At 42.7% G+C, this 114,298-nt stretch overlaps 1 protein-coding gene and 1 long non-coding RNA gene across 9 annotated transcripts; both read right to left on the bottom strand.

Moving 5' to 3' along the window:
- Positions 1 to 24,568: 24,568 nt before the first annotated feature.
- On the bottom strand, positions 24,569 to 28,469 carry LOC118938950. 8 transcript variants are annotated; one of them, XR_005036330.1, is made up of 3 exons: positions 26,427 to 28,469; positions 25,472 to 25,710; positions 24,569 to 25,409 (listed from the first exon to the last, which is right to left on the bottom strand). It is a non-coding gene; the product is annotated as an uncharacterized LOC118938950 (long non-coding RNA). The 8 variants fall into 8 exon arrangements; XR_005036332.1 differs by having other exon boundaries at positions 24,569 to 25,533; positions 25,600 to 25,710; XR_005036334.1 differs by having other exon boundaries at positions 24,569 to 25,533; positions 25,637 to 25,710.
- A 29-nt stretch (positions 28,470 to 28,498) lies between these two features.
- Positions 28,499 to 109,885, bottom strand: ptchd1 (patched domain containing 1). The gene is made up of 12 exons (XM_036945618.1): positions 108,466 to 109,885; positions 108,245 to 108,363; positions 106,794 to 106,895; positions 86,463 to 86,577; positions 70,437 to 70,667; positions 68,953 to 69,185; positions 68,632 to 68,870; positions 56,218 to 56,354; positions 49,454 to 50,095; positions 42,899 to 43,076; positions 32,296 to 32,632; positions 28,499 to 31,711 (listed from the first exon to the last, which is right to left on the bottom strand). Exons 1-12 carry the CDS (start codon positions 108,550 to 108,552, stop codon positions 31,111 to 31,113), a joined length of 3,021 nt encoding a protein of 1,006 aa, XP_036801513.1. The 5' UTR covers positions 108,553 to 109,885; the 3' UTR covers positions 28,499 to 31,110.
- Between the last annotated feature and the right edge of the window lie 4,413 nt (positions 109,886 to 114,298).

Below are 114,298 nucleotides of genomic sequence, written 5' to 3'. Positions count from 1 at the left end.
GAGCAAAATAAATAAATACAGTATAGGGATGAGGTAGTTGGATGGGCTATGTACAGGTGCAGTGATCTGTGAGCTGCTCTGACAGCTGGTGCTTAAAGCTAGTGAGGGAGATATGAGTCTCCAGCTTCAGTGATTTTTGCAGTTCGTTCCATTCATTGGCAGCAGAGAACTGGAAGGAAAGGAGGCCAAAGTAAGAATTGGCTTTGGGGATGACCATTGAGATATACCTGCTGGAGCGCGTGCTACGGGTGGGTGCTGCTATGGTGACCATTGAGCTGAGATAAGGCGGGGCTTTACCTAGCAGAGACTTGTAGATGACCGGGAGCCAGTGGGTTTGTCAACGAGTGTGAAGCGAGGGCGTACAGATCGCAGTGGTGGGCAGTATATGGGGCTTTTGTGACAAAACGGATGGCACTGTGATAGACTGCATCCAATTTGTTGAGTAGAGTGTTGGGGTCTATTTTGTAAATTACATTGCCAAAGTGGAATGTCGGTTGGATGGTCAGTTTTACCAGGGTATGTTTGGCAGCATGAGTGAAGGATGCTTTGTTGCGAAATAGGAAGCCGATTCCAGATTTCATTTTGGATTCGAAATGCTTGACGTGAGTCTGGAAGGAGATTTTACAGTCAAACCAGACACCTAGGTATTTGTAGTTGTCCACATATTCTAAGTCAGAACTGTCCAGAGTAGTGATGCTGGACGGGCGGGCAGGTGCAGGCAGCAATCTGTTGAAGAGCATGCATTTAGTTTTACTTGGATTTAAGAGCAGTTGGAGGCCACGGAAGGAGAGTTGTATGGCATTGAAGCTCGTCTGGAGGTTTGTTAACAGTTCAAAACAGTCAGTACACATTAATTCACATACATAGCTATGAGCGAGCATGTTGTAAAGTGTAAAGCAGTGCTTAAATTGTAAATCAGGAGGTGCCAGAACAAAAAGGGAGTGACCTGGAGGGCTTTGAGGTGCCAAAACAAATAAAGAAATTGAATCACCTTCAGAATAAAGCAGTGCATGCATATCATCGCATTTGCATTGTGGCATAGAGCAATAGATTAGAGGTGCTTACAGAAGTTGCACACATGGGGATTTTTTTTTGTTCTTTGGTCTGGGAAGAATTTGGCCTTTTATAAACACATTTCATGTGTGGAATCTGCCACACAAATGCTCGAAATGACAGGCTACTTTGACACTTTGACACTGACAGACTGTGAATCTGAGATCTGTAAAAACGACCTTGTCTTCAATCCAGCAGCCTCGGCCTAGGTGTGTAGAGACACATACTGTACTATAAAAGAAGGAAATTGTAGTCCTAGAAAAGCTTTCCACTTTCACTGACTCACACAATGACGCTCACCTCATTGCCGGCGATAGCCGATACTCTCATGCTTTGTAAAACAATGTTAGCTCAAAAGGTCTATTTGGAAGTTGATAAAAAATGTTGGTAGCCTACAGACAGATTAGAGTCTTGTGATTAACCTCTTAAATGTAGGGTCACCTAAATAGGGGACCTTCAATCAATGTTTTATTCAATGTCATCTAAAATGAGAACGGTAGCCCCTCTCCGTAAATACAGGGTGTCTCCCGAAAGCTGGGGATCTTGGCTTTCCAGCCATATCATACAATTGTTGGTGCGACTTAGTACCATATATGGGCATACAGTCGTAAAAGGACACCCACGAGAAGCTAAAACTTTATCAATCTTGAACAACGTTGATATGTGGTGGAAGCGAAGACTCCACAGATGATAAGGATATGTTATTTTGTCGGCCTGTGACCTACCATTATCGATTCACAGCCCAGAGAGACAATGAGTTAATTTTATACTAAACAAAAAACATCTGACAAGGTTTGATTTGGTCTGCAATGAGCTATAGCTACGGGGGGGGGGGGGGGGGGGGGGGTATTGTGAAAGAACTGGTATTGTGAAATAAGAGACTCAGGACGCACAGATCGCATCATAGTGTTTTGAACGGATTCTTTCATCACTTGACGAGACAGCCTATAAGGAGGATTTCAGAGACTTGGCCGAGACTTGGTGCCAGAACAACAACCTCTCCTTCAATGTGATCAAGACAAAAGAGATGATTGTGGACGATAGGAAAAGGAGGACCGAGCACGCCCCCATTCTCATCGATGGGGCTGTAGTGAAGCAGGTTGAGAGCTTCAAGTTCCTTGGTGTCCACATCACCAACAAACTACTATGATCCAAACACACCAAGACAGTCGTGAAGAGGGCACGGAAAACTGATTCCCCCTCAGAAGACGTGGCATGATCTGGCATGGGTCCTCAGATCCTCAAAAGGTTCTACAGCTGCACCATCGAGAGCATCCTGACTAGTTGCATCACTGCCTGGCATGGCAACTGCTCGGCCTCTGACCGCAAGGCACTACAGAGGGTAATGCGTACGGCCCAACACGTCACTGGGGCCAAGCTTCCTGCCATTCAGGACCTCTATAATAGGCATTGTCAGAAGACCGCCCATAAAATTGCCCAGTCATCTTTCTAAAATTATCTGCCACAATATTTGCAACCCCTATTACTAGCCTGTTCAACCTCTCTTTCATATCGTCTGAGATCCCTAAAGATTGGAAATCTGCTCCGGTCATCCCCCTCTTCAAAGGGGGAGACATTCTAGACCCAAACTGTTACAGACCTATATCCATCCTGCCCTGCATTTCCAAAGTCTTCAAAAGCCAAGTTAACAAACAGATCACCGACCATTTCGAATCTCACCGTACCTTTCTCCGCGATGCAATCTGGATTCAGAGCTGGTCATGGGTGCACCTCACCCACGCTCAAGGTCCTAAACGATATCATGACCACCATCGATAAAAGACAGTACTGTGCAGCCTTCTTAATCGACCTGGCCAAGGCCTCAGACTCTGTTAATCCCACATTCTTATCGGCCGACTCAAAACAAAAACCTTGGTTTCTCAAATGACTGCCTCGCCTGGTTCACCAACTACTTCAACTTCTGTTCAATTCTTGGGCCGACTCTTTTCTCTGAAAATATCAATGATGTCACTCTTGCTGCTGGTGATTCTCTGATCCACCTCTACTCAGACGACACCATTCTGTATACATCTGGCCCTTCTTTGGACACTGTGTTAACAAACCTCCAAACAAGCTTCAATGCCATACAACACTCCTTCCGTGGCCTCCAACTGCTCTTAAATGCAAGTAAAACGAAATGCATGCTCTTCAACCGATCGCTGCCCACACCCACCTGCCCGACCAGCATCACTACGGTTCTGACATATGTGGACATGTACAAATCCCTAGGAGTCTGGTTAGACTGTAAACTCTCCTTCCAGGCTCACGTTAAGCATCTCCAATCCAAGGTCAAATCTAGAACCTTCTTCCTCTTTCGCAACAAAGCCTCCTTCACTCACGCTGCCAAACATACCCTCATATAACTAAATAGCCTCCAACACTCTACTCAGCAAATTGGATGTAGTCTATCACAGTGCCATCCGTTTTGTCACTAAAGCCCCATATACTACCCACCACTGCGACATGTATGCTCTTGTTGGCTGGCCCTCGCTACATATCCGTCGCCAAACCCACTGACTTCAGGTCATCTATAAGTCTTTGCTAGGTAAAGCCCAGCCTTATCTCAGCTCACTGGTCACCATAGCAACACCCACCCATAGCAAGCACTCCAGCAGGTGTATTTCACTGGTCACCCCCAAAGCCAACACCTCCTTTGGTCGCCTTTCCTTCCAGTTCTCTGCTGCCAATGACTGGAACGTATTGCAAAAATCACTGAAGCTGGAGACTAATATCTCCCTCACTAACTTTAAACATCAGTTGTCATAGCAGCTTACCGATCATTGCACCTGTACACAGCCCATCTGTAAATAGCCCACACAACTACATCATCCCCATATTGTACCCCAGTATCTCTACTTGCACATCATCATCTGCACATCTATCACTCCAGTGTTAATGATAAATTGTAATTATTTTGCCACTCTGGCCTGGTTATTGCCTTTCTACATTTGAACACACTGTACTGTATATAGATTTTTCTATTGTGTTATTGACTGTACGTTTGTTTGTGTAATTCTGTTGTTTTTTGTCACACTGCTTTGCTTTATCTTGGCCAGGTCACAGTGGTAAATGAGAACTTGTTCTCAACTGGCCTACCTGGTTAAGTAAAGGTGAAATAAATACATAATATAATCAGTAAGGAACTAAAGATGTTTAAAGGGAGAAGATGAACAGAAGAGCTGAATTAATAAATTGAATGTTCTTTTAGAAAAGCCTTTCAGCTGAGGAGGAAAGATATTTCAATACATCTGGAATAGAACTAGATCAAATTAGTTGAGATACATCTGGAATAGAACTAGATCAGATTAGTTGAGATACATCTGGAATAGAACTAGATCAGATTAGTTGAGATACATCTGGAATAGAACTAGATCAGATTAGTTGAGATACATCTGGAATAGAACTAGATCAGATTAGTTGAGATACATCTGGAATAGAACTAGATCAGATTAGTTGAGCTACATCTGGAATAGAACTAGATCAGATTAGTTGAGATACATCTGGAATAGAACTAGATCAAATTAGTTGAGATACATCTGGAATAGAACTAGATCAGATTAGTTGAGCTTTATGTACATTGATTTGGCTAAATGAGCCTTTATTAGATGTAGAGCAAACTGGGTGGAGGAGGGAGTGAAAACACAAGCTTTAAGATAATCTATATAATCTTAAATACTGACAAGACCCTGTGTGTTCTTTCTATGAACATCTGTATATATCTGGTTTCATGGGATTGAATGTGAACATTTGATAAAACATCAGGTCATTTTCCAAGTCCATGTGTGAAGAGGAGTTTTCAATAGTAGAGATGAGAGATGTTCTTTCATCTTGCCACTGTGCTTCTACACCTGCATTGCTTGCTGTTTGGGGTTTTAGGCTGGGTTTCTGTACAGCACTTTGTGACATCTGCTGATGTAAGAAGGGCTTTTTTATTTGATTTGAATGGCAAAGCACCTGGAACAGATAGTATTTCTATTCTATAGTATAGATTAGAGATGCTCTTAAATCTATGAAGGACCTGGAACAGATGGTATTTCCATTCTATAGTATAGATTAGAGATGCTCTTAAATCTATGAAGGACCTGGAACAGATGGTATTTCTATTCTATGGTAGAGATTAGAGATGCTCTTAAATCTATGAAGAACCTGGAACAGATGGTCTTTCTGTGGTATTTTATATAGACTTTTGGGAATATTTAGAGGAACCAGTATTCAACATGTTCCAAGAATGCCTAGCTAATGTTGAGATGATTACTACCATAGAGCCAGGGGTAAAGATCCAAAGTTCTGTATTTAATAATAATTATGATTATACATTTATCATTTTAGCACATGCTAACAGACTTAAAATGGGTCTAAACCACCTTATTAATGAAATCTAAACTGGTTTCATGAAAGGTTATCAAAACTTCTTAGGGACCAGGCCCCTTTTTCTCAATTTCTGCCTGACTGACGTGCCCAAAGCAAACTGCCTGTAGCTCAGGCCCTGAAGCCAGGATATGCATATAATTGGTACCATTGGAAAGAAAACACTTTGAAGTTTGTAGAAATGTTAAAATAATAAAATAAATAGCTCCCTGGATACTATGGCTTCCACAGGGTGTCAGTAGTCTATGTTCAAAGTTTGGCTTGTAACTTCAAACACGAATAATGTCACGTTCTGACCCTAGTTCCTTTGTTTTGTCTTTGTTTTAGTATGGTCAGGGCGTGAGTTGGGGTGGGCAGTCTGTTGGTTTTTGGTTTTTGAATTTGGCCTGGTATGGTTCTCAATCAGATGCAGGTGTTGTTAGTTGTCTCTGATTGAGAATCATACTTAGGTAGCCCTTTTCCACCTGTGTTTGTTGGGTGTTTATTTTCTGTTTTGTGTGTGGTTTCGTTTGTTCGTTCTTCCTAGTTGTTATTTTGTTTAGTGTTCAGTTTTGATTATATTAAAAATCATGAACACTTACCACGCTGCACCTTGGTCCTCACCTTCTTCCACCGACGACGGCCGTTACAAATAAGAAATAACAGTTTGTTTGAGGACACAGTCTTGGAAATCCATGTCATGGCGCGTCATGATGAAGTTGCGCATCTGCTAAAATTGGTTTCCTATTGAACTTACTTCTTTCCAAAATAAATAGTATAGTTTGATTACATTTTAGGGTGTATGAGGAGTAAATACAAATGTACTTAAAACATAGATTCGATTTTTGGATTCCTTTCTTGCAAGTTGAACGAGTGCATTACTCAAATCGATGGTGCCAACTATACAGACTTTTTTGGATATAAAAAATGATTTTATCTAACAAAACAACACTACATGTTATCTCTGGGACCATTTGGATGACAAATCAGAACATTTTCAAAAAGGAAGTGAATAATTCATCTTTATATGTGAATGTATGAAACCTGTTCCCGGTGGGAAAATAATTTGGTATGTGGCGCAGTTCTCAAACTATCACATGGCATATTTCCGCTGTAATAGCTACTGTAAATTGGACAGTGCAGTTAGATTAACAAGAATTTAAGCTTTCAGCCGATATAAGACACTTATATGTACCTAAATGTTTAACCGTTATAATAACTATTAGAATGTATTTGAATTACGTGCCCTCCAGTTTCACCGGATGTCGTCCCGCTAGCGGGACACCGATCCTCTTCAGCTTCTGGTCTGGAACTTAATAAATTCATGTAAAATATTCTCCCTGTGTCTCAAATGACCAATATATTGATTCCAGTGAAATATAATCTGAAATGTTTAGGGGTGCATATGGTGAAAACCCATATTGTCCGTCAACATCTCATTTCTCATTAATCTCTCAGAGATTATTAAAGAAGGGCCTCCCAAGTGTCACATGCGTGCTGACAGTCGCCAGGTGTACGGTGCTTCCGGGTTAAGCAATGTGTCAAGAAGCAGTGCGTCTTGGCTGGTTCGTGTTTCGGAGGACGCACGGCTCTCGACCTTTGCCTTTCCCAAGACCATACGAGAGTTTCAGTGATGGGACAATTGGATACCACAAAATTGGGGAGAAAAAGGGATTTTGATTATTTATTCTTTTAAGTTTTGAAGAAAACGAAATCCATCTTTAATTGGTCTCCAGCGTGACCTCTCTATTATTGGAAGGGTTTTATTGTCCAAAGCAGAGCGTCTGTCACATTTGTCTATCTTGCCCTATCCCTATGTGTAGCTGATCAAACCAGCAAGGAAATCAACAACACTTTCCTAGACTTTATATGGGAAAATAAACAACACAAACCTCTTAAAGATAGGGCTGACTACTGCCCCCTTTGGAGGAATTGCGTGCCCATAGTAAGCTGAAAAAAAATCTGTCAAAAATTGCTAATATATGCATATAATAATTATTATTGGATAGAAAACACTCTAAAGCTTCTAAAACCGTTGGAATTATGTCTGTAAGTATAGCAGAACTCACAGGGCAGGCATTCTTCCAAACTAGTTTTGTGGTCATGAAAGTTGGGGCAACTTTGATGTCATCACCCCCACCCTTCCCAACCAACCATGGATCTTCCACTAGATGTCCTCATTCAGTAGAGCGTTTAATCGTTCAAATCCCGCGAGAATTGGCCCTATGGGAGTGAATTGAGTGAGTGCCGCAAGAAAATACCTGTGCGTTAGGGCGCGAATTGGTCCCAGCCATTCCTTTGTTCCAGCACTCCGGAGAAGGACAAACAATGACCGGTTGAATAGAAATTTGTTTTGTATGTTTATAACATCCTAAAGCTTGGTTCTGCACTTAGTTTGACCTGTTTAGTCGACATATAATATGTAATTTTGAAGTTTTGATGCGCAACTTTTCCGGACCAGAGGACATTTTGGGTGCATTTCAGCTGATGTTATTAGCAGTAGCTAATACAAAGACGCAAGACTTGAAACCAAACAATGTTTTGGGTAAGTATGAACCCTTCCAGTACATTCTGAACGAAGACCATCAAAGGTAAGGGAATATTTATGCTGAAATCTGTGTTTCTGTTGACTCCAACACAGCGGAGAAATATAGCTTATATCTGAGCGCCGTCTCAGAATATTGAATAGTGAGCGATTTCTGTAACGTTAAAAATAAATGTAACAAATCGATTGCATTAAGAAGCAGTGTATCTTTCTAACTATATGTAGAACATGTATATTTAGTCAAAGTTTATGATGTCTATTTACGTTATCTTGCGGCGCTACCGATATTTTCTGCAGACATTTTTCAGTATTTTCTGAACATGAATTCAATGTAAATGGACATTTATGGATTTAAATGGCATATTATTGAGAAGAAAAAAAATGTACTGTGTAACATGTCCTATTACTGTCATCTGATGAAGATTTTCAAAAGGTTAGTGAATGATTTATTTTTTAATCCTGCTTTTATAATTTTATATTTTCTGGGACAAAATGGCTGCCTCTTGTCTTCGTTTCGGTGGTGGTCTAATATAAATATGTGGTGTGTTTTCGCCGTAAAACATTTAAAAAATGTGACATGCTGGGTAGATGAACAAGGTGTTTATCTTTCATTTGAGCTATTGGACTTGTTAATGTGTGGAGGTTAAATATTTCTAAGAATATTTTTGCGTTCCATGCGCCACCGTTCCAGCTGAACGTGGGAGGGGATGTTCCCAAAAGGGATCACTAACTCCTCATCAGGATGTATTAAGACGTCTGTAATATCAAACCAAAGAGCTGATGGTGGGTTTGAAGTACTAGATTTCATTGATATCAACAATACCTCTCTAGGCTAGGGGGCGGTATTTTCACGTCTGGATGAAAAGCGTGCCCAAGGTAAACTGCCTGCTACTCAGGCCCAGAAGCTAGCATATGCATGTTATTAGTAGATTTGGATAGAAAACACTCAAGTTTCTAAAACTGTTTGAATAATGTCTGTGAGTATAACAACTTATCTGGCAGGCGAAACCCAGAGGACAAACCATCCAGGATTCATTTTTGTTTTTGAGGTGACAGTGTTTTCAATGTGGATCTAGATTTAAGGACTTGGTTGCAGTTCCTATTGCTTCCACTAGATGTCAACAGTCTTTAGAAATTGGTTGATGTTTTTCCTTTGAGGTATGAAGAAGTAACCATTTCCTATCTGGGTGGAGTGTACTGTTGTGGCTGGGGCGTGCAACCTGAAAGCTCCACTTTCATTTTATCCGCTATTGAACGCAGTTTATTCCGTCTTACATTTTATAGATTATTTACGTTAAAAAATACCCAAAATTGGATTAGGAAAGTTGCTTGAAATGTTTGGTCAAAGTTTACAGGTAACTTATTAGATAATGTGTAGTCGTGTTCGGCGAGTTGGAACCGGTGTTTTTCCTGAATCAAATGCGCCAAATAAATTGACATTTTGTAGATAACGAAGGAATTTATCGAACAAAAGGACCATTTGTGATGTTACAACCCGCGCCTCACCGGATGTTGTCAAATCGATCCCGTTAACGGGATTTGATCCCTAAGGTGTTTTTAAAGTAAAGTGGATATAAAGATTGCATGCTTAGCTCTGAATCTATATGGTACTTATTCCTTGTCATATATTTTTTTTATTGGGTGGAAGTGCAACAATTTGTCAGCAAAATATTTCACGAAGAAGCCCTTTTAGCCTGGAAACGATGTTATGTCCACAGCTTCTCCCCACACAAAACACTTCAGTGGAACAACAAAAATAATGTTGTGAAAAACAAGTCTTTATGGTTTGAAAAAATTATTATAATTGTGCTTGATTTATTTGATAAAGGAAATATACTCTCTCTTATAGGAAGGCCTTAGAAACATATAACGTACCAATACATTATAAATAATTTAATTCTATATGCAAAGCATATCTATTACTCAATTAAATTTGATTTTCATTTGTGTTTTGGAGAACTTATGTTAGAAGGTTTCTCCCTGCTGGATCAGAAATGTAATAATACATTAATAAGGGAACTTGTTCCCTCAAAGAACAAGATCTCTTCAGAGGGAAATCCTTCTGTAACGCACATATTATTGAAATTGAATTGAAGAAAGCTTGGTCGCTCCCTCACAAATGTTGTATATCAAAATAAATTCACATTAAAATCTTACATAAAATATACCCTTGTAATGTATCAACATTCAGGGACTTGGAGGACATGCACCTTTTCTGTGATACAGAAAGGGAAACTATTATAATCAAGTTATTTTGGAGCAAACTAAGTAATTACATGTTTTATTTCATTAACAATACCCATATATTTACAATGAAAGATGTAATATGTTATTATTCAAATAAAAACAAAGCTACTGAATTAGTAGTTAATTTCTTCACTTTCCCTGGTAAATTGTTCATAGACACAAAACAAATATTTGAAATTGTCCCCAGGTGCAATATATTTTTTACTTGAAATCAAATATTTAATCAAATCTTTACAATTAGTGAATAACGTTCTTACAGCTCTATAATACCGTAACCCCTGACCTTATTCTATAGTAGGTTTATACAACCGTAACCCCTGACCTTATTCTATAATAGGTTTATACAACCGTAACCCCTGACCTTATTCTATAGTAGGTTTATACAACCGCAACCCCTGACCTTATTCTATAATAGGTTTATACAACCGTAACCCCTGACCTTATTCTATAATAGGTTTATACAACCGTAACCCCTGACCTTATTCTATAATAGGTTTATACAACCGTAACCCCTGACCTTATTCTATAATAGGTTTATACAACCGTAACCCCTGACCTTATTCTATAATAGGTTTATACAACCGTAACCCCTGACCTTATTCTATAATAGGTTTATACAACCGTAACCCCTGACCTTATTCTATAATAGGTTTATACAACCGTAACCCCTGACCTTATTCTATAGTAGGTTTATACAACCGTAACCCCTGACCTTATTCTATAGTAGGTTTATACAACCGTAACCCCTGACCTTATTCTATAATAGGTTTATACAACCGTAACCCCTGACCTTATTCTATAATAGGTTTATACAACCGTAACCCCTGACCTTATTCTATAATAGGTTTATACAACCGTAACCCCTGACCTTATTCTATAATAGGTTTATACAACCGTAACCCCTGACCTTATTCTACAATAGGTTTATACAACCGTAACCCCTGACCTTATTCTACAATAGGTTTATACAACCGTAACCCCTGACCTTATTCTATAATAGGTTTATACAACCGTAACCCCTGACCTTATTCTATAATAGGTTTATACAACCGTAACCCCTGACCTTATTCTATAATAGGTTTATACAACCGTAACCCCTGACCTTATTCTATAATAGGTTTATACAACCGTAACCCCTGACCTTATTCTATAATAGGTTTATACAACCGTAACCCCTGACCTTATTCTATAATAGGTTTATACAACCGTAACCCCTGACCTTATTCTATAATAGGTTTATACAACCGTAACCCCTGACCTTATTCTATAATAGGTTTATACAACCGTAACCCCTGACCTTATTCTACAATAGGTTTATACAACCGTAACCCCTGACCTTATTCTACAATAGGTTTATACAACCGTAACCCCTGACCTTATTCTATAATAGGTTTATACAACCATAACCCCTGACCTTATTCTATAATAGGTTTATACAACCGTAACCCCTGACCTTATTCTATAATAGGTTTATACAACCGTAACCCCTGACCTTATTCTATAATAGGTTTATACAACCGTAACCCCTGACCTTATTCTATAATAGGTTTATACAACCGTAACCCCTGACCTTATTCTATAATAGGTTTATACAACCGTAACCCCTGACCTTATTCTATAATAGGTTTATACAACCGTAACCCCTGACCTTATTCTACAATAGGTTTATACAACCGTAACCCCTGACCTTATTCTACAATAGGTTTATACAACCGTAACCCCTGACCTTATTCTATAATAGGTTTATACAACCGTAACCCCTGACCTTATTCTATAATAGGTTTATACAACCGTAACCCCTGACCTTATTCTACAATAGGTTTATACAACCGTAACCCCTGACCTTATTCTACAATAGGTTTATACAACCGTAACCCCTGACCTTATTCTATAATAGGTTTATACAACCGTAACCCCTGACCTTATTCTATAGTAGGTTTGTACAACCGTAACCCCTGACCTTATTCTATAATAGGTTTATACAACCGTAACCCCTGACCTTATTCTACAATAGGTTTATACAACCGTAACCCCTGACCTTATTCTACAATAGGTTTATACAACCGTAACCCCTGACCTTATTCTATAATAGGTTTATACAACCGTAACCCCTGACCTTATTCTATAGTAGGTTTATACAACCGTAACCCCTGACCTTATTCTACAATAGGTTTATACAACCGTAACCCCTGACCTTATTCTACAATAGGTTTATACAACCGTAACCCCTGACCTTATTCTATAATAGGTTTATACAACCGTAACCCCTGACCTTATTCTATAGTAGGTTTATACAACCGTAACCCCTGACCTTATTCTATAATAGGTTTATACAACCGTAACCCCTGACCTTATTCTATAGTAGGTTTATACAACCGTAACCCCTGACCTTATTCTATAATAGGTTTATACAACCGTAACCCCTGACCTTATTCTATAGTAGGTTTATACAACCGTAACCCCTGACCTTATTCTATAATAGGTTTATACAACCGTAACCCCTGACCTTATTCTATAGTAGGTTTATACAACCGTAACCCCTGACCTTATTCTATAATAGGTTTATACAACCGTAACCCCTGACCTTATTCTATAGTAGGTTTATACAACCGTAACCCCTGACCTTATTCTATAATAGGTTTATACAACCGTAACCCCTGACCTTATTCTACAATAGGTTTATACAACCGTAACCCCTGACCTTATTCTACAATAGGTTTATACAACCGTAACCCCTGACCTTATTCTATAATAGGTTTATACAACCGTAACCCCTGACCTTATTCTATAGTAGGTTTATACAACCGTAACCCCTGACCTTATTCTATAATAGGTTTATACAACCGTAACCCCTGACCTTATTCTACAATAGGTTTATACAACCGTAACCCCTGACCTTATTCTACAATAGGTTTATACAACCGTAACCCCTGACCTTATTCTACAATAGGTTTATACAACCGTAACCCCTGACCTTATTCTATAATAGGTTTATACAACCGTAACCCCTGACCTTATTCTATAGTAGGTTTATACAACCGTAACCCCTGACCTTATTCTATAATAGGTTTATACAACCGTAACCCCTGACCTTATTCTATAATAGGTTTATACAACCGTAACCCCTGACCTTATTCTACAATAGGTTTATACAACCGTAACCCCTGACCTTATTCTATTTTAGGTTCTTTATTAATACCTTTTGAAACTGGTGTCACTGGCAATTAATGTTCTGTGATTTTTAGTTCTTCTTTTCTTTATTTTAATGTTATTTTATGTTTCTTCAGATAAAAATGTATTCATAGTGATGTCCTCTGTTTATTTGTTTAGTAATAGCTAGCTAGTAAAGGGGTACAAATATGCCGGTACACAGATGCATAACTCATAGAATTATTTTGTTCTAATCAATGACAATACATGTTGCAAAGTAAATACCTGCGTCAAATATATCTCATTGCATTGCATGTTAGTGCATTAAATCTCTAGTTGTGTTTTTTTTGCATAGATAACGGGACTCACCCAACATCAAGAGAATATACATTTCTAATAGCTAGTGACTGCGGATGAAGGTGACCTCTCGATGTCCTATACTTGATGGGATTTTCATCAGTGTGAATGACAGGCCCATGTCATCTATTGTATTTTGTGGCATCTTTCTTTATACTCAGCATGTAGTGACCTACGTGCATCGTCTTCATGAATGGTTTCATGCATACTAATAATTAATAGAATTATCACAATGTGAAGATATTTGTAAATATGTATTTATTTATTTTACCAGGTAAGTTGACTGAAAACATTCTCATTTGCAGCAACAACCTGGGGAATAGTTACAGGGGAGAGGAGGGGGACGAATGAGCCAATTGTAAGATGGGGATGATTAGATGGGGATGGTATGAGGGCTAGATTGGGATTTAGCCAGGACACCAGGGTTAACACCCCTACTCGATAAGTTACGATAAGTGCCATGGGATCTTCAGTGACCACGGAGAGTCAGGACACCCGTTTAACATGCCATCCGAAAGACAGCACCCTACACAGGGCAATGTCTTCCCAATCCCTGCCCTTAGGGCATTGGGATATTTAGACCAGAGGAAAAGGTGCCTCCTACTGGATGCTAATCAGATGTCAAATCAGTTTACAGACAAAATCCATAGATCTACATGTCTAACAGATTTACATGTGTTCTCCAAAATGTCCCAGATATGTTATTATACTAATCACATGCAATAGGGACATTTTATACCAGTTCAGCAAGCTAGTGGATTCTATCAAGTACTGTTGAAATCAATGTGATCTGTGGGGTTATGATGACACCCTGTGGTTGATCTCTCCTTAACCATTGTGATGTGGCAGGTCTCTGAAAACTGTCTGCTGGAACAGGATTCGGCACCTCTCCGTTTTGGACTGTTTAGTTCCCGAACCGATCTGGTACCTCTACACTTTTTGCAATGTACAAATTCTAATAAAAACGATCACCAAGAAATTCAGTTTAGCTGCCTCATAATTCATTTTCCTGCCCGCCATAAAATGTCATGTGAAAACATAGATGTTCAGCCCGAGCTTGATATTCTAAAATATTCATTTGTGCCCAGGTTTATGGTTTGAGCAACATTATATTCTGTGATTTAGACCATCGTGTGGCCGTTGCTGTGGAGAGAGAAGTGCTCCCCTTCGCTGCTAGAAATGAGCCTTTAACTCTCATCTCTCCAGTGTTGCACTTAATCATTTATTTCCTTAAAGAATCAAAAGGAAGGGTGTTGGAGGTGCCAAAACACCCCTGATGAATTAAAATAAATTTGCCAAAGTTATAGAATTAGTGCTGTACAGAAAGAAATGAAATGTCTTAGAACAGTACAGCAGGATTAGGCTGTCACGCCCTGGTCTTAGTATTTTGTGTTTTCTTTATTATTTTGGTCAGGCCAGGGTGTGACATGGGTTATTTATGTGGTGTGTTTTGTCTAGGGGTTTTTTGTAGGTATTGGGATTGTGGTATGGTAGAGTTGTCTAGAAAAGTCTATGGTTGCCTGGAGTGGTTCTCAATCAGAGGCAGGTGTTTATCGTTGTCTCTGATTGGGAACCATATTTAGGCAGCCATATTCTGAAGTTTTGTGGGTGATTGTTCCTGTCTCTGTGTTTGTTTGCACCAGATAAGGCTGTTTAGGTTTCTCACGTTTATTGTTTTGTATTGTATCGTCTTTATTAAAGATGTATGAAGATAACCACGCTGCATTTTGGTCCTCCTCTCCTTCGACGGAAGAAAACCTTAACATAGGCCTATAATGTAGCCTAGTCACAAGGCATATAGCCTGGGAATCACGGCCAACCTGTCAGTGAACACAATGCTGCCAGAACAAGCCTTTCATAATATTTAAGAAACAATGAAAACACAAGCCTGTCTTTTGCTAACATTCCACGCCCATTTACAGCGCAGTTGCTGACTGGAAGTAAACAATCATATTTTCCATGACAACATTATGGAACATGGGGTGTGCACTAATCTGTCGCAATATTGAATTATAATATTAAGAACAAACAATACCATTACAACTACTGAGTCATTCTCTTATGAGAAGGCAGTGTCAATGCAAGCTAATGTTGTTCAAAGTGGCTAGAGAGGACTCCGTTATGAGAAAGAGAAACAATAATACGGAAAATATGAGCAAATTCTAGCAAACTACATTTGCTTCAGTTGCATCCCATTATTGACAGGAAGGAAACGCAGAACTGTCACGTGTCACAAATCCTCACAAAGATGTTGATCATTTGCATTCAAATATATGCTCATTTCAGTTCTCTTATTAAGAGTCCAGACTACTTTAGAAAAGTTTTTAAATGGACCTAGAGAATTAGAAAACTCACACGCATGCACGCACACACTAACACAGGGCTCTCCAACCCTGTTCCTGGAGAGCTACCGTCCTGTGGGTTTTCACTAAAACCTTAATCAAGCACACCTGACTTCAACATCTATACGATAAAAGGCTACAATGATCACGTGTGCTGGCTGCCAAATGTATAGGTGTCCCCGTAGGCCTAATATTTAAAAATGGTTCGTTGGACGTCCCTCCTAATGAAAAGGCCTCCATCCTGCTGTGTGAGCTGCTGGACAGCACACTGGCACTTGAGTTTATGAGTTTATGGATGAGAAAGTGAACTTGCCATTTCCAAAAATGAGCTCAATGGGGAATGGGGATTCCCTGAATTGTGATCTGTTACCTACGTCACAACCATGGTTTCATTATTCTGAGATATATATATATATATATTACACAGCGCATTCGGAAAGTATTCAGACCCTTTGACTTTTTCCACATTTTGTTACATTACAGCCTTATAGTTTTTTTTGTGGGGCCCCAGTGTTGAGGATCAGTGGGGTGGAGATGTGATTTCCTACCTTCACCACCTGGGGGCGGCCCGTCAGAAAGTCCAGGACCCAGTTGCACAGGGCGGGGTCTCGAGCTTAATAACGAGTTGTGGGCACTATGGTGTTAAATGCTGAGCTGTAGTCAATGAACAGCATTCTTCCAGAGGTATTCCTCTAGTCCAGATGGGAGAGAGCAGTGGCGTTTGCATCATCAGTGGACCTATTGGGGCACTATTCCACATCAGGTAACTGATGCAGCAGTCAAACCAGATTTAAAAAAAACAGATAAATATAGAACAGCAGGGACTGTGAAGAGACAGACACATGCATACACACACACATGATAACATACACACATGTACACATGGATTTTACATTGTAGATATGTGGTAGTGGGAGTAGGGGCCCGAGGGCACACACTTAGTGTGTTGTAGATATGTGGTAGTGGAGTAGGGGCCCGAGGCCACACACTTAGTGTGTTGTAGATATGTGGTAGTGGAGTAGGGGCCCGAGGGCACACACTTAGTGTGTTGTAGATATGTGGTAGTGGAGTAGGGGCCCGAGGGCACACACTTAGTGTGTTGTAGATATGTGGTAGTGGAGTAGGGGCCTGAGGGCACACACTTAGTGTGTTGTGAACTCCGTAATGAATGTATTGTAATGTTTAAAAAATTGTGTAACTGCCTTAATTTTGCTGGACCCCAGGAAGAGTAGCTGCTGCCTTGGCAGGAACTAATGGGGATCCATAATAAACTAAAGGAAGAGTAGCTGCTGCCTTGGCAGGAACTAATGGGGATCCATAATAAAACCCAGGAAGAGTAGCTGCTGCCTTGGCAGGAACTAATGGGGATCCATATTAAACCCCAGGAAGAGTAGCTGCTGCCTTGGCAGGAACTAATGGGGATCCATAATAAACTAAAGGAAGAGTAGCTGCTGCCTTGGCAGGAACTAATGGGGATCCATAATAAACCCCAGGAAGAGTAGCTGCTGCCTTGGCAGGAACTAATGGGGATCCATAATAAACCCCAGGAAGAGTAGCTGCTGCCTTGGCAGGAACTAATGGGGATCCATAATAAACCCCAGGAAGAGTAGCTGCTGCCTTGGCAGGAATTAATGAGGATTTCAAAACAGAGACCCTAATTTCAAAACAGAGACCCTAAGCAAATGAACAATAATGACAAATGGTTTGATGAAGAATGTGAAAACCTAACAAAGAAATTGAGAAACCTATCCAACCAAAAACATAGAGACCCAGAAAACCTGAGCCTTTGCCTTCACTATGGTGAATCACAAAGACAATTCAGAAATACACTACGGAAAAAGGAGGAACAGCACATCAGAAAATCAGCTCAATGTAATTGAAGAATCCACAGAATGTAACCACTTCTGGAAAAATTGGAACACATTACACAAACAACAACATACAGAGTTTTCTATCCAAAACAGAGATGTATGGATAAACCACTTCTACAATCTTGTTGGCTCTATAACAAAGAACGAACAGCAAAAACAAACACATGATCAAATACAAATCTTAGAGTCAATTATTAAAAGACTACCAGAACCCACTGGATTCTCCAAATACACTGAATGAACTACAGGACAAAATAAAAACCCTTCAACCCAAAAAGGCCTGTGGTGTTGATGGTATCCTACATGAAATGATAAAATATACAGACCATTCCAATTGGCTATACTAAAACTCTTTAACATGATCCTTAGCTCTGGCATCTTCCCCAATATTTGGAATCAAGTACTGATCACCCCAATCCACAAAAGTGGAGACAAATTTGACCCCAATAATTACTGTGGGATATGCTTCAACAGCAACCATGGGGAAATCCTCTGCATTATGATTAACAGCAAACTCTTACATTTTCTCAGTGAAAACAATGTACTGAGCAAATGTCAAATTGTCTTTTTACTAAATGACCGTATGACAGACCATGTATTCACCCTGCACACCCTAATTGACAAGCAAACAAACCAAAACAAATGCAAAGTCTTCTCATGCTTTGTTGATTTCAAAAAAGCTTTTGACTCAATTTGGCATGAGGGTCTGCTATATAAATTGATGGAAAGTTGTGTTCGTGGAAAAACATACAACATTATAAAATCCATGTACACAAATTGGCAAAAAAACACACATTTCTTTCCACAGGGCTGTGGGCTAAGACAGGGATGCATATTCTGTCAAACCTGGGACCAGACAGTATATCTCAGTAAGACAACAATAATATGCTCTAGTTTTGTAGCACCTGAACTACTGTTCAGTTGTGTGGTCAGGTGCCACATAGAGAGACTTAGAAAAATTGCAATTGGCTCAGAACAAGGCAGCACGGGTGGTCCTTGGATGTACACAGAGAGCAAACATGAATAATATGCATGTCAATCTCTCATGCCTCAAAGTGGAGGAGAGATTGACTTCATCACTACTTGTATTTATGAGAGGTATTAACATGTTGAATGCACCGAGCTGTCTGTTTAAACAACTAGCCCACAGCTCAGACACCCATGCATACCCCACAATACATGCCACAAAGGGTCTCTTCACAGTCCCCAAGTCCAGAACTGACTATGGGAGGCACACAGTACTACATAGAGCCATGACTACATGGAACTCTATTCCACAGTACTACATAGAGTCATGACTACATGGAACTCTATTCCACAGTACTGCATAGAGCCATGACTACATGGAACTCTATTCCACAGTACTACATAGAGCCATGACTACATGGAACTCTATTCCACAGTACTACATAGAGCCATGACTACATGGAACTCTATTCCACAGTACTACATAGAGACATGACTACATGGAACTCTATTCCACAGTACTACATAGAGCCATGACTACATGGAACTCTATTCCACAGTACTACATAGAGCCATGACTACATGGAACTCTATTCCACAGTACTGCATAGAGCCATGACTACATGGAACTCTATTCCACAGTACTACATAGAGCCATGACTACATGGAACTCTATTCCACAGTACTACATAGAGCCATGACTACATGGAATTCTATTCCACAGTACTACATAGAGCCATGACTACATGGAACTCTATTCCACATCAGGTAACTGATGCAGCAGTATAATCAGATTTTAAAAGGTAAAAATACACCTTATGGAACAGCGGGGACTGTGAAGAGACAAACACAGGCACAGACACATGCACAAACACATATGATAACATATGCACAATACACACACGTACACATGGATTTTGCATTGTAGATATGTGGTAGTGGAGTAGGGGCCCGAGGGCACACACTTAGTGTGTTGTAGATATGTGGTAGTGGAGTAGGGGCCCGAGGGCACACACTTAGTGTGTTGTAGATATGTGGTAGTGGAGTAGGGGCCCGAGGGCACACACTTAGTGTGTTGTAGATATGTGGTAGTGGAGTAGGGGCCCGAGGGCACACACTTAGTGTGTTGTAGATATGTGGTAGTGGAGTAGGGGTCCGAGGGCACACACTTAGTGTGTTGTAGATATGTGGTAGTGGAGTAGGGGCCTGAGGGCATACACTTAGTGTGTTGTAGATATGTGGTAGTGGAGTAGGGGCCCGAGGGCACACACTTAGTGTGTTGTAGATATGTGGTAGTGGAGTAGGGGCCCGAGGGCACACACTTAGTGTGTTGTAGATATGTGGTAGTGGAGTAGGGGCCTGAGGGCACACACTTAGTGTGTTGTAGATATGTGGTAGTGGAGTAGGGGTCCGAGGGCACACACTTAGTGTGTTGTAGATATGTGGTAGTGGAGTAGGGGCCTGAGGGCATACACTTAGTGTGTTGTAGATATGTGGTAGTGGAGTAGGGGCCTGAGGGCACACACTTAGTGTGTTGTAGATATGTGGTAGTGGAGTAGGGGCCTGAGGGCACACACTTAGTGTGTTGTAGATATGTGGTAGTGGAGTAGGGGCCCGAGGGCTCACACTTAGTGTGTTGTAGATATGTGGTAGTGGAGTAGGGGCCTGAGGGCACACACTTAGTGTGTTGTAGATATGTGGTAGTGGAGTAGGGGTCTGAGGGCACACACTTAGTGTGTTGTAGATATGTGGTAGTGGAGTAGGGGCCTGAGGGCACACACTTAGTGTGTTGTAGATATGTGGTAGTGGAGTAGGGGCCCGAGGGCACATACTTAGTGTGTTGTAGATATGTGGTAGTGGAGTAGGGGTCTGAGGGCACACACTTAGTGTGTTGTAGATATGTGGTAGTGGAGTAGGGGTCCGAGGGCACACACTTAGTGTGTTGTAGATATGTGGTAGTGGAGTAGGGGCCTGAGGGCATTCACTTAGTGTGTTGTAGATATGTGGTAGTGGAGTAGGGGCCTGAGGGCACACACTTAGTGTGTTGTAGATATGTGGTAGGGGAGTAGGGGCCCGAGGGCACACACTTAGTGTGTTGTGAACTCTGTAATGAATGTATTGTAATGTTTTAAAGTTGTGTAACTGCCTTAATTTCGCTGGACCCCAGGAAGAGTACCTGCTGCCTTGGCAGGAACTAATGGGGATCCATAATAAACTAAAGAAAGAGTAGCTGCTGCCTTGGCAGGAACTAATGGGGATCCATAATAAACCCCAGGAAGAGTAGCTGCTGCCTTGGCAGGAACTAATGGGGATCCATAATAAACCCCAGGAAGAGTAGCTGCTGCCTTGGCAGGAACTAATGGGGATCCATAATAAACCCCAGGAAGAGTAGCTGCTGCCTTGGCAGGAACTAATGGGGTTCCATAATAAACCCCAGGAAGAGTAGCTGCTGCCTTGGCAGGAACTAATGGGGATCCATAATAAACCCCAGGAAGAGTAGCTGCTGCCTTGGCAGGAACTAATGGGGATCCATAATAAACCCCAGGAAGAGTAGCTGCTGCCTTGGCAGGAACTAATGGGGATCCATAATAAACCCCAGGAAGAGTAGCTGCTGCCTTGGCAGGAACTAATGGGGATCCATAATAAACCCCAGGAAGAGTAGCTGCTGCCTTGGCAGGAACTAATGGGGATCCATAATAAACTAAAGGAAGAGTAGCCGCTGCCTTGGCAGGAATTAATGGGGATCCATAATAAACCCCAGGAGGAGTAGCTGCTGCCTTGGCAGGAACTAATGGGGATCCATAATAAACCCCAGGAGGAGTAGCTGCTGCCTTGGCAGGAACTAATGGGGATCCATAATAAACTAAAGGAAGAGTAGCTGCTTCCTTGACAGGAACTAATGGGGATCCATAATAAACCCAAGGAAGAGTAGCTGCTTCCTTGGCAGGAACTAATGGGGATCCATAATAAACCCCAGGAAGAGTAGCTGCTGCCTTGGCAGGAACTAATGGGGATCCATAATAAACCCCAAGAAGAGTAGCCGCTGCCTTGGCAGGAACTAATGGGGATCCATAATAAACCCAAGGAAGAGTAGCTGCTTCCTTGGCAGGAACTAATGGGGATCCATAATAAACCCCAGGAAGAGTAGCTGCTGCCTTGGCAGGAACTAATGGGGATCCATAATAAATACAGATAGAAACAAACACCATTGTAAATACAACCCATATTTATGTTTATTTATTTTTCCTTTTGTACTTTAACTATTTGCACATAATGACATTTGAATTGTCTTTATTATTTTGGAACTTTTGTGAGTGTAATGTTTACTGTAAAAATGTGTATTGTTTATGATCTATTTCACTTACTTTGGAAACGTAAACATGTTTCCCATGCCAAAACGTTTTACTTGAGAGTCAGATGATAATGTTTGTATATTTTGCATTATTCATCTCATAAGTACAGTTGAAGTCGGAAGTTTACATACACCTTAGCCAAATATATTTCAACTCAGTTTTCACGATTCCTGACATTTGTCACCCCCCCGGCGGCGCTTGAGGGCGCCAGGCTGCCCTGCATCACGCTGACACTGTTCCTGTCTCGTTCCATGTCCGTTCCTTATTAAATGTATGACTCCGCTTACCTGCTTCGTCTCTCCAGCGTCATCCAATGTGACACCCATGATGCTTATACTTGCTTACTATTTTTGTACAGATGAACATGGTACCTTCAGGCGTTTGGAAATTGCTTCTAAGGATGAACCAGACCTGTGGAGGTCTACAATTTTCTTTTGATTTTCCCATGATGTCAAGACAAGAGGCACTGAGTTTGAAGGTTGGCTTTAAAATACATCTACAGGTACAATTGACTCAAATGATGTCAATTAGCCTATCAGAAGCTTCTAAAGCCATGACATCATTTTCTGGAATTTTCCAAGCTGTTTAAAGGCACAGTCAACTTAGTGTATGTAAACTTCTTACCCACTGGAATTGTGATACAGTGAATTATAAGTCAAATAATCTGTCTGTAAACAATTGTTGGAAAAATGACTTGTGTCATGCACAAAGTAGATGTCCCAACTGACTTGCCAAACGATAGTTTGTTAACAAGAAATTTGTGGAGTGGTTAAAAAACAAGTTTTAATGACTCCAACTTAAGTGTATGTAAACTTCCGACTTCAACTGATTTCTATCCTATTCTACTGTATCTTAGTCTATACCGCTCTGACATTGCTTGTCCAAATATATATATATTCTTAATTCCATTCTTTTACTTTATATTTTGTGTATTGTTGTGAATTGTTCGATATTACTGCACTGTTGGAGCTAGAAACACAAACATTTCGCTACACCCGTGTGTGACAAACACAATTTGATTTGAGATAGAGAGACAGCTAGAGAATGAGAGAAAGGTAGATAAAGAGAGAGAGAGACAGCTAGAGAACGAGAGAAGTAGACAGAGATAGACAGCTAGAGATTGAGGTAGACGAGAGAGAGACAGCTAGAGAACGAGAGAGAGGTAGACAGAGAGAGAGAGAGAGAGAGACAGCTAGGGAACGAGAGAAAGGTAGACAAAGAGAGAGACAGCTAGAGAACAAGAGAGGTAGACAGAGAGAGACAGCTAGAGAACGAGAGAAAGGTAGACAAAGAGAGAGACAGCTAGAGAACAAGAGAGAGGTAGACAGAGAGACAGCTAGAGAACGAGAGAAGTAGACAGAGAGAGAGACAGCTAGAGAACGAGAGAAGTAGACAGAGAGAGAGACAGCTAGAGAACGAGAGAGGTAGACAGAGAGAGACAACTAGAGAACGAGAGAGGTAGACAGAGAGAGAGAGAGACAGCTAGAGAACGAGAGAAGTAGACAGAGAGAGAGACAGCTAGAGAACGAGAGAGGTAGACAAAGAGAGAGAGAGAGACAGCTAGAGAACGAGCAAGAGGTAGACAGAGAGAGAGACAGCTAGAGAACGAGAGAGGTAAGACAGACAGAGAGAGACAGCTAGAGAACGAGAGAGAGGTAGACAAAGAGAGAGAGAGAGACAGCTAGAGAATGAGAGAGAGAGAGACAGCTAGAGAACGAGAGAGAGAGGTAGACAAAGAGAGAGAGACAGCTAGAGAAAGGAGAGAGAGCGGTAGACAAAGAGAGAGAGAGAGACAGCTAGAGAACGAGAGAGAGGTAGACAAAGAGAGAGACAGCTAGAGAACGAGAGAGGTAGACAAAGAGAGAGAGACAGCTAGAGAACAAGAGAGAGAGGTAGACAAAGAGAGAGAGACAGCTATAGAATGAGAGAGAGGTAGACAAAGAGAGAGAGACAGCTAGAGAAAGGAGAGAGAGCGGTAGACAAAGAGAGAGAGACAGCTAGAGAACGAGAGAGGTAGACAAAGAGAGAGAGACAGCTAGAGAACGAGAGAGAGAGGTAGACAAAGAGAGAGAGAGAGACAGCTAGAGAACGAGAGATGTAGACAAAGAGAGAGAGAGAGAGATTTAATGTACAGACAAAGTGAGGTGCATTAATATGTTAGATTGATAGAAGTGATCCAACCGGTAGATGCTCATTTCTCTTTTCCCAGCAGGCTGCAGTATGAATGAGACATCACAACTGAATACAAACAACACAAGGTACCGGAGGCCATCACATCTTCTAGTCTACACTAGGGTGTGAGTGTGAGTGTCCGTCACACACTAAAAGACACCGAGACCCAGAAATATGTGTGTCTTTATTCTTTAAGCCAACAGAAACATCAACAGAACACAAGACGGATCCCTGTAGAAGTCCCTAATCCAGAGTTCAGGCCAAAAGTAGAGCACTATGTAAAGAATAGAGTGATATACAGTACTGCACTGGAATACTGGAGTGCATAGGCCTATGAAACAGGGGCTAAGGGTCGATTTAGGATTCAAAAACATTTCATTTTATTCATTAATCTGATTTCTGACTGCAGATGTTCCTGTTGTTGCTGTATTTCTAAAGTCTGTAAAGTATTTATAATATTTTTAACTCATAATCATAATTATTAACTCTGCAGCAGCAGCTCCTCTATTACCTGTAATATGGTATCACTGCTCCTCTATTACCTGTAATATGGTAGCACTGCTCCTCTATTACCTGTAATACGGTATCACTGCTCCTCTATTACCTGTAATATGGTAGCACTGCTCCTCTATTACCTGTAATACGGTATCACTGCTCCTCTATTACCTGTAACATGGTAGCACTGCTCCTATATTACCTGTAATACATGCCGTACATCACTGCTCCTCTATTACCTGTAATACATGCCGTATATCACTGCTCCTCTATTACCTGTAATACATGCCGTATATCACTGCTCCTCTATTACCTGTAATACTGTATCACTGCACTTCTATTACCTGTAATATGGTAGCACTGCTCCTCTATTACCTGTAATACTGTATCACTGCTCTTCTATTACCTGTAATATGGTATCACTGCTCCTCTATTACCTGTAATACATGCCGTACATCACTGCTCCTCTATTACCTGTAATACATGCCGTACATCACTGCTCCTCTATTACCTGTAATACTGTATCACTGCACTTCTATTACCTGTAATATGGTAGCACTGCTCCTCTATTACCTGTAATACTGTATCACTGCTCTTCTATTACCTGTAATATGGTATCACTGCTCCTCTATTACCTGTAATACATGCCGTACATCACTGCTCTTCTACTACCTGTAATATGGTATCACTGCTCCTATTACCTGTAATACATGCCGTACATCACTGCTCCTCTATTACCTGTAATACATGCCGTACATCACTGCTCCTCTATTACCTGTAATACATGCCGTATATCACTGCTCCTCTATTACCTGTAATACATTACGTACATCACTGCTCCTCTATTACCTGTAATACTGTATCACTGCTCTTCTATTACCTGTAATATAGTAGCACTGCTCCTCTATTACCTGTAATATGGTATCACTGCTCCTCTATTACCTGTAACACATGCCGTATATCACTGCTCCTCTATTACCTGTAATACTGTATCACTGCTCCTCTATTACCTGTAATATGGTAGCACTGCTCCTCTATTACCTGTAATACGGTAGCACTGCTCCTCTATTACCTGTAATATGGTAGCACTGCTCCTCTATTACCTGTAACACATGCCGTACATCACTGCTCTTCTATTACCTGTAATACTATCACTGCTCCTCTATTACCTGTAATATGGTAGCACTGCTCCTCTATTACCTGTAATATGGTAGCACTGCTCCTCTATTACCTGTAATACGGTATCACTGCTCCTCTATTACCTGTAATATGGTAGCACTGCTCCTCTATTACCTGTAATACGGTATCACTGCTCCTCTATTACCTGTAACATGGTAGCACTGCTCCTATATTACCTGTAATACATGCCGTACATCACTGCTCCTCTATTACCTGTAATACATGCCGTACATCACTGCTCCTCTATTACCTGTAATACATGCCGTACATCACTGCTCCTCTATTACCTGTAATACTGTATCACTGCACTTCTATTACCTGTAATATGGTAGCACTGCTCCTCTATTACCTGTAATACTGTATCACTGCTCTTCTATTACCTGTAATATGGTATCACTGCTCCTCTATTACCTGTAATACATGCCGTACATCACTGCTCTTCTACTACCTGTAATATGGTATCACTGCTCCTATTACCTGTAATACATGCCGTACATCACTGCTCCTCTATTACCTGTAATACATGCCGTACATCACTGCTCCTCTATTACCTGTAATACATGCCGTACATCACTGCTCCTCTATTACCTGTAATACATGCCGTACATCACTGCTCCTCTATTACCTGTAATACATTACGTACATCACTGCTCCTCTATTACCTGTAATACTGTATCACTGCTCTTCTATTACCTGTAATATAGTAGCACTGCTCCTCTATTACCTGTAATATGGTATCACTGCTCTTCTATTACCTGTAACACATGCCGTATATCACTGCTCCTCTATTACCTGTAACACATGCCGTATATCACTGCTCCTCTATTACCTGTAATACTGTAATACTGCTCCTCTATTACCTGTAATATGGTAGCACTGCTCCTCTATTACCTGTAATACGGTAGCACTGCTCCTCTATTACCTGTAATATGGTAGCACTGCTCCTCTATTACCTGTAACACATGCCGTACATCACTGCTCTTCTATTACCTGTAATACTATCACTGCTCCTCTATTACCTGTAATACTGTATCACTGCTCTTCTATTACCTGTAATAGGGTATCACTGCTCCTCTGTTTGCTGTAATACATACTGTACATCACTACTCTCCTATTACCTGTAATATGGTAGCACTGCTCCTCTGTTAGCTGAAATACATACCGTACAGCACTGCTCCTCTACTATCTCTAATACTATCACTGGTCCTCTATTACCTGTAATACGGTATCACTGCTCTTCTATTACCTGTAATACGGTATCACTGCTCCTCTATTACCTGTAATACGGTATCACTGCTCTTCTATTACCTGTAATACGGTATCACTGCTCCTCTATTACCTGTAGTACGGTATTACTGCTCTTCTATTACCTGTAATACTATCACTGGTCCTCTATTACCTGTAATACGCTATCACTGCTCTTCTATTACCTGTAATACTATCACTGGTCCTCTATTACCTGTAATACGCTATCACTGCTCTTCTATTACCTGTACTACGGTATCACTGCTCCTCTATTACCTGTAATACGGTATCACTGCTCTTCTATTACCTGTAATACTATCACTGGTCCTCTATTACCTGTAATACGCTATCACTGCTCTTCTATTACCTGTAATACGGTATCACTGGTCCTCTATTACCTGTAATATGGTATCACTGCTCCTGTATTACCTGTAATACGGTATCACTGGTCCTCTATTACCTGTAATACTATTACTGGTCCTCTATTACCTGTAATACGCTATCACTGCTCCTCTATTACCTGTAATACGGTATCACTGGTCCTCTATTACCTGTAATACGGTATCACTGGACCTCTATTACCTATAATACGGTATGACGGCTCCTCTATTACCTGTAATACGGTAGCACTGGTCCTCTATTACCTGTAATATGGTATCACTGGTTCTCCATTACCTGTTATAAACTGGATGGTTCTAGCCCTGAATGCTGATTGGCTGACAGCCGTGGTATATCAGACCGTATACCACAGGTATGACAAAACATTTATTTTTACTGCTCTAATTATGTTGGTAGCCAGTTTATAAAGGCAGCTCGGGGTTTATGGTATATGGAAAATATACCACGGCTAAGGGCTGTGTCTATGCCTCCGCAATGCGTCATGCATAAGTACAGCCCTTAGCCGTGGTATATTGGCCATATACCACATCCCCTCATGACTTACTGCTTAATTATAGAGTAGCACAGTATAAGTCATAACTCCAATAAAACCTAGAAGTCAAACAGAGAAATGGTTCTAATTGTTTTTCCACCATTCATATTTCCCATAGGGGATTTTAGAAACACCTAAAGTAAGGGCTGTGTTTCGTGTAGGCCTACCCTGGTGTAACCTTTTGATAACCGATCTCTCTAGGACAAGGTGACTTATCAATATATTTACCCCCCCCCCCCCCCCCCCAAAAAAAAAAATAATTAAATGCCGCTAATGTGGCTATCATAAAGAACTACAAATGCCATGATGATCTGGATGAGACTGCCGAATTGAGGCAAAGGTCAGAATCTCTGGATTATCTATCTAATGTTAGCTAAATTTAGTAATGAATACATAGGCAACATTTCTTTAAATTGACAATTCTGTTAACTGTCTTGTATAAGTTTTAAATTGACACAATACCCGTTAGCAAATGTGTCAGCGAGAGATGACATGCATCTTTGATGCTAATTGCATCTTTGATTGGTTATCAAAACGTCATGCCAGGGTAAGCCTACATGAAACATAGCCCTCATTATAAGTGTTTCTAAATCCCATATGAGAAAAATGAATAGTGGAAAAACTATTTGAACCATTTCCCTGTTGGACCACCAGGTTATATGGGTATTATGACACCTCCACTCTGGAGCTCTATACGGTATCACTGGTCCTCTATTACCTGTGATACGGTATTTTTTGGAATTTGGGATAAACAGATGATTCACAGGTGAATGTAACATACACAGTGTTCCACAGGTCATTAGTTACTATGACAACTGACTGACATCCCTCTCATACAGGGTTAGAAGTCTCTGATTGGACAATAGTTCATGAAGGGTTTCTGACATCACTAAAACCTTTCCTCCATTGATACAGGAAACTCTTACTGATGTCAAAGTCTCTGTGAGACCATAGTAGATCCAGTCTGCAGCAGATCCAGTCTGCAGTAGATCCAGTCTGCAGCAGATCCAGTCTGCAGCAGATCCAGTCTGCAGTAGATCCGGTCTGCAGTAGAACCGGTCTGCAGTAGATCCGATCTGCAGTAGATCCAGTCTGCAGTAGGTCCAGTCTGCAGTAGACCCAGTGTTCAGTAGATCCAGTCTGCAGTAGATCCAGTCTGCAGTAGACCCAGTGTTCAGTAGATCCAGTCTGCAGTAGATCCAGTCTGCAGTAGATCAAGTCTGCAGCAGATCCAGTGTTCAGGAGATCCAGTCTGCAGTAGATCCAGTCTGCAGTAGATCCAGTCTGCAGCAGATCCAGTGTTCAGTAGACCCAGTCTGTAGTAGATCCAGTCTGCAGCAGATCCAGTGTTCAGTAGACCCAGTCTGCAGTAGATCCAGTCTGCAGTAGATCCAGTGTTCAGTAGATCCAGTCTGAAGTAGATCCAGTCTGCAGCAGATCCAGTGTTCAGTAGACCCAGTCTGCAGTAGATCCAGTCTGCAGTAGACCCAGTGTTCAGTAGATCCAGTCTGCAGTAGATCCAGTCTGCAGTAGATCCAGTGTTCAGTAGATCCAGACTGCAGTAGACCCAGTCTGCAGTAGAGCCAGTCTGCAGTAGACCCAGACTGTAGTAGACAAGGTCTGCAGTATAGCCAGTCTGCTGTAGACCCAGACTGTAGTAGATCCAGTGTTCAGTAGATCCAGACTGTAGTAGATCCAGTGTGCAGTAGATCCAAACTGTAGTAGATCCAGTGTGCAGTAGATCCAGTGTGCAGTAGATCCAGATTGTGGTAGATCCAGTGTGCAGTAGATCCAGTCTGTAGTAGATCCAGTGTTCAGTAGATCCAGACTGTAGTAGATCCAGTGTGCAGTAGCTCCAGTGTGCAGTAGATCAAGTGTTCAGTAGATCCAGACTGTAGTAGATCCGGTGTGCAGTAGATCCAGTCTGCAGTAGATCCAGTGTGCAGTAGATCCAGTGTTCAGTAGATCCAGACTGTAGTAGATCCAGTGTGCAGTAGATCCAGACCATAGTAGATCCAGTCTGCAGTAGATCCAGTGTTCAGTAGATCCAGTGTGCAGTAGATCCAGTGTTCAGTAGATCCAGTCTGCAGTAGATCCAGTGTTCAGTAGATCCAGACTGCAGTAGATCCAGACTGCAGTAGATCCAGTCTGCAGTAGATCCAGTGTTCAGTAGATCCAGTCTGCAGTAAATCCAGTGTTCAGTAGATTCAGTCTGCAGTAGATCCAGTGTTCAGTAGATCCAGACTGCAGTAGATCCAGACAGCAGTAGTTCCAGGCTGCAGTAATCCTGTGTTCAGTAGATCCAGTCTGCAGTAGATCCAGACTGCAGTAGATCCAGACTGCAGTAGATCCAGACTGCAGTAGATCCAGTCTGCAGTAGATACAGACTGCAAAAAATGGGGGGGGCATGTCCTGATAACTGTATGACACTGCAACAAGAGGCAAGGAGAGAGTAACCATGGAAACAAAGCACCTCTCCATTTTTCTTCTATCTTACTCCACCCTCTCTGTTTCACTCTCTCTCACTCTCTTTCTCTCTACCTCTCCCTTTGACTTTTTCTCCCTCTCACTTTCTTTCTCTCTCCCTATCTATCTCTCATCTGACTTTCTCACCTTCTCTCGCTCTTCCTCTCTACCTCTCACTTTCTTTCTCTCTCCCCATCTCATCTGACTTTCTCACCCTCTCTTTCACTCTCTCCCTCCGTTTCTTCCTCTCTCTCTCTATGTGAAAACGCAACATGTTGATTCCTTGCTCTGATTGGCCACACTCTGTGAGGCGTCAGCCAACAGAGGCTAGTTGCCATGGTAACATATCCTCAGCGACACCATCAAAACCTGTGACATCACATCCTGTTGGTCAGACGGTGGTGATCTGGTCGACCACCCTGGTGCTGTCAACCATCTCCACACACTCCACTTCCTCTCTAAGCCCCTCCCCTTCCCCTCTGTCTCCCTGTCTACTTCCTGTCTTCTTGGCGGGTGGCAGGAAGGTGAGCAGCGTGGGCAGGAAGGCCAAGGCATGGAGCGCTGAACAGAATGCCGTCAGCACTAGGCAACGGAACAGCGAGCGTGTAAGGTTGGAGCGGACGGCGGCCAGAGGGAGCAGCGCTGCAGTGTAGCAGATCAACGTCTGTAGAGAGGGGACGCCATGTCTCTCCAACGCCAGTCTGACCCACACGGTCCGGCTGTCCCCCCGGCCAGAGGAGAAGGTGGCCAGTAGAGGACCACAGCAGTCTGCTGAGTGACCCAGTGCTGAAATCAGACATAACACAGACACGCAGTCGAGCTCCACGCCCCACAGAGTCATGAAGCCCAGAACACCAAACTGGACAGAGAGGAGGGTTAGACTGAGCCACACTGCCACTAGGGGCTCCACCACCGCTAGAGACGACAGACCCAGCAGGAACAACACCGCCATCAGGGAGTGGCGCAGAGGAGAGCTCACCGCTGTAGCATACCTAGAGAGAGGGGGAGAGAAAGAGAGAAACAGAGAAAGATGGAGAGAGGAAGATACAAAGGAGAGAGAGGGGGTGAGAGGGAAAGAGGTGGAGAGAGAGGCAGAGAGGGGGAGAGGGAAAGGAGAGGGGAGAAGTAGAGAGAGGGGTTAGGTGAAGAGGAGGAGAGAGAGGTAGAGGGGAGAGGGAAAGAAGAGAGAGAGGGAGAGGGAAAGAGGAGGAGAGACAGAAAGACAGGTAGAGAGGGGGAGAGGGAAAGAAGAGAGAGGTAGAGGGGGAGAGGGAAAGGAGAGGAGAGAGAGGAAGAGAGGGGCAGAAAGGAAAGAGAAGGAGAGACAAAAAGACAGGTAGAGGGGGGAGTGAAAGAGGAGGAGAGAGAGAGATAGAGAGAGGTAGGGGAGGGAGAGAGGAGGCGAGAGAGAAAGACAGGTACAGAGGGGGAGGGAAAGAGGAGACAGAAAGATCAGTTGAGACTCTCCTCTCTTCTCTCACACACACACACACACACACACACACACACACACACACACACACACACACACACACACACACACACACACACACACACACACACACTCCCGTCCCACCTGTCCAGGTAGACGAAGGAGGGGTTGAAGATGAGAAAGCGGACGCGTGATGTCAGAGACAGACGTCTCAGTGTGTCCAATAGGACGGACATCTCCTCCCTCTTGTTCTCTGTTGTCTTGGCAACCAGGAAGACACGTGACGCTGCCATCTCTGGCTCCTCCCCTTCATCGCGCTCAGCGAAGATGATGTCATCGGCAAAATGAGCGAATTGCGGCTGGCGAAGGAAGGAGAGGCGGAGCATCCGCGTAAAGCTTTCACGTGATTGGCTGGTAGTGGAGAGGTTCCGTTCTGTCAGGTAATCCAGGTAGCTTTCCAGCCAGCTGATTCGCTGGAACCCTTCAACAATAATAACAATTATATTCATGTACCAATAGTAATATTTATACAGCACTTTTCATACAATATAATACTAGTTCTACAGCTGCACCATCGAGAGCATCCTGACTGGTTGCATCACTGCTTGGTATGGCAACTGCTCGGCATCTAACCGCAAGGAGCTACAGACGATAGTGTGTACAGTCCAGTACATCACTGGGACCAAAACCAAAACAGGTCTACTGTTGCATTCGGCAAGTGACAAATAAAAAGGTATTTGATTACTTTAAATCACTTGACAATCAATCAAAACAATCAATCGAAAGCAAGTTCCTGAAAATGTGTTTAAAAGAGGGAATAGGGATTAAAAGAGATTTAAAGAAGACCATTAGCTTTGAGGGAATCGAGTTAATGCCATGGTGATACATTGGCAATTTTGGAAGACAAACATTTAAAATAATAATCTGGGAGTTTTGATTGGCAGCGCCACATAGTGGGTAATTTTTTATGTTCCTCCAATCAGAGCTTAGATCTCGGTCCTGGGATCAGTCTGCCGTTTTAAAATATTTAGGAAAACATGGTGGCCATTTTTTAGATGAAGCGAGAGAAAATACCTAAAACCTAAAATCATCTCTGGTTTTGGAGTGAAATGTTGGTCATTAATGTCTCATATGTTACCTCACTACCATATTTGCTCACAATATGTTAGTATATACATATTGTGTTCAGTTTGTCATATTTAACTGCCAGAAACATACACTGTAGTGCCCGTGCTAATCGATCAGCCTGCTAATTGAAGCCCATATTAAATGGATATTTCACCCAAATTACAAAATGAAAGGTATGGAAGGTATGACAGCAATCCATACTCAGCGCTGATACAGACATACCCAAGACGACTCAGAGCTGATACAGACATACCCAAGACGAGTCAGAGCTGATACAGACATACCCAAGACGACTCAGAGCTGATACAGACATACCCAAGATGACTCAGAGCTGATACAGACATACTCAAGACGACTCAGAGCTGATACAGACATACCCAAGACAACTCAGAGCTGAAACAGACATACCCAAGACGACTCAGCGCTGATACAGACATACCCAAGACGACTCAGAGCTGATACAGACTACCCAAGACGACTCAGAGCTGATACAGACATACCCAAGACGACTCACAGCTGATACAGACATAACCAAGACGACTCAAAGCTAATACAGACATACCCAAGACGACTCAGAGCTGATACAGACATACCCAAGACGACTCAGAGCTGATACAGGCATACCCAAGAAGACTCACAGCTGATACAGGCATACCCAAGACGACTCACAGCTGAAAAAAAGAATTTGTAGCGAGGGCCAGCCGACTAGAGCATACAGGTCGCAGTGGTGGGTGGTATAAGATGATTTGGTAACAAAACGGATGGCACTGCGATAGACTGACTCCAGTTTGCTGAGTAGAGTGTTGGAAGCTATTTTGTAGATGACATCGCTGAAGTCGAGGATCGGTAGGATAGTCAGTTTTACTAGGGTAAGTTTGGCGGCGTGAGTGAAGGAGGCTTTGTTGCGAAATAGAAAGCCGATTTTAGATTTAATTTTGGATTGGAGATGTATAATATGAGTCTGGAAGGAGAGTTTACAGTCTAGCCAGACACCTAGGTATTTATAGTTGTCCACATATTCTAGGTCGGAACCGTCCAGGGTGGTGATGCTAGTCGGGCGGGCGGGTGCTGGCAGCGAACGGTTGAAAAGCATGCATTTGGTTTTACTAGCGTTTAAGAGCAGTTAGAGGCCACGGAAGAACTATTGTATGGCATTGAAGCTTGTTTGGAGGTTAGTTAGCACAGTGTCCAAGGAAGGGCCAGAAGTACACAGAATGGTGTCGTCTGCGTAAAGGTGGATCAGGGAATCTCCCGCAGCAAGAGCAACATCATTGATATATACAGAGAAAAGAGTCGGCCCGAGAATTGAACCCTGTGGTAACCCCATAGAGACTGCTAGAGGTCCGGACAACATGCCCTCCAATTTGACACACTGAACTCTGTCTGCAAAGTAGTTGGTGAACCAGGTGAGGCAGTCATGAGAAAAACCAAGGCTATTGAGTCTGCTGCTAAGAATACGGTGATTGACAGAGTCGAAAGCCTTGGCCAGGTCAATGAAGACGGCTGTTGGCCGGGGTTGGAGTAGCCAGGAGGAAGGCATGGCCAGCCGTTGAGAAATGCTTATTGAAATTTTCGATTATCATGGATTTATCAGTGGTGACCGTGTTACCTAGCCTCAGGAGGTGCTCTTGTTCTCCATGGACTTTACAGTGTCCCAAAACGTTTTGGAGCTACAGGATGCGAATTTCTGCTTGAAAATGCTAGCCTTTGCTTTCCTGACTGACTGCGTGTATTGGTTCCTGACTTCCCTGAACAGTTGCATATTGTGGGGACTATTCAATGCTATTGCAGTCCGCCACAGGATGTTTTTGTGCTGGTCAAGGGCAGTCAGGTCTGGAGTGAACCAAGGGCTATATCTGTTCTTAGTTCTGCATTTTTTGAACGGGGCATGCTTATCTAAGATGGTGAGGAAATTACTTTTAAAGAATGACCAGGCATGTCAGGTGCGTGAATGAGGACCCAAAAGCGAATTAACAAACAGAGTTTCTTTAATGATGAACACACGTGGGCTCAGATGGACAGGTAGATTCCGACAGGACAGGACAAGGTTGCAGCAAACACGATGATAGTCTGGTTCAGGCATGAGACACACAAACAAGAATCCGACAAAGACAGGAGCAGAAACAGAGAGAGATATAGGGACCTAATCAGAGGGAAAAAGGGAACAGGTGGGAAAAGGGGTGAATGAGGTAGTCAGAGAAGACAAGGAACAGCTGGGGGAAAGAGGGACAGAAACGGTAACCTAGTACGACCAGCAGAGGGAGACAGGGTGAAAGGAAAGGACAGAAAGACACAACATGACAATACATGACAGTACCCCCCCACTCACCGAGCGCCTCCTGGCGCACTCGAGGAGGAAACCTGGCGGCAACGGAGGAAATCCTCGATCAGCGCACGGTCCAGCACGTCCCGAGAGGGAACCCAACTCCTCTCCTCAGGACCGTACCCCTCCCAATCTACGAGGTACTGGTGACCACGGCCCCGAGGACGCATGTCCAAAATCCTACGGACCCTGTAGATGGGTGCGCCCTCGACAAGGATGGGGGGGGGGGGGGGGAAGACGAGCGGGGGCGCGAAGAACGGGCTTGATACAGGAGACATGGAAGACCGGGTGGACGCGACGAAGGTATCGCGGAAGAAGAAGTCGAACTGCGACAGGATTAATGACCCGAGAAATACGGAACGGACCAATGAACCGCGGGGTCAACTTGCGAGAAGCCGTCTTAAGGGGAAGGTTCTGAGTGGAGAGCCAAACTCTCTGACCGCGACAATATCTAGGACTCTTAGTTCTACGCTTATTAGCAGCCCTCACAGTCTGCGTCCTATAACGGCAAAGTGCAGACCTGACCCTCTTCCAGGTGCGCTCGCAACGTTGGACAAAAGCCTGAGCGGAGGGGACGCTGGACTCGGCGAACTGAGATGAGAACAGCGGAGGCTGGTACCCGAGGCTACTCTGAAAAGGAGATAGCCCGGTCGCAGACGAAGGAAGCGAGTTGTGGGCGTATTCTGCCCAGGGGAGCTGTTCTGACCAAGACGCAGGGTTGCGAAAAGAAAGACTGCGTAAGATGCGACCAATAGTCTGATTGGCCCGTTCTGCTTGACCGTTAGACTGGGGGTGAAAGCCGGAAGAGAGACTGACGGAAGCCCCAATCAAACGGCAAAACTCCCTCCAAAATTGAGACGTGAATTGCGGACCTCTGTCCGAAACGACGTCTGACGGAAGGCCATGAATTCTGAAAACATTCTCGATGATGATTTGTGCCGTCTCTTTAGCAGAAGGAAGCTTAGCAAGGGGAATGAAATGAGCCGCCTTAGAGAACCTATCGACAACCGTAAGAATAACAGTCTTCCCCGCTGACGAAGGCAGTCCGGTGACAAAATCTAAGGCGATGTGAGACCACGGTCGAGAGGGAATGGGAAGCGGCTTGAGACGGCCGGCAGGAGGGGAGTTACCGGACTTAGTCTGCGCGCAGACCGAACAAGCAGCCACGAAACGACGCGTGTCATGCTCCCGGCTGGCGAATGGAAGCAAGCGTACCCCGAACGCCAGGGTGGCCGGCTAACTTGGCAGAGTGAGCCCACTGAAGAACGGCCAGACGAGTAGGAACGGGAACGAAAAGAAGGTTCCTAGGACAAGCGCGCGGCGACGGAGTGTGAGTGAGCGCTTGCTTTACCTGCCTCTCAATTCCCCAGACAGTCAACCCGACAACACGCCCCTCAGGGAGAATCCCCTCGGGGTCAGTGGAGGCTACTGAAGAACTGAAGAGACGAGATAAAGCATCAGGCTTGGTGTTCTTAGAGCCCGGACGATAAGAAATCACGAACTCGAAACGAGCGAAAAACAGCGCCCAACGCGCCTGACGCGCATTAAGTCGTTTGGCAGAACGGATGTACTCAAGGTTCCTATGGTCAGTCCAAACGACAAAAGGAACGGTCGCCCCCTCCAACCACTGTCGCCATTCGCCTAGGGCTAACCGGATGGCGAGCAGTTCGCGGTTTCCCACATCATAGTTACGTTCCGACGGCGACAGGCGATGAGAAAAATACGCGCATTGGTGGACCTTGTCGTCAGAGAGGGAGCGCTGAGAAAGAATGGCTCCCACGCCCACCTCTGACGCGTCAACCTCGACAACGAACTGTCTAGAGACGTCAGGTGTAACAAGGATAGGAGCGGATGTAAAACGATTCTTGAGGAGATCAAAAGCTCCCTGGGCGGAAACGGACCACTTAAAGCACGTCTTGACAGAAGTAAGGGCTGTGAGAGGAGCTGCCACCTGACCGAAATTACGGATGAAACGACGATAGAAGTTCGCGAAGCCGAGAAAGCGCTGCAGCTCGACGCGTGACTTAGGGGCGGGCCAATCAATGACAGCTTGGACCTTAGCGGGATCCATCTTAATGCCTTCAGCGGAAATAACAGAACCGAGAAATGTGACGGAGGAGGCATGAAAAGTGCACTTCTCAGCCTTCACAAAAAGACAATTCTCTAAAAGGCGCTGGAGGACACGTCGAACGTGCTGAACATGAATCTGGAGTGACGGTGAAAAAATCAGGATATCGTCAAGGTAAACGAAAACAAAGATGTTCAGCATGTCTCTCAGGACATCATTGACTAATGCCTGAAAGACAGCTGGAGCGTTAGCGAGGCCGAAAGGAAGAACCCGGTATTCAAAGTGCCCTAACGGAGTGTTAAACGCCGTCTTCCACTCGTCCCCCTCCCTGATGCGCACGAGATGGTAAGCGTTACGAAGGTCCAACTTAGTGAAAAACCTGGCTCCCTGCAGGATCTCGAAGGCTGAAGACATAAGAGGAAGCGGATAACGATTCTTCACTGTTATGTCATTCAGCCCTCGATAATCTATGCAGGGGCGCAGAGACCCGTCCTTCTTGACAAAAAAAACCCCCGCTCCGGCGGGAGAGGAGGAGGGGACTATGGTACCGGCGTCAAGAGCTACAGACAAATAATCCTCGAGAGCCTTACGTTCGGGAGCCGACAGAGAGTATAGTCTACCCCGGGGGGGAGTGGTTCCCGGAAGGAGATCAATACTACAATCATACGACCGGTGTGGAGGAAGAGAGGTGGCCCTGGACCGACTGAACACCGTGCGCAGATCGTGATATTCCTCCGGCACCCCTGTCAAATCACCAGGCTCCTCCTGTGAAGAAGAGACAGAGGAAACAGGAGGGATAGCAGACATTAAACATTTCACATGACAAGAGACGTTCCAGGAGAGGATAGAATTACTAGACCAATTAATGGAAGGATTATGACAAACTAGCCAGGGATGGCCCAAAACAACAGGTGTAAAAGGTGAACGAAAAATTAAAAAAGAAATGGTTTCGCTATGATTACCAGAAACAGTGAGGGTTAAAGGTAGCGTCTCACGCTGAATCCTGGGGAGAGGACTACCATCCAGGGCGAACAAGGCCGTGGACTCCCTTAACTGTTTGAGAGGAATGTCATGTTCCCGAGCCCAGGTCTCGTCCATAAAACAGCCCTCCGCCCCAGAGTCTATTAAGGCACTGCAGGAAGCTGACGAACCGGTCCAGCGTAGATGGACCGACAAGGTAGTGCAGGATCTTGAAGGAGAGACAGGAGTAGTAGCGCTCACCAGTAGCCCTCCGCTTACTGATGAGCTCTGGCTTTTACTGGACATGAAGTGACAAAATGACCAGCAGAACCGCAATAGAGACAGAGTCGGTATGTGATTCTCCGTTCCCTCTCCTTAGTCGAGATGCGGATACCTCCCAGCTGCATAGGCTCAGCTCCCGAGCCGGCAGAGGAAGATGGTAGTGATGCGGAGAGGGGGGCAACGGAGAACGCGAGCTCCTTTTCACGAGCTCGGTGACGAAGATCAACCCGTCGCTCAATGCGAATAGCGAGTTCAATCAAGGAATCCACGCTGGAAGGAACCTCCCGGGAGAGAATCTCATCCTTTACCTCTGCGCGGAGACCCTCCAGAAGACGAGCGAGCAAAGCCGGCTCGTTCCAGCCACTGGAGGCAGCAAGAGTGCGAAACTCAATAGAGTAGTCTGTTATGGATCGATTGCCTTGACATAGGGAAGACAGGGCCCTGGAAGCCTCCTCCCCAAAAACAGATCGATCAAAAACCCGTGTCATCTCCTCCTTAAAGTCCTGATACTGGTTAGTACACTCAGCCCTTGCCTCCCAGATTGCCGTGCCCCACTCACGAGCCCGTCCAGTAAGGAGAGATATGACGTAGGCGACACGAGCAGTGCTCCTGGCGTAAGTGTTGGGCTGGAGAGAAAACACAATATCACACTGGGTGAGGAACGAGCGGCATTCAGTGGGCTCCCCAGAGTAACACGGCGGGTTATTGATTCTGGGCTCCGGAGATTCGAAAGCCCTGGAAGTGGCCGGTGGATCGAGGCGGAGATGGTGAACCTGTTCTGTGAGGTTGGAGACTTGGGTGGCCAGGGTCTCAACGGCATGTCGAGCAGCAGACAATTCCTGCTCGTGTCTGCCTAGCATCGCTCCCTGGATCTCGACGGCTGAGTGGAGAGGATCCGAAGTCGCTGGGTCCATTCTTGGTCGGATTCTTCTGTCCGGTGCGTGAATGAGGACCCAAAAGCGAATTAACAAACAGAGTTTCTTTAATGATGAACACACGTGGGCTCAGATGGACAGGTAGATTCCGACAGGACAGGACAAGGTTGCAGCAAACACGATGATAGTCTGGTTCAGGCATGAGACACACAAACAAGAATCCGACAAAGACAGGAGCAGAAACAGAGAGAGATATAGGGACCTAATCAGAGGGAAAAAGGGAACAGGTGGGAAAAGGGGTGAATGAGGTAGTCAGAGAAGACAAGGAACAGCTGGGGGAAAGAGGGACAGAAACGGTAACCTAGTACGACCAGCAGAGGGAGACAGGGTGAAAGGAAAGGACAGAAAGACACAACATGACAATACATGACAAGGCATCCTCGACTGACGGGATGAGGTCAATATCCTTCCAGGGTACCCGGGCCAGGTTGATTAGAAAGGCCTGAGTGTTTTAGGGAGCCGTTTGACAGTGATGAAGGGTGGTCGTTTGACCGGAGACCCATAGCGGATACAGGCAATGAGGCAGTGATCGCTGAGATCCTGACTGAAAACAGCAGAGGTGTATTTGGAGGGCAAGTTGGTCAGGATAATGTCTATGAGGGTGCCCATGTTTACGGATTTAGAGTTGTACCTGGTGGGTTCCTTGATGATTTGTGTGAGATTGAGGGCATCTAGCTTAGATTGTAGGACTGCCGTGGTGTTAAGCATATCCCATATCCCTAACACAATGAACTCTGAAGCTAGATGGGGGCGATCAATTCACAAATGGTGTCCAAGGCACAGCTGGGAGCGGAGGGGGGTCGATAGCAGGCGGCAACAGTGAGAGACTTATTTCTGGAGAGGTACATTTTTAAAATTAGAAGTTCAAACTGTTTGGGTATAGACCTGCAAAGTATGACAGAGCTTTGCAGGCTATCTCGGCAGTAGATTGCAACTCCTCCGCCTTTGGCAGTTCTATCTTGACGGAAAATGTTGTAGGTGGGTATGGAAATCTCAGAATTGTTGGTGGCCTACCTAAGCTAGGATTCAGACACGGCAAGGATATCAGGGTTGGCGGAGTGTGCTAAAGCAGTGAGTAAAACAAACTTAGGGAGGAGGCTTCTGATGTTGACATGCATGAAACCAAGGCTTTTTCGATCACAGAAGTCAACAGGATAGGATAGGTCTGTATTTTGTTATTTGGTTTCTGTAAACTGTTTAACAAACTATAACAGACTAAGATTGGAATTGGAGGGCAATACCAAGGCAATACATACAATACTTTAAACATACAACTTGAAGCAATACAGCGCATTTGGAAAGTTTTCAGACCTTTTGACTTTTTACACATTTTGTTACATTACATAATTATTTAAAAATTGATCAAATCCAATAAATTCCTCTTCAATCTACACACAATAACCCATAATGACAAAGTGAAAAAAGGGTTTTAAAAATTCCAGCAAATGTATTAAAAATAAAAAACAGAAAAACCTTAGTCAGTAATACTGATTTTGCTACGAGACTGTAAATTGAGCTCAGATGCATCCTGTTTCCATTGATGATTCTTGAGATGTTTCTACAACTTGATTGAAGTTCACCTGTGGTAAATTCAAATGATTGGACATGATTTGGAAAGGCACACACCTGTCTATATAAGGTCCCATGACGTCGAAGGAATTGTCCGTAGAGCTCCGAGACAGGATTGTGTCAAGGCACAGATCTGGGGAAGGGTACCAAAAAAACGCCTGCAGCATTGACGGCCCCCAAAATCACAGTGGCGACCAAGAACCCGATGGTCACTCTGACAGAGCTCTAGAGTTCCTCTGTGGAGATGGAGCACTCCATCAATCAGTTGGAGCATTCCACCAATCAGGCCAAATAGTTCCGTCTGGCCACTCTACCATAAAGGCCTGATTGGTGAAGTGCTGTAGAGACTGTTGTCCTTCTGGCAGGTTCTTCCATCTCAGCCAATAAGCTCTGGTCTGTGTGGTCATTGGGTGCTTGGTAACCTCCCTTCTTGCCAAGTTTGGTCGAACGGCCAGCTCAAGGCAGAGTCTGGGTAGTTTCCCAATGATGAAGACCCCTGTGCTCTTGGAAACTTTCAACACTCTAGGAATAGTTTTATACCCTTCCCCAAATATACGCCGCATCACCATTCAATCTCAGAGATCTACGGACAGTTCCTTGGACTTCATGGTATAGTTACTGCACTGTCAACTGTGGGACCGTATACAGACAGATGTGTTTCTTTCTAAATCATGTCCAAATAGTTGAATTGGCCACAGATGGGCTCCAATCAAGTTGTAGTGACATCTCATGGATGGTCAAAGGAAATTGTATACCCCTGAGTTGCAGAGCAAATGGGTCTGAATACATATGTACATTTGATATTTCTGTATTTCATTTTCAATACATTTGCTAAATTGACTAAAAATATGTTTCACTTTTTTATTATGGGGTATTTTGTTTAGATGGGTGAGATTTAAAAACATGTTAAATTCACTTTGAATTGAGGCTGTAACACAATGTGTAATAAGTCCAGGGGTGTGAATACTTCCTGAAGGCGTACATTAATATATGCTATGCTTTATATGAAATCTATTCTTCATGTCCATGTTACTTGTTGCCCATCATTGCTCCCCTGTCTCATACCCCATCTCGTTGCCAGCAACATTGCCTCAACAAATTGCCAGTGGATCATGGCCTTTAGGGTTAGTACTTTTAAGGTTCTCCATCAGGGTTAGGGGTCAGAGGTCAGTACACCTTTAGCGTACTCAAGCAGGGTTAGGGTTAGAGGAGTGTTTTGCAAACTTGGTCCTGGGGCCCCCCTGGATACAGGTTTTGTTTTTTGCTCTAGCGCTACACAGCTGATTCAAATAATGAAAGCTAGATGATGAGTTGATCATTTGAATCAGATGTGTAGTGCTAGGGCAAAAAACAAAACATGCACCCCTTGGGGTCCCCAGTACCAAGTTTTGAAAACCCTGGGTTAGGGTTAAAGGTCAGAGGTCAGTGTCTTTAGCTACTCCGGCAGGGTTAGAGTTATGGTTGGAGGTCAGAGGTCAGTACCTTTAGCGTACTCCAGCAGGTCTCGCTGTACCGAGGTGTTCCAATAGGGGGCGCTCTCATAGACATAGAAGCCAATCACAGGAGAGTAGGAGGAGAAGTAGCGCTGCTGGGCGCGAGCATACAACAATGTCCCTGTATCCATAGCAACCAGAGAACTGGGCTCTGAGCCCTGGCTCACCTGCAACACACATGTTATTATATATTAGATATATTCTTAATAACGGTTAGGGCTTAGAGTTAGAAATATTAACGTTAGTAGTCAGTGGAATTAGTAGAATTAGTAGTCAGTGAGTTAGTAGAATTAGTAGTCAGTAGAGTTAGTAGAATTAGTAGTCAGTGCAGTTAGTATTCAGTAGAGTTAGTAGAGTTAGTAGAGTTAGTAGAATTAGTAGTCAGTGCAGTTAGTAGTCAGTAGAGTTAGTAGAGTTAGTAGAATTAGTAGAATTAGTAGTCAGTGGAGTTAGTAGAATTAGTAGTCAGTGCAGTTAGTATTCAGTAGAGTTAGTAGAGTTAGTAGAGTTAGTAGAATTAGTAGTCAGTGCAGTTAGTATTCAGTAGAGTTAGTAGAGTTAGTAGAGTTAGTAGAATTAGTAGTCAGTGCAGTTAGTAGTCAGTAGAGTTAGTAGAGTTAGTAGAGTTAGTAGAATTAGTAGTCAGTGCAGTTAGTAGTCAGTAGAGTTAGTATTCAGTAGAGTTAGTAGAGTTAGTAGAATTATTAACGTTAGTAGTACAATTAGTAATCAGTGAAGTTAGTAGAATTATTAACGTTAGTAGTCAGTAGAGTTAGTAGAATTATTAATGTTAGTAGTCAGTAGAGTTAGTAGAATTATTAATGTTAGTAGTCAGTAGAGTTAGTAGATTATTAACGTTAGTAGTCAGTAGAGTTAGTAGAGTTAGTAGAATTATTCATGTTAGTAGTTAGTAGAGTTAGTAGAATTATTCATGTTAGTAGTCAGTAGAGTTAGTAGATTATTAACGTTAGTAGTCAGTAGAGTTAGTAGAATTATTCATGTTAGTAGTCAGTAAAGTTAGTAGAGTTAGTAGTCCGTAGAGTTAGTAGAATTAGTAGTCAGTGGAGATAGTAGTCAGTAAAATTAGTAGATTTAGTAGAATTATTAACATTGGTAGTCAATAGAGTTAGTAGAGTTAGTAGTCAGTAGAGTTAGTAGATGTAATGACTGTCCTGGTCAGGTCAGGTTACAGGAGACCACAACCCTACAGATTATCTCTCAACCCCAACAGAGGAGGAGAGATCTAGGGGTCTGAAGATGTGGGGGGTTTTATGACCCCTCACGCCCATGGCAATCTCAGACCACAGACAAATTCCTTTGTCCTGCTACTATGGAGAACCAGCCTCAGAACATTAAACATTAAATAAAGGGACTTTGGAACAATGGTTTCCGTCAGCCACAATGGTGGTCATGACGATAGACGGAATATGAAAATGTAAAACCCATAGTACCCAAGGTTAATGAGTTAATAACTGCTTGATTCAGTAAATCACGCAATTAGAAACTTTAATCATTCGATGAACAACAGTCGTCACATTAACTAATACAACGTCACGACAGAGTTAGTAGCCAGTAGAGTTAGTAGAATTATTAACGTTAGAAGTCAGTAGAGTTAGTAGAATTATTAACGTTAGTAGAGTTAGTAGTCAGTAGAGTTAATAGAATTATTAACGTTTGTAGAGTTAGTAGTCAGTAGAGTAAGTAGTCAGTAGAGTTAGTAGAGTTAGTAGTTAGTAGAGTTAGTAGAATTATTAACGTTAGTAGTCAGTAGAGTTAGTAGAATTATTAACGTTAGTATTCAGTAGAGTTAGTAGAATTATTAATGTTAGTAGAGTTAGTAGAATTATTAAAGTTAGTAGAATTAGTAGAATTAATAACGTTAGTAGAGTTAGTAGAATTATTAACGTTAGTATTCAGTAGAGTTAGTAGAGTTAGTAGAATTATTAACGTTAGTAGTCAGTAGTTAGTAGAGTTAGTAGAATTATTAACGTTAGTAGAGTTAGTAGAATTATTAACATTAGTAGAGTTAGTAGAATTATTAACGTTAGTAGTCAGTAGAGTTAGTAGAATTATTAACATTAGTAGTCAGTAGAGTTAGTAGAATTATTAACGTTAGTAGAGTTAGTAGAATTATTAATGTTACTGGAGTTAGTAGAATTATTAACGTTAGTATAGTTAGTAGAATTATTAACGTTAGTAGAGTCAGTAGAGTTAGTAGAATTATTAATGTTAGTAGAGTTAGTAGAATTATTAACGTTAGTAGAGTTAGTTGAATTATTAACGTTAGTAGAGTTAGTAGAATTATTCATGTTAGTAGAGTTAGTAGAATTATTAACGTTAGTAGAGTTAGTAGAATTATTAACGTTAGTAGAGTTAGTAGAATTATTAACGTTAGTAGAGTTAGTAGAATCATTCATGTTAGTAGAGTTAGTAGAATTATTAACGTTAGTAGAGTTAGTAGAATTATTAACGTTAGAAGAGTCAGTAGAGTTAGTAGAATTATTAACGTTAGTAGAGTTAGTAGAATTATTAACGTTAGTATTCAGTAGAGTTAGTAGAGTTATTAATGTTAGTAGAGTTAGTAGAATTATTAACGTTAATATTCAGTAGAGTTAGTAGAATTATTAACGTTAGAAGTCAGTAGAGTTAATAGAATTATTAACGTTCGTATTCAGTATAGTTAGTAGAATTATTAACGTTAGTATTCAGTAGAGTTAGTAGAGTTAGTAGAATTATTAAAATTAGTAGAGTTAGTAGATTATTAACGTTAGTAGAGTTGGTAGAATTATTAAAGTTAGTAGTCAGTAGAGTTAGTAGAGTTATTAACGTTAGTAGAGTTATTCAAAATATTAACGTTAGTATTTAGTAGAGTTGGTAGAATTATTAACGTTAGTATTCAGTAGAGTTAGTAGATTATTAACGTTAGTAGAGTTATTCAAAATATTAACGTTAGTATTCAGTAAAGTTAGTAGAGTTATTAACATTAGTATTCAGTAGAGTAAGTAGATCATTAATGTTAGTATTCAGTAGAGTTAGTAGAATTATTAAAGTTAGTAGAGTTAGTAGAATTATTAACGATGGTAGTCAGTAGAGTTAGTAGAATTATTAACGTTAGTAGAGTTAGTAGAATTATTAACGTTAGTATTCAGTAGAGTTAGTAGAGTTAGTAGAATTATTAACGTTAGTAGTCAGTAGAGTTAGTAGAATTATTAACGTTAGTAGAGTTAGTAGAATTATTAACGTTAGTAGAGTTAGTAGAATTATTAACGTTAGTAGAGTTAGTAGAGTTATTAACGTCAGTATTTAGTAGAGTTAGTAGAATTATTAACGTTAGTAGAGTTAGTAGAATTATTAAGGTTAGTATTGAGTAGAGTTAATATAATTATTAACGTTAGTAGTCAGTAGAGTTAGTAGAGTTATTCATGTTAGTAGAGTTAGTAGAATTATTAACGTTAGTATTGAGTAGAGTAAGTATAATTATTAACGTTAGTAGTCAGTAGAGTTAGTAGAATTATTAACGTTAGTATTCAGGATATTTAGTAGAATTATTAACATTAGTATTCAGTAGAGTTATTAACGTTAGTAGAGTTGGTAGAATTATTAATGTTAGTATTTAGTAGAGTTAGTAGAGTTATTAACGTTAGTATTCAGTAGAGTTAGTAGATTATTAACATTAGTATTCAGTAGAGTTAGTAGATTATTAACGTTAGTAGAGTTAGTAGAATATTTAACGTTAGTAGAGTTAGTAGAATTATTAACGTTAGTATTCAGTAGAGTTAGTAGATTATTAACGTTAGTAGAGTTAGTAGATTATAAACGTTAGTAGAGTTGGTAGAATTATTAACATTAGTATTCAGTAGAGTTAGTAGAGTTATTAACATTAGTATTCAGTAGAGTTAGTACAGTTAGTAGATTATTAACGTTAGTAGAGTTGGTAGAATTATTAACGTTAGTATTCAGTAGAGTTAGTAGAGTTATTAACATTAGTATTCAGTAGAGTTAGTGGATCATTAACGTTAGTATTCAGTAGAGTTAGTACAGTTAGTAGAATTATTAACGTTAGTATTCAGTCGAGTTAGTAGAATTATTAACGTTAGTAGAGTTAGTAGAATTATTAACGTTAGTATTCAGTAGAATTAGTAGAATTATTAACATTAGTAGAGTTAGTAGAATTATTAACGTTAGTAGAGTTAGTAGAATTATTAACGTTAGTAGAGTTAGTAGAATTATTAACGTTAGTAGAGTCAGTAGAGTTAGTAGAATTATTAACGTTAGTAGAGTTAGTAGAATTATTAACGTTAGTAGAGTTAGTAGAATTATTAACGTTAGTATTCAGTAGTTAGTAGATTATTAACGTTAGTACAGTTAGTAGATTATTAACGTTAGTATTCAGTAGAGTTAGTCCAGTTAGTAGATTATTAATGTTAGTAGAGTTAGTAGAATTATTAATGTTAGTACAGTTAGTAGAATTATTAATGTTAGTAGTCAGTAGAGTTAGTAGATTATTAACGTTAGTATTCAGTAGAGTTAGTCCAGTTAGTAGATTATTAATGTTAGTAGAGTTAGTAGAATTATTAATGTTAGTAGTCAGTAGACTTAGTAGATTATTAATGTTAGTAGTCAGTAGAGTTAATAGAGTTAGTAGAATTATTAACGTTAGTAGAGTTAGTAGTCAGTAGAGTTAGTAGAATTATTAATGTTAGTAGTCAGTGGAGTTAGTAGAGTTAGTAGAATTATTAACGTTAGTAGAGTTAGTAGTCAGTAGAGTTAGTAGAATTATTAATGTTAGTAGTCAGTAAAGTTAGTAGAGTTGGTAGTCAGTAGAGTTAGTAGAATTAGTAGGCATTAGAGTTAGTAGAATTAGTAGTCAGCAGAGTTAGTAGTCAGTATAGTTAGTAGAGTTAGTAGTCAGCAGAGTTAGTAGTCAGTATAGTTAGTAGAGTTAGTAGTTAGTAGAGTTAGTAGTCAGTAGAGTTAGTAGAATTAGTAGTCAGTAGAGTTAGTAGAATTAGTAGACAGTAGAGTTAGTAGTCAGTATAGTTAGTAGAGTTAGTAGAGTTAGTAGTCAGCAGAGTTAGTAGAGTTAGTAGTCAATAGGGTTAGTAGTCAGTAGATTTAGTTGTCAGTGGAGTTAGTAGAGTTAGTAGTCAGAAGAGTTAGTAGAGTTAGGAGTCAGAAGAGTTAGTAGAGTTAGTAGTCAGTAAAGTTAGTAGGGTTAGTAGTCAGTAGAGTTAGTAGTCAGTAGAGTTAGTAGTCAGTTGAGTTAGTAGTCAGTTGAGTTAGTAGTCAGTTGAGTTAGTAGTCAGTAGAGGTAGTAGAGTTAGTAGTCAGTAGAGTTAGTAGTCAGTAGAGTTGTAGAGTTAGTAGTCAGTGGAGTTAGTAGAGTTAGTAGTTAGTAGAGTTAGTAGTCAGTAGAATTAGCAGTCAGTAGAGGTAGTAGAGTTAGTAGTCAGTGGAGTTATTAGTCAGTAGAATTAGCAGTCAGTAGAGGTAGTAGAATTAGCAGTCAGTAGAGGTAGTAGAGTTAGTAGTCAGTTGAGTTAGTAGTCAGTTGAGTTAGTAGTCAGTAGAGGTAGTAGAGTTAGTAGTCAGTAGAGTTAGTAGTCAGTAGAGTTGTAGAGTTAGTAGTCAGTGGAGTTAGTAGAGTTAGTAGTTAGTAGAGTTAGTAGTCAGTAGAATTAGCAGTCAGTAGAGGTAGTAGAGTTAGTAGTCAGTGGAGTTATTAGTCAGTAGAATTAGCATTCAGTAGAGGTAGTAGAGTTAGTAGTCAGTGGAGTTATTAGTCAGTAGAATTAGCAGTCAGTAGAGGTAGTAGAGTTAGTAGTTATTAGAGTTAGTAGTCAGTAGAATTAGCAGTCAGTAGAGGTAGTAGAGTTAGTAGTTATTAGAGTTAGTAGTCAGTAGAATTAGCATTCAGTAGAGGTAGTAGAGTTAGTAGTTATTAGAGTTAGTAGTCAGTAGAATTAGCAGTCAGTAGAGGTAGTAGAGTTAGTAGTTATTAGAGTTAGTAGTCAGTAGAATTAGCAGTCAGTAGAGGTAGTAGAGTTAGTAGTCAGTGGAGTTAGTAGTCAGTAGAATTAGCATTCAGTAGAGGTAGTAGAGTTAGTAGTTATTAGAGTTAGTAGTCAGTAGAATTAGCAGTCAGTAGAGGTAGTAGAGTTAGTAGTCAGTGGAGTTAGCAGTCACTCAGAGAGAGGAGAGAGAGGTGAACTCAGTGTCACGCCATTGCATTTTATGTCCAATGTATTAATAATTCTTAGTAATCAGTAGTTAGTAGAGTTAGTTGTCAGTAGATTTAGTAGCCAGTAGAGTTAACAGAGTTAGTAGAGTTAGTAGTCAGTAGAGTTAGTAGCCAGTAGAGTTAACAGAGTTAGTAGAGTTAGCAGTCAGTAGTGTTATTAGAGTTAGTAGTCAGTAGAGTTAGTAGAGTCAGTAGAGATAGTAGTCAGCATAGTTAGTAGAGTCAGTAGAGTCAGTAGAGATAGTAGTCAGCATAGTTAGTAGTTAGTAGAGTCAGTAGTATGTGTGTGTGTGTGTGTGTTACCTGTAGGAAGCCCATCAGGCCAAAGGAGATGTATACGAGGTAGAGCAGAACCATGAAGGGCTTCACATAGGTGTTGGTGATCCAGTCTCCATAGCAACGCTGCACGCAGCCTAGCAACAAGTGTGAGTCCTGGGGTCGCAGTTCAGAGATGGTGGTTGGGGTGTGTGTATTTGGAATGTGTGTGTGAGCATGTATGTGTGTAGTGTTGGGAGTGTGTGTGTGAGCATGTGTAGTGTTAGGTGTATGGTCATGTGTGTGTGTGGTGTTGGGAGTGTGTGTGTGAGTGTGTGAGTGTGCAGGATTCGCTGTATGTGTGTAGGTGTGCGCAGCATTAGGTGTGTGTGTGTGTGTAGAGTTGGGTGTGTGTGAGTGAGTTTGTGAGTGTGTCTCGTCCTGGTAGCGTGTGTACATGAGACAGCGGTACCAGCGTGGCTTGGTGTCCAGCGCTCCCTTCTTGGGGACGCGGCGACAGAAACACCCGTGTCTGTACCCTGTCTCCAGGTAACCTGTGGCAACCAGACAGGTGGCGTAGAAGGACAAGGTGTAAAGGTAACCAACGGTTACGCCCAATGCAGCGCAGCGACAGAACAGCCGGACAGCCTCCAGGTTGGTCAGAGGAGACGCAGCCAGACCCAGAGACACCTGGGAACACACACACACACCGTTTCCATTGGCACTTTAAGTCAGGGTCAAATTCCAGCTGGGTCGGAAACCCGGACCAGCGCAGACAAGTTTCACAACTGGGGCCTGATTAGATTTGGGCTGGTGACACTGTTAATACTGTATGCAACCACCAGCTGATCACTGCTGAATGCGAACACGTCTGGGTTTGTTCCTGTTAGCTTGCCTGAGTTTGTTGAGGTTAGCTAGCACATGGACAAGCAGCACTGCAGTAGCCAGGTATGACACCATAGCTGGATTCGTCATTTAGTTTTGCACTACACAAACTTTCATGAGAACAGAGTCAGTCATGTTGTTTGGTTATCAGCCCTCAAATGCTAGGGAGCTAACATTAGCTAACAGGTATTTTAGCTAGGCGGGTCATTTTCATACATTATTGAAAGCTAGCTACCTAAACTAAATGACCAAAAGTAGTTTCCCTTCTCCTGCGAAAGCCTCCCCTTTTCTGTCATTGCTGTTCACTTCCTGTTGAAAGTGTGTGAGGGAAAATGTCTGTGTGTATCAGATTGTACACAGATCATATGTTTAGCATAAATGCTGATTTTCTAACAACCAATTTGGCTGGGTTCATGCAAGTGACTGATCGATTGCTCATGGGAGGAATCCTCACAATCACTGTATAGGCAATTTGGCAGTACGCCAAGAACATTGGTCTGGGAACCAAAAGGGGTATCTCAGTTTCAAGGTCTCAGCTTGGAGAGAAGAAGCCTTGTGAGGTATTGGTCATGCCGGAACCAATGTTAATGATGTAGCTTGTCTGTGTAAACAGAATACAAGATAACTTAAGGGACCGCCCTGGAGGAACTTCTGACCTGTACTGAATGTGCAGAGTTTGTTCTAACCTCTCCAGTTAACTGATAATAGAGAGTGATTTGTTTAATATTGACTTCAGGTTTCCCTGGTGTTGAATTTCCTCCACACACCGAACAAGGGAGAGCTCGGTTTGTTGTTTTGGAAAGTTTTTAAAGTCTATTGAAAAAGATTGGTTACTAGCTAGCTACCTCTTGAGTTTGGATCCCGCGATGCGATTGGCATCAGTTGCTGGGACCTCTATCATCTATCCAGTGATCCCGCCTACCATGGCCGGGTCTGAGGAACCGTTTGGAGTAGCAGCTAGCCAAGCAGGGTTTTCTTGAGGGCTTGAACGCAGCCCGCGATACAGTTTGTCATTGTGGCTGGGACAGTGGATTGTCCCGGGCCTGTGGCTGTATAGATCCCTGCAGTTTTTTGTTGTTGTTTTCAATCTTCCCTGCGACCTGAACTGTCTGGAACTATGAGGAGTAACAGTGTAACCTACATTGCTACAATGACAAAGACCAAATCCGGCGGGAGTACCGTTAAGGACAGTGGTGTCTATCACAGGTGAGGGATCTTTTAAACAAACAAAAATAGTTCTACAAGCAATTGCTACAACAAGAAAATAGCTTAAAGTGTTTTATCAAAATACTGGTGGAGTCAACTAAAAAAAGAATGGACGACCTGACAAGGTAGCTGTTCTGGAAAAAGCCAAGAACTTGAGAGGAACGTATATCATCCTCAATGAGGACTACCCTGAAGCTGTGCACCAGAAGAGGAAAGAACTCATCCCAGCTATGAAAGCTGCCAGAGCGCGTGGGGACTTTGCTTACATCTGCTATGACAAGCTCATTGTCCCTGCTCCCTACCAAAAGCCTGGAAGAGATGAGAGAGCCAAGACTATGGGTTCGTAGCTTCAACACCGCAGCACACACACACACCAACGGATTACTAGATGTAAAAAGTATATTTTTCTCTCAGTTGAAGTCGGAAGTTTACAAATACATTTAAACTCAGTTTTTCACAATTCCTGACATTTAATCATAGTAAAGATTCCCTGTCTTAGGTCAGTTAGGATCACCACTTTATTTTAAGAAATGTGTAGTGTCAGAATAAAAGTAGAGAGAATGGTTAATTTCAGCTTTTATTTATTTCATCACATTCCCAGTGGGTCAGAAGTTTACATACACTCAATTAGTATTTGGTAGCATTGCCTTTAAATGATTTAACTTGGGTCAAAAAAAATTGGTAGCCTTCCACAAGCTTCCCACAATATGTTGGGTGAATTTTGTCCCATTCCACCTGACTGGTGTAACTGAGGTTTGAAGACCTCCTTGCTCACACACTTTTTCAGTTCTGCCCACAAATTTTCTATGGGATTGAGGTCAGGGCTTTGTGATGGCCACTCCAATACCTTGACTTTGTTGTCCTTAAGCCATTTTGACACCACTTTGGAAGTATGCTTGGGGTCATTGTCCATTTGGAAGACCCATTTGCGACCAAGCTTTAACTTCCTGACTGATGTCTTGAGATGTTGCCTCAATATATGCACATAATTTTCCAGCCTCATGATGCCATCTATTTTATGAAGTGCACCAGTCCCTCCTGCAGCAAATCACCTCCACAACATGATGCTGCCACCCCCGTGCTTCACGGTTGGGATGGTGTTCTTCGGCTTGCAAGCCTTCCCCTTTTTTGTTTCATCAGACCAGAGGACATTTCTCCAAAAAGTACGATCTTTGTCCCCATGTGCAGTTGCAAACAGCGGTTTGGAGCAGTGGCTTCTTCATTGCTGAGCGGCCTTTCAGGTTATGTCGATATAGGACTAGTTTTACTGTGGATATAGACACTTTTGTACCTGTTTCTTCCAGCATCACAAGGTCCTTTGCTGTTGTTCTGGGATTGATTTGCACTTTTCGCACCAAAGTACGTTCATCTGTAGGAGACAGAACGCGTCTCCTTCCTGAGCAGTATGACAGCTGCGTGGTCCCATGGTGTTTATATTTGCTTACTATTGTTTGTACATATGAATGTGGTACCAACAAGGCATTTAGAAATTGCTCCCAAGGATGAACCAGACATGTGGAGATCTAAAATGTTTCTTGGCTGATTTATTTTGATTTTCCTATGATGTCAAGACAAGAGGCACTGAGTTTAAAGTTAGGCCTTGAAATATATCCACAGGTACACCTCCAATTCTAAAACCATGATATCATTTTCTGGAATTTTCCAAGCTGTATAAAGGCACAGTAAACTTTGTGTATGTAAACTTCTGACCCACTGGAATATTGATACATTGAATTATAAGTGAAATAATCTGTCTGTAAACAATTGTTGGAAAAATGACTTGTGTCATGTAGATGTCGTTAACGAAGTAGATGTCGTTAACGACTTGTAGAAACTTGCTAAAACTATAGTTTGTTAACAAGAAATGTATGGAGTGGTTGAAAGACAAGTTTATTGACTCCAACCTAAGTGTATGTAAACTTCCGACTTCAACTGTATATCTCTGATAAGCTACCCAGGAAAGGGCTGAAAATGTCAAGTGTTATTGAAGTGTTCTGGTTGCAGGTTCACTTGGCACATTGTAAGCCTTTTCTTTAGGGGTGTTGCTATAGGCCATCAAGTGCTAACAGTCAGTATCGAAATAATGTATGTGAAATGCTTGATAGTGTATATGATGTAAACAGAGAGGTCTACTTTCTTGGAGACCTGAATATTGACTGGTTTTCATCAAGATGTCTGCTCACGAGGAAGCTTCTCACTGTAACTAGTGTCTGTAATCTGGTTCAGGTTATTAATCAACCTACCAGGGTGTTTTTCAAACACTACAGGAACAAGATCATCCACGTGTATGGATCACATGTTTACTAATACTGTAGAACTTTGTTCTAGGAAGGATACCACATGAGGGAGGAGGATGTCTTCCCTGTAGTCACAGCGTTGAGATTGCCTGCAATGACAACAAGCTCAGTCCGATGATGATGTGACACACCTCCCCAGACCACGACGGACCCAGCTCCAAATCGATCCCGCTCCAGAGTACAGGCCTCGGTGTAAAGCTAATTCCTTCAATGATAAAAGCACATCCGACCATCAACCCTGGTGAGAAAAAAACGTGACTCATCAGTGAAGAGCACTTTTTGCCAGTCCTGTCTGGTCCAGCGATGGTGGGTTTGTAGACGATGCTGTTGCCGGTGATGTCTGGTGAGGACCTGCCTTTACAACAGGCATACAAGCCCTCAGTCCAGCCTCTCTCAGCCAGTTGTTGTTTACATCTTGTACCTGTCCCGCAGGTGTGATGTTCGGATTCACCGATCCTGTGCAGGTTTTGTTACACGTGGTCTGGCATTGCGAGGACGATCAGCTGTCCATCCTGTCTCCCTGTAGCACTGTCTTAGGCGTCTCACAGTACGGACATTGCAATTTATTGCCCTGGTCACATCTGCAGTCCTCATGGCTCCTTGCAGCATGCCTAAGGCACATTCCCACAGATGAGCAGGGACCCTAGGCATCTTTCTTTTTGTGTTTTTCAGAGTCAGTAGAAAGGCCTCTTTAGTGTCCTAAGTTTTCATAACTGTGACCTTAATTGCCCACCATCTGTAAGCTGTTAATGTCTTAATAACCATTCCACAGGTGTATGTTCATTCATTCTTTATTTGCATTTCTTCATTGAACAAGCATGGGAAACAGTGTTTAAACCCTTTACAATGAAGATCTGTGAAGTTATTTGTATGTTTAGGAATTATCTTTGAAAGACAGGGTCCTGAAAAAGGGATGTTTATTTTTTTGCTGAGTTTATAACAGACTCCACTCTTCTGGGAAAGCGTTCCACTAGAAGTTGGAACACTGCCGCAGGGACTTGCTTCCATTCAGTCACAAGAGCATTAGTCAGGTCAGGGTACTGATGTTGGGCGATTAGGCCTGGCTCGCAGTTGGCGTTCCAATTCATACCAAAGGTATTAAATGGGATTGAGGTCAGGGCTCTGTCAGGGCTCTGTGCAGGCCAGTGAAGTTCTTCCACATCGATCTCGACAAACGTTTCTGTGTGGACCTTGCTTTGTGCATGGGGGCATTGTCATGAAACAGGAAAGGGCCTTCCCCAAACTATTGCCACCAAGTTGGAAGCACATAATCGTCTAGAATGCTGTAGCATTAAGATTTTCCTTCACTGGAACTAAGGGGCCTAGCCCAAACCATGAAAAACAGCCACAGACCAGCCACAGACCTCCTCCACAAAACTTTACAGTTGGCAATATGCATTGGGGCAGGTACAGTTCTCCTGGCATCAGGAGAAACAAACCAAGATTTGTCCATTGCACTGCCAGAGGGTGAAGCATAATTCATCACTCTAAAGAAGTGTTTCCACTCCTCAAGAGTTCAATGGCAGCAATCTTTACATCAGAGGCAGTTTGGAACTTAGTAGTGAGTGCTGCAACCGAGGACAGACGATTTCTATGAGCTACGCGCTTCAGCACTCGACGGTCCAGTTCTAGCTAGCCAGCAAGCTAAACATCTGGCTAGTTGGCAGTGGCAGGAGGATGGGGGTAACATTAGTTACAGCGAGCAACATTAGTGGAGCTAATTAGTTAGTTAAGCTGCACAGTAATGTCTACCTATTAACATGACATCATTTCTAAATGCAATTTGAGCCAGAACATCAAGGCTATCTAGACCATCAAGGCTATCTAGACCCACAAGGCCATCTAGACCCACAAGGCCATCTAGACCCACAAGGCCATCTAGACCGCCAAGGCCATCTAGACCCACAAGGCCATCTAGACCCACAAGGCCATCTAGATCATCAAGGCTATCTAGACCACCAAGGCCATCTAGACCCACAAGGACATCTAGACCCACAAGGACATCTGGACCCACAAGGACATCTAGACCCACAAGGCCAGCTAGACCACCAAGGCCATCTGAACCCCAAGGCCATCTAGAACCCCAAGGCCAGCCAGACCATCAAGGTCATCTAGACCCCAAGGCCATCTAGAACCACAAGGCCATCTAGAACCCCAAGGCCATCTAGAACCCCAAGGCCATCTAGACCCACAAGGCCATCTAGACCCACAACGCCATCTAGAACCCCAAGGCCAGCCAGACCATCAAGGCCATCTAGACCCCAAGGCCATTTAAAACCTAAAGGCCACCTAGAACCAGCTAGACCACCAAGGCCAGCCCACCAAGGCCAGCCCAACCCAGATTGAATTCAAGGCTTTAGCGTGTCACAGCATGGCTAGACAAACACAAAGACAAAAGACAAACATACACACACACAGACTGACCTGATGTAGCAGTGTAGCTCCTGAGTAACGCAGCATGACATCAGAGAATACGCTAGCTACACGCTCCTTAACATGTTGGTCCTCACGTGTCCTTCTCCATGACGATAGCATCTCAAATGTGCCAAACAGTCCGTGACCTGGAGATAGACACACACATAGAGATAAATGTGTTTTGTGTGTTTGCAGTGTTTGTGTATTCCTGGATGCCAAGGAAAGTCAGACTTCCCTAAAAATGTTAGCAAATAAAAAGGATTTTTAACATGTATCTTTCGTCTCTCTGCAATTCCAAATATTCCTTCAATTCGCAAGAGGCTGATTGTATGTCACTGTATAAAGCATCCGAGCGAGCAAAACAGAGCTCCTCTCTTTCAAAAAGTGCACCTTCTGTATCCTGTGAATGCAACAGGAACAGGAACACCTTCTGTATCCTGTGTATGCAACAGGAACAGGGTTGGAGATCCCATGGCATACAGAGTACTGGAACAGGAACACCTTTTGTATCCTGTGTATGCAACAGGAACACCTTCTCTATCCTGTGTATGCAACAGGAACAGGGTTGGAGATCCCATGGCATACAGAGTACTGGAACAGGAACACCTTCTGTATCCTGTGTATGCAACAGGAACACCTTCTGTATCCTGTGTATGCAACAGGAACACCTTCTGTATCCTGTGTATGAAACAGGAACACCTTCTGTATCCTGTGTATGCAACAGGAACACCTTCTGTATCCTGTGTATGCAACAGGAACAGGGTTGGAGAGCCCATGGCATACAGAGTACTGGAACAGGAACACCCTCTGTATCCTGTGTATGGAACAGGAACAGGGTTGGAGAGCCCATGGCATACAGAGTACTGGAACAGGAACACCTTCTGTAGCCTGTGTATGCAACAGGAACAGGAACACCTTCTGTATCCTGTGTATGCAACAGGAACAGGGTTGGAGAGCCCATGGCATACAGAGTACTGGAACAGGAACACCTTCTGTATCCTGTTTATGAAACAGGAACAGGGTTGGAGATCCCATGGCATACAGAGTACTGGAACAGGAACACCCTCTGTATCCTGTGTATGGAACAGGAACACCTTCTGTATCCTGTGTATGGAACAGGAACAGGGTTGGAGAGCCCATGGCATACAGAGTACTGGAACAGGAACACCTTCTGTATCCTGTGTATGCAACAGGAACAGGGTTGGAGAGCCCATGGCATACAGAGTACTGGAACAGGAACACCGTCTGTAGCCTGTGTATGCAACAGGAACACCTTCTGTATCCTGTGTATGCAACAGGAACAGGGTTGGAGAGCCCATGGCATACAGAGTACTGCAACAGGAACACCTTCTGTATCCTGTCCATGTGACAAATAAACAATGATTTCATTTGATATAGTGTGTGTTTACCAGAGACGGTATGTGAAGAAGAAAATGACCTGCACCAAAGACAGATTAGGATATAGGCCAAGGACTAGATAGAGTGTATTTTTTCTACTACTTTCCCCACTTTTAGTCTTGAAATCTTTGGTTGTTTAGGAAACTATGCAACAGGAACAGGAACACCTTCTGTATCCTGTGTATGCAACAGGAACAGGGTTCGAGATCCAATGGCATACAGAGTATGAGTATGCAGTTTTTTGTTTTTTTTACGTGTTATTTCTTACATTGGTACCCCAGGTCATCTTAGGTTTCATTACATACAGTCGAGAAGAACTACTGAATATAAGAGCAGCGTCAACTCACCATCAGTACGACCAAGAATATGACTTTCGCGAAGCGGATCCTGTGTTCTGCCTTTCACCCAGGACAACGGAATGGATCCCAGCCGGCGACCCAAAAAAACGACTTCGTAAAAGGGGGAAACGAAGCGGTCTTCTGGTCAGGCTCCGGAGACGGGCACATCACGCGCAACTCCCTAGCATTCTACTCGCCAATGTCCAGTCTCTTGACAACAAGGTTGATGAAATCCGAGCAAGGGTAGCATTCCAGAGGGACATCAGAGACTGTAACGTTCTTTGCTTCACGGAAACATGGTTCACTGGAGAGACGCTATCGGAGTCGGTGCAGCCAGCTGGTTTCTCCACGCATCGCGCCGACAGAAACAAACATCTTTCTGGTAAGAAGAGGGGCGGGGGCGTATGCTTCATGGTTAACGAGACGTGGTGTGGCCACAACAACATACAGGTACTCAAGTCCTTCTGTTCACCTGATTTAGAATTCCTCACAATCAAATGTCGACCGCATTATCTACCAAGGTAATTCTCTTCGATTATAATCATAGCCGTATATAATATATCCCCCCACAAGCAGACACATTGATGGCTCTGAACGAACTTTATTTGACTCTTTGCAAACTGGAATCCACACATCCTGAGGCTGCATTCATTGTAGCTGGGAATTTTAACAAGGCTAATCTGAAAACAAGACTCCCTAAATTGTATCAGCATATCGATTGCGCAACCAGGGCTGGCAAAACCTTGGATCATTGCTACTCTAACTTCCGCGACGCATATAAGGCCCTGCCCCGCCCTCCTTTCGGAAAAGCTGACCACGACTCCATTTTGTTGATCCCTGCCTACAGACAGAAACTAAAACAAGAAGCTCCCACGCTGAGGTCTGTCCAACGCTGGTCCGACCAATCTGATTCCACACTCCAAGACTGCTTCCATCACGTGGACTGGGATAAGTTTTGCATTGCGTCAGACAACAACATTGACGAATACGCTGATTAGGTGTGCGAGTTCATTAGAACGTGCGTTGAAGATGTCGTTCCCATAGCAACGATTAAAACATTCCCAAACCAGAAACCGTGGATTGATGGCAGCATTCGCGTGAAACTGAAAGCGCGAACCACTGCTTTTAATCAGGGCAAGGTGACCGGAAACATGACCAAATACAAACAGTGTAGCTATTCCCTCCGCAAGGCAATCAAACAAGCTAAGCGTCAGTATAGAGACAAAGTAGAATCTCAATTCAACGGCTCAGACACAAGAGGTATGTGGCAGGGTCTACAGTCAATCACGGATTACAAAAAGAAAACCAGCCCTGTCACGGACCAGGATGTCTTGCTCCCAGGCAGACTAAATAACTTTTTTGCCCGCTTTGAGGACAATACAGTGCCACTGACACGGCCTGCAACCAAAACATGCAGCCTCTCCTTCACTGCAGCCGAGGTGAGTAAAACGTTTAAACGTGTCAACCCTCGCAAGGCTGCAGGCCCAGACGGCATCCCCAGCCGCGCCCTCAGAGCATGCGCAGACCAGCTGGCTGGTGTGTTTACGGACATATTCAATCAATCCCTATCCCAGTCTGCTGTTCCCACATGCTTCAAGAGGGCCACCATTGTTCCTGTTCCCAAGAAAGCTAAGGTAACTGAGCTAAACGACTACTGCCCCGTAGCACTCACTTCCGTCATCATGAAGTGCTTTGAGAGACTAGTCAAGGACCATATCACCTCCACCCTACCTGACACCCTAGACCCACTCCAATTTGCTTACCGCCCAAATAGGTCCACAGACGATGCAATCTCAACCACACTGCACACTGCCCTAACCCATCTTGACAAGAGGAATACCTATGTGAGAATGCTGTTCATCGACTACAGCTCGGCATTTAACACCATAGTACCCTCCAAGCTCGTCATCAAGCTCGAGACCCTGGGTCTCGACCCCGCCCTGTGCAACTGGGTACTGGACTTCCTGACGGGCCGCCCCCAGGTGGTGAGGGTAGGCAACAACATCTCCACCCCGCTGATCCTCAACACTGGGGCCCCACAAGGGTGCGTTCTGAGCCCTCTCCTGTACTCCCTGTTCACCCACGACTGCGTGGCCACGCACGCCTCCAACTCAATCATCAAGTTTGCGGACGACACAACAGTGGTAGGCTTGATTACCAACAACGATGAGACGGCCTACAGGGAGGAGGTGAGGGCCCTTGGAGTGTGGTGTCAGGAAAATAACCTCACACTCAACGTCAACAAAACTAAGGAGATGATTGTGGACTTCAGGAAACAGCAGAGGGAACACCCCCCTATCCACATCGTTGGAACAGTAGTGGAGAGGGTAGCAAGGTTTAAGTTCCTCGGCATACACATCACAGACAAACTGAATTGGTCCACCTACACAGACAGCATCGTGAAGAAGGCGCAGCAGCGCCTCTTCAACCTCAGGAGGCTGAAGGAATTTGGCTTGTCACCAAAAGCACTCACAAACTTTTACAGATGCACAATCGAGAGCATCCTGGCGGGCTGTATCACCGCCTGGTACGGCAACTGCTCCGCCCACAACCGTAAGGCTCTCCAGAGGGTAGTGAGGTCTGCACAACGCATCACCGGGGGCAAACTACCTGCCCTCCAGGACACCTACACCACCCGATGTTACAGGAAGGCCATAAAGATCATCAAGGACAACAACCACCCGAGCCACTGCCTGTTCACCCCGCTATCATCCAGAAGGCGAGGTCAGTACAGGTGCATCAAAGCTGGGACCGAGAGACTGAAAAACAGCTTCTATCTCAAGGCCATCAGACTGTTAAACAGCCACCACTAACATTGAGTGGCTGCTGCCAACACACTGACTCAACTCCAGCCACTTTAATAATGGGAATTGATGGGAATTGATGTAAAATATATCACTAGCCACTTAAACAATGCTACCTAATATAATGTTTACATACCCTACATTATTCATCTCATATGTATACGTATATACTGTACTCTATATCATCTACTGCATCTTTATGTAATACATGTATCACTAGCCACTTTAACTATGCCACTTTGTTTACATACTCATCTCAAATGTATATACTGTACTCGATACCATCTACTGTATCCTGCCTATGCCGCTCTGTACCATCACTCATTCATATATCTTTATCTACATATTCTTTATCCCCCTACACTTGTGTGTATAAGACAGTAGTTTTGGAATTGTTAGTTAGATTACTTGTTGGTTATTACTGCATTGTCGGAACTAGAAGCACAAGCATTTCGCTACACTCGCATTAACATCTGCTAACCATGTGTATGTGACAAATAAAATTTTATTTGATTTGATTTGAAGCACAAGCATTTCGCTACACTCACATTAACATCTGCTAACCATGTGTATGTGACAAATAAAATTTGATTTGATTTGATTTGACACTCCCTTACTCTGTTTAATACATGGCCTCACATGTGAATTCTTAAAGAGATGATTGGCTCTTAACCTCGCTAGCGTCCCATCTGGCCAACATCCAGTGAGATTGCAGAGCGCTAAATTCAAATAGAGAAATGTTCATTATAAAAATTCAGAAAAGAAAACATATTTTACATAGGTTTAAAGATTAACTTCTTGTTAAACCAACCACAGTGTCATATTTATGAAATGCTTTTCCGCGAAAGCATACCTAGCCCAGAACATAGCCCAGTTGACAAATTATTACAAACAGTAACCAGCCAAGCAGAAGCGTCACAAAACTCAGAAATAGAGATGAAATGAATCCCTTATCTTTGATGATCTTCATATGGTGGCAATCAGAAGACATTAATTTACTCAATAAATGTTCCTTTTGTTCAATGAAGTCTCTTTATATCCAAAAACCTCCATTTTGTTAGCGTGTTTTCTTCAGTAATCCACAGGCTCAAACTCAGTCAAAACAACCAGACAAAAAAATCCAAATTGTATCTGTAAAGTTCATAGAAACATGTCAAACGATGTTTATATTCAATCCTCAGGTTGTTTTTTAGCTTAAATGATCTATAATATTTCAACCGTCAATATAAGAGGTAAACAAGAAATGCACTTACTGGTCTTACTCTCTCATTTATAATAATACAAGCCTGAAATGATTTCTAAAGACTGTTGACATCTAGTGGAAGTTATAAGAACTGCAAATGGAGTCCTAAGTCAATGGATACTGTAATGGCATTGAATAGAAAACTACAAAACCAAAAAAAAACTACTTCCTGAATGGATTTTTCTCAGGTTTTCGTCTGCTAAATCTGTTCTGTTATACTCACAGACACTATTTTAACAGTTTTGGAAACTTTAGAGTGTTTTCCATCCAAATATACCAGTTATATGCATAGCATATCTTCTGGGCCCGAGTAGCAGGTCGTTTAATTTGGGTATGCTTTTCATCCAACATTCCGAATGCTGCCCCCTACCCTAGAGAAGTTAAGAGGGTGTGAACAATGCTGAATGGGTGGGTGTAGGCAAAGAAGAGCTCTCCAGAAGGTGTCCCAAAATATTCAAGGGCCATTTTCTCAAAAGTGGGGTAAGAAGTTCATCAACTTTCAAAGCAGAATTACTTTCCCATTGTTCCTCAACTGTAGAGTACGGTATACCATTTTGTAGCTGAGTCTCTACTGTTATCCAATGTAAAAAAACACCATTTGAAATGTTCCTACATAAGACTGAATCGAGCCCGTCGGTCACATATGGCTTTTATCCTGGCTTGGCTTCCCCAGTGATTTTACCCACGCACTGCTACTGTGTGTGTGTGCTGGGGGAGGTGTGGTTGTGGGGGGGGGGGGGCAGATGGCTTTCACCTCTGTGGTTGCCATGGCACCTGTGACTCATCAGTGACACTGACCCCCTCCTCCTGTGAAGCTCTGAGATAATCTATTTTCTGTGTGTGTGTGTGTGTGTGTGTGTGTGTGTGTGTGTGTGTGTGTGTGTGTGTGTGTGTGTGTGTGTGTGTGTGCGTGCGTGTAGGATTATGATAATGCTTTTTACTACTACAAATCTAGGTGACCTATCAGACATTATTCTGTCTCTGACCATCCTATCAGACATTATTCTGTCTCTGACCATCTAATCAGACATTATCCTGTCTCTGACCATCCTAGCAGACATTATCCTGTCTCTGACCATCCTAGCAGACATTATCCTGTCTCTGACCATCCTATTAGACATTATCCTGTGTGGCTCAGTTGGTAGCCCATGCCGCTTGGAAAGACAATATTGTGGATTTGATACCTACTGGAGCCACCCATATGAAAATGTATGCACACACTACTGTCACTTTGGATAAAAATCAGAGAGAAACAGGGGAGCAAGGGAGAGGAGAGGTGGACGAAAGAGAGAGTAGTGGGGAAGTAGACTGCCTGGGGACTTAGATTCGCTGTAGTCTGAACCTCTCCCTCTCTCCAAGAGCTGTGTATTGTAAAGAAGTACAGTAAGTGTTTGTAGGGAGGTGCTCAGGGGTTGAAGAGACTGGAAGCTTCCATCGTCACAATGTATTCATAGGGTTAGACAAAAACTAAACATCCTCTGTATCTCTCTATATTTATCAGGAATACAGTCTATGTTTGAGACAGACAGACACACATATATGCACAAACACACATATACAAGCACATGCTCACTGTAATTAGTGTCATGTGTGGGAGGAGAGCTGCTGTTGGGACTGAAATAACAGAGGACATACGGAGAGCGAGAGAGAAAGAGAGAGAGAGAGAAAGAGAAAGAGAGTAATGACATACACCAACAGCCTAAGTGGGGTCTGGGAAAAGAATGTAAAAAAAAAATAGAGATGAGGAGAGAGAGAGAGGGCGTGATAGGAGAGAGAAAGATAAGGAGAGAGAGAGAGATGAGGAGAGAGAGAAAGAGAGATGAGGAGAGAGAGAGATGAGGAGAGAGAGAGATGATGATAGAGAAAGAGAGATGAGGAGAGACAGAGAGTGTCACACCCTGATCTGTTTCACCTGTTTTTGTGCTTGTCTCCACCCCCCTCCAGGTGTCGCCCATCTTCCTCATTATCCACTGTGTATTTATACCTGTGTTCTCTGATGCCAGTTCGTCTTGTCTTGTCAGATCTTACCAGCTTGTTTTTCCATCTCCCTGCTTTCTCAAGTTCTGTTACCTAGTTTCCTCGGTTCTGACCATTCTGCCTGCACTGACCCCCAGCCTGCCTGCCACTCTGTATCTCCCTGACTCTGACCAGTTTACGAACCTATGCCTATCCTGACCCCCAGCCTGCCTGCATCTCCCTGACTCTGACCAGTTTACAAACCTCTGCCTGTCCTGACCTCCAGCCTGCCTGCCACTCTGTATCTCCCTGACTCTGACCAGTTTACAAACCTCTGCCTGTCCTGACCCCCAGCCTGCCTGCCACTCTGTATCTCCCTGACTCTGACCAGTTTACAAACCTCTGCCTGTCCTGACCCCCAGCCTGCCTGCCACTCTGACCAGTTTACAAACCTCTACCTGTCCTGACCCCCAGCCTGCCTGCTGTTCTGTACCTTATTGACTCTGCCCTGGATTATAGACCTCTGCCTGCCATTGACATGTCTTTTGCCTGCCCCCTGTTTGGGTCAATATACATCTGTTACTCTAGCTGTCTGCATCTTGGTCTTATCCTGACTACTGATAGAGAGAGAGAGAGATGAGGAGAGAGAGAGAGAGAGAGAGAGAGAGAGAGAGAGAGAGAGACCCCCAGGTAGGTAGGTAGGTAGTTATAACTCAACCAGCACTAATATATATATATATATATACACACTGCTCAAAAAAATAAAGGGAACACTTAAACAACACAATGTAACTCCAAGTTAATCACACTTCTGTGAAATCAAACAGTCCACTTAGGAAGCAACACTGATTGACAATAAATTTCACATGCTGTTGTGCAAATGGAATAGACAACAGGTGGAAATTATAGGCAATTAGCAAGACACCCCCAATAAAGGAGTGGTTCTGCAGGTGGTAACCACAGACCACTTCTCAGTTCCTATGCTTCCTGGCTGATGTTTTGGTCACTATTGAATGCTTGCGGTGCTTTCACTCTAGTGGTAGCATGAGACGGAGTCTACAACCCACACAAGTGGCTCAGGTAGTGCAGCTCATCCAGGATGGCACATCAATGTGAGCTGTGGCAAGAAGGTTTACTGTGTCTGTCAGCGTAGTGTCCAGAGCATGGAGGCGCTACCAGGAGACAGGCCAGTACATCAGGAGACGTGGAGGAGGCCGTAGGAGGGCAACAACCCAGCAGCAGGACCGCTACCTCCGCCTTTGTGCAAGGAGGAGCAGGAGGAGCACTGCTAGAGCCCTGCAAAATGACCTCCAGCAGGCCACAAATGTGCATGTGTCTGCTCAAACGGTCAGAAACAGACTCCATGAGGGTGGTATGAGGGCCCGACGTCCACAGGTGGGGGATGTGCTTACAGCCCAACACCGTGCAGGACGTTTGGCATTTGCCAGAGAACACCAATATTGGCAAATTCGCCACTGGCGCCCTGTGCTCTTCACAGATGAAAGCAGGTTCACAATGAGCACATGTGACAGAGTCTGGAGACGCCGTGGAGAACGTTCTGCTGCCTGCAACATCCTCCAGCATGACCGGTTTGGCGGTGGGTCAGTCATGGTGTGGGGTGTCATTTCTTTGGGGGGCCTCCATGTGCTCGCCAGAGGTAGCCTGACTGCCATTAGGTACCGAGATGAGATCCTCAGACCCCTTGTGAGACCATATGCTGGTGTGGTTGGCCCTGGGTTCCTCCTAATGCAAGACAATGCTAGACCTCATGTGGCTGGAGTGTGCAGCAGTTCCTGCAAGAGGAAGGCATTGATGCTATGGACTGGCCCGCCCGTTCCCCAGACCTGAATCCAATTGAGCACATCTGGGGCATCATGTCTCGCTCCATCCACCAACGCCACATTGCAGCACAAACTGTCCAGGAGTTGGCGGATGCTTTAGTCCAGGTCTGGGAGGAGATCCCTCAGGAGACCATCCGCCACCTCATCAGGAGCATGCCCAGGCGTTGTAGGGAGGTCATACAGGCACATGGAGGCCACACACACTACTCATTTTGACTTGTTTTAAGGACATTACATCAAAGTTGGATCAGCCTGTAGTGTGGTTTTTCCACTTTAATTTTGAGTGTGACTCCAAATCCAGACCTCCACGGGTTGATACATTTGATTTCCATGGATCATTTTTGTGTGATTTTGTTGTCAGCACATTCAACTATGTAAAGAAAAAAAAGTATTTAATAAGAATATTTCATTCATTCAGATCTAGGATGTGTTATTTTAGTGTTCCCTTTATTTTTTTGAGCAGTGTATATATACAGAAACCCTTGGTTAACAGAGATTCTGGGAACATCAGAAGGTGGGGGGAAATGAACTATATTCTGGTAATCCGACCAATTGAACATATGCGGTGGTACTTAATGAAGATGATGTCAGTTCGGTTGTCATCTGAGACATTCTCATCAATGATAAGATGACATAAACTCTACAGTGGAAAGTCTACACATCAGAGTTATCGGATTCACATGGAATTGTTGTTCAATTTAAATGTTTGAATATGAAATTATTTGTGATGGGATGAAATGTGATTTTAGCTTCTAAAATGTGAGATTCGGGATTTCATAAATTAGGGCTATGCTCAATCAGTGGCCCGCCCCTGTGAAGGGACATGGGCTATAAAACCTTTCAAACACGCCCTCCTCTCCCTTCCTATTTAAAGCCTGGACAACAATATAACCTCCTGTTCCGAGGATGTGAGGACGACGGGTCTGATGTCAGAATGGTTCAGATAATAACTACAGAACGAAACCAACATCAGCGTGAGCTTTGGTTGCGAATGGTATGAACTTTGAACTCTTATTCACTACAGAAGTGATACCTCCTAGCAGATGCAAATGAGGGTTAGGAAGGAACAGACAGAGTATCCCGTCTATCACACAACGACGTTACTACACCGTATTCAATTGACCACCAGAGACATTCTTCAAAGGACAAAGGACTCCATCTACCACCAATCTACCGAAGCGCAGCTCAGAGTAAATATTTATTGCATTTTCCTTTTCCAAATGGGCGGTAATTTAGAATGCATAAGATACTGTATTTACGATAGCATAGCTTCGCCTTTGTTCCTCAGTTTTCCCACTCTTTCACTCAAACCTAGCCCTTTTCTTTTGTGTAACAAGCTGTCATGTCTATTCTCCCCTGCTAGGGACGTTTTCCTTTATGACGTAATTTGTAATCAAGTTATGATTTAATTATGTGTATGTGTCATTCTGTGTGATTAGTTAGGTATTTAGTAAATAAACAATGAAACCCAATTTTGTATTGCTGATTCAACTTGTTAGCCGGGGTTTGTGCAGATAACCAAGAATTTACAACTTTCAGATGAGACTGAATTAAGATGACGATTGATATTGACTGCTATTGATGTAAAATATTACCAGGTCTTTAAGAGTTTATTCGGAAGATAACAGCTCTATAAATATTATTTTGTGGTGCCCTGACTGTCTATTTAATTACATTTACATGATTAGCTCAATCAGGTGATATTAATTACGGAGAAATTATTTTATAGAATAGCATGTCATATCACTTAATCCGGCATAGCCAAAGACACGACAGTATATATATATATTTTTTTAATTTTTTTTTTTTTTTTCACCTTTACGTAACCAGGTAGGCTAGTTGAGAACAAGTTCTCATTTACAATTGCGACCTGGCCAAGATAATCAAATCAAAATCAAATCAAATCAAATCACTTGTGTTAATGCTAAATTGTAATTATTTCACCACTATGGCCTATTTGGCCTATTCATTACCTATTTATTACCTTACCTCCCTTACCTTACCTGATAGATGTGCAGATGATGATGTGCAAGTAGAGATACTGGGGTGCAAAAATAAATAACAATATGGGGATGAGGTAGTTGGGTGGACTATTTACAGATGGGCTATGTACAGGTGCAGTGATCGGTAAGAAGCTCTGACAGCTGGTGCTTAAAGTTAGTGAGGGTGAAATAAGTCTCCAGCTTCAGTGATTTTTGCAATTCATTCCAGTCATTGGCATCAGAGAACTGGAAGGAATTGGCTTTGGGGATGATCAGTGAGATATACCTGCTGGAGCACGTGCTACGGGTGGGTGCTGCTATGGTGACCAGTGAGCTGAGATAAGGCAGGACTTCATCTAGCAAAGACTTATAGATGACCTGGAGCCAGTGGGTTTGCATACAGGCTACAATGGTGCGTAGTATATGGGGCACTGGTGACAAAACGGATGGCACTGTGATAGACTACATCCAATTTGCTGAGTAGAGAGTTGGAGGCTATTTTGTAAATGACATCGCCGAAGTCATTCCAGCAGTATGAATGGTACCCCCAGGTAGATAGGTAGTTGTAACAAACCCAGTAGTATGAATGGTACCCCCAGGTAGATAGGTAGTTATAACAAACCCAGCAGTATGAATGGTACCCCCAGGTAGATAGGTAGTTATAACAAACCCAGCAGTATGAATGGTACCCCAGGTAGATAGGTAGTTATAACAAACCCAGCAGTATGAATGGTACCCCCAGGTAGGTAGGTAGTCATAACTCACCCAGCAGTATGAATGGTACCCCCAGGTAGATAGGTAGTTATAACTCACCCAGCAGTATGAATGGCACCCCCAGGTAGATAAATAGTCATAACTCACCCAGCAGTATGAATGGTACCCCCAAGTAGGTTGAGTTGTAAGTGGTTCCAGTCAGGTTAAGGATGCCAGCAGCAGTGAGACCAGAGAGGGCGATAGACAGCAGAGCCAAAAGCCCTAGCCAGGGTTTAGCTCTCACACAGTCCCTCATAGAACAACAGCCCACGGCTAACACCAAACACACACATACACTGGCCAGCAGGGGGCGCCGAGCCAGCACTGACGACGCCTGGAAGTCTGTCCTGGGGGGGGAGAGGGCTGAGTTAGAGGGGTAGAGTGAAGAGAGAGACACACACACACACACTCACAGATGCACACACACACCTTAGAGAGGATGAAGTGAAGGGGTATAAGCTCAGTTCAGGGTGTCCCGCCCCAAACCGGCCCAGCTCGCCACAGAACGCCTGCTCCCATTGGCTAGCCACCCTGTCTGTCAGGGCGCCGCGAGCCTGCAGGTAGTAGGTCAGCTGCAGAGCCCTAGCGCTGCGGACTCCCTGGCCTCGACCAGACACACCCCCAGGACCCTGTACTGCAGGCCCCGCCCCCCACGCCTGCACCTGGAAAAGAAGAAAGGCTACATCTAAAGAAGGGAAAGGTCACCTGAGGGCGGTTGTCAGGGCCAGTAAAGGGTTGTTAGCAGAAGAAAGGTTGCAAAATTCACAGAACTTTCCCAAAAAGGGATATCCTACGAAACAGGTTTGAGGAGTTAGCGAGGTCACTGAGGAGAGAGCCAGGTACATTTCTATAGCAACAAGTCCTTCAGAACTATCCTGCTCGGGTGCAGGCTAATTCAGAGCTAACTCCATTTATCCTGAATTAAGTGTCTGAGCCACGAGTTGAGGACCAATGAAATTAGATTCCCTTCCTCTCGCAAAGATGGTGTCATCGTCCCTTTCATTCGAGGTAGACTACTTATTTAATATTTTATTAATCAAATGTTTTTTGGGGATGTAAAAAAAAGTCATTAAAATATGTATCACATGACACATTTAGTAAGGAAAACATTTGCTTTCCAAACTGTATGTTTTTCTCGCAATTATATTTTCAAATTTGTTAAAGGCAAACTAACAGCCGTAACCAACCATAGACATTGATAGCAGTTCCCATTCAAGTCAGGACTGGCAGCTATTGCTAGTGTACCCATGAGTTTAACAGTTAAATTCTCAGGTTTAGAGGTTCCAAAACCCTTCTATGGATTATGTCTATGGCCTCAACGCAACAAGCTGTTCCACAGATAGGAGTGATTGGTGTGCTTATCAATGCACAAGCAACTTTTATCCCACTCCTAAGACGGCAATAACGTCAAGTAATAAATAAAAGCACTCCATAACCTGCTGAATTTGCAAGATCATTTTCTTTCATTTTGATTTCGGCACAAATTAAAATGGGGCACACATCACCCATGGATTGATGTTTTAGCATCGTCTCAAAGAAGAGCGTTCGACTAGCCATGTGTGACATTAACGCAAAGTTACAAGCCTGCTAGATTCAGAGGCAGGAGCACGAACAATATCCACCGTGGTAGTACTTGGATGGAATGTGAAGTTAACTGAAGCCGGTTAGCTTTAGAAAACCCTGAGTATCTCTCTCTTACTTTGTAGGATACCCCTCAGGTTGTCCAGAAATCCTGGTTGGAGGACTTATTTCCTGCTCATTCCCTTCTGATTCCCTTCTGATTCTGGAAATCTTCCAACTTGGATTTGAGGAAAACCTGGGAACTTTGTGGAAAGTTGCCAGAATTGTGCAACTCTAGTCTCAAATCAGACACTCATCCTAACAGGTGACCAATGAAAATACACAGTACACACCCCTCCTAACTGGTGACCAATGTAGGCCATCCGCCCGTCAGCCAAACGTGTGATCGGGTAGCGCAGAGGAAGGGAAGAACGGTTAGCGAAGCGAGCTGATTGGCTGTCCTCCAGGGCTCGGATGATGTCATCGATGATGCAGGTATTCTTGTCGTCGAGAAGACAGAGGTGGGAGAAAGAGTAGTTGAACCCCAACACTGGAACCTGGAGCTGAACGACAGCACGATGGAGCTGAAGAGAGAGAAAATTCTTTATTTCTGTTTCTTTACCAATCCATTCAATCAGTAGCGATATCACTGCCTTTACACAGGAAACAAGGCTGTTATTTTAGAACATTGAAGTACCTGTATGCATATAATATACAGTGCAATCGGAGAGTATTAAGACCCCTAGACTTTTTCCACATTTTATTATGTTACAGCCTTATTCTAAAGTTGATTAAAATCGTTCATTAATCTACACACAATACCCCATAATGACATCACAACAACCCATAATGACATCACAACACCCCATAATGACATCACAATACCTCATAATGACAAAGCAAAAACAGGTTTTTAGAAACGAGTGCACCTTTATTAAAACTGAAATATCATATTTACATAAGTATTCAGACCCTTTACTTAGTACTTTGTTGAAGCACCTTTGGCAGCGATTACAGCCTTAAGTCTTATTTGGTATGACGCTACAAGCTTGGCACACCTGTATTTTGGGGATTTCTCCCATTCTTCTCTGCAGATTCTCTCAAGCTCTGTCAGGTTGGATGGGGAGCTTCGCAGCACAGCTATTTTTAGATCTCTCCAGAGATGTTGGATCAGGTTCAAGTCCGGGCACTGGCTCGGCAACTCAAGGACATTCAGAGACTTGTCCCAAAGCCGCTCCTGCATTGTCTTGGCTGTGTGCTTAGGGTCGTTGTCCAGTTGGAAGGTGAACCTTCGCCCCATTCTGAGGTCCCGAGCGTTCTGGAGTAGGTTTTCATCAAGGATCTCTGTACTTTGCTCTGTTCATCTTTCCCTTATTCCTGACTAGTCTCCCAGTCCTTGCCGCTGAAAATCATCCCCACAGCATGATGCTGCCACCACCATGCTTCACCGTAGGGAAGGTGAAAGGTTTCCTCCAGACCTGACACTTGGCGTTCAGGCCAAAGAGTTCAATCTTGGTTTCATCAGACCAGAGAATCTTGTTTCTCATGGTCAGAGTCTTTTAGGTGCGTTTGGCAAACTCCAAGCAGGCTGTCATGTGCCTTTTAATGAGGAGTGGCTACCGTCTGGCTAATTTGTGGAGTGCTGCAGAGATGGTTGTCCATCTGGAAGTTTCTCCCATCTCCACAGAGGAACTCTGGAGCTATGTCAGAGTGACCATTGGGTTCTTGGTCACCTCCCTGACCATGGCCCTTCTCCCACGATTGCTCAGTTTGGCCGGGCGGCCAGCTCTAGGAAGAGTCTTGGTGGTTCCAAACTTCTTCCATTTAAGAATGATGGAGGCCACTGTGTTCTTGGGGACCTTCAATGCTGCAGAAATGTTTTGGTACTCTTCCCCAGATCTGTGCCTCAACACAATCCTGTCTCGGAGCTCTACGGACAATTCCTTTGACCTCATGGCTTTGTTTTTGCTCTGACATGCACTGGGAACTGTGGGACCTTATATAGACAGGTGTCTGCCTTTCTAAGTAATGTCCAATCAATTGAATTTATCACAGGTGGACTCCAAACCAGTTGTAGAAACATCTCAAGGATCATCAATGGAATCAGGATGCACCGGAGCTCAATTTTGAGTCTCATAGCAAAGGGTCAGAATACTTCAAAGTATTTCTGTTCATTTAAAAAAAATATATATATATATGCAAAAATGTCTTAATTGTTTTTGCTCTGTCATTATGGGGTATTGTTTGTAGATTGATGATTAAAAAAAGTTATTTAATACATATTATAACAAGGCTGTAACGTAACAAAATGTGAAAAAAGGGAACGGGTCTAAATACTTTCCGAATGCACTGTATGCACCTATACTATAATCTACCTACTACCATATGTACCTGTATGTATATAATTATGTTCCTATAATTATACTGTTTGTATCTGTCCAATAATACAGTACAAACACTGTATTGGGAGAAGTATCCACAGATTAGGAAGCATTCTGTTCTTTTTCCATGGCAAGAAGACAATAGGGATCATGTGCGTGGTTACAGTTACTAGGAAACAGCAAAACCATTCACAGTGTGTGGGCGGAGTTATCACACACCTTGGAATGCTGCATCTACCAGCGCTTGTGTGTGTGTACGGTCACTATACTACCCATTAAATACCATACCTCACTCTCAACAACAGAGCTTTAAACCCTAACATTGATCAATATTGGAAATAAATGTGTTGTTACTGACTGGATATAAATCAAATCAAATTGTATTTGTCATATGCGCCAAATACAACAGATGTAGACCTTACAGTGAAATGCTTACTTACAAGCACTTTACCAACAATAGAGATTTAAGAAAATACCTAAAAAAAAAGTAAGAGATAAGAAAAACAAATAATTAAAAGAGCAGCAGTAAATAACAATAGCGGGATATATACAGGGTGTACCGGTGTCGAGGTAATATGTACATGTAGGTAGAGTTAAAATGACTATGCATAGATAATAACAGAGTAGCAGCAGTGTAGAAGAGGGGGGGGGAATGCAAATAGTCTGGGTAGCCATTTGATTAGCTGTTCAGGAGTCCTATGGCTTGGGGTAGAAGCTGTTTAGAAGCCTCTTGGACCAAGACTTGGCGCTCCGGTACCGCTTGCCGTGCGGTAGCAGAGAGAACAGTCTATGACTAGGGTAGCTGGAGTCTGACAATTTTTATGGCCTTCTTCTGACACCGCCTGGTATTAGAGGTCCTGGATGGCAGAAAGCTTGGCCCCGGTGATGTACTGGGCCGTACACACTACCCTCTGTAGTGCCTTGAGGTCGGAAGCCGAGCAGTTGCCATACCAGGCAGTGATGCAACCCGTCAGGATGCCCTCGATGGTGCAGCTGTAAAAACTTTTGAGGATCTGAGGACCCATGTCAAATCTTTTCAATCTCTTGATGGGGAATAGGTTTTGTCATGCCCTCTTCACGACTGTCTTGGTGTGCTTTGACCATGTTAATTTGTTGGTGATGTGGACACCAAGGCACTTTAGCCCTCAACCTGCTCCACTACACCCTCTTCGATGTGAATGGGGGCGTGCTCGGTCCTCCTTTTCCTGTAGTCCACAATCATCTCCTTTGTCTTGATCACGTTGAGGGACGGTCAGGTCTCTGACCTCCTCCCTATAGGCTGTCTCATCATTGTCGGTGATCAGGCCTACCACTGCTGTGTCATGTCTGGCTGTGCAGCCATGAGTGAACAGGGAGTAAAGGAGGGGACTGAGCACACACTCCTGAGGGGCCCCCGTGTTGAGGATCAGCATGGCGGAAGTGTTGTTACCTACTCTTACCACCTGGGGGAGGCTCATCAGGAAGTCCAGGATCCAGATGCAGAGGGAGGTGTTTAGTCCCAGGGTCCTTAGCTTAGTGATGAGCTTTGAGGGGACTATGGTGTTGAACACCGAGCTGTTGTCAATGAATAGCATTCTCACGTATGTGTTCCTTTTGTCGAGGTGGGAAAGGGCAGTGTGGAGTGCAATACAGATTTTATCATCTGTGGATCTGTTGGGGCGGTATGCAAATTGGAGTGGGTCTAGGGTTTCTGGGATAATGGTGTTGATGTGAGCCATGACCAGCCTTTCAAAGCATTTCATGGCTACAGATGTGAGTGCTACGGGTCAGTAGTCATTTAGGCAGGTTACCGTAGTGTTCTTGGGCATAGGGATTATTGTGTTCTGCTTGAACATGTTGGCATTACAGACTCAGACAGGGAGAGGTTGAAAATGCCAGTGAAGACACTTACCAGTTGGTCAGCGCATGCTCGGAGTACACGTCCTGCTAAACCATCTGGCCCTGCGGCCGAGTGAATGTTGACCTGTTTAAAGGTCTTACTCACATCGGCCGCAGAGAGCGTGATCACGTATTCCAGAACAGCTGATGTTCTCATGCATGTTAAAGTGTTACTTGCCTTGAAGCGAGCATAGAGGTTACTTAGCTCGTCTGGTAGGCTCGTGTCACTTGGCAGGCCTCGCGGCTATGCTTCCCTTTGTAGTCTGATAGTTTGCAAGCCCTGCCACATCCGAAGAGCGTCGGAACCGGTGTAGTACAATTCGATCTTAGTTCTGTATTGAGGCATTACCTCTTTGACAGTTCGTCGGAGGGCATAGCGGGATTTCTTATAAGCTTCCGGGTTAGAGTCCCGCTCCTTGAAAGCGGCAGCTCTACCCTTTAGCTTAGTGTGAATGTTGCCTGTTATCCATGGCTTCTGGTTGGGGTATGCATGTACGGTCACTGAGGGGACGACGTGCTCGATGCACTTATTGATAAAGCCAGTGACTGATGTGATCTACTCCTCAATGCCATCGGAAGAATCCCTGAACATATTCCAGTCTGTGCTATCATAACAGTCATGCTGTTTAGCATCTGCTTCATCTGACCACTTTTTTATAGACCGAGTCGCTGGTGCTTCCTGCTTACATTTTTGCTTGTAAGTAGGAATCAGGAGGATAGAATTGTGGTCAGATTTGCCAAATGGAGTGCGAGGGAGAGCTTTGTACACGTCTCTGTGTGTGGAGTAAAGGTGGTCTAGAGTTTTTTCCCCTCTGGTTGCACATTTAACATGCTGATAGAAATTAGGTAAAACTGATTTAAGTTTCCCTGCATTAAAGTCCCCGGACACTAGGAGTGCAGCCTCTGGATGGGAGGGGTCAAGTGCTGGTTAAGTTGAGCGGAGGAGGATTATTTAAGATATTGTTTGAAGGTAGGGTTTCAGATGCTTTCGGAAGATGTTCCACTGTTCTAGCTTCAGGGGGAAGCTGGTTCCACCATTGGGGTGCCAGGACAGAGAAGAGCTTGGACTGGGCAAATATTACCCTCCCCCAAGAGACCTGAGGTGGTAGAATGAAGTGCTTCGGTTGGGGTGTAGGGTTTGAGCACAGTCTGAAGGTAGGAAGGGGCAGTTCCACTTGCTCTTCTGTAGGTAAGCACCATTGTCTTGTAGGGGATGCGAGCTTCGACTGGAAGCCAGTGGAGTGTGCGGATGAGTGGGGTGACATGAGAGAACTTGGGAAGGTTGTAAACCAGGAGGGCTACTGCGTTCTGGATAAGTTGCTCAGGTTTGATGGCACAAGCGGGGAGCCCTGACAGCAGCGAGTTGCAGTAGTCCTGTCGGGAGATGACAAGTGCCTGGATTACGACCTGCGCCGCTTCCTGTGTGAGGTAGGGTCGTACTTTACGGATGTTGTAGAGTATGAACCTGCAGGAGTGGGTCACTGCTTTGATGTTTACAGAGAATGACAGGGTGTTGTCCAGGGTTACGCCAAGGTTCTTTGCACTCTGGGAGAGCGACACGAGTTGTCAACTGTGATGGAGAGGAAGAGCAGTTCCGTCTTGTTGAGCTTGAGGTGGTGGGCCGACATCTAAGTTGAGATATCTGCCAGGCACGCAGAGACGCGTGTTGCCACCTGGGTTTCAGAGGGGGGGGAAGGAGAAAAGTAGCTCAGTGTCATCCACATAGCAATGATAGGAGACCATGTGAGGATATGACAGAGCCGGATGACTTGGTGTATAAAGAGAAGAGGAGGGAACACCATTAGTCCTCTCCACATCACCTGGTCAGAGCAGCCTGCCAGGTAGGATGCATTCCAAGACTGTGCAGAGCCTGAGACGCCCAGCCCTGACGGTGTCGAAGACAGGGGATAGATCTAGGAGGATGAGAGCAGAGGACAAAGAGTCCGCTTTGGCAGTGTGGAGAGCCTCCATGACAGAGATACGTCTCGGTTGAGTGACCCGTTTTGAAGCCTGACTAGTTAGGGTCAAGAATATTGTTCTGAGTGAGATAACAAGAGAGTTGATCACCAATAGCACACGCAAGTGTTTTGGAAAGAAAAGAAAGAAGGGATACAGGTCTATAGTTTTGGACGTCAGATGAGTCGAGTGTTGGTTTCTTGAGGAGGGGAGCAACTTGGGCCATTTTGAAGTCAAAGGACGCAGCCAGTGGTCAGGGATGAATTGATGAGTGAAGTGAGGAATTGGAGAAGGTCTCCAGAGATGGTCGGGAGAAGGGAGAAGGGGATGGGGATGGGGTCGAGCAGGCAAGTTGTCGGGTGGCCAGACCCCAGTCGCAGAATGTGATCTGGAGAGAGGGGGGAGAAAGAGGTCAAGGCGTAGGGTAATGCTATGTGAGGGAGACCAGTGGACTCAATAGGCAGAGTGAATGAGTAGCGGATGTCAACTTTTTTTCCAAGTGGTTGACAAAGTTTTCCAGAGAGGGAGGAAGGAGGGGGTGGAGGATTAAGGAGAGAGGAGAATGTTTCCTAGGGTAGTAGTTTCTGAGGGTTAGAGGCAGAAGTTTGAGATTTAGAGTGGTAGAAAGTGGCTTTAGCAGCCTATACAAAGGAAGAGAAGGTAGAGAGGAGGGAATGAAACAATGATAGGTCCTCCGGAAGTTTTGTTTTCCTCCACTGTTCTCGCAATGAGTCCCTCAGCCACGGCGCAAGAGGAGAGGTTACAGCCGGCCGGGAGGAAACTGGACAGTGCGAGTCATAGGATGCGGAAAGGGAGGAGAGTTGAAGAGGCAGAATCAGGAGATAGGAGGGAGAAACAGATGGGAGAGATGATAGGATAGAGGAGAAAAGAGTAGTGGGGGAGAGAGAGCGAAGACTGCAACATCGCATGACCAACATCAGGGTAGGGGCTGAGTATTTGGAGAAAAGGGAGACAGAAAAGGAAATAAAGTAGTGATCAGAGACCTGGAGGGCGGTTGCAGTGAGATTAGTAGGAGAACAGCCTCTTGTAGAGATGAGGTCAAGCCTATTGCCTGCCTTGTATTTGTATATATTATGGATCCCCATTAGCTGCTGCCAAAGCAGCAACTACTCTTCCTTAGGTCCAGCAAAATTAAGGCAGTTTATACAATTTTAAATACATTACAATACATTCACAGATTTCACAACACACTGTGTGCCCTCAGGCCCCAACTCCACCACTACCACATATATACATTACTAAATCCATGTGTATGTATAGTGCGTATGTTTGTGTGTGTGTGTGTGTGTGTGTGTGTGTGTGTGTGTGTGTGTCAGTGCCAATGTTTGTGTTGCTTCACAGTCCCCGCTGTTCCATAAGGTGTTTTTTTGTATCTGTTTTTTAAATAAAACATTTTTGCTTGCGTCAGTTAGTTGATGTGGAATAGAGTTCCATGTAGTCATGGTTCTATGTAGTACTGTGCACCTCCCATAGTCTGTTCTGTACATGAGGACTGTAAAGAGACCTCTTCTGGAATGTCTTGAGGGGTATGCATGGGTGTCTGTATGCCAGTAGTTTAGACAGACAGCTCAGTGCATTCAACATGTCAATACCTCTCATAAATAAAAGTAGTGATGAAGTCAATCTCTCCTCCACTTTCAGCCAGGAGAGATTGACATGCATATTATTAATGTTAGCTCTCTGTGTACATCCAAGGGCCAGCCGTGATGCCTTGTTCTGAGCCAATTGCAATTTTCCTAAGTCTAACCCTAAGATGTAGTTGAGGTTTAGTGTTTAGTGAGTGTTTTGTTCCAAATAAAATGCTTTTAGTTTCAGAAATATTTAGGCCTTATACTTATTCCTTGCCACCCACTCTGAAACTAACCTCAGCTCTTTGTTGAGTGTTACAGTCCTTTCAGTCGCTGTAGTCGCTGACGTATATAGTGTTGAGTCATCTGCATACATAGAAACCCTGGCTTTACTCAAAGTCAGTGGCATGTCGTTAGTAAAAATTGAAAAAAGCAAGGGGCCTAAACAGCTACCCTGGGGAATTCCTGATTCTAACTGGATTATATTTGATAGGCTTCCATAAAAGAACACCCTCTGTTCTGTTAGACAAGTAACTCTTTATCCACATTACAGCAGTGGGTGTAAAGCCATAACACACGTTTTCCAGCAGTAGACTACGATCAATAAAGTTCAAAAGCTTCACTGAAGTCAGCTCTCACAATCATTTTATCATGAATTTCTCTCAGCCAATCATCAGTCATTTGTGTAAGTGCTGTGCTTGTTCAGTGTGCTGTCCTTGCTGTGCTTGTGAGTTGGAGGGGATTGGGAAAGGGTGAGGTCAAAAGGGGCAAGGAGGGGAAAGAGAGAGTTAATCTAAGGCAGATGTCAGGAGTTTGAAGTCGCAAGTACAAAAAGCGGTGCGCCATTGTCAGGAAATGAGCTTATCAAGGTCATTGAGGAACTCTCCAAGGGCACCTGGTGGGAGATAGATGACAATAATGTTAAGCTTGAGTGGGCAAGTGACAGTGACACGATGGAATTGAAATGAGGAGATGGACAGGTAAGAGAGCGAGAAAAGAGAACATCTCCACTTTGGAGAAATGAGTAGACCGGTGCCACCACCGTGACAACCAGATGCTCTTAGAATATGAGAGAAAACATAGTCAGATGAAGAAAGAGCAGCTGGAGTAGCAGTGTTTATGGGCTGATCCATGTCTCCGTCAGGGCAAAAAAGTAAAGGGACTGAAGGGCAGCATAGGCTGAGATGAACTTGCCGTTCTTGAACGCAGATCGGCATTTCCAAATGCTGCCTGAGACCCATAATTCCACGTGCTGTGCGCGCAAGGTACACTAAACTAGAAGGGTTGCAGCCAAGGAGTGGGGAGCGTCTGTAAAGCCTACAGGGAGAGGTGCAAAGAGGTATAGAAAACACACACATAGTTGACAAAGCTACAAAAGAGCAAAATTAGATAATCTGTAAATAACTAGGTAAGATTCTCAAGTGAGAGCCTTTATTTTGTTCTTTCCTCAAAAAACTTTTTGTTTTTTGCTCAAGTGAGAGCCTTTCAGAACAATCTGTTTCACCAGCGGTCTAAGTTTTGCGACAAAACCACCACTGACACGAATGGTTCTTACAGCTACCGCTGAGAAACCAGGGGAGACTGAAGAACTAACACAAATTCCTAATTGCCTAGCAGAGGTGGAGAGCACACCTCCCTGTCCTAATTACTGATTGCCTAGGAGAGGTGAAACCACTACCACTCCAATACAGCCTCTGATTACCAACACAACAACAGTAACACATTGCTCTGCTCCTTGATCCTGATTACCAACACAACAACAGTAACAAATTGCCCTGCCCCTTGATTCTGATTACCAACACAACAACAGTAACACATTGCCCTGCCCCTTGATCCTGATTACCAACACAACAACAGTAACACATTGCCCCGCCCCTTGATCCTGATTACCAACACAACAATAATAACAAATTGCCCTGCTCTTTAATCCTGGTTGATGTGTCAACAACTAACTGCAAATGATGATCAGTCAGCAGTTCACACTAAGTATGCTACTTGGGAAACAGGAAACACTTAAAGTAGTTGGACCTAGCTAGAAAAAGACAGTACTAGACCACAACAGATTAAGACAAAATGAATAATACATATCAGTCCTGGAGATATTAGAAGTATTCTAGAATGAAGCTCACTACATGACCAAAAGTATGTAGCAACATAGTCGTCGAACATCTCATTCCAAAGTCATGGGCATTAATATGGAGTTGGTCCCCCCTTTGCTGCGATAATAGCCTCCACTCTTCTGGGAAGGGTTTCCCCTTTTGGGGTGGCAGGTAGCCTAGTGGTTAGAGTGTTGGACTAGTAACTGAAAGGTTGCAAGATTGAATCCCCAAGCTGACAAGGAACATTGCTGTGGGGATTTGCATCCATTCATCCACAAGAGCATTTGTGAGGTCGGGCACAGATGTTTGGCGATTAGGCCTGGCTCGAAAAGGTGTTAAAAGAGATTGAGGTAAGGGCTCTGTACAGGCCAGTCAAGTTCTTCCACACCGATCTCGACAGACCATTTCTGTATGGTCCTTGCTTTGTGCATTGAGCCATTGTCATGCTGAAACAGGAAAGGGCCTTCCCCAATTTGTTGCCACAAAGTTGGAAACACAGAATCAACTAAAATGTCATTGTTTGCTGTAGTGTTAAGATTTCCCTTCACCTGAATTAAGGGTCCCGAGCCATGAAAAACAGCCCCAGACCATTATTCCTCCCCCACCAAACTTTACATTTGGCACTATGCATTCGGGCAAGTAGCTTTATCCTGGCATCCGCCAAACATAGATTGGTCCATCAGACTGCCAGATGGTGAAGTGTGATTCATCACTCCAGCCAACGCTTGGCATTGCGCATGGTGATCTTCGGCTTGTTGTGGATTTTTTTAGAAATGGAGTAATAACAACTCTACTTGTACGTGTTCTGTTCTTTATCTCCCTTATGACCCTTTCAGAAAAAATCACAATCTCAAGAATTTGTACAGTGACTTCGGGAAATTCAATTTTTTTTAGGTTACAGCCTTGCTTTTCCTCATCAATCTACACACAATACCCCATAATGACAAATCAAAATATCACATTTACAGAAGTATTCAGACCCTTTACTCAGTACTTTGTTGAAGCTACTTTGGCAGCGATTACAGCCTCAAGTCTTATTGGGTATGATGCTACAAGCTTGGCATACCTGTATTTGGGGAGTTTCTCCCATTCTTCTCTGCAGATCCTTTGAAGCTCTGTCAGGTTGGATGGGCAGGGTCGCTCCATAGCTATTTTAAGGTCTCTCCAGAGATGTTCGACCGGGTCAAGGACATTCAGAGACTTGTCCGAAGCCACTCCTCCGTTGTCTTGGCTGTGTGCTTAGGATCGTTGTCCTGTTGGAAGGTAAACCATCACCCCAGTCTAAGGTCCTGAGCGCTCTGGAGTAGGTTTTCATTAAGGATCTCTCTGTACTTTGCTCAGATCATCTTTGCCTCAATTTTGACTATTCTCCCAGTCCCTGCCACTGAAAAACATCACCACAGCATGATGCTGCCACCACCATGCTTCACTGTAGGGATGGTGACAGGTTTCCTCCAGACGTGACGCTTGGCATTCAGGCCAAAGAGTTCGATCTTGGTTTCATCAGACCACAGAATCTTGTTTCTCATGGTCTGAGAGTCTTTTAGGTGCCTTTTGGCAAACTCCAAGCAGGCTGTAATGTGCCTTTTACTGAGGACTGGCTTCCGTCTGGCCACTCTACCATTAAAGCCTAATTGGTGGAGTGCTGCAGAGATGGTTGTCCTTCTGGAAGGTTCTCCCATCTCCACAGAGGAACACTAGAACTCTGTCAGAGTGACCATCCGGTTCTTGGTCACCTACCTAACCAATGCCCTTCTCCCCCGACTCAGTTTGGCTGGGCGGCCAGCTCTAGGAAGAGTCTTGGCGGTTCCAAACTTCTTCCATTAAAGAATGATGGAGACCACAGTGTTCTTGGGGATCTTCAATGCTGCAATGCTGCAAATGTTTTGGTACTCTTCCCCAGATCTTTGCCTCGACACAATCCTGTCTCGGAGCTCTACAGACAATTCCTTTGACCTCATGGCTTGGTTTTTGCTCTGACATTCACTGTCAACTGTGGGACCTTATATAGTCAGATGTGTGCCTTTCCAAATCATGTCCAATCAATTGAATGTACCACAGGTGGACTCCAATCAAGTTGTAGAAACATCTCAAGGATGATCAATGGAAACAGGATGCACCTGAGCTCAATTTCGAGTCACCTAGCAAAGGGTCTGAATACTATACTTATTATTTTTTAATATTTTTAATAGATTTTCAAAAATGTCTAAACCTATTTTTGCTTTGTCATTATGAGGTCTTGTGTGTAGATTGCTGACCATTTTTATTTGTTTAATCCATTTTAGAATAAAGCTGTAACATAACAAAATGTGGAAAAAGTCAAGGTGTATGAAATCTTTCCTACGGCACTGCATATAGATATATAGATATCTGATCACTGCCTCATTGCCTGCATCCGTAATGGGTCAGCGGTCAAACGACCTCCTCTCATCACTGTAAAACGCTCCCTGAAACACTTCAGCGAGCAGGCCTTTCTAATCGACCTGGCCGGGGTATCCTGGAAGGATATTGACCTCATCCCGTCAGTAGAGGATGCCTGGATATTTTTTAAAAATGCCTTCCTAACCATCTTAAATAAACATGCCCCATTCAAGAAATTTAGAACCAGGAACAGATATAGCCCTTGGTTCTCCCCAGACCTGACTGCCCTTAATCAACACAAAAATGTCCTATGGCGTTCTGCATTAGCATCGAACAGCCCCCGTGATATGCAGCTGTTCAGGGAAGCTAGAAACCATTATACACAGGCAGTTAGAAAAGCCAAGGCTAGCTTTTTCAAGCAGAAATTTGCTTCTTGCAACACTAACTCAAAAAAGTTCTGGGACACTGTAAAGTCCATGGAGAATAAGAACACCTCCTCCCAGCTGCCCACTGCACTGAAGATAGGAAACACTGTCACCACTGATAAATCCACCATAATTGAAAATTTCAATAAGCATTTTTCTACTGCTGGCCATGCTTTCCACCTGGCTACTCCTACCCCTGTCAACAGCACTGCACCCCCAACAGCAACTCGCCCAAGCCTTCCCCATTTCTCCTTCTCCCAAATCCATTCAGCTGATGTTCTGAAAGAGCTGCAAAATCTGGACCCCTACAAATCAGCCGGGCTAGACAATCTGGACCCTTTCTTTCTAAAATTATCTGCCGAAATTGTTGCCACCCCTATTACTAGCCTGTTCAACCTCTCTTTCGTGTCGTCTGAGATTTCCAAAGATTGGAAAGCAGCTGCGGTCATCCCCCTCTTCAAAGGGGGGGACACTCTTGACCCAAACTGCTACAGACCTATATCTATCCTACCATGCCTTTCTAAGGTCTTCGAAAGCCAAGTCAACAAACAGATTACCGACCATTTTGAATCTCACCATACCTTCTCTGCTATGCAATCTGGTTTCAGAGCTGGTCATGGGTGCACCTCAGCCACGCTCAAGGTCCTAAACGATATCTTAACCGCCATCGATAAGAAACATTACTGTGCAGCCGTATTCATTGATCTGGCCAAGGCTTTCGACTCTGTCAATCACCACATCCTCATCGGCAGACTCAACAGCCTTGGTTTCTCAAATGATTGCCTCGCCTGGTTCACCAACTACTTGTCTGATAGAGTTCAGTGTGTCAAATCTGAGGGTCTGTTGTCCGGACCTCTGGCAGTCTCTATGGGGGTGCCACAGGGTTCAATTCTTGGACCGACTCTCTTCTCTGTATACATCAATGAGGTCGCTCTTGCTGCTGGTGAGTCTCTGATCCACCTCTACGCAGACGACACCATTCTGTATACTTCCGGCCCTTCTTTGGACACTGTGTTAACAACCCTCCAGGCAAGCTTCAATGCCATACAACTCTCCTTCCGTGGCCTCCAATTGCTCTTAAATACAAGTAAAACTAAATGCATGCTCTTCAACCGATCACTACCTGCACCTACCCGCCTGTCCAACATCACTACTCTGGACGGCTCTGACTTAGAATACGTGGACAACTACAAATACTTAGGTGTCTGGTTAGACTGTAAACTCTCCTTCCAGACCCATATCAAACATCTCCAATCCAAAGTTAAATCTAGAATTGGCTTCCTATTTCGCAACAAAGCATCCTTCACTCATGCTGCCAAACATACCCTTGTAAAACTGACCATCCTACCAATCCTCGACTTTGGCGATGTAATTTACAAAATAGCCTCCAATACCCTACTCAACAAATTGGATGCAGTCTATCACAGTGCAATCCGTTTTGTCACCAAAGCCCCATATACTACCCACCATTGCGACCTGTACGCTCTCGTTGGCTGGCCCTCGCTTCATACTCGTCGCCAAACCCACTGGCTCCATGTCATCTACAAGACCCTGCTAGGTAAAGTCCCCCCTTATCTCAGCTCGCTGGTCACCATAGCATCTCCCACCTGTAGCACACGCTCCAGCAGGTATATCTCTCTGGTCACCCCCAAAACCAATTCTTTCTTTGGCCGTCTCTCTTTCCAGTTCTCTGCTGCCAATGACTGGAACGAACTACAAAAATCTCTGAAACTGGAAACACTTATCTCCCTCACTAGCTTTAAGCACCAACTGTCAGAGCAGCTCACAGATTACTGCACCTGTACATAGCCCACCTATAATTTAGCCCTATCAACTACCTCTTTCCCAACTGTATTTAATTTATTTATTTATTTTGCTCCTTTGCACCCCATTATTTTTATTTCTACTTTGCACATTCTTCCATTGCAAAACTACCATTCCAGTGTTTTACTTGCTATATTGTATTTACTTTGCCACCAAGGCCTTTTTTTGCCTTTACCTCCCTTCTCACCTCATTTGCTCACATTGTATATAGACTTGTTTATACTTTATTATTGACTGTATGTTTGTTTTACTCCATGTGTAACTCTGTGTTGTTGTATCTGTCGAACTGCTTTGCTTTATCTTGGCCAGGTCGCAATTGTAAATGAGAACTTGTTCTCAACTTGCCTACCTGGTTAAATAAAGGTAAAATAAATAAAAAAATAAATATACCTCCAGGTTTGGCTGACTGACTGGTTCAGACTATATACACCTCCTGGCTTGACTGACTGACTGGTTCAGACTATATACACCTGCTGGCTTGGCTGACTGACTGGTTCAGACTATATATACCTCCAGGCTTGGCTGACTGACTGGTTCAGACTATATATACCGCCTGGCTTGGCTGACTGACTGGTTCAGACTATATATACCGCATGGCTTGGCTGACTGACTGGTTCAGACTATATACACCTCCTGGCTTGGTGACTGACTGGTTCAGACTATACCTCCTGGCTTGGCTGACTGACTGGTTCAGACTATATATACCGCCTGGCTTGGCTGACTGACTGGTTCAGACTATATATACCTCCTGGCTTGGCTGACTGACTGGTTCATACTATATATACCTCCTTGCTTGGCTGACTGACTGGTTCAGACTATATATACCTCCTGGCTTGGCTGACTGACTGGTTCAGACTATATACACCTCCTGGTTTGGCTGACTGACTGGTTCAGACTATAAATACCTCCTGGCTTGGCTGACTGACTGGTTCAGACTATATACACCTGCTGGCTTGGCTGACTGACTGGTTCAGACTATAAATACCTCCTGGTTTGGCTGACTGACTGGTTCAGACTATATATACCTCCTGGTTTGGCTGACTGACTGGTTCAGACTATATTATCTCCTGGCTTGGCTGACTGACTGGTTCAGACTATATATATCTCCTGGCTTGGCTGACTGACTGGTTCAGACTGTATATACCTCCTTGCTTGGCTGACTGACTGGTTCAGACTATATATACCTCCTTGCTTGGCTGACTGACTGGTTCAGACTATATACACCTCCTGGTTTGGCTGACTGACTGGTTCAGACTATAAATACCTCCTGGATTGGCTGACTGACTGGTTCAGACTATATATACCTCCTGGTTTGGCTGACTGACTGGTTCCGACTATATATACCTCCTGGCTTATATATACCTACTATTCTACGGTATCTCATTCACTTAATAATGTTTACTTATCTGGCATTACTCATCTCATATGTACTGTAACCTACACCTATTCTACTGTGTCTTAGTCCGTTCCGCTCTGACATCGTTTGTCCATATGTATATAGTCTTAATTCATTCCTACTTAGATGTGTGTGTATTGGGTATATGTTGTGTAATTGGTTAGATATTACTTTTTTGTTATTACTGCACAGTTGGAGATAGAAGCACAAGCACTTCGCTACACCTGCAATAACGTCTGCTAATCATGTGTATGTGACCAATAAAATTTGATTTTGGCATGGCTGACTGAGTGAGTGACTGGTTCAGATTATATATACACTGCCTGGCCTGGCTGACTGACTGCTGCTCATCTGGCTGGCCCTGTGCTGTGTGGTTTTTACACTGAGAGAGGAGTGTGTTAAGCAAACATAAAATAGGCCGCTATATCATTCTCTGACCAACACACGCACACACGCACACACAGCGTTACCTTGAGTACTAGGTCTGTGTGTAGAGGGTCCAGGATGCTGCCTCTCCTAGAGGTGACTATAACACGACCGTAACGACCTGGAGTCTGCAGGTCAGAGTACAGGGTGTGTTTAGATCTGTTGGCAACAAACACACAAACACACCTTTCAGTCCACCATTACTAAAATATATGATCTGTTGGCAACAAACACACAAACACACCTTTCAGTCCACCATTACTAAAACATATGATCTGTTGACAACAAACACACAAACACACCTTTCAGTCCACCATTACTAAAATATATGATCTGTTGACAACAAACACACAAACACACCTTTCAGTCCACCATTACTAAAATATATGATCTGTTGACAACAAACACACAAACACACCTTTCAGTCCACCATTACTAAAATATATGATCTGTTGGCAACAAACACACAAACACACCTTTCAGTCCACCATTACTAAAATATATGATCTGTTGACAACAAACACACAAACACACCTTTCAGTCCACCATTACTAAAATATATGATCTGTTGGCAACAAACACACCTTTCAGTCCACCATTACTAAAATATATGATCTGTTGGCAACAAACACACCTTTCAGTCCACCATTACTAAAATATATGATCTGTTGGCTACAAACACACCTTTCAGTCCACCATTACTAAAATATATGATCTGTTGGCAACAAACACACCTTTCAGTCCACCATTACTAAAATATATGATCTGTTGACAACAAACACACAAACACACCTTTCAGTCCACCATTACTAAAATATATGATCTGTTGACAACAAACACACAAACACACCTTTCAGTCCAGCATTACTAAAATATATGATCTGTTGGCAACAAACACACCTTTCAGTCCACCATTACTAAAATATATGATCTGTTGGCTACAAACACACCTTTCAGTCCACCATTACTAAAATATATGATCTGTTGACAACAAACACACCTTTCAGTCCACCATTACTAAAATATATGATCTGTTGACAACAAACACACAAACACACCTTTCAGTCCACCATTACTAAAATATATGATCTGTTGTGTCACGACTTCCGCCGAAGTTGGCTCCCCTGCCTGTCCGGGCGGTGCTCGGCGGTCGTCGTCACCGTCCTACTAGCCACTACCGATCCCTTTTTCGTTTGTCTGTTGGTTTTGTGTTATTAGTTTCACCTGTGTGTATTTTAGTTTAATTAGCGTCCTTATATATAGTAGGTTGTCCAGCCTTGTTTTGTGCGGGATTGTTTTTGTTACCTCTGTCTAATGGTGGTTATCGTATGTGTATTCTCCGGACTATTTGGTACTGTGTTTGGGCTGGTCAATTGTATGCACCCTGTATGTTGGCGTGACCGTTTTGTGCGCCGGAGAATAAATTGACGATCTACTGAACCCTGCTCTCTGCGCCTGATTCCACCCACCACTCCTAGTATCCCGTGACATGTTGACAACAAACACACAAACACACCTTTCAGTCCAGCATTACTAAAATATATGATCTGTTGGCAACAAACACACAAACACACCTTTCAGTCCAGCATTACTAAAATATATGATCTGTTGGCAACAAACACACAAACACACCTTTCAGTCCAGCATTACTAAAATATATGATCTGTTGGCAACAAACACACCTTTCAGTCCACCATTACTAAAATATATGATCTGTTGGCAACAAACACACAAACACACCTTTCAGTCCAGCATTACTAAAATATATGATCTGTTGGCAACAAACACACAAACACACCTTTCAGTCCAGCATTACTAAAATATATGATCTGTTGGCAACAAACACACCTTTCAGTCCACCATTACTAAAATATATGATCTGTTGGCAACAAACACACAAACACACCTTTCAGTCCAGCATTACTAAAATATATGATCTGTTGGCAACAAACACACCTTTCAGTCCACCATTACTAAAATATATGATCTGTTGGCAACAAACACACCTTTCAGTCCACCATTACTAAAATATATGATCTGTTGGCAACAAACACACCTTTCAGTCCACTATTACTAAAATATATGATCTGTTGGCAACAAACACACAAACACACCTTTCAGTCCAGCATTACTAAAATATATGATCTGTTGGCAACAAACACACACACACACCTTTCAGTCCACCATTACTAAAATATATATTACAGTGCATTTGGAAAGTATTCAGACCCCTTGACTTTTTCCACATTTTATTATGTTACAGCCTTATTCTAAAATGGATTAAATATGTTTTAACCCTCAACAATCTACACACAATACCCCATAATGACATCACAACAACCCATAATGACATCACAACACCCCATAATGACATCACAACACCCCATAATGACAAAGAAAAAACAGGATTTATAAATTTTTGTAAATGTACATTTTTGGGGGGTGGGGGGAAATATGACATTTACCTAATTGTTCAGAGCCTTTACTCAGTACTTTGTTGAAGCACCTTTGGCAGCGATTACAGCCTATAGTCTTCTTGGGTAGGATGCTACAAGCTTGGCAAGGGGTCTGAATACTTTCCAAATGCACTGTATATTAGAATAAGGATTGTTTCCTCCCACATGGTATTGTCCACTTTCTATTCTGCTGTGTTTTGGATTTGTGTTTATGTTCCCAGTTTTTGTGTTCGGAATGGTTCAATAAAGTTTTATTCGTACAGCACATTTCAGACATGGAATGCATTGATATGTGCTTCACTGGGGAAAAAAAACAAATTAAAAAAACATTGGAGAAAAAAAAACGTTCATATTTATTACTACACAATAAACACAACAGGATAAAAAACAAAAGAACAATAAGAACTGAGTGATTAAAATAACCTAAGGAAAAGCAAAGCTACAAATATTTAAAAGATCTCTTTTTAAAATGTCACAGTTTTGGCCCCCTCAGGTTCTATGACTATTCCAGAGGCTGGGGGCATAGTAACTAAAGGCTGCCTCTCCATGCCTCTTGGTCCTGGGCTTTGGGATAGTTAAAAGGCCAGTACCAGAGGACCTGAGGGACTTACTGGGTACATAACTTAAAAGCATGACTGATATGTATTGGGCTGCACAGTCGTGGATTGATTTAAAAACCAATAAAATAATCTTAAAATTAATTCTAAAACTCACAGGCAGCCAGTGCAGAGACCATTAAACCGGTGTAACGTGCTCTCTGTCTGGTCTTGGTCAGTACCCTGCAGTATTCTGTATGTTTTGCAGTTGACCAATGGCTTTCTTGGGTAGACCAGACAGGACAGCATTACAGTAGTCAAGCTTGCTTGTAATAAAAGCATGGCTGAGTCTCTGTATCAGCCTGAGAGAGAAACAGTCACACCTTGGCAATGTTCCTCGGGTGGTAAAAAGCTATTTTGGTCATATTCCTAATGTGTGATTCGAAATTGAGTTCAGAATATAAATTGACACCTAGGCTTTTTACCTAGTTTTTAATCTTTATTGCCCATTAAAATGTGTGGCCAGATTTCTCTCTGTGCTTTGACTCCAACAATAAGTACCTCGGTTTTGTCTTGATATAGCTGAAGGAAGTTGTGAGCCATCCAAGTGTTTAAATTACTAATACAACCTAATCATTTATCCATGGAGCTAAATCCTCTGATGACATAGAAATGCTGTGTATCGTCTGCGTAGCAGTGAAAATCAATGCTGTGCTTCCTGATAACACTGCCAAGGGGTAACATATATAAACTGAACACTACTGGACACAAAATCGAACCTTGTGGAAAGCCACATGATATCGAAGTTATGTTCACCAAGGGAGACATAAAACTCTCGACCAGTTAAATAGGTCCTAAATCAATTTAGACCTGGACCAGAGAGGCCACCCCCCTCTCCAGAAGGACATCATGATCAACAGTGTCAAATGCAGCACTTAAATCTAAGAGTACAAGGACAGAGAGCTGTTTGGCATCTGTGTTGGCTCTAAGATCATTTACCACTAACTAAGGCTGTCTCTGCGATTGGATTTGTTTTTTTTTAGTTGTCACTTAAATGATTTAGCTGTTTGAACATCAATTGCTCCAGAATTTTGCTTAAGAATGGAAGGTTTGAGATGGATGGATAATTGCTAAGAGCTGAAGAATCTAGATGCCGTTTCCCCAGAAGGGGTTTCACATAACAGTTTTTAGTGCAGTGGGGAAAGTGCCTGTGAACAGGGAGAGATTATCAATAGCCTGCATTTCTTCAGATATGCAATTCATATTTTGAAGAAGGTGGTGGGGATAGGATCTAGAAGGCATGTAGAAGGCTTAAGTTGTGATATAATTTTCCTGAGCATGTCTGTGTCAACCAGGGAAAATAAATCCATAGTGCCTTTGCTTGGTAGGCTAGGGCACGTCATCAAACTTCTCATCAGGTCTGACCTAATGTTGGTTATTTTATATCTGAAATATGCAGCAAACTCATCACATTTAGATGTGAAGGAAAGTTCACATAGGTTTGAGGGGGTATGATTTATCAGGCCATCAACGGTCGAGAAGTGCACTCTCTAATTATTCTGATTACTTGTAATCAAGCTAGAAAAACAAGACTGTCTGGCATTTCTAAATGCCTTGTTATATATGCTAAGTTGGTCTCTCAGAATATCATAATTGATCTGCAACTTTGACTTTCTCCACTTCCGCTCATTCTTTCTGAAATGTCTCTTTAATTGATTAGTTTCCTAATTGATTAGTTCCCCAAATGGAGCTCTCTGTTTGGATGTGGCCTTTCAACTATGGCATCAATGGTTGTCCTTCATTAGCTATTAGTGATCAACTAAATCACCACAAGAGGAAGGCAGAATAGGTGGTGGAGTATTGTTCACACACTCAATAAAATCTGTAGCAACTTCAGAGGTCAGATAGCATTTCATAATAATGCGTGCAGTATTACCCTGTGCTATGGGCAACAAGGTAGTATAAAATACATAGAGGTGATCAGATAAAGCAACATCAACAATAGAGGATATGTCAATAGAAAGCCCCTTGGTAATAACCAGGTCCTAACCCTAACCCATCTGGATTGAGGTAACCAATCAAATAACAACCAAATTATTAATGTTACAACCACTTTTTCTGACAGTCTTCAATCTATCAGAATAGTAGGTGATGACAGTTTGTATAAACTCACTAGAAGTCGGTGTTATAGGAACATAAACTAGGTTAATCACAATAACCATAGTGCCATTCCTAAAGGAATGTATATGGTTTCCACATCCTCTGTTGGTTATTCTGACAGGGAGGACTGGAACACTATCAAACCCTGTCTGTCAGTCTCTAAAACAGTTTGATGTTGCTGGAAATAATCCTGGAACCCTGCAGTTAGGGTGAATCCTGTCTCTTTTAAAAAAGTGCTGGTTGCAGAGCTAGAGATAATTATTCTCTTCACTGTCCAAAGATGTAAAAAAAAAGAAATTGTAGTCCTCCCTCAGATCATCCAAAACTAAGGTTAAACATATGTCAGTGACGATGGTGTCAATATTGGAGTGGTTGGCCAGAACTGTGGGCAGGAGGGAGTTGAAGTTGTGGGCACTGGCTCTTGGGTGACAGTGGACCTTGGTCGGTCCACAGATTGCAGGCAGGCCAATAAATCTCACCATCGAGCTGCCAACGTGATGGAATCTGATGTGGAACGAAGAGGGGGCTAGGGGCGCTGGTATGTCCATCTCTAGCGGGGCAAAGTTCTTTGATAGTTGGATTGGTATCAAAGCACAAGGCGAGACCCAGATGCAGACACAGGAGGCAGATGGTTGGAGTCTTACAATGTTTAATAATCCAAAGGGGTTGGCAAGAGAATGGTCGTGGACAGGCAAACAAGTAAAAACCAGATCAGAGTCCAGGAGGTACAGAGTGGCAGAAAGGCTTGTGGCCAAGGCAGGCAGAATTGTCAGGCAGGTGGGTACAGAGTCCAGAAACAGGCAAGGGTCAAAACCAGGAGGACTAGAAAAAAGAGAATGGCAAAAGGAGTATTGGAAAAACACGCAGGTTGACATGACTAAACATACAAGATGAACTGGCACAGAGAGACAGGAAACACAGGGATAAATACATTGGGGAAAATAAGCGACACCTGGAGGGGTAGAGACAATCACAACAGGTGAAACAGATCAGGGCATGACAATTGGATCTTCTCGGATAGATGAAGGGTGGCCAGACTGCCTCCCCGATCTCATATGCCTTGCGAGTGTCCAGTCTCCACTGGGCCGCGGAGTTGAGCTTACCATCTGTCCATTGGATTGGGACAGATCAATGCCGCCTGACTCATCAACAGCTTTGCTAGAGATTTGGTTTGCCTGGGTTACAGAAAGGTTGGTGTACTTAGAAAGCAGGTTCTCCTTTTCTCTCAGCCGAGCTGACAGCCGGAGGCTCTCTTCTCTAAGCTGCTTGATGGTGGTGCATGTAGGGCAGATAAATCCCTGTCCATTTTCCAGTTCCACGTTGTCTTCATCATGTGATTGTGTGGAAACATTTTCACACCTGAAGCATTTGTGCCGTCGTGCATAAAAACAATGGTGTGCTAGCACCGTTAGCCTACTCCATTTTCATGATAGCTAGCTAACACAATATTTTTTGTGACAAATGTTTCATTTTGGCATTCTAACAAGGTTGCTAGCAACATGGAAAATCATTGTGGAAATCTGTTGCAGCTGAAGTCGACCACAAAATCCACAGTGCAATGCTCTCTCTATGGGTCTGGCTATCAAATGTAGCTACACACAATAATACCGAAGACACTATCAGCGTGTAACGTAGCTAGTTAGCTGTAAAATCGACTCAACAAACTACACTATCAATTTACGAGTCTATAATCTCACCATGTTCAACCTGCAGATCGATTTGCCTCACAGAGTGGAGTCTAACAATCGCAATCGTAGATATACTTTTGAAGAGATGGGAAACGTTGCCCATGCTACGCCAATGGGCCGCACGGTGCATTCTGCATGATTCTAGGATAAGGAGCTAGCAGAGTCTTGACACTGTTGGTTTACATGTGGAATCTTTCATGTTGTTTCCTTATGGAAGTCTATGATAGTTTTGTGTTAAAAATATATTGAGCAACTTTGGTTGTAACTGTATTTATCTGTCATTTGTTAAGGCTTTATACCATTCTGTTAGAGGTTACTACTGAACAAAGCCTATTTATGGACTCATTTGTTAAAACCTCTTGGCGCACCGATCCCTTTAGCGGGATCATTTTCGTCAACATCCAGTGAATTGCAGAGCGCCAAATTCAAATTAAATGACTAAAAATATTTCATTTTCATGAAATCACAAGTGCAATATACCAAAACACAGCTTAACTTGTTGTTAATCAACCTGTCAGATTTCAAAAAAGCTTTACGGTGAAAGCAAACCATGCGATAATGTGAGGACAGCTTTTGAGTAGACAAAACATTACAAACAGCTAGCAGCAAAGTAGATTGGTCACGAAGGTCAGAAAAGCAATAAAATGAATCGCTTACCTTTGATGATCTTCATATGTTTGCACTCACGAGACTCCCAGTTACACAATAAATGTTTATTTTGTTCCATAAAGATTCTCTTTATATCCAAAAACCTCCATTTGGTTGGCGCGTTTTGTTTAGTAATCCACAGGCTCGTGCAGGTCACGACGGGCAGACGAAAATTCCAAATGGTATCCGGAAAGTTCGTAGAAACATGTCAAACGTTTTTTATAATCAATCCTCAGGTTGTTTTTACAATAAATAATCGATAATATTTCAACCGGACGTCAGCCTTTTCAATACAAGAGAGAAAGAAAAGGTGTCGCTCCAGTGCCGCGCGCATTAACAAATCTAAGGACATCTGTCTATCCACTGACGAGATGTGATCCTTCTCGCTCATTTTTCAGAATAAAAGCCTGAAACTATGACTAAAGACTGTTCACACCTTGCGAAAGCCATAGGGAATGGAATCTGGTTGATATCCCTTTAAATGAAGGATAGGCTTGCAATGGAAGAGAGAGGTTTCAGAAAAACAGCACTTCCTGAATGGATTTTCCTCAGGTTTTCGCCTGCAATATCAGTTATGTTATACTCACAGACAATATTTTGACAGTTTTGGAAACTTTAGAGTGTTTTCTATCCTCATCTGCCAATTATATGCATATTCTAGCTTCTGGGCCTGAGAAATAGGCAGTTTCATTTGGGAACGTTTTTTCATTCCAAACATCAAAATATTGCCCCCTAGTCTCAAGAGGTTATTAAGGCTTTATACACTACTGTTGGAGGATACTACTGAACAAAACCTATGTATGGGTTAATTTATATGTAGATATTAGCACGTAATAGTAAATAACAGTAGATAATATGTGGATAACAGTAGATAATATGTAGATAACAGTAGATAATATGTAGATAACAGTAGATAACAGTATATAATATGTAGACAATATGTAGATAACAATAGATAATAGTAGATAATATGTAGATAATAGTAGATAATATGTAGATAACAGTAGAAAATATGTAGATAATAGTAGACAATATGTAGATAATAGTAGATAACAGTAGATAATATGTAGATAACAGTCGATAATATGTAGATAACAGTAGATAATATGTAGATAATATGTAGATATCAGTAGATAATATGTAGATAATAGTAGATAATATATAGATAACAGTAGATAATATGTAGATAATATGTAGATAACATGTAGATAATAGTAGATAACATGTAGATACCAGTAGATAATATGTAGATAATATGTAGATAATATATAGATAATATGTAGATAATATGTAGATAATAGTAGATAATATGTAGACAACAATAGATAATATGTAGACAACAGTAGATCATATGTAGATAACATTAGATAACATGTAGATAATATGTAGATAACATGTAGATAATAGTAGATAATATGTAGATAACAGTAGATAATATGTAGATAACAGTAGATAATATGTAGATAACAGTAGATAATATATAGATAACAGTAGATAATATGTAGATAACAGTAGATAATATGTAGATAATATGTAGATGATAGTAGATGATATGTAGATACCAGTAGATAATATGTAGATAACAGTAGATAATATGTAGATAACAGTAGATAATATGTAGATAATATGTAGATAACAGTAGATAATATGTAGATAACAGTAGATAACAGTATATAATATGTAGACAATATGTAGATAACAGTAGATAATAGTAGATCATATGTAGATAATAGTAGATAATATGTAGATAACAGTAGAAAATATGTAGATAATAGTAGACAATATGTAGATAATAGTAGATAACAGTAGATAATATGTAGATAACAGTCGATAATATGTAGATAACAGTAGATAATATGTAGATAATATGTAGATAACATGTAGATAATAGTAGATAATATGTAGATACCAGTAGATAATATGTAGATAATATGTAGATAATATGTAGATAACAGTAGATAATATGTAGATAATATGTAGATAATATGTAGATAATAGTAGATAATATGTAGACAACAATAGATAATATGTAGACAACAGTAGATCATATGTAGATAACATTAGATAACATGTAGATAATATGTAGATAACATGTAGATAATAGTAGATAATATGTAGATAACAGTAGATAATATGTAGATAACAGTAGATAATATGTAGATAACAGTAGATAATATATAGATAACAGTACATAATATGTAGATAACAGTAGATAATATGTAGATAATATGTAGATGATAGTAGATGATATGTAGATACCAGTAGATAATATGTAGATAACAGTAGATAATATGTAGATAACAGTAGATAATATGTAGATAATATGTAGATAACAGTAGATAATATGTAGATAACAGTAGATAGTATGTAGATAACAGTAGATCATATGTAGATAACAGTAGATAACAGTAGATAATACTAGATAATATATAGATAATAGTAGATAATATGTAGATAACAGTAGATAATATGTAGATAACAATAGATAATATGTAGATAATATGTAGATAATAGTAGATAATATGTAGATAACAGTAGATAATATGTAGATACCAGTAGATAATATGTAGATAACAGTAGATAACAGTAGATAATATGTAGATAATATGTAGATAATATGTAGATAACAGTAGATCATATGTAGATAATATGTAGATAACAGTAGATATGTAGATCATGTGTGGCTAATAGTAGATAATATGTTGATAATAGAAGATAATCTGAAGATCATATGTAGATAATATGTAGATAACAGTAGATCATATGTATATAATATGTAGATAACAGTATGTAGATAACAGTAGATAATATGTAGATAACAATAGATAATATGTAGATAATAGTAGATAATATGCAGATAACAGTAGATAATATGTAGATAACAGTAGATAATATGTAGATAACAGTAGATAATATGTCGATAACAGTAGATAACAGTAGATAATATGTAGATAATATATAGATAACAGTAGATAATATATAGATAACAGTAGATAATATGTAGATAACAGTAGATAATATGTAGATAACAGTAGATAATATGTAGGGAAGTAGAGAACGTTGTCCGAAGAGCAAGAGCGGCCTCGGCTCCTGGGCCTAATGGAGTACCATACAAGCTTTACAAGAATGCTCCGGATGTTCTACGCTTTCTTTGGAGGCTCATGAGGATAGTGTGGCAGAAGGAAATAATACCAAAGGCATGGCGAAGGGCTGGTGGTGTGCTAATCCCGAAAGAGAAGGATGCGACAGACATCAGTCAATTCCGACCAATCTCCCTTCTAAACGTTGAAGGGAAGATCTTTTTCAGTATAATAGCACAGAGGCTGTCCACTTATCTGGAAAGGAACAAGTACATTGATACATCTGTACAGAAAGCAGGCATTCCTGGTTTCTCTGGTTGCCTGGAACATACTAGTATGATTTGGCACCAGATCCAAACAGCTAAGAAGGACAAGAGAGACCTCTATGTCATCTTCCTCGACCTTGCCAATGCCTTTGGCTCAGTTCCCCATGAACTCCTCTGGGAATCCTTCAACTTTTTCCACGTACCAGAACCCATCACTACACTGGTAAAGGCCTATTTCCAAGACCTGCAATTGTGTTTCACAACACCTGACTTCACAACAACATGGCAGCGCTTGGAAGTAGGCATAATGGCAGGCTGTACAATTTCTCCTCTGGCCTTCACTATGGCCATGGAAGTCATCATCAGGGCATCGAGATGGGTGGTCGGCGGTGAGAGAACTAAGGAGGGGCTCCGTCTCCCACCTATCCGAGCATACATGGATGACATGACTACACTGACCACCACTGCAGCATGCACCAGGCGGCTACTTGCAAAACTGCAGGATAACATCAAGTGGGCCCGGATGAAAATCAAGCCAAGCAAATCTCGAAGCATTTCCATAGTCAAGGGACAGCTTAAAGATGTGAGGTTCTGCATTGGAGATGACCCGATACCAACGGTGTCTGAGCAACCCATCAAGAGCCTGGGTAGATGGTACAACGAAAGCCTCCGGGATAAAGATCAAGTGCAGCAAGTAAGGCAGGACATCGCCGACGGTCTTGAGAACATCAACAAGACCCTACTGCCTGGGAGGCTCAAGCTTTGGTGCCTACAGTTTGGACTTCTCCCCCGGGTAATGTGGCCACTCACCGTCTATGAGGTCCCAATAACAACAGTGGAGAAGATGGAGCGAACCATTACCTCATACGTGAAGAAATGGCTGGGTGTCCCACGATGCTTGAGTAACATCGGCCTCTATGGCAAAGGGGTCCTTGAACTACCTCTTACAAGTCTAACGGAGGAGTACAAGTGCTCTAAAGTAAGACTTCAGATGACATTGAAGGACTCTAAAGACCAGACCATTAGCAAGGCTGCACCTCCCCTACAAACTGGACGGAAATGGACATCATCCAAGGCTGTGCAGCAAGCAACATCAGCCCTGAGACACCAAGACATTGTGGGGAATATCCAGCATGGAAGAGGAGGCTTTGGCCTGGCAGCAAGCAAACCAACGTTCCATAAGGCAACAACATCTGAACGCAGGAAGCTGGTGGTCAAGGAGGTGCGCAGACAGGAGGAGACTGCAAGAAGTGCAAAGGCTGTCTCTCTTGCTAAACAAGGTCAATGGACGCGGTAGGAAGGCCTGGAGAGGAGAAAGATCAACTGGAGTGAGCTTTGGCAAATGGAGGCAAGCAACATCAGCTTCATCATAAGAGCTGTTTATGATGTGCTTCCATCACCAAAAAATCTACATCAATGGTATGGCGAGGACTCGACCTGCCCCCTCTGCCCAGCTCCAGCGACTCTCAGGCATATAATGACAGGTTGCAAGACCAGCCTCTCACAAGGCCGTTACACCTGGAGGCACAATCAGGTCCTCAAGAGCCTGGCTGCAGCACTTGAGACCAAGAGGAGTGCAACCAATTCATTACCTCCAAAAACAAGCAATCCTGTCAAAACAACAACATTCATCCGGGAGGGACAGAAAAGGCCCAAGTATCCTCCTACAAAGCCAGAAACTGGACACCTAGCCATGGCCCGGGACTGGAAGATGCTTGTCGATATTGGCCAGCAACTAATTTTTCCACCTGAGATTGCTTCTACCAAACTTAGGCCAGACATGGTACTCTGGTCCCCTTCACGAAAGGCTGTGTACATCATAGAGCTCACAGTCCCGTGGGAAAACTCTGTTGAAGAGGCCTACGAGCGTAAGAAACTGCGTTACACAGAGTTGGCAGCAGACGCAACTCAGCGTGACTGGAATGCAAAAGTCTGGCCAGTTGAAGTGGGATGCAGAGGATTCGTGGCTTCTTCCACCATCAGGTTGCTGAAAGAACTTGGAATCCATGGACAGGCTCTGCGGCAGACCGTCAGAGCAGTTTCTCAAGCAGCTGAAAGAGGCAGCCAGTGGATCTGGATTAAACGGAAGGACCCTTGCTGGGCTATAACTTCATGACCCCCCACCCCCACCTGAGAACCCAATTCAGATCCCTCCAACTTGAGGAGGGCATATGAGGTATGCGGTCAGCTGTCGGACTGGCTCAGGGAAGAGGACGCCCCTGCCTTGCATAGTCCCGTGGGACATCTTAATTGGGCATGGGACACAAGCTAAGGCTTGATCACCCTTTAGCTGGCCACCTTTGATGAGAGTGTTTAGTGATTAAAGGCCGAAACACCCACTGATTCGAAGGCACACTACTGAGGATGTGTCCCAAAATTGACATCTTAACCCAGTCTAAGAAATAAACCTCCCATGCCACTCTGTCAACATCACGGCAAATCTCATGCGAGTGCATTCCATCTATTGGCACAATGGACAGTTTTTTAACATCTCGTCCCGTGTTTTATGATTCTTAGATAACAGTAGATAACAGTAGATAATATATAGATAACAGTAGATTATAGATAACAGTAGATAATATGTAGATAACAGTAGATAATATGTAGATAACAGTAGATAACAGTAGATAATATATAGATAACAATAGATAATATGTAGATAACAGTAGATAATATGTAGATAACAGTAGATAATATGTAGATAACAGTAGATAATATGTAGATAGCAGTAGATAATATATAGATAACAGTAGATAATATGTAGATAACAGTAGATAATATGTAGATAACAATAGATAATATGTAGATAATAGTAGATAATATGCAGATAACAGTAGATAATATGTAGATAACAGTAGATAATATGTAGATAACAGTAGATAATATGTAGATAACAGTAGATAACAGTAGATAATATGTAGATAACAGTAGATAATATGTCGATAACAGTAGATAACAGTAGATAATATGTAGATAATATATAGATAACAGTAGATAATATATAGATAACAGTAGATAATGTATAGATAACAGTAGATAATATGTAGATAACAGTAGATAATATGTAGATAACAGTAGATAACAGTAGATAATATGTAGATAACAGTAGATAATATATAGATAACAATAGATAATATGTGGATAACAGTAGATAATATGTAGATAACAGTAGATAATATGTAGATAACAGTAGATAATATGTAGATAGCAGTAGATAATATATAGATAACAGTAGATAATATGTAGATAACAGTAGATAATATGTAGATAACAGTAGATAACAGTAGATAATATGTAGATAACAGTAGATAATATGTAGATAACAGTAGATAATATGTAGATAACAGTAGATAATATGTAGATAGCAGTAGATAATATATAGATAACAGTAGATAATATGTAGATAACAGTAGATAATATGTAGATAACAGTAGATAACAGTAGATAATATGTAGATAACAGTAGATAATATGTAGATAACAGTAGATAACAGTAGATCATATGTAGATAATATATAGATAACAGTAGATAATATGTAGATAACAGTATGTAGAGAATAGAAGATAATTTTTTTACGTTACAGCCTTATTAAAAAATGTATTAAATAATTTAAAATCCTCATCAATCTATAAAGAAATACCCCATAATGACAACGCAAAAACAGGTTTTTAGAAATGTTTGCAAATTGATTCCAGATTTAAAAATAAACAGAAATACCTTATTTACATAACTATTCAGACCATTTGATTTGAGACTCGAAATTGAGCTCAAGGGCATCCTGTTTCCATTTATGTGGTGTGGGGGCTGTGCTTTGGCAAAGTGTGTGGGGTTATATCCTTCCTGTTTGGCCCTGTCCGGGGGTATCATCAGATGGGGCCACAGTGTCTCCTGACCCGTCCTGTCTCAGCCTCCAGTATTTATGCTGCAGTAGTTTATGTGTCGGGGGGCTAGGGTCAGTTTGTTATATCTGGACTACTTCTCCTGTCTTATCCGGTGTCCTGTGTGAATTTAAGTATGCTCTCTCTAATTCTCTCTTTCTTTCTCTTTCTCGGAGGACCTGAGCCCTAGGACCATGCCTCAGGACTACCTGGCATGATGACTCCTTGCTGTCCCCAGTCCACCTGGCCGTGCTGCTACTCCAGTTTCAACTGTTCTGCCTGCGGCTATGGAACCCTGGCCTGTTCACCGGAAGTGCAACCTGTCCCAGATCTGCTGTTTTCAACTCTCTAGAGACAGCAGGAGCGGTAGAGATACTCCTAATGATCAGCTATGAAAAGACAACTGACATTTACTCCTGAGGTGCTGACTTGCTACACCCTCGACAACTACTGTGATTATTATTATTTGACCAAGCTGGTCATTTATGAACATTTGAACATCTTGGCCGTGTTCTGTTATAATCTCCACCCGGCACAGCCAGAAGAGGACTGGCCACCCCTCATAGCCTGGTTCCTCTCTAGGTTTCTTCCTAGGTTTTGGCCTTTCTAGGGTGTTTTTCTTAGCCACCGTGCTTCTACACCTGCATTGCTTGCTGTTTGGGGTTTTAGGCTGGGTTTCTGTACAGCACTTTGAGATATCAGCTGATGTAAGAAGGGCTATATAAATACATTTGATTTGATTTATCATCCTTGAGACGTTTCTACAACTTTTGTGGTAATTTCAATTGATTGGACATGATTTGGAAAGGAACAGACATGTGTATATAAGGTCTCACAGCTGGCAACCTGGCCAAACTGAACAATCGGGGGAGAGGGGCCTTGGTCATGGAGGTGACCAAGAACCTCATTGGACTCTATGTAAACTGGAAACCACATATACTGATGCTGCATTTATTATAGCTGGGGATTTTAACAAGGCTAATCTGAAAACAAGGCCCCCTAAATTTTATCAGCATATTGATGTGCGACTCGGGCTGAAAAAATTCTGGATCATTGTTAATCTAACTTCCGCAACGCATACAAAGCCCTCCCTCGCCCTCCTTTCTGCAAATCTGACCACGACTGCATTTTGTTGCTCCCAGCCTAGACAGAAAATAAAACAGGAAACTACAGTGTTCAGGTTGGTTCAATGCTGGTCCGACCAATCTGATTCCACGCTTCAAGATTGCTTCGATCACGTGGACTGGTGACGATAACAACACCCACCCATAGCACGCGCTCCAGCAGGTATATCTCACTGATCATCCCCAAGCCCCAACACGTCATTCGGCCGCCTTTCCTTCCAGTTCTCTGCTGGCTGTGACTGGAACGAAATGCAAACATCGCTGAAGTTGGAGACTTTTATTTCCCTCACCAACTTTAAACATCTGCTATCTGAGCAGCTAACCGATCGCTGCAGCTGTACATAGTCCATCTGTAAATAGCCCACCCAATGTACCTACCTCATCCCCATACCGTTTTTATTTATTTACTTTTCTGCTCTTTTGCACACCAGTATCTCTACCTACACATGATCATCTGATCATTTATCATTCCAGTGTTAATCTGCCAAATTGAAATTATTCGCTCCTATGGCCTATTTATTGCCTACCGCCTTTTGCACACAATGTATATAGACTCCTTTTTTTTCCTTTTTTTTTCTACTGTGTTATTGACTTGTTAATTGTTTACTCCATGTGTAACTCTGTGTTGTCTGTTCACACTGCTTTGCTTTATCTTGGCCAGGTCGCAGTTGCAAATGAGAACTTGATCTCAACTAGCCTACCTGGTTAAATAAAGGTGTTCTCAACTAGCCTACCTGGTTAAATAAAGGTGAAATAAAAAATAAATAAAAATTCTGCATAGCGCCGAACCACAACATGGATGTATACGATGATTCGGTGAGCAAGTTTATTAGCAAGTGCATCTGTGATGTTGTACGCATGGCGACAATTAAAACCTTCCCCTACCAGAAACCGTGGATTGATGGCAGCATTCGCTCAAAACTGAAGACGCATACCACTGCTTTTAATCAGGGAAAGGCGACCGGAAACATGACTGAATACAAACATTGTAGATATTCCCTCCGCAAGGCAATCAAACAAGGTAAGCATCAGTATAGAGACAAAGTAGAGTCGCAATTCAACGGCTCAGACAAGCGAGGTATGTGGCAGGGTCTACAGTCAATAACGGACTACAAAAAGAAAACCAGCCCCGTCGAGGACCCCGATGTCTTGCTCCCTGATAAACTAAACAAATTACTTGCTTGCTTTGAGGACGATACAGTACCACTGACACGGCCCGCAACCAAAACCTGCAGACTCTCCTTCACCGCAGCCAACATGAGTAAAACATTTAAACGCGTTAACCCTCGCAAGGCTGCCGGCCCAGATGGCATCCCTATCCGCGTCCTCAGAGCATGCGCAGATCAGCTGGCTGGTGTGTTTACGGACATATTCAATTAATCCCTATCCCAGTCTGCTGTTCCCACATGCTTCAAGAGGGCCACCATTGTTCCTGTTCACAAGAAAGCTAAGGTAACTGAACTAAATGACTATCACCATCATGAAGTGCTTTCAGAGACTAGTCAAGGATCATATCACCTCCAACCTACCTGACACCCTAGACCCACTCCAATTTTCATACCGCCCCAATAGGTCCACAGATGCCGTAATCACAATCACACTGCACACTGCCCTAACCCATCTGGACAAGAGGAATACCTATGTAAGATTTCTGTTCATCGACTACAGCTCAGCATTTAACACCATAGTACCCTCCAAGCTCGTCATTAAGCATGAGACCCTGGGTCTCGACCCCGCCCTGTGCAACTGGGTCTTGGACTTTCTGACGGGCCGCTCCCAGGTGGTGAGGGTAGGAAACAATATCTCCACCCCGCTGATCCTCAACACTGGGGCCCCACAAGGGTGCGTTCTCAGCCCTCTCCTGTACTCCCTGTTCACCCATGACTGCATGGCCATGCACGCCTCCAACTCAATCATCAAGTTTGCAGACGACACTACAGTGGTAGACTTGATTACCAACAACGACGAGACGACCTACAGGGAGGAGGTGAGGGCCCTTGGAGTGTGGTGTCAGGAAAATATCCTCACACTCAACATCAACAAAACAAAGGAGATGATCATGGACTTCAGGAAACAGCAGAGGGAGCGGAAAGTTTTAAGTTCCTCGTCGTACACATCACGGACAAACTGAATTGGTCCACCCACACAGACAGCGTCGTGAACAAGGCGTACCAGCGCCTCTTCAACCTCAGGAGGATGAAGAAATTTGGCTTGTCACCAAAAGCACTCACAAACTTTTACAGATGCACAATCGAGAGCATCCTGTCGGGCTGTATCACTGCCTGCTACGGCAATTGCTCCGCCCACAACAGCAAGGCTCGCCAGAGGGTAGTGAGGTCTGCACAACACATCACCGGGGACAAACTACCTGCCCTGCAGGACACCTACACCACCCGATGTGACAGGAAGGACAAAAAGATCATCAAGGACAACAACCACCGAGCCACTGCCTGCTCACCCCGCTATCATCCAGAAGGCGAGGTCAGTACAGGTGCATCAAAGCTGGGACCGAGAGACTGAAAAACAGCTTCTATCTCAAGGCCATAAGACTGTTAGACAGCCATCACTAACATTGAGTGGCTGCTGCCAACATACTGACTCAAATCTCTTGCCACTTGAATAATAAAAAATTGGATGTAATAAATGTATCACTAGTCACTTTAAACAACGCCACTTTATATAATGTTATGTAATGTTTTTATATAATTACATTACATTACTCATCTCATATGTATATACTGTACTCTATACCATCTACAGCATCTTGCCTATGCCATTCGGCCATCGGTCATCCATATATTTATAGTTCCTAGTTCAATAAAGGTTAACTAAATAAAATGTAAAAATGGCAGCATCATGCTGTGGGGATGTTTTTCAGCGGCAGGGACTGGGAGAATAGTCGGGATCAAGGGAAAGATGAACAGAGCAAAGTACAGAGAGATCCTTGATGAAAACCTGCTCCAGAGCGCTCATGACCTCAGACTGGGGTGAAGGTTCACCTTCCAACATGACAACGACCCTAAGGACACAGCCAAGATAAGGCAGGAGTGGCTTCAGGACAAGTCTCAATGTCCTATTAGATAGTAATAGTAGATAATAGTAGATACTAGTAGATATGTAGATAATAGTAGATACTAGTAGATATGTAGATAATAGTAGATATGTAGATAATAGTAGAGACAAAGCTATTAGACAGTAATAGTAGATAATAATAGATACTAGTAAATATGTAGATAATAGTAGAAACAGAGCTATGAGACTAATAGTAGATACCAGTAGATAATAGTAGATACTAGTAGATATGTAGATAATAGTAGACAATAGTAGAGACAGCAATTAGACAGTAATAGTAGATAATAGTAGAGACAAAGCTATTAGACAGTAATAGTAGATAATAATAGATACTAGAAAATATGTAGATAATAGTAGATAATAGTAGAAACAGAGCTATGAGACTAATAGTAGATACCATTAGATAATAGTAGATACTAGTAGATATGTAGATATTAGTAGAGACAAAGCTATTAGACAGTAATAGTAGATAATAATAGATACTAGTAAATATGTAGATAATAGTAGATACTAGTAGAGACAGCTATTAGACAGTAATAGTAAATACCAGTAGATAATAGTAGATACTAGTAGATATGTAGATAATAAGGAGAGACAAAGCTATTAGACAGTAATAGTAGATAATAATAGATACTAGTAGATATGTAGATAATAGTTGATACTAGTAGAGACAGCTATTAGACAGTAATAGTAGATAACGGTAGATAATAGTAGATACTAGTAGATATGTAGATAATAGTAGATACTAGTAGAGACAGCTATTAGACAGTAATAGTAGATAATGGTAGATAATAGTAGATACTAGAAGATATGTAGATAATAGTAGATACTAGTAGAGACAGCTATTAGACAGTAATAGTAGATGCACAATCGAGGGCATCCTGTCGGGCTATTAGCTATTAGATAATATTAGATACTAGTAGATATGTAGATAATAGTAGATAATAGTAGAAACAGAGCTATTAGACAGTAATAGTAGATAACAGTAGATAATAGTAAATAATATTAGATACTAGTAGATATGTAGATAACAGTAGATACTAGTAGAGACAGAGCTATTAGACAGTAATAGTAGATAAAGGTAGATAATAGTAGACACTAGAAGATATGTAGATAATAGTAGATAATAGTAGAGACAGCTATTAGACAGTAATAGTAGATGCACAATCGAGAGCATCCTGTCGGGCTATTAGCTATTAGATAATATTAGATACTAGTAGATATGTAGATAATAGTAGATAATAGTAGAAACAGAGCTATTAGACAGTAATAGTAGATAACAGTAGATAATAGTAAATAATATTAGATACTAGTAGATATGTAGATAACAGTAGATACTAGTAGAGACAGAGCTATTAGACAGTAATAGTAGATAAAGGTAGATACTATTAGATACTAGTAGATATGTAGATAATAGTATATAATAGTAGAAACAGAGCTATTAGACAGTAATAGTAGATAACAGACCTGTTGACAGGAAACAGTGAGTCCACCAGGTTTCCTTCTATCTTTGCCAGACTGTGTTTAGGAACCAGGAGGGACTCCACGTTACCTTCCACTCTATACCGACTGAAACGCACACACACGCGCACACACAAACACAATAGCAGAATAACTTTGTGCAACATGTCATCATGTCAGAATCTGCTACAGGCCTGCACCAATCATCATGTCATCATGTCGGAGTCTGCTACAGGCCTGCACCAATCATCATGTCACCATGTAGGAGTCTGCTACAGACCTGCACCAATCATCAACATGTCGGAGTCTGCTACAGACCTGCACCAATCAACATGTCATCATGTCAGAGTCTGCTACAGGCCTGCACCAATTATCATGTAGGAGTCTGCTACAGGTCTGCACCAATCATCATGTCACAATGTCGGAGTCTGCTACAGGCCTGCACCAATCATCATGTCAACATGTCGGAGTCTGCTACAGGCCTGCACCAATCATCATGTCATCATGTTGGAGTCTGCTACAGGCCTGCACCAATCATCATGTCATCATGTTGGAGTCTGCTACAGGCCTGCACCAATCATCATGTCATCATCTTGGAGTCTGCTACAGGCCTGCACCAATCATCATGTCGGAGTCTGCTACAGGCCTGCACCAATCATCATGTCACCATGTAGGAGTCTGCTACAGGCCTGCACCAATCATCATGTCGGAGTCTGCTACAAGCCTGCACCAATCATCATGTCGGAGTCTGCTACAGGCCTGCACCAATCATCATGTCACCATGTAGGCGTCTGCTACAGGCCTGCACCAATCATAATTTAGGAGTCTGCTACAGGCCTGCACCAATCTACATTTAGGAGTCTGCTACAGGCCTGCACCAATCAACATGTCATCATGTCGGAGTCTGCTACAGACCTGCGCCAATCATCATGTCACCATGTAGGAGTCTGCTACAGACCTGCACCAATCATCATGTCGAAGTCTGCTACAGGCCTGCACCAATCATCATGTCGAAGTCTGCTACAGGCCTGCACCAATCATCATGTCGAAGTCTGCTATAGGCCTGCACCAATCAACATGTACAAGTCTGCTACAGGCCTGCACCAATCATCATGTCACCATGTAGCAGTCTGCTACAGACCTGCACCAATCAACATGTCACCATGTAGGAGTCTGCTACAGGCCTGCACCAATCATCATGTCACCATGTAGCAGTCTGCTACAGGCCTGCACCAATCATCATGTCACCATGTAGCAGTCTGCTACAGACCTGCACCAATCAACATGTCACCATGTACGAGTCTGCTACAGGCCTGCACCAATCATCATGTCACCATGTAGGAGTCTGCTATAGGCCTCCACCAATCAACATGCTGTGGCCCTTCATGCCATGTGGCTTCTTTTTCTGAATAAAAAAATATAACATTGAGCTCTGTATTGTTAGCTGTGTCTGTTACCTGAAGCTGGCCCCCAGCAGGACAGACACCAGTACGGGGGCGGAGGCGAAGAAGACTGGGTGGCTCGCCACGAACCGACCCAGAGCCTGGAAAGAGCTCCTCAGGCCTGCCTGCAACACCTGAATCACACACACACACATAGATACACACACAAACACATGAACATCCTTTCTCTCTCTCACACACACACACATACATCCTTCTCTCTCTCACAAACACACCTGGCGCAGCATCCTCCTAGCGCGCTCTGGACACAACGTCTTGAGCCTCTCCCACCAGCGAGAGGAAACAGCGGGCACACCGACCATCAGGTGCACACAGCATCGGGTCCACAGGCACTACTGTCCCAGTGTTCTCCGGTAGACAGACAGAAAGACAGACAGGAGGACAGCCTAGTTCTCCCTGGTCAGACAGCTCCTTTTCAGGGCTTCACTCATCAGAGCCCCTGGCGGCAGACTGTAGCTCCAACAGATAAATAACCTGCAGATCTGTGTCTTTCTCTCGCTCTCTGTCTCTTGCTATAATATATATATATATTTCCCCCTCTATTTCTCTCTTCCCCCAACTTGCTCTCTTTCCCCCCACTTCCTCTCTTTCCCCCAACTCTCTATCGTTACTCCCTCAACTCTCCCTCTCTCTACAGGTTGGGTGCAGCAGACAGTAGACACAGTAGCCTAGAGAGCAGCAGATGTCGGGAGATAATGGCACTTCTATAGAGACAGCTCCATAGATAGACGACAGAACTAACCTACATGGGTAAATGAAGGCAACAGAGATCCAGTGAAAGCAGCCAAGAGAAGCGATAGCCTATCCTTAAAGCAGCTAGATGGTGACGTTATAATCCAGAGTGGGCGCAGTGGACCCCTCATATCTCCCGCCTCATCCACCCTTCTCTGGGTGTAGCCAAGATAGATAAAATCGCTAGTTTAGCACGGTAACTCGGTAATCCAGTAGCACTGGCCCAGAGAGTGCAGGCTCGGTAAAACTAGGTGAAAAAAAGATTCCCCGGTGTGTGTAGGTGATGTTATCCGGCTAGGTCGCGCTGCAGCGGTAAAGGCTTTGTCATCGCCTCCTCACGCGCCACTGCCCCATTATCACCCCGGTGGCTCCACGCCACTCTCTCTTCCACTGGCCGCTCCTCTCCGTTGTCCTCACGCTCTAACAAACTGACATCACTAATTACCGGCTGGCTGGCAAACAGTGATTCCGTTACTGATGCACCTCTTCCCGCGCCCCGCCTCTCTCTCGCCTCGCTGGTAATGCAGAGACTCAAACTCCGAATCTCATTTTTTTCAGGCAGTCAGTGGGAGCGCCAGCCTCTTTCTCTGTAACTGTTATCAGTTACCAGCTAAAATATTACAATCAAATTACAGATACTTTTCAAAAAGTACATAATTACTTATTCGATTACTTTTACATTCAAAATAATATTTGTGAGAAAAAAAATCTGACATTCAATAAATCATTGAAAAAAAGTCACACATTTAAATTAAATTGGTTAAATTTGTTCCACCTGAGGGAGAACACAAGTCAGAGTCTAATATGATGACACACAAAATGCATTTGATGGATCCTTTTGTCTTCTTCTAATGCCTCTCAAGGGGAAAGTAATCCAAAAGTAACTGAATGTAATCAGATTGTGTTCTCCCTCTCATCACTCTGTTTGGTTCTGACCCTTGTGATATTTAGCTCCAATCTCACTGGTCACTCTGAATGCTGCTGTACTGTATGTTTACTGTTGGAATGTATTTAGCTGTTTCCATAGCAACCAGACAGATCACTTCTTCTTTGACAAGCTCTGGTTCCCATGGTGATGGCTCCTGGTGCTATGGTGACACACACAGAGCGAAGAGAGAGAGCGAAGAGAGAGAGAAGAGAGAGAGCAGAGAGAGAAGAGGGAGCAGAGAGAGCAAAGAGAGAGAGAGCAGAGAGAGCGAAGAGAGAGCACAGAGAGAGTGAAGAGAGAGCAGAGAGAGAGAAGAGAAAGCAGAGAGAGAGAAGAGAGAGAGCACAGAGAGAGAGCAGAGAGAGCGAAGAGAGAGCAGAGAGAGCAGAGAGAGAGAAGAGAGAGAGACTGACACAATTAGACCCAAACAAATCATGACTTGACACATTGGAAAGGAATAACAACAAAAAAACAGAACAAACTAGAATGCAATTTGGCCCTAAACAGAGAGTACCTGCCCACTGTGACTGACCCAAACTTAAGGAAAGCTTTGACTATGTACAGACTTAGTGAGCTTTGCTATTGAGAAAGGCCACCGTAGGCAGACCTGGCTCTCAAGAGAAGACAGGCTATGTGCACACTGCACACAAAATGAGGTGGAAACTGGGCGGCACTTCCTAACCTCCTGCCAAATGTATGTGACCCAGAAAACTAGGTGTATGTCGCAAGTCACGACTTCACAGGAGAGCCGTTTGAACGTAAAAAAATATGTTTTTTATCAAAATGCGTTTTTTGGCAGAAATGCCTTCTCGAACATGTGAATTTTCATGTGCCTTAACAACAAACTTGTATGCCGTCTGTAAATACGAATACAATTGTTAAATTACGAGCCTAGTTGGTTAAGCCACAGAAAAAGTCAGCAACCTTCCCACTAGCCACTAGTTGAGATAATGAGTGGGCAGGACATGCCGAGAGAGGAGTTTGATTAGTCTGCCATATTGAAAGCTTCTGTTTATTTGATCTCTGTGTTTGTAATCCTGTCGACCATTTTTTTTTAAATGTATTGTGTCGTGGAGCTGCATCCTCCACTTTCTGGAGGATCAAGTTTTGAAATCAGTGTAATTAGAGTATGATAGCTAAAGAGATGGAGAAAACACCTGTCTCTGGATTACATCTTCAAACTAAGGGCAACCGTGGTATGGCATTCCTGACAGGGAGACGTGTCCATCATGTATGATGATGTATACAGGTAAGATAGATAGCTACATTTTCAGATATTACACGTATCTAAATTTTGAAAGAAAGTGGTTTAATTTCAAGCTAAAGTGTACTGTTATCTAGCTAGCTACGATTAGCTGGCTGGCTCCCTAGCTGACGTTATTATTGGTTTCCCAGAGCCGTTTGCTGTCCTAGTTAGAGCCTAATGTTAGCTAGCTAACATTGAACCTTGTTGGTTAGCTCCCAGCACTAATGGCCTAATGTTAGGCATTGTTAGGCATTGTTGGCACTTTGTTAATTGTTGCTACTTTGTTCACTGCTGGCACTTTGTTCATTGTTGTTTAACTAGCTAACGTTAGTTGGCTGGCTCATTAGCTAACGTTGCGTGACGTGTGTGATCTTAAACGTTGTTTACCTAGCTAGGTTCATTGTTTACCAAGCTAGCTTGTTATATGTCTTATGTCTTAAGCTTAAGCTAAAGTGTACTGTTAGCTAGCTAGCTAACTTTAGCTGACTGACTCCCTAGCGGACGCTATTATTCATTTTCCAGAGCTGTTTGCTTTTCTATTTAGAGCCTAATGTTAGGCATTGTTGGCACTTTGTTCATTGTTGTCACTTTGTTCATTGTTGTTTAACTATTTAACATTAGGTGGCTGGCTCGTTAGCTAACGTTATGTTATGTGTGTACAACACCCGTTGAATATGGCCTGCGTCAGTAAACGTCTGCAAAAAAACTTATACTCACAAACACACACTCTCAGCCAACGCTGCTGTCCCATGTTATCAGGACACTTCCCATTTCACACTGTGTATTTACATACTGGATCCCATCATAATATTTCTACTACTGTAAATGTGATTTTAGTTACACTGTTCATACACATGGCATATTTATTTATATACTGGATTCTTAACATAGCTTGCTCTAGTGTATCTACTGATGTACATATTATTCTTAGTTTATCTTGTATGAGTTCCCAGTGATTGCATTTTGATACTGCTACAGTGCTATTTGGGTTGTTAATTGGATTCGTCCTGCCTTTGTATTTTTTTTTGTTTGACATTTTAATTGTTTGACATTTTACTGCATTGTTAGGAGCTAGCATTTCATTGCACCGCTTCATTGCACCGCTATAACACCTGCTAAACCAATAAACTTTGATTTGATTTGTTAAAGCAAAAGAAAATCCCATGACTGAACCTCATCTCAGATCGATTGTCTGGGGCCAAGTTAAACCCCTCTTTCATGTAAAAAAAAGTAATGACCATCATGCTTTTAGGGAAAGAGGATCATTTTGTACATGTATTAAACTGTCAGTTTACGCAATTCCAGTCCCCTTGCTTAAGGGGTCCGCTGTCCTCCCCGGTATAATTATTTTATGTAGAAGAACTGAGAAACTCAGTTCTGGTGACTTTTTAGATTGACATTCTACTCCAAAATGAATGAAAAAATCTAAAATTATATTTAAAATATGAGCAAGTATGGGGTTGTCAATTTGCATTTACCCTGTTGGATACCAGAGACATGGACTGTTCTCCATGATCCCGTCCGGCATGTGGTACTGATGCATCAAGGCTCTCACAAACAGACTCCTAAACAGCTTCTATAAGACTGTTATATGGCTAACAACTACTGCTCTTCCTCTCCCACAGACTATCCACACTGACTCTATGCCCAGCCACAGGTCTCTACCCACTCAGACAATAACCTACGCTGCTGCTACAAGGAGTATTGATTGTCATTACAATTATTATCAATCTATTTATCCTGCTACTGGGCACTATTACTCCTGTTTCCATGTATATATTTGTTACGGTTTTCTTGCGTCGAAAGAGAGGAGGACCAAAATGCAGCGTGGTTATCTCGATACATCTTTAATAAAGATAATGACGATACAACTACAAAACAATAAACGTAACGTGACAAACCGAAACAGCCCTATCTGGTGCAAACAAACACAGAGACAGGAACAATCACCCACAAAACACTCAAATAATATGGCTGCCTAAATATGGTTCCCAATCAGAGACAACGATAAACACCTGCCTCTGATTGAGAACCACTCTAGGCAACCATAGACTTACCTAGACAACTCTACTATACCACAATCGCAAAACCTACAAAAACCCCAAGACAAAACACACCACATAAATAACCCATGTCACACCCTGGCCTGACCAAAATAATAAAGAAAACACAAAATACTAAGACCAGGGCGTGACGATATTACAATTAGTATCAATCTATTCATCCTGCTACTCGTCACTACTCCTCCTGTTTACATGTATATATTACAATTAGTATCCATCTATTTATCCTGCTACTGGTCACTATTACTCCTGTTTACATGTATATATTACCGTTAGTATCTATCTATTTATATAAGGTACTGACACTGACCTGTATAACCAACCACTCCAGTAACCCTGCACATTGAATAAGGCACTGTCCTCTATAACCAACCACTCCAGTAACCCTGCACATTGAATAAGGTAATGACACTGGGGCATCCCGAGTGGTGCAGTGGTCTAAGGCACTGCATCTCAGTGCTAGAGGCGCCACTAAAGACCTGGGTACGTTCCCAGGCTGTATCACAACCGGCCGTGATTGTGAGTCCCATAGGGCGGTGCACAATTGGCCCAGCGTCATCCGAGTTAGGGGAGGGTTTGGACGGGGGGCTTTACTTGACTCCTTGCGCTCTAGTGACTCCTTGTGGTGGGCAGGGCGCCTGCGGCTGACCTCAGACGTCTGTTGGACGGTGTTTCCTCCACCCCATAGGTGCAGCTTGCTTCCGGGTTAAGCTGGCAGGTGTTAAGAAGCGTGGTTAGGCAGGTGCTGTTTTGGAGGACGCATGGGGAGTTGCAGCGATGAGACAAGATCGAAATTGGGGAGAAAAAGGTGGTAAGAATAAATAATAGGTACTGACACTGACCTGTATATACAACCACTCCAGTACCCCTGGACATTGAATAAGGTACAGACACTGACCTGTATATACAACCACTCCAGTACCCCTGGACATTGAATGAGATACCGACACTGACCTGTATATTCAACCACTCAGTACCCCTGCACATTGACTAAGGTACTGACACTGACCTGTATATAAAACCACTCCAGTACCATTGCACATTGAATAAGGTACTGACACTGACCTGTATATACAACC

This window comes from Oncorhynchus mykiss, chromosome 15 (genome assembly GCF_013265735.2).
Source record: "Oncorhynchus mykiss isolate Arlee chromosome 15, USDA_OmykA_1.1, whole genome shotgun sequence".
NCBI classification, from domain to species: Eukaryota; Metazoa; Chordata; class Actinopteri; order Salmoniformes; family Salmonidae; genus Oncorhynchus; species Oncorhynchus mykiss.
This window is presented reverse-complemented; position numbering and strand designations above follow the sequence as displayed.

What these genes read in the sequence shown, in the direction of transcription:
- ptchd1 (XM_036945618.1), bottom strand. Translation starts at nt 108,552, where the DNA reads ATGGTCGGTGTGCCCGCTGTTTCCTCTCGCTGGTGGGAGAGGCTCAAG. An exon ending in TTGGTCACCAGTTAGGAGGG is followed by an intron (nt 69,186 to 70,436) that starts GTGTGTACTGTG and finishes CTTCTTTTCCAG; the next exon opens with GTGCAGGCGTGGGGGGCGGG. An exon ending in TTCACTTCATCCTCTCTAAG is followed by an intron (nt 68,871 to 68,952) that starts GTGTGTGTGTGC and finishes CTCCCCCCCCAG; the next exon opens with GACAGACTTCCAGGCGTCGT.